The 109,854-nt window shown below is 31.0% G+C and overlaps 6 protein-coding genes across 13 annotated transcripts; 3 read left to right on the top strand and 3 right to left on the bottom strand.

The window, feature by feature from the left end:
* Window positions 1–10,793: 10,793 nt before the first annotated feature.
* Window positions 10,794–14,132, bottom strand: LOC134725377 (very long chain fatty acid elongase 6-like). Its single transcript, XM_063589148.1, has one exon. It carries the CDS (start codon window positions 13,996–13,998, stop codon window positions 13,201–13,203), a length of 798 nt encoding a protein of 265 aa, XP_063445218.1. The 5' UTR covers window positions 13,999–14,132; the 3' UTR covers window positions 10,794–13,200.
* Window positions 14,095–24,555, top strand: LOC134725376 (thioredoxin domain-containing protein 15-like). 4 transcript variants are annotated; one of them, XM_063589146.1, is made up of 4 exons: window positions 14,095–14,192; window positions 19,006–19,705; window positions 20,585–20,715; window positions 22,999–24,555. In XM_063589146.1, the coding sequence occupies exons 2-4, from the start codon at window positions 19,017–19,019 to the stop codon at window positions 23,208–23,210; spliced, it is 1,032 nt and encodes a 343-aa protein (XP_063445216.1). In that variant the 5' UTR covers window positions 14,095–14,192; window positions 19,006–19,016; the 3' UTR covers window positions 23,211–24,555. The 4 variants fall into 4 exon arrangements, with proteins under 4 accessions (XP_063445216.1, XP_063445214.1, XP_063445215.1 ...); XM_063589144.1 differs by having other exon boundaries at window positions 14,097–14,247; XM_063589145.1 differs by having other exon boundaries at window positions 14,179–14,309.
* Window positions 24,556–33,967: 9,412 nt separating this feature from the next.
* LOC134725375 (very long chain fatty acid elongase 1-like) lies at window positions 33,968–53,030 on the bottom strand. 4 transcript variants are annotated; one of them, XM_063589139.1, is made up of 5 exons: window positions 52,862–53,029; window positions 47,579–47,661; window positions 42,126–42,181; window positions 37,487–37,632; window positions 33,968–35,148 (listed from the first exon to the last, which is right to left on the bottom strand). In XM_063589139.1, the coding sequence occupies exons 4-5, from the start codon at window positions 37,628–37,630 to the stop codon at window positions 34,576–34,578; spliced, it is 717 nt and encodes a 238-aa protein (XP_063445209.1). In that variant the 5' UTR covers window positions 37,631–37,632; window positions 42,126–42,181; window positions 47,579–47,661; window positions 52,862–53,029; the 3' UTR covers window positions 33,968–34,575. The 4 variants fall into 4 exon arrangements, with proteins under 4 accessions (XP_063445209.1, XP_063445210.1, XP_063445211.1 ...); XM_063589140.1 differs by having other exon boundaries at window positions 52,873–53,029; XM_063589141.1 differs by lacking the exon at window positions 52,862–53,029 and adding an exon at window positions 47,913–47,936.
* Window positions 53,031–53,114: 84 nt separating this feature from the next.
* On the top strand, window positions 53,115–77,678 carry LOC134725373 (general vesicular transport factor p115-like). Its single transcript, XM_063589138.1, has 23 exons — window positions 53,115–53,246; window positions 54,753–54,839; window positions 55,199–55,263; window positions 56,414–56,487; window positions 56,957–57,060; window positions 57,361–57,519; window positions 57,933–58,053; window positions 58,933–59,123; window positions 59,635–59,710; window positions 59,931–59,995; window positions 61,289–61,377; window positions 62,061–62,215; window positions 64,819–65,024; window positions 68,092–68,202; window positions 68,733–68,854; window positions 69,545–69,726; window positions 70,427–70,545; window positions 70,905–71,043; window positions 72,041–72,156; window positions 72,412–72,630; window positions 73,744–73,893; window positions 74,955–75,116; window positions 75,424–77,678. Exons 1-23 carry the CDS (start codon window positions 53,181–53,183, stop codon window positions 75,487–75,489), a joined length of 2,844 nt encoding a protein of 947 aa, XP_063445208.1. The 5' UTR covers window positions 53,115–53,180; the 3' UTR covers window positions 75,490–77,678.
* A 4,739-nt stretch (window positions 77,679–82,417) lies between these two features.
* On the bottom strand, window positions 82,418–96,466 carry LOC134725371 (double-strand break repair protein MRE11-like). The gene is made up of 8 exons (XM_063589135.1): window positions 96,400–96,466; window positions 93,501–94,554; window positions 92,463–92,559; window positions 91,505–91,599; window positions 88,703–88,794; window positions 86,981–87,100; window positions 85,249–85,667; window positions 82,418–82,737 (listed from the first exon to the last, which is right to left on the bottom strand). The coding sequence occupies exons 2-8, from the start codon at window positions 94,525–94,527 to the stop codon at window positions 82,560–82,562; spliced, it is 2,028 nt and encodes a 675-aa protein (XP_063445205.1). The 5' UTR covers window positions 94,528–94,554; window positions 96,400–96,466; the 3' UTR covers window positions 82,418–82,559.
* Window positions 96,467–96,531: 65 nt separating this feature from the next.
* Window positions 96,532–105,713, top strand: LOC134725372 (cilia-and flagella-associated protein 96-like). Of its 2 annotated transcripts, none has more exons than XM_063589136.1 (7): window positions 96,532–96,913; window positions 98,318–98,540; window positions 99,583–99,720; window positions 100,970–101,045; window positions 102,683–102,865; window positions 103,477–103,652; window positions 104,140–105,713. In XM_063589136.1, exons 1-7 carry the CDS (start codon window positions 96,820–96,822, stop codon window positions 104,183–104,185), a joined length of 936 nt encoding a protein of 311 aa, XP_063445206.1. In that variant the 5' UTR covers window positions 96,532–96,819; the 3' UTR covers window positions 104,186–105,713. The 2 variants fall into 2 exon arrangements, with proteins under 2 accessions (XP_063445206.1, XP_063445207.1); XM_063589137.1 differs by lacking the exon at window positions 100,970–101,045 and adding an exon at window positions 100,135–100,210.
* Window positions 105,714–109,854: the final 4,141 nt, after the last annotated feature.

Genomic DNA, 109,854 nt, shown 5'->3' with positions numbered 1-109,854 from the left:
GCCTAAATCTGCAAATTTGGAGACAGATTTGCAATTCAATTGTTAGAAGTTTTTTCTATTTAAAGAAAACTTGTTAATTAACTGTATTATACAAAATATTTTAACAAATATCATTTTCTTTGGTTTTAAAATCATTTTTTTTAAATGAGCCCTTTAAGGGGAGATAACTCTTTTAGTATAAAATTTATACATGGCTAATAGGGAAAATTTTTATATTTACTTGTAGCAAGAAAACAAGTTCAGTGACACCATGTTTTCTTTTTATTTTCTTAATACATATTATGAAACCTTTCTTCTCACAATTTATTTCAAAATTTTTTATGCACACTAATGTGTTTTTTCATGAACAAACTAACCAAATTTTGGCAATTTTCAACGACTCATAGCTTGAAAAATAGCACGTTGACCCATACTTTTTATTAAATTTTTGAAAAGAGCATAGTAAAATCTTCATTTTGGCAAATTATAAAAAAATTCTGTCTCAAAAAATATATACTGGTGATCTACCTTAATTTTAAATTTTCCAATTTGATGAAAATGATGCATATTTTCCCAATAAAAAAAGGTAGAGGTAGCAGTGGCAGATCCAGAACTTTTCCTAAGGGGGGGCCGCTCCAGTCATGAGTCAATGATTCCCTATATAATCAACCAAATTTTTCCAACGCAAAGGGGGGGGGGGGGCAGGCCCCCCCCCCTGGATCCGCCTATGGGTATCACTGGCATGACATGTTGAATCGACCTTAAAACTTCAGATAAAACTAGTTTCCATTTTTAGCTCACCTGGCCTGAGGTTTTCTCATCACTTGGCGTCGGTCGTCGTTATCTTTTACAAAAATCTTCTCCTCTGAAACTACGGGGCCAAATAAAATCAAACTTGGCCACAATCATCATTGGGGTATCTAGTTTAAAAATTGTGTCCGGTGACCTGGCCAATCAACCAAGATGGCCGCCATGGCTAAAAATAGAACATAGGGGGTTAAATGCAGTTTTTGGCTTATAACTCAAAAACCAAAGCATTTAGAGCCAATCTGATAGGGGTTGATATTGTTTATCAGGTCAAAATCTATCTGCTCTAAAATTTTCAGATGAAGTGGACAACTGGTTGATAGGTTGCTGCCCCTGAATTGGTAATTTTAGGGAATTTTGCTGTTTTTTATTATTATCTTGAATATTATTATAGATACTGTAAACAGCAATAATTTACAGCAAAGTAAGACCTAAAAATAAGTCAACATGACAAAAATTGTCGATTGACCCCCTAAGGAGTTATTGTCCTTTATAGTCAATTTTTAACAATTTTCATAAAATTAGTAAATTTTTACTAACATTTCCCACTGAAACCAATCATTATAGTTAGGGATAATTGTACACAGCAAGAATGTTCAGTAAAGTAAGATCTACAAAGACATCACCATCACCAAAAACACAATTTTGTCATGAATCCATCTGTGTCCTTTGTTGAATATTCACATAGACTAAGGTAAGCGACACAGGCTCTTTAGAGCCTCTAGTTTTGAGTAACTGTTGTCTCTGAAATATTTTGATTTACCCCTTTATTCAGCAGGTATGGATGGTTCTAGTGAAAACTATAGATTAGACAGTTTTCCAGTTTGAATGGTTTCACACAAGTCATTGTGGGGGCCCTTTTATAGCTTGCTGTTCTGTGTAAACCAAGGCTCCATGTTGAAGACTGTGCCTTGACCTATAATGGTTTACTTTCATAAATTTTGAATTGGATGGAGAGTTGTCTCATTGGAACTCATACCACATCTTCCTATATCAGATTAAAAGTGTGAAATGTACAAAAGAGCAACACAACAAGATGTATCTTCTCTATAAAATGGAAAAAAATCTGGATTTCTGTTTTTTTTAATTATTGTCCCTTATGTATTGAATTTTCTAAATGCATTTTTTGGCTGTTATCGTGAGAAATTGAGTTTTTGTTGTTGTTTTTAACTACAGACTGGTGTTGAGTCATTAACCTGAAGAAATTATTAGCATGAGTGACAAGATCTGTCCACTCTGAATTCTGTTTTAATTATATGATGTTTGTATGTTTTTGTCTACAATTTTTCTTCTCAGTTTTACCCACCTGACCATCTTAGTTTGCTGTAACAACTTGTAAGTTCGGTTCATTTCAATGTTAAGTTCTGGTATTATGTGACCTAGGTGCGACAAAATGGTCATTATCATTAAAAAAATAAAAATAATAAAAATAATAAATAAACAAACTGTAAACTATTTTGGGGTTATTTTCTTGAAAAAGTATTACGGAGTTGGAGAAAATGTTAGCTGAAAAAGATCAGCCATATACGGTCAACAAATAAGTTCAGATAACTTAATTTGAAATCAATTGTCCCTAAATAATGACTTTTCTCCCTTTCTGCGTATTTTATTTTATGTTAAGAATTATACAAGTGTGGATACAGATCAGTGTGGATAGTATGAAGAATGATTGACAGTGTTATCTGACAAAAAAATGCTCTGTTTTCACAATAGTGTTTTATTTTAAACCGTGGTGCACAGTGACAGTTAACCTGTAGCAAAAACTTAAAAAAGCAGTTTCTTTATTTAGTATTTAGTTTTAATGCTCAAGACTGACAGGAGGAGACAATTCATGGGTGTACAATGATCATCTGATAAAATATGTTCCACGACATTGAATTTGGATAGCAGCAAAATCTCAAAGGAAGAGAGTAACACTTTAGGTAATTTTGACATGATTTGATTTTAAAAGAGGGTTGAAAGATACCAGAAAGACATTCAAACGCATAAATGTTTTACATTAGTGATTTCGTGGCCTTTTGTAGCTGACTACGCGGTATGGGCTTTGCTTATTGTCGAAAGCCGTACAGTGACATGTAGCTGTCAATTTCGGCGTCATTTTGTCTCTTGTGGATGTCTTATTGGCAATCATAACACATCGTTACATATTGACAACGTCATGGCTAAAAAGGGAAAAGAGAGCAGACAAACAATAGTACACAAAACATAACATAGATAACTAAAGACTAAGCAACACGAACCCCACTAAATCTGGAAGTTATATCAGGTGCTCCGAATTGGTAAGCAAATCCTTAATGATATGCAAAGTGGTATCTGAGAAACAACTGCATGCATATACTATTTGAATAGTTCTAGTAATGCTCCTTTGTGGTGTTCATTTCTTACTTGGGTTTATCTACACACAAAATGTAAGCCCATCAATTTCATAAATCTGAAAATATTCCTTATGGATTTCTTTGTTCTTAATAAGAGATGATCGAACCATGCTACTGTAGCATTTACACTCTAGAGCAATCGACCAACTAATAGTGTATCGCCTAGTTGGTCGATTGCTCTAGAGTCTAATGAATATAGATATCGTTAGTTTGATGCTCGTCGGGTCGGTCTTGTCAGCTTTATCTATGATTGTAACACACAGTACATAATGTATTATGGCATTCTTTATTTGGCCTTTCAAGTAAACATTTTTTGATTCGATTTGATGTGTTTTTAGTAGACGAAACGCGCGTCTGGCGTAAATATAAAATTTTAATCCTGTATCTATGATGAGTTTATCTAGTATACTATAACCGTAACAAATGGGTTATAGTTGTCAGTCTCATAGATGATATACATTTTATTCAGCTACATTGTATATTGTTTTGTGTCATAAAGACTGATATTTTTACTTACGATGCAGTCACATCAAATAGTATTTTAATTATATTCGACTATAAATTATAGGTGACAAATTTACGACAGACGTTCTCCATCGGGTATCTTACCGTTTCGTGTTGTGAACTACTGTATGCATGGTCTAAATGATAAAGAATTGATATACTAACAGTCGGATACTAATTAAGTCTCATTCAGTTAAAATGATTCTGTGTATTAGCTTTTTAGACATTCAATTTGATAAATGACTCTAATGCCTAGGGAAGATACGGCTTATACTTTGTTTGAATATCATCACTGAGACAGGAATTCATTGATTATTTATTATAATTTCGATTATCAACAAGACATGAGATGATCGATGCACTTGTATCGTGATCCCAGGACATGTATCATTGTTATATAACATACTAAAATCGATCCCAATTAATATTGCTTTCGTTTTTCTGCATCCATCTCAACTACATATATAGGTGCATTCATACTTATTCGCTAATGTGACAGTATGGCAAGCCGTTTTACTATTTATTCGAATTTCAAGATATCTCCTATAATATATAAGATATCTCCTTTAATATATATTATATCTTATATAATTTCATTTTTATAAGATATCTCATATATTATATAAGATATCTCCTAAAGTTTATAAGATATCTCATAAAGTTTATAAGATATCTTATATACTTTATAAGATATCTTATAAACAACTTTTATATAAGATATGTTATAATTTATAAGATATCTTATATAGTTTATAAGATATCTCAAATTTTGTGAGATATCTTATATAAAGACAATTATATAAGATATCTTATAAACTTTAGGAGATATCTCTTATAATATATAAGATATCTTATAATATATAAGATATCTTTTATAATTTCATTTTTATGAGATATCTTATATATTATATAAGATATCTTATATACTTTATAAGGTATCTTCTAAAGTTTATAAGATATTTTATAAATCATATGAGATATCTTATAAACAATTTTAATATAAGATATCTAATATAATTTATAAGATATCTTATATAGTTTATAAGATATCTTATATAGTTTATGAGATATCTTATAAAGACAATTATATAAGATATCTGATAAATTATATGAGATATCTTATAAACTATATGAGATATCTTATAAACTATATAAGATATCTTATAAACTATATAAGATATCTTATAAAGTTTATGAGATATCTTGAAGTAAGAAGAAATAGCAAAACGGCTTGCCATATGACAGTGTTATATATTTTTTATCATAATATCAGAGACACATAATACATTTTCTCCAACTCTATGGAAATTTATCCCTTTCCGAACCCATTATATAAAAAAATTTAATCAACGTGTGGTTGCTGGTGATCTCAAAAGATCATTGGATGATTTTGAGGGTCATGACCTTTTTAGCTAACTGAATGAATCAAAATACGATAACAGGTGTTAATGAAATTGACAACTTCGTGCAATGTGAAAGGCACTCGAAGGGGATTTTCGGTTAACAAAAAAAGAAAAAGTCTTTTTAATCATTAGAGAAACAGATTCTTACATAGTTACTCGTGGATTATCGGATTTATCCAATCTCGATAGTTAAATTATAAATTTTAAAGTCCTCGCCGAGGCGGCTCGGACTTTAAAATTGATAATTTAACTATCTCGATTGGATAAATCCGATAATTCACTGGTATCAATGTAAGAATCTATATATATATGTATACTTCTTAACAAGTGACAACTCTACGATAAATCTATGCCTTGGATTTAAAGACTTCATACTTTGTAGATGATTATGTTATGGAGTTTATGTCTGTCACATAATGTCTATTGGCCTCAACCTTTTAGTACTCTTAATTTCTCTCTAATTTGAGTAATAGGATGTCATATTTGGTATAAACGTACCTGGAAATTACGTATTACATCAGACAGTTTTTACTTGACCTAGACCTCATTTCATGAATCGGTGAACAAAGTCAAGTTTTCGTGATCAAGTCCATATAAAACTTAGTTCATATAAGCAATATGTCTACTATATTTGTTGTATGGAATATTTTTTAAAGTAAACATGTCCATCTTGCAGGTGTCAGGTGACCTTGACTTTCTTTTCTTGCGGGTTCAGTGGTTTCAGAAACGTTTTTGTATTTGGTCTGTCTTTCTAACACTTCATGGCTAATGCAATAGGTCAACTATATTTGGTGCATGAAAATATTTTTAGATGTACAGGTCAGTCTGGCATGTTTTATTTGACCTTGACCTCATTGTACGGTTCATTACTCAAAGCTTTCCACGACCTATTTTCCTGAATCATTGTTCAAACACGTTTTCCTTGTTGATTTTGTTTCTTAGATACTTAATGCAAAAGGTCATCTTTATTTAAAGCATAGAATCATATTCAAAACAGTGTGGTCCTGGCCATTGATTGACCTAAATTATCCCATTGACTGGGATAGATTAAGTGAACGTTTGTCGGTAACGACCATTGCTCACTTCTTAATTATTATAGAATTTAAACTGTGGGGTCACCATAGGTTCTTAACGCCTTTAATAATAAAATAATTCGAAAAATTATTCAGGAATAACCTTTATGTTTTGATTTATATTATTGATATAAATCAACACATTGCATTATTCCGGATTAGTTTTTCGAATTACTTTATTAAGGTGTTGAGAACCTTATGTGACCCCACAGATTCAGTGTCTTTAGCAAGTACATAGTGAGCAGTGATTGTTACCGACAAACGTTCACCTAATCTGTCCCAGTCAATGGGATAATTTAGGTCGCCAATCAATGGCCAGGACCACACTGTTTTGAATATGATTCTATAATGATTGTAAGATGTACACCAGAAAGGTGTGCATCAGTTATAAACACATTTATACTAAAACCAGTTGTTGGCATGAAATGGGTTATGTTCTTCTCATATATTTTATGATGGTATGATACTATCACACCTAACAGGCAGAATTGTGCTCGTTTTTTTATATGATTAAGACATAATCTTTCAATCAGTTTAATTTAGGTCTTGGGCTGGAATGTGGTCCTGTGCATATTGCTGGGCGTTTCTTTTTTCTACATTGGCAAGAAGTATGGGGGGATAATTTAGATCTCACAAAGCATGTTTAATAACCCTGCCATATGTTTGGGCCTGTCCAAAGTCAGAGTCTCTAGCCTTTGTTAGTCTCGTTTTTTTTAACTATAAGGTATATTTTGAGCAGGGATTCATAGTTCTGTGATATACAGAGTTCTGGAAGATTGTTTTGACCACTAAAGCATAATTTTGGTATTTTGTAATAAAATTAAGTGAGGACCAGCAGATTTTCTCCAAAGACCACCAGTGATTTTTTTTTTTTGAGAATTCTGGGTACCGATACATTTTCTGGACTTTCATTAAAAGGAGTAAAGAGGATTACAATACTGATAACCAATGTAATAAACATTACTAAAACAACTCAATACTAATACTGTACCTTTAATATTAATTGGCAAAGTAAGTGACAATAAATAAAGATTGTATGGAACACATTTTATGGCCAATTAACATCATATGACTGTTTAAAGATTGTAAACTAGCACTTCATTGTGGTAATATAACATTTGCACAGATAAAATGAACAACAGTTAAAGACATTGTTGAATAAAAAGTATAAAAAGATATTCCCCTATAAAAATAATGAAAATAATAAGTGATTAAAAGCATTAAATTCAACAGAAATATCTAAAGCACATTTAAAGCAATATATAGAATTTTTGGTATAAGAACTTTGTGAATGTCCTAAATGAATATGATAGAAACATTTCAAAAATGAACATAGCACTTACTACCTATACAAAGCAGCAAACAATGTGTGTAGCTAACAAGAGATTGTACAAAATATAATATGTTCTTGTATGAAAATTGAAAGCTTTGTCTCCTATCAAGGGGAGAGAGTAAGACATTTTTCCATGATATCTTTCTATGAGATTACTCTCTGAATATCCACTTTCTCATATATATATGTTAACATAGGTATTATAGTGCATGAAAAATTTACAACAATGTTTACAATACATTTATACTTCAGTATGAGAGCTTTTACACTAACTATCGCATTCAACAAAATAATTTACCCTGGCATAACTATATACTGGAAAGTTTTGAATACAAAATATATATAAAACTTAATTTGTCCAATTTAATTATGAAAATAAATTATGGAGCATATACATATGTACAGTCATAAAATTGTTTATCTATCTTGGTACAGCTAGAGCTGGCTGTCAAGGTGATCCCATATTTAATCCTTGTGATCATGCTTTACTGTTACAATATTGTGAATATCAAACAAGCAATTAAAAGTAATAAAATTTGAAAATAATATTTTAACTAGTACAAACTAAAATAATATAATGAATTAAGTGTTGAATATTTTAAACTGATAACAAATTCTACATTCCTGAGGTTCAGAGTACTATCAATACTTATACACCAAACGACCTTGAACAAAATTCAATCATTGATGAGTATATTATCATAAAATAAACAGATATGTGATAAAATTAAAGTTCACACTACAAAGTACACCTTGACAGTCGGGTTACTGGGCCATTTATTAAAAGTTTAATATGTCCTTATTTTTAACAGATCTTACTACTGCAGTAATCTAGTCAATGTAAAATGATAGTAACATTTTTATGGTGAATGATTTGTTCATGTTAATACAGATCAACTTACAAAGGTTTAATTTAAAAAGCCAAATATCTAAAGGTGGATTTTTAAATCCATGTGTTTTTGCCAAAAACATGATTTTTTTTTATATTGGCTATTGGTCCTAGTAACACATGTCATTTTAAGATTTAAAAGTTATATTATTCTTTAATTGGTACCGTACAATGTACCTCAAATAATAAGTTACAAGGCTACAGGCATGCATGCAGTTACAGAAAATGTGTTTTTTAAATGTTATGCAAATCTCCAGAATATGATAATTACTTGTATAGTATTAAATATTGTTCATCCCTTTGTCATTAACATTCAGTTCATGATACCCAGGGAGTAAAGTAAGCATGCTGTCTTCTTTTTTATGTCCTTTGTTTTAAATAGAAGGTTTCAACTTTCACTCAATGTTAATAAAAAGTGTGGTTAAGAATTGTGATATGAAATACACCTTACACCAAATAACCCAAGCAGAGTCAATCAGTGTATTTGATATCGCTGGACAAACTACTCTTAATGTGCCCTAATAACATAGACATTGTATCATCAGACATGAGAACAGAAAAACATGCAAATTTGAAAGTTGTCTTTGAGGCAGATGCATGTCAATGTGATCATTTAAAGAAAAATGCACACAAATTGGAAAATTTTTGTTTGTCAGAATGAATATTTAAAGGTTGAGGTATTATTACCATTTACAATGCAAGTCTGTACAAAATGAATTTACAAGAGTCATAACAGTTCAATTTAATACATTCTATCAATACTGATGAATTCAGAGGCAGATTTAGCCCTCCCACCCCCCCTTTTCAGAAAAAAATTTGGTTGCTTATATAGGGTATCACTGAAGCATGCCGATATCGGGCCCCCTCTTAGGCAGTCTTTGGTCCCCAACTTATGAAAATTTCTGGATCCGCCACTGGAATTCATTTGGATTCAAGTAAAAGGCCATTTACAATCATCAGCTTTAAAGCAAATGGAGCATGTTAAAAGACATGCATTTATCACATTTGTAGTCATGTAAAAAACATTGTATACCGGTAGTCAAATGTGATTTGGGTAAGAATTGAATACATGAATATCTAAAAATTAACAAAAACATGCAAACAGAAACAACACCCCAAAAACACTAGGCAATTATGGCAGTTTTTGGAAATGTACTAGCTGAAGTAAAAATAAAATGAGAATATAATTCATTAATTATGTTAATATCGATTAGATTAATAAATATGTACTAGATATTTGAAATAAAGGGAACTGATATGTGCGATGCTACTTAAAACTAAATAAAGTCCCCTCTCTTTTAAAAATAAGTCTTTAATTGACCTGATCACCTTTTTGTGTGAAGAATAACTTCTATTTCAGGAGCTTCACCATGATACAAAATTAAAGAATGAAGGAAAATATAATACTGTGAAATGCTACAAATTATTTAATATCACTATATGAAATGCCATTTTAAGTTCTAAATCAGCCTTATTCAAATGTTTTATGACACATATACAAATGTATGTAAAGAAAATAAATTCATTATTAAAATCTTATTACATCCAACACAACTTATATTAATGACTTGTTTTCAATATGAATAACAATTAGAAAAGATACATGTACATGTTTGTTTATCAACTCTTTTTATTCACAACAATTAACTAATAACTATAATACAGTATTTCCCTAAAATTTCCTACAAAAAGTTTAAGAACAACCTATTACATGAAAGATGTTCTAATTCTTGTTCTTCAATTAGAACCCAGCAATTTTGAATCAAAATATCGGCCTTTTTATTTTAGTTGCCGATTCTTTACAAATTTAAATCCTTTTCCTCTAGAATGCCTGTAAAGGGCATAAGATCCTTGATAGATGTTCATCTTGTATTTTGACATACAGTGCACATGTCCGAAAATATGCGAAGAAAAATATACCATACAACTTATTTTTTGAGTTTTTTTTAAGATTTCATGGAAAAAATCAAACTTGCAAGTACAATACACCCAAAGTTCAACCTTTTTTCAAAAACCAAAAGAATACAAGATTACTTGATTTTTTTCTTTAAATTTGACAGCAGTCAGTACACATTTAATTGCAAAAGAAAATGTTGAGTTCCATATGCTATTAAATTTGAAATCCCAACTTTTCACTTTTTGGGCTCTTATAACCCATAACAGCCATGACAGTGTAATCTTTAAAAAGAAACATTATGGATATTTTCCTTTGCAAATGCTTTCGAGGTCAAATAAAAAATTTGATGACTTGAGTGAAGTTTTTCACACTGGAGAAGGTACGATAAGGCCTGTTTTTTGCCAACCCCCCCCCCCCTATTTTCTCATTTTTCAAATTCTGCTCTGAATGACAAAGGATTTTTTTTTATTTCAATGTCATTAACACGGTTTTAACTGTCTTAATTGACGTAATTTTCTCCAGGTCATCTTATCATACCTTGTCCTTTTAATACTTCTAGTAAAAGCAACTTAGCGAAAACAATGTGTTATATTTTGATACAATACTATCAACACTTGCTTCTGTATCTTATGCCCTCAACTCACAAGTTTTCTAAATCAGATACAACACATGTAATTTGTTTTGGTTACTACATAAAACATACAGAATATAAATGACTAATGAGTAATGTAAGGATTTCACATGTACAGGAATTTAATAATTATAGATTGTAACCTTAAAAACCAGCTTAAACATGTGTTATGACAAATGGCTTGTAAGTAAACTAATCTGAGATGCTAATGAATAAAAAAGTTGTTCCCGATCAGAAATGATTACATGATCAAAATATACATGATATATATATATATGCATTTACTCGATGTTATTAAACATGCATCAAATTATACAAATGGTTCAAGTTTCACATGACCGTCATGACCATGTACATATAAATATAATAATGTTAAAAATGTATGCAAATAATAGTTCCATATCGAAATCTAAAATGTCACTATACAATTTAAGTGCAATTGATACATTTCCAATTTGAATGTGGATCTGAAAGTTCCATTCTTGGAATGTCATGACACACTCCAAATAAAGGACCAAACTACATTTGTAGCATGACTAGTATATAAATAAACTTATCCACAAAATGTACAGTTAAATCCCAGAAATTTGGGAGCAGTCTGGGCTAGGAGAACCCTGTTTTGTGTTAACCTATTGACAATGTTTCATATTGTTTTGCCCATAATAGTTACCAGAAGAAAAAAAAATATTTGTCTGACTACATTTTGTACATGCACTTGGTATATATATGGAAAAATTGAATTACTATACATTGTCTCTTTCTTTCTGCACACCCCATCTCTGTAATGTATTTGCAGCACACCACATATATGGGGTTTTAGCTTTTCTTTTCTTGTGTTTAAAAAAGTACATTTACATTGAAAGCAGTTTTTAGATGTCTACCTTGACTAAACAGAAACATGTACATCTCAGTAAAGAAAATGAAGGTACATTTGTACTATCATAAATCATGACAAATAATAAAGTTAAAGCTAATCTATTACATGTCAATAAAAGGGAAGGAAATCAACGCAAACGATTTTGTAGACACAAAATACATGTACCAAGTGCATATAGAGTAATTATGAAATGTAGACTTACATATGTACATGTAAATGATTAAAAAAAACAGGAAATAACTAATAAACAAATCAATTAATTAGAAATTAACAAAAATAAGTGTGTAGCGTTAAATGTACACAATAATTAAAGCTTTATCAAATAAATCAACAACACTTCCAATCAAAACAAATAAATAATTTGCAAACAATATGTAGTCTTGTTTATTCAGGTTGGCCTGGGCAAGGGAGTACTCATAAACAAAATAGGATTATCCTTCACAGTGCCCCTTAATCCAATACATGTATTTCTCACAAATAAAGTCAAATTTTATTGATTCACCTACTAGTACTGTTTTCAGCAGAAAGAAATGCATGTGCTTTGAGCATTTTTTTGGTACATGTCAAATTAAATAATATCTAATCATACTGGGGCCCCAGGGTTAACCGAGTAACAGGCTTTTAACTGGTGCTTTGGACAGGATTTTTTTCTTTTTTTTCATTCTCATTTTAATACGATCCGGACAGATAAGTTAATTGCATGTTAATAAAATGTTGAAATGAACAAAGTACATGTAAGAAAGGAAAATATTTTTTGGTTGGCTTACTTTGGAAATAATTCCCCATTGAATCAATTATGTAACATTGTATGAATATCACAATAATAAAACTAGATATGGATTGCATTATAATGAATGATTAATTAATACTGATAGAGATCCAATATATTCCATGTACAAAAATCTTAATGTATGTGCATGTAATAAGTTCCCTGAAAAAATGCGATCTTAAACACATCTAAAATTCTGTAATTTGTTATGTTAACATTTGTTACAATTGAAGAAAAACAAGTTTGGAATTGAAAATTTAGTATTTAGTAAGTTCAATTAAATATGCAATGTAGCACTTTTTTGCATCAATTTGCTTTTACATTGATGTACAATGTACATACATTTGTAAGCTTAAAAATAAATTGTCCCTTTCCCCAAAATAATCACGATAGAAAAAAAGCACTAATCAATCTTGCAAGTTCAACATTTGTATAGATGAATATAACACATTTATCATGTTTATAAATACAAACAAGTGTTATTGTTATATCATTTAAATAATGCCAATAAAGAAGGATTTCATGATCTCTTCAATACAATATGCATGTCATTCAATGTGAGAATTTGTAGACGTTGTTAAATCTTAAACATAAAAGAGTAATATTGTGTTTTTTTCAAGTTCACATTATAGACACTTCAGCACAATTCTAATGTCAATATCATTACTGCTCCTTCACATGCTGTTTTGGCTTTTGTACAACATATGTTGTATAGAAGAAATGAGCAAAGAGAACAAAGTAACTGCAGTACATTAATACACTATAGCGTATATTAGTGTAACTGTGTGCACAATAGGATCCTTGGTCCAATACCCTGTACGCTAAAATGTTAATAAGTAAGCCCATGATCATTTGCAGAAGTTGAAGGAATGTTATTCCCATATTGACCCATTTTGGGATATTGACTCTCATGGCTCTTAATGCATAGTAAGAATACATGATGGAATGGACTGTATAATTCATGGTCATGAACCATCTTCCAGAAGCCATTTTCTGCGGATAGGTGTACCAAACATATATTAGGACAGTGATGTGATGAAACCAGTGGAGGAAGATCAATGGCTGTTTTCTTAGCACTATAAACAAAGTGTCACCTAGTTCCAACACCTTAGATACGGTGAATAGAAAACACCAAAAGCTAGTAACTCCTTCGAAATAAGACGGCACACAAATGGAATATTCAAGACTATGATTTTTAATGGCAGATATAATTTCAGGAACTGTCCTAATGGCTCCAAAAATACTGAAAATCGCTAGTCCTCCACTCCATGTCGCCAGGTAGGGTCTAAGGTCAAATCGCCGGCGGTTTGACATGACATGCTTTCCTCCAAAAATAATTATCAGATAGACTGCTGAATATATAAAGCTGTCCGACCAATGTTCTCTCATATATCGATTAAATTCATTTTCATTAAATTGTTCCTCAAAATCAAATACATACGAATAATTATGTGCACCCATCTTTAATCTTTCAATTTCCCTACAACCCAGTCTCCGGCATGTATGTGTGGTGGGTGTTGGTTTGTGTACACGAGGTTATTGCCGTGACAGAATAGGAAAAATTTGATTGGACAATAAGAACGACTGATCATACATTGTCCAATCAAATGTAATTTAACAGAAAACCTTGTCCTACACATTGAATCTATGTATTGGTATTGATTATCATGGACAACTTATATTTTGCCAGGAAAAAATACAGATATTACAGTACAGTTTAAATTTTCTAAAACATATTGCAGATATGACATCAAAAGAAGGTTTTATTTGGGGTGAAACTTTGTCCTGAAATGAGGTCATTGACTATCGACCTATATTTTGACCTTATTGAAAAAAGGGGGTGTTTTTTTTAACCATTTTTACCTCAATTATGAAAGTCTGCCCCCAATGCAACATGGCTACAAACGTTATGGGCCCTATTTATTGCCTTCTTTTATTTTAGGGGTCCCAATGACCAATAGAGATCAAAAATCTTTTGTGGATAGTTGTCCTATACACCTTATCGATATTTGTCCAACATTACTGGATATCACACAGGTTCCCGTAAAATTTTGACGTCATAAAACAAAATATCTGACGCTATAATTTAAAAGTGATTGTTGTATGCGTCAAAAGGTCAAGCGGCCGGGTCAGCCGGCCGAGTAGGCTAATAGTGATAAGGTGTATTAGCAATCATACCACATCTTCTTTTTTACATGTAACCCGTAGCCTTTATCCTCTTCTTATTGGTTTTCGTTTTTATCAAGAATGCATTGTGACCTCACAATTCCATTGAAAAAACATGCATAGTACAAATTCATATGACGTACCAAAACCTATGAGTGAGCGATACCCTAAAAATAACCTAAATCTTACCCATACACCTTATTCATTGTTATATGTCGGCCATAACTGATCATCACACAGTTTCCTGTTAAATTTAATGTCATAATAGAAGGTATCTGACCCCACAATGGAAAAGTGATTGTTGTATGATATCAAAAGTTCAGGAGAAGCAGACTCTCGTGTCAATTACTGAATTAGCGGCAAGGATTTCAAAATAGCAATAGAGGTCGGTCATTTAAAGATGTATCCACCGTATAATATATATCAAAAGCAGCATGTGATTCCGAGCTTTAATATTATGTACTTTCAATAATGCAAATGGGCATGTGATTAATTTTTAATCTAAAAATTAACAAAACAATTAGGAAATATTGAATTCTGTGGAACATGTAAACCAACTTTTAAAGGTATTCTAACTGACATAAGGGGCTGCTCAAGTCATGCCTCAGTGATTCCGTATATAATCATATAATCAACCAAATTTTTCCAACGAAAAGGGGGAAGCACCCCCTTTCCCCTTGGATCCACCTATAGAATGTGTGATTGTTTCGAAGAAATTCCAATAATATTTTTTTTAAATAAAGCAAAACGGATAAAATTAAAAACAACATGTTTAGTAATTTCTTGGGTCCGAAGCGCTTTTCTGGATTTACCTTCATCAGAAACACTCAAGTCAAAATTTAAAATCCGAAGATGTATAAGTACCGAAATCGTTCAAGAGTTATATGTCAATAATACCTAAAATAAATAGCCAAAATCTATCTAAAGCCAACTTTGCCAGAGGGGGATGAAACCTTAGTTTCTTTATAACTTCAAAATTTATAAACGGTTATAATGGTCTTAAGCTCTGGATCACATAATATTTTTTTATATATCTGCAGATGCAAATACGTCAATGTATAGGATACGGTTGATATGCTTTTAAATGACCGACCTCTATTATTAATCAGGTGCTCTAACCATAACACTACTGCCCTTACCATAAAACCTAAACCTAACCTAAATCAAAATTGTTTTTATGAGAAAAGAGAAGCTTTAATTGCTTTTTTGTACAGCACTGTGACTGAAAATAAACTGGTTTCGGGAACATAACTATGTCATACCAGCAGGTTGCTAATACCTGATTTGTCAAATTAAATATCTTACAAGCTGAAAGGCTATTCAGGTTTTAACTAACTTCTTGCAATTGTGAAAAAAATCCAAATATGACTGAATAAAAGAACATTCCATTCATCACCAAATGGTACAAAAATGGGGCCAATTGCATTCTCAATTTCACCAACCATTATACTGTAAAACACTTCAATTCAAATAAACCACACTTAATTTGTTCATATTGCATGACAAAATATATCTATTTTATAATAAAACTTGTTTAATTTATTGAGCAGTTTCGATAGTTTTTTCAGTCAAAAATTTGGAGATGTCTTGTAAAGTCTGAGATTTTATCAATTTTGTATTGAAAAACCAATCAGATTCATTTTATCATTAGATATACTGTTCACAGGTACATGTATAACCTATGTATAAAGTTTGAATTTATTCACCATCCAGTTTATTTCCTACAACACAATGCCTATATAAATCTTATTACGTCACCTCAGTTAACTTATAAATATACTGATGTCGTTTAGGGTGCTAGACAACTCAGACTGTCTACAAAAAAGATAATTCAGACCATCTATAAGGGAGCTGAGCAACCATTTAACTTCAAGGTTTCATAAGGGAGCAACCATTTAACTTTAAGGTTTAAAAAGGGAGCAACCATTTAACTTCAAGGTTTAAAAAGGGAGCAACCATTTAACTTCAAGGTTTAAAAAGGGAGCAACCCAATCGGAACTACTCGGCCTTTCTGGTTGCACGAAGAAATAACTGCATAGCGAGAATGGCCGAGTAGTTACGATTGGGGAGCAACCATTTAACTTTAAGGTTTTATAAGGGAGCAACAATTTAACTTCAAGGTTTAAAAAGGGAGCAACCATTTAACTTTAAGGTTTTATAAGGGAGCAACAATTTAACTTCAAGGTTTAAAAAGGGAGCAACCATTTAACTTTAAGGTTTCATAAGGGAGCAACAATTAAACTTCAAGGTTTAAAAAGGGAGCAACCATTTAACTTTAAGGTTTCATAAGGGAGCAACAATTAAACTTCAAGGTTTAAAAAGGGAGCAACCATTTAACTTTAAGGTTTCATAAGGGAGCAACAATTAAACTTCAAGGTTTAAAAAGGGAGCAACAATTTAACTTCAAGGTTTAAAAAGGGAGCAACCATTTAACTTCAAGGTTTAAAAAGGGAGCAACCATTTAACTTTAAGGTTTCATAAGGGAGCAACAATTAAACTTCAAGGTTTAAAAAGGGAGCAACCATTTAACTTCAAGGTTTAAAAAGGGAGCAACCATTTAACTTCAAGGTTTAAAAAGGGAGCAACCATTTAACTTTAAGGTTTAAAAAGGGAGCAACCATTTAACTTCAAGGTTTAAAAAGGGAGCAACCATTTAACTTCAAGGTTTAAAAAGGGAGCAACCATTTAACTTCAAGGTTTAAAAAGGGAGCAACCATTTAACTTTAAGGTTTAAAAAGGGAGCAACCATTTAACTTCAAGGTTTAAAAAGGGAGCAACCATTTAACTTAAGTCTGAGTCAGAATATCTTTCATCCAAATGAAGAATTTATTTTTTTAGTTTTTTCAACACTATCAATAAAAAAAATTCACAACAAGTTATCGTTAAAATCTGGATTCAGAATATTTTTATTGTTATCTGCAAATCCACAATATTATTAATTTTTTTATCAAATTGGGAATCAGAAATAAACATCAGTAAAAAGCCTATAGAAATTCCACAAATGATGATCAACAGAAAAGGAAAAAGAATAATTTTAAATAGTATATTTTTTACAAAGTGAAGGATGCAGGCTCTTGAAAGCCTCTTGTTTCGTGAACATGATCATTGATATTTAAGCAATAAGAAAAGCTCATAATTGTTTTTTATTATTTCTTTTAACCATGTATCATATAAATCATACTGAAATTAGAACAAATGCTTCTTTGATATTAATCAGAATTTCATCTGTGTCACTGTGTACTTTGACACATTCATAAAATATATAAAAAGTGAAAACCAAGAAGTGGTTGCAAACTATTCTTTTATAAGTAGCATTATGTTTTACTGGACTAGTTTGATTATTTTGTTAATAAAGGACATATATTTCTGGATCATACTCCTCATCATGCTCATACTGTAGATTCATACGATTTTTTAATAATTTTTATTTAATAATTATACACTTTCAAGTATGGGACGGTGAGTATGTTCAAACCCTGAGCATGTCAAACTCAACACTTTGAAATTAGTGTTTGCTGCTTGTCCTCTAAGCATAAGGTATTAAGGTGTAAGAGCAAAGACTGGTTGGCTCAGAGTCAGAATAATGTGCTCCGAAATACAAAAGCTGTCTGAACTGTGGTGCTAAAAACCAAATGCTAAAATTCCCAAAATATAATGAGGGGGGATAGGACTTTTATTGGCACTCCGGGATTGGGTGTTTTTAAGCTCGGGATCCGGGAATTCTTTTTTTTTAATTTGTGGACCTCAGGATTTTGTGTTTTTAAGCCAGGGATTTCGGGATCTGGTATTTTTAAGTCCAGGATTTCGGGATCAGGGCCCCTCCTACCCTCCCTCTATAATTTAAATTTGTGAAGTTTATAAAGAGCAACACAGAAAACACAAAAACATTCTGTTGCAAAATAATAACCCTTTCCTCCATAATGACGCCTTTTGACGCCACCCCCTTTACTCCATAATGACGCCTTTTGACGCCTGTGTAGTACCTCAGTTGAAACACTTCGACTACAAAGTGTCTACAGTTGACTTAATAAAGTTTGTATCCAATATGAAAAGGAATATCATAGGAATATCTGACTTAAATTTATTTGATGAAATAGTTGTTTTTCATAATGCTTTTAATACTTCAAATCATAAGTTCAGCATTTTATCAAAAAAATCCTATGCGAATCAAGTATGCAAAAAAAAAATTTCAATGGAGGAAAGGGTTAAAGTATTCATTTTTAAAAACATGATTAATGGAATATTAAAAAAAAATAATATATTAATGATTTTAAAATTGTGTATTGCTTTTTTTCTTTATAGGTATTATTTATATGTTGATGTTGATACAGACAGTTTATTCAGAAAATTTGCAAAATGACCAAACAGATGTTAAACCAGAAATTCTACAAAATAACGAGGAAAGTGGAAGCATATTAACAGTTGATGTTGGACAGGGGGTTGATAAGAATCACATCGATACAGAAGGAGGTAATCCTGATCTTTCTCAAAATGAGGATATTACACAGAAAAATGAAGATACCAGCGAAGAATTAAAGGAAAAGGAATCTGGAAGTTCTTTTTCATTTGGGAATATATTGAAAAGTTTTGTAGATCCAATATTTGAGGAATCTGAAAAAAAACATAACTTGGATCCAGAGAAAGAAAATGTGACAGCCGTTAAAAATGAAAGCGTAGTACAAAATGAAACAAGTATTGGCATTTTAGAAATCCCATTGATAGACAGAGACTTGAATCGAACTGAGAAAAAGACAAAATTTCAATGCATCAGTAGAAATATGACACTTGAAAATATCACATCAGAAGTTCAAATTATAAATAACACAAGACTTTTGCAGATTTTAAATTTTGAACAGAATGACACATTGTCAGACTGTGTTTTGGTTATGTTTTATGCACCATGGTGTAGATTCTGTTCCAAAGTAGCACCTAGTTATAATGCTCTAGCTAGAGCCTTTCCAGAGTTAGATGTTGTGGCAGTTGATGCAGCTCATTTTAGCAAGTAAGTAGATTACCTTCTAGTGGTGATTTATGATTTGTGATATAAAATGTCAGTATATGGGTACATGTAATTGGAATTGGTGTAATACCCAAAACATGTTCAGTGAGTTCATGAATTAATTATAAATTACCCTTATGAAAATTGAAACCTTTTTTTTTATTCCTAAATTTATATATGTACTTGTTAGAAAATTTAAAAGATTATGATTTTCTTGTATTTCTTTAAATTTTGTATGTGAAAAGCACTGAGAAAGTATCAGCATTATCATAACATAAAAATAAGGAAATGTGGAAATGTTGCCAATGAGACAACTATCCACCAAAGACCTGACAATAGTATGTAGATAACTATAGGTCACCATACATCTTTCAGCAATGAGCTCAGCACATACTGTAGTGTATAGTTACTAATTAGTCAGCTTTCAAAGTTCAATGTTTGCATACAGATATTAATATGGCCAAGTGAAAATATTTTTTGACAACAACTGAATTAGTTTATCAACACAGCATTAGAACTATCTAAAAATTTGTTGCAAAGAGATTAACTCACCCAACAAAAGAAACAAAGTAACATTCTAAGAGTACTTGAAATTGCTGAAAGCTTTCTTAAAGTCACTTTCAACAAATAAATTGTTTTTCAAATCAAAACATCAATCAGAACTCATCAAACAGATTTAGTGTAAATTCATGAAATATGTCACTCAACAATTTGAGAAAAACATAACTCAGATTCACAAAGTTAGTTGTAAGATTTTTGGTAAAACGCAGGCTTAGATACTTATTGAAACTAGCCTTAACATCCAAAGTATTAAAATTATAATTACCATGCTGTGGCAGCAATATTTCTGTTTTAGTATGTTTTTTTACATTTATTTTCTAGCTTGAATGCCAGATTTGGAACAGTTTCTGTACCAAATATACTTCTGTTTCATCAATCCAGAGCTGTTGTTAGATTCAACCAAACAGAGAAAAAATTTGATAATCTGGTTTCCTTTGTTAAAAATCATACAGGTAATGTTGTTAAATGTATTCTCTGATTCTTTGACAATTCAACCATTTCTTGACACATTGTAAAATGTATAAAAAAATAAATTATCAACTTGTGTTGATCTCAGAAGATGAATGACTGAGTTTAAGGGTCATAACCCTTATCCGCTTACTGGATGAATTGAAATGTGCTAGCAGATGCTAAAACATTGATTAACAACTTTTTGAAATGTGGAAGGTACTCTTAAGAGGATTTTCATTTTATCAAGTTTGATTAGTCATATGATAATCTTTAGAGAAATATATTCTTAAAATAAAATTGAGAAAGGAAATGGGGAATGTGTCAAAGCCACAACAACAAGACTTATAGAGCAGACAACAGCCGAAGGCCACAAATGGGTCTTCAATGTAGCGAGAAACTCCCGCAACAGAAGGTGTCCTTCAGCTGGCCCCTTAAAAAATATGTATACTAGTACAGTGATAATGGACGTCATACTAAACTCAGATTATACACAAGAAACTAAAATTAAAAATCATACAAGACTAACAAAGGCCAGAGGCTCCTGACTTAGGAGAGGCGCAAAATTGCATATTTACATATCTAGTACCGAGGACCAAAAGTTCCAAAAAGTTGTGACCAATACAGCTAGGGTAATCCGCCTGGGACAAGAACATCCTTATTATTTAGAATAATTCATACTTTGGCAAACAGTAAATTTTATGAAATGACTACATGTATATAATAGAAATACATGTTTAAAATAAAGTGGTGACTAGCTACAGAATAAAAAGGGATACATTACAAAATTACACAGCTGTGTAAGCCAAAGCCAGTGCAACGCTCAAAGTACAAAGTGACGTCACCTTTGAATTTCTAAAACAAGTTCCCATATTAAACACAGATAACAAAACCATATGATTTCAAATTCAATTCTCAATACACAATATGATAATACATTAACATCTATTGAAAAGATTCCTAACCTAGGTTTTGTAGAGATATGACACAGTTAAACCAGTTTTGTAAATACTCATCTCTTCAATTATTATCTTTTTCAGTTTAAGACTAAGAGAGAAAGTGGAAATGTTTATCAAACTGTAAATTAATGAAGAATACAAAACATACAAAGTGCACCTCCTATAACAGTACATTATCTTAGAATCAGGGAAAAAACTTTGTATTAATTAGTGTTGTCAACGATTAACCGGTTAACCGGTTAACCGGTCGAACGACCGAATACCGAATACCAAAAACGCTAACCGGTTAACCGGACTTTTTTTAAAGTTTTGAAAGATTTGATATTAATGTGTATTAAAATCAATAAACAGTTATGTTTTATTTGAAATATGTCGTCGTGGTAATTAATTTGACAGATCAATTGTTCAGTATATTGAATGCTTTTGTTAATTCTTAAAACTTAAAATTAATTAGAGCTCGAGCAGGATCTTAAAGAAACATAATTAGTATACATGTTTTTTTAACAGTAACTCTAAATCAGCGATGTGATTGAAATTTACTAATTACTTCATTATTTCGTTTTTGATCTAATATTGTGTAAACATACATCTAAATGTATAACCTCCGTAGTGCTAGGCTTAGTCTTTTTTTTAAACGAAATGCTTTCTCAAAAATTGTGAAATGCAACCAATGTGAATGTACTCAATGTATACGTGATAGTACGAGTAACATTACTTAAAGAGACAAGCAAACAAAGTAAAGAAACGGGTCGTACGGTGACCTATAGTTGTTCATTTCTGTGTCATTTTGGTCTATTGTTGGGAATTGTCTCATTGGTAATCGTACCACATCTTCTTTTATTTAATAATTAATCATTTCTAATTTTTTTACTTTTCAATCTGAAGTTGGTACAATCGTTATATATATAGTTGATACGGTGTATTCGAAAATTAAAAGTAAAATTGCGCCAGAAATCATATCATACACGTAAATTTTTGACTTGGATGAAAGGTTGTCAAATAAACACCTATACATATCTATGTGTAGGGAACTATTGATAAGGCTTTCAAACACCAACGTAAACTACCGGTTAACCGGTTAATCGGTCGAATGATTATCCGAGTAACCGGTTAGGAAAAAGTGTACGATTTGACAACACTAGTATTAATAGATTCAAATGCTTATATTTTGGTGGAAAAAAAGGTTAAAAAAGAAAGGAAATCGACATTCAGATTTGAATTTTGAAATACATTTTGAGTTTTAGTTCCTTAATGAAGTGATAATTTCAGCTTCAAAATAATGTAAAGTTTAACATTCATATCTTAAATATTTCACTATTTATGTTTTAGGGATGGAACCAGAAATGTCTGTCAACGTTACAGATGATGACTATACCAGACCACTACCAAGTGTACCTGCCGACGAAACAGATTATTTATTGTGGATTTCATGGTTATTTGTTGTAATTTTTGTATCTGTTGTATTTGTAAGATCTTCATACGGACAGCTTTACATTAACAAAGTTAAAATATTATGGCAGGAGCATCAGCACATAGAGTGAAATGTTGTACTGAAGTCAGTGATTTGAGCCAAGTGAAGTGTTCAACCAGTCAGCAATTACCTCTCATCTAGTCTGGGGTAGACTGCAGATCAATTTGCTCTGCTACCAGTCTATTACAACTGCATTTGTTGAGAGAGACCTGGTTAAATTTTGATTGATTCATCAATCTAAAATATGTTGTAAAATGTACAAAGCCATCAAGAAAAACAAACAAACATGTGCTATAAATTTGTTTTTATCAGTGTTAGTGAACAAAAGTTGTATAAAAGTCTATTAGAAAGATCAGATAGAAAAAAAATCTTAATGCATTTTATTTTTATTTATTTGTAAGTATGTTGTTGTATCATTAAATGGAAAATCATGTTTAATAGAGTGGGGTGCTCATTTTGCCATATCTTTCTATGTTTTCTTCAGTTTATGTTCAGGTCTATATGTTTTTAAAGTATACTGATATTTCTATATAAAAATAACTTAAAATGCAAAATATTCTTATGCTTGAAAATAATTATCTGAAAAGTTTGATTAAAGGGTGTTTGAAATTGCCTGATGTTTTGTCAATGGGGGACACATATTCACCGTTTTTATACATCTATTTAAACCCAAATAACTGCAGCTTTAAACAATATTTTTCAAATCAATTTCATTATAGATGAAGAGCAGACATTTTTCAAAGGTGTACAGAGCTGAAATTTAGGGCAAAAAGTCAAATAATTACCAAGATATACTTCTTTGAAATCATGTTTTTAATTCAGGAAATTGGCTGTTTTTTGGTCCTTTGCAATAATTGCCGCAATTTCGTCATATTTTAAAAAATAATAATTTTTGTTATAAAAATCTAATTAACCAGCATATTTCTCTCATTTCAGCTATCCTTTGAAGTTTTACACCTCAAAATCATAAAACGGCAAAAATGTGTCCCCAGCGAATATGGGCGCCCCACTCTTCTCCATTTTTATTTATTTTTTTTATGTGAAAAAAATCAACTGCTTTCAAAAGTTTTCAAAGCAATAAAAATTAAATGTTATTGAAACATTTGACAAACTTAAAGGTTACAGTTAAATTTGCTTATTCTTGCTAACTCTCCATTGTCATTGAAAACGTATATTTCTCCTAAGGGAGACAATTTAAATGAATCTCTAATTACAGGGTGATTTACAGGAATTGGTGTATAGACTATTGACCACCACATTGACTGTTGTCATAATTAACCATTATTGGATAACCTTATAAGTGTTAGGCTTTCTGGCATAACATTAATTTTAACCATATGATAAAGAATTATCATGTTATACATGTATGAAACAATGGAAAATTCATGAGAATTAAAGAAAGTTTGTTTTTTATATTTGTTTGTTATTATTTTCCATATCTTGTTTGTTTTTCCTGTGCAAAATTTCAATCCATCCCTAGTTGGAATATAACATCTTACATTGAGGTAAATTCTTGTGTTTGGGAAATTAAAATAAAAGTATCAGTTTGCAATACATGACTTGTTTCATTGACTGTCACATCAAATGAAGTTGATATTATAAGATCAAATCTATGATGGCCAGATTCATTTATTTTCGGGGTACCAATTTAAGTGGATTGCAGAAACCTTGCATTTTTCGTGGATATGTGATTTCGTGGTTCTGCCAAAGTCTTAAAACAACTTTATAGAACTTTGTATTTCATAGATTATTTAAATTTGTGGTTCATCTGTAGACAAGAAACCCATGAAAATTGTTATCCAACGATTAATAATGAATCAACAGTACTGTAAATTATTGCGTTTACAACTCAGTCTCATTATTTGCAATAATAAAAACCTCACAATAATTTCTGAATTTACAGTATATGGTGAGGTTTAGTGTTTTAAATTTTTACCATTAACTGCCTTCAGCGCTTACAGTGCTTTAATTATGTCAAGTCAATTGCTCACTTCAATTGAGTAATAGGATAATTATATTTGGTAAATATTAAGATCCTTGCAAGGGTACATGTTCCCATGATCTTTACCTCATACACCGTATTACTAGCTATTCACCGTTACATTTTGACTTAGAAAATATCTGACATCACAATGGAAAAGTGATTGTCGTATGATGTCAAAAAGTCAACTGACACATATTTTTGGTCAAGGGGAACCGATTTCCAAATAGCAATAAGTTGTATTTCATTGATCAGTGATCAATGTTGAAATTATGTTATTGGGTTTCTTTTTTCAGATACTTAAAGTAGTAGGTCAACTATCTTTGGTGCATGGAATGAATGTAAGGTGTATACCATATAGCGGGTTATTTTTTTTAAATAAGGTATATGAAAAATTTTGGCGGTTATTATTTTGGCAGATTCAACATTTTTAACATTACCTTTGCATGTACACTTTTAAATTGGCGGAATTTTTTTGGAGATTTTGTTCTATCCGCGAAAATAAGCAAAAATTTACACCCCGCGAAAATAACCCGCTATACGGTATGTATGAAGGACAGATGTCATTAGACCTTGACCTCATTTTATATTTCAGAGGGAAAATGACCTAGAGGCTTCTTACCTTGTTTACAGATCATGATACTTTATGTTATGAAGTTTCTGTCTGTCCTTTGTCCATTTTCCTTGACCTAATAATCATAGTTCAGTGACTGCTTGACAAAAACGTTTTTCCCATGTGAATACTGACTTCTAGGATTACTATGTATGGTGTAAGGCTTCCTTGCAAAGTCTTCATGTCTGTACAATAGGATTAAACCTGATCTCAACCTTATTTCATGGATCAGTGATCAGGTTAAAGTTGTGTTATTAGATCCATTTCTCAAATTCTGTAAGCAGAAGATCAACTTGTTTTTGTGTATATGAATATTCATCAAGGTATACATATTTGTCTGGCAGGTCTCATTTGTCCTTGACCTCATTTTCACAGTTTAATGGTTGTTGTTTTGTTTCAGTTGTTAGGTTTAAGATGCTATAAACAATAGGTAAACTATATTGGATGCATGGAAGATACACATCTGCAATAGTTCATCTCACATTGACCTAATTTTCATGGTTCATTGGTCAATATAAAGTATTTGCTTGGTCTGTTTCTTGTATTCTTTAATAAATAGGTCAACTTTATTCAGAATGATTGTATGGTAAAATTGAGATAGGAAATGGTGAATGTGTCAAAGGGTCAACCCTCCCCCTACACCTCTAGCCAATGTAGAAAAGAAAATGCATAATGCATAACAATACACACATTAATATTCAGTTCAAGAGAAGTCTGAGTCCAATGTCAAAAGATGTAACAAAAGAAAATAAACAAAATGACAATAATACATAAATAACAACAGACTACTGCTGAAATGTGTCGCCTTCTATTCTAATCATTGATATTATGTTGATTGTCCTAAATATAAATCTTTATTACAACTGTCACATAAACTTAACATCAACCAAGAAAACTAAACATTTACTAATGAACTATGAAAATGACTTCAAGGTCAAATGAACCATGCCAGGCAATGTCAGCTAACAATTCTTCAATACAACAAATATTGTTGACCTATTGCTTATAGTTTTAGAAAAACAGACCAAAACACAAAACTTTACACTGAGCAATGAACCGTGAAAATGAGATCAAGGTAAAATATAACCTGCACAACTGACAGAACATAAAATATTTCCATACACCAAATATAGTTGGACCTATTGCATAAAGTACTAGAAAAAATACCAACTCAAAAACTTAACATTGACCATTGAACCATGAAAATGAGGTCAAGGTCAGATGACACCTGCCAGCTAGAAATGTACACCTTACAATCATTCCATACACCAAATATAGTAGACCTATTGCATACAGTTTAAGAAAAACAGATTAAAACACAAAAACTTTACTATAACCACTGAACCATGAAAATGAGGTCAAGATCAGATGACACCTGCCAGTTGGACATGTACAACTTACAGTCCTTCCATACACTGAATATACTAGACCTATTGTTTATAGTATCTGAGAAATTGACTTAACTACCAAAACTTAACCTTGTTCACTGATCCATGAAATAAGGTCAAGGTCAAGAGGAATCTGTCTGACAGGCATGAGGACTTTGCAAGGTAGGCACATACCAAAGATAGTTATCTTATAACTTATAATAAGAGAGAATTTAACATTTTAATATAGAGGCTCTAAAGAGCCTGTGTTGCTCACCTGTATTTACTGATGCTTTGGTAATCATGTAAAATAAGGTTAAAAATCATAATTTATAGTATAAGATATTATTAGATACTATAATAATATCTAAGAATATAAAAAAACTGCAAAATTTACATAAAATTACTAACTCAGGGGCAGCAACCCAACAACTGGTTGTCAGATTTGTCTGAAAATTTCAGGGCAGATATATCTAAATCTGATGAACATTTTTGCCACAAGTCAGATTTGCTGTAAATGCTTCAGTTTCAGAGATAGAAATCAAAAACAGCATTTTACCTTGTTTTGCCAATTAGTAAAAAAACATTTAACTAATTCTGATGAACATTTTTGCCACCAGTCAGATTTGCTGTAAATGCTTCAGTTTCAGAGATAGAAACCAAAAGCAGCATTTTACCCTGTTTTGCCATCTTGGTTCACGGGTAGGGCCATATTTTTTTTTAAACTAGATACTCTTATGATGGTTATGGACAAGTTTGGGTACATTTTGTCTTAGTAAGTAACTTAGTTCAGAGAAGACTTTGTGAAAGATTGCAAATATTCAAGAAAAATTGATAAAATTGATTATTCTTTTTTCAATTTTATAAAGGGCAATAACTCCTGAAGGGGTCAACTGACCATTTTGGTCATTTGACTTATTTGTAGATCTTACTTTGCTGAACACTATTGGTGTTTACAGTTTATCTCTATCTGTAATAATATTCATGATAATAACCAAAAACAGCATAATTTCCTTAAAATTACCAATTAAGGGATAGCAACCCAACAACTGGTTGTCTGATTCATCTGAAAATTATAGGAAAGATAGATCTTGACTTGATAAACAATTTTAACCCATGTCAGATTTGCTCTAAATGCTACAGTGACCTATAGTTGTTAATTTCTGTTTCATTTTGGTCTTTTGTGGATACTTGTTTCATTGGCAATCATACCACATCTTCTTTTTTTATATTTGGTTTCAGAGATATAAGCCAAAATCTACATATTACCCCTATGTTCTATTTTTAGCCATGGCGGCCATCTTGGTTGGTTGGCCAGGTCATAGAACACATTTTTTAAACTAGATACCCTAATGATGATTGGGGCCAAGTTTACTCTGAATTGGCCAAGTAGTTTCAGAGGAGAAGATTTTTGTAAAGATAACAAAGATTTACAAAAAAATTGTTAAAAATTGACTATAAAGGGCAATAACTCCTTAAAGGGTCAATTGACCATTTTGGTCATGTGACTTATTTGTTGATCTTTCTTTACTGAACATTATTGCTGTTTATAGTTTACCTCTATCTATAATAATATTCAAGATAATAACCAACCAGATGCTTCGCAGGGCGTAGCTTTATATGACCGCAGAGGTTGAACCCTGAACGGTTGGGGCAAGTATGGACACAACATTCAAGCTGGATTCAGCTCTAAATTTGGATTGTGATTAAATAGTTGACACAGCATAGGTTTCTGACACAGAATGAATGTGTTCTAATGAACTTAAAATTTTTGTTTTCTCTTAGAGCAATTCACTATGCTGTTGAATATTAATCCTCTCAAAAAAATGTTTGAAGAAATTTTCTTTTTATTTCTGAAATTTCAAATGAGAAAAATTGAACCCAATTTTTTTAATCACATCCCCCTTTCCCTTATTCCAAAACTAATCTCAATTAAAATTTCTAATGGAGTTTGCAACAATAACTACTCATTTAAATATATCATAAAATATTAAGATGTTAAAAAACTGCTTGTTATCACTGAATGGTAAAGATTATTCTAATTTATCAGTTGGTAGTAAAAAGTGAATATAATACATTGTATATTATATTTCACAATATTGTGCAGTTAAAAAGACTTGCTATTGCACAATACTTAATATAATAATTTTAGATCCTGATTTGGACCAACTTGAAAACTGGGCCCATAATCAAAAATCTAAGTACATGTTTGGATTCAGCATATCAAAGAACCCCAAATATTTCAATTTTTGTTAAAATCAAACTAAGTTTAATTTTGGACCCTTTGGACTTTAATGTAGACCAATATGAAAACAGGACCAAAAATGAAGAATCTACATACCCAGTTAGATTTGGCATATCAAAGAACCCTATGTATTCAATTTTTGATGAAATCAAACAAAGTTTAATTTTGGACCCGATTTGGACCAACTTGAAAACTGGGCCGATAATCAAGAATCTAAGTACATTTTTAGATTCAGCATATCAAAGAACCCAACCGATTCATTTTTTGTCAAAATCAAACTAAGTTTAATTTTTGACCCTTTGGACCTTTTAAATGTAGACCAATTTGAAAACGGGACCAAAAAGTTAAGAATCTACATACACAGTTAGATTCGGCATATCAAAGAACCCCAATTATTCAATTTTGATGAAATCAAACAAAGTTTAATTTTGGACCCTTTGGGCCCCTTATTCCTAAACTGTTGGGACCAAAACTCCCAAAATCAATACCAACCTTCCTTTTATGGTCATAAACCTTGTGTTTAAATTTCATAGATTTCTTTTTACTTATACTAAAGTTATGGTGCGAAAACCAAGAAAAATGCTTATTTGGGTCCCTTTTGGCCCCTAATTCTTAAACTGTTGGGACCTAAACTCCCAAAATCAATACCAACCTTCCAATTGTGGTCATTAACATTGTGTTTGAATTTCATTGATTTCTATTTACTTAAACTAACGTTATTGTGCGAAAACCAAGAATAATGCTTATTTGGGTCCTTTTTGGCACCTTATTCCTAAACTGTTGAAACCAAAACTTCCAAAATCAATGCCAACCTTCCTTTTGTGGTCATAAACCTTGTGTTAAAATTTCATAGATTTCTATTCACTATTTCTAAAGTTAGAGTGCGAAAAGTAAAAGTATTCGGATGCCGACGATGACGACAACGCAGACGACGACGTGATAGCAATATACGACGAAAATTTTTTCAAATTTTGCGGCCGTATAAAAACAGCAAAATTTCCTTAAAATTACCAATTTAGGGGCAGTAACCCAACAACCAGTTCTTCGATTGATCTGAAATTTTTGAGCTCTAAATGCTTTGTTTTAAGAGATATAAGCCAAAATCTACATTTTACCCCTATGTTCTATTTTAAGCCATGGCGGCCATCTGGGTTGGTTGGCCGGGTCACCAGACACATTTTTAAAACTTTTTCATTTGGCCCAGTAGTTTCAGAGAAGATTTTTGTAAAAGTTAACAATGACAGATGCAAAGTGATGAGAAAAGCTCACTTGGCCCTTTTGCCAGGGGAGCTAAAAATCTTAACTTTTTTTCAAGTAGTCACTGAACCATGAAAATGAGGTCAAGGACATTGGATATGTGACTGATGGAAACTTAGTAACATGAGGCATCTATATACAAAGTATGAAGCACCCAGGTCGTCCACCTTCTAAAATATAAAGCTTTTAAGAAGTTAGCTAAAGCTGCCCCTGGATCACTATCCCTATGTTGAGCTTTCTACGACAAAGTCACAGGCTTCAAGGAAAACTTCTAACAATTCAGTGGTATATGTTCAATCTTTAAAAAGTTAAGCCGTATATAAAGGTATAAGTTAAAGAGTTGTCAAATTATAAATATGAAAATAATTGATATAAGCTATTTCTGGATGTTATATTCAAATACTTGTAACCAGTAACACCTTTACTGATAGAAATAGTATAACCCAAGGTTATATTACAGCAGCCAACACAGATGGCTACCTTAGGCTCAGATACAAATTATAACAAATTTCAGTCTACCAATTGACAGACATAATAAATAAAAGTGATTGTAAAATATGTATTTATTTAAAATATATAGCACATAAGACCAACAACAAACACTGGTGAATGCTACATTGATATGTATGTACATACCAGCAAAGTCTTAATCCATGTAAAACATTTATATTTGAACTCACAAAAATGTAAAGTACTTCTGAATAAAAAAAGAAATCTAGAAACAGAATAAATTGCACAACAAATACATAAAAAGCGATAATTGGAATATCGGTTGTTATGCCGAGATGTATGAACCCAACCAGGGCTTCGCAACACCTGTTCCTTATCTTTTCCTGCCATCTTATGATGGAAGGGTCATCAACCTGTTAGAAGGCTGTAATCATGATTCTTTTAATAAGGATAAATAACGTACAATGAACGTTTGAAAGGTTGAAAAAAATGACTATAAATAGAGATTATTTTTTTTTATACTGAATTTGTCAAAATTTCTATTATCAGTATGCAAGGCATTGGTTTAGTCAATGATGTATCTTTTGCTGTAGTTTGACAGCTAAAAAACTTTTACTAGTCTTTTAAATCTTTTTTCCCCACTATATTCGATTTCAAATAATGACAGCAATGTTGCTTTTTCTGGAACAATTAATATAATTTTATAAATAAGCTGTAAAAAAATAATGGATTTAATGGGACCATGGATACAATACAATGAATATAAGTATTTGTTTGTAATAATTTAAAAAAAAAACTGAAATTATTACAATTGCATTGACAGGAAAAATGGGTAAATCAAATTAAAATATTATAACTTTCACCTTAAGAGTACATGTATTAAAAGTGATAAGTAAACACAAAAAAACCTTTAGAGTATAAATATAATATTTGCTTATCATACATTTTCTGTTAATTTATTTACTTAAAAATCAGATATAAAAACTTTGAAAAAAATATTTTCATGTGTTTTTACAGCAAAATTATGGAGATATTACTTTACCTCCAATAATTAATGTATAACTGGCCAGTGAGCTCAAACCAAAAAAACATTAACACATTCCTTGTTGTGTGATAAATAAATTCAATAACAATTAAACCTTTCACAAATATTGCTGCTCTAAATGTTTACAATATTGCAATAAGCATTTTCAATATTCACATGGCTTTTTTAAATGAAACATCTTATATACAGACTCTTCCAAAAATTATATCTTAAATCATGGCAGTGATTAGAATTATTTACAATTTAAATCATAATAAGAAAATTCTAAATAAAAAAAATGTAGAAATCCTTACGCATAATGAACATAAATATGATAATATCTAGTATATTGTAAATAACTGCATAAAACTATACTGAATTAAACTATAAAATTGAAAATACATAAGCTTAACATACTCATCTTATAAAGGTTCAACAACTTTACTTATTTCATTGGTACATTCAATATGTCGTCAATTTTTACTTTATAAAAAAAGATTTTGATTTGTTCTTAAATTGTCTTTTTTGTTTTATAAATATTTTAAAAACATTATGTGATACGAATAAGGATCAATAAGTGAAAATGAAAATTTAACCGATATGTAGCCAAATTATCACTTGTGTTCAGAAATTGCTGATAACATGACAGAGTTGTCTCCCATCTAATTACAAACTCGTGTAAACTGTGTTATCCAACACACTGGGAGGCCAGGAAAAAATGCTGAATTAAGCAGGGTATCGGAATATTCAGTTTTTTTTCTGCAAGGATAGTCATATTTTAGGACTGTGAAAATGTGATGGTTAAAGCAGGATGTTGGAAAACTCAAGTGTCAGTTAGGCTGGTTACACTGTATATGGAATATGTTCTTAAAAAAAATTCATTAAAATGTATGATAATGTAATTTTTCAATAAATATCTAATTTCATATCTAAAAAAAAAAAACACATTTCCTAAACATAAATTTTATATGGATAATTTGTTTTATCAATTATATGCACACAACAAAAACATAATATCCAAAATATGATTTTCTGTCAAGATTTCAAAATACTTTTAAAAAGACATAAATATACATGTAGGTGGGACCAATTTTGACCAAGGACACAACAAGGAATTTTATAAAGGCATTACATTCATAAAAGACTAAGAACCATTGAGCAAAAATAAAACACTATAACCAAAAAAATGTTATAAATCATCCGAAACAAAAAGTCATTTGAGCCTGATGAACTAAAGATGGAATTCTAAGGAGAAAAATTTGAAATGCAATAATTTTTCCAATTAAATTTTTGGAAATAATATTTACTTAAGGTTTTCTATAACCTGACTATAATGAAATAGAAGTTTTTCAACAATATTAGAAATTTAAAATAACAATCATGAGGCACTCTTATATCACATCTAATACCATATTAAATACAACAGCTATGATTGCATGTGCCATCGAAGACAATGTTCAATATATGCATTGAAAAACAAAGGAAAAACTTGATATAACTCATATTTGTAAGAATCGAATGTATCTTTTTATATTTTATAGTGTTGTAAAAGCGTTGAACATGTGCAACATTTAAAATCTTTAAAAGTGCTTAGGGAAACGCTATTACGCTCCAGTAAAATTTAAAAAAAAATGCATTAATTTCTTAAATGAATCAGTGTTTGATTTAAAAGCAAGATATCAATGTTGTTTATTCAAATGAGTACAAATCCTAGTAAGTTGAAATTTCATTCTTTAATTAAATATTTTTTTAACAAAGAAAATGAAAAATATTTCATACTAAATTAGCTGATTGTACGACAGAAATTTCTTATAAAACAAAGAAATAAGCAAGGCACACAAAAACTTTCTTTCTTAAAGAAATGTTTCTCCTTGTATTTTTAAAGCTATGAAGCTATAGTTATTTCACATTTTATCTAAATTGTAAATAAAATATCATATTTATAATCCCATCAATTCAATAAAAATATGGGTTATCATGAGTTATAAGCTACATGAGTATATACTGTTTTTCATCATTGGACGAACCTTGAAAATGATTCCAAAGACAACACAAATAGGCAAGAAAGAAATTAAGAACAACTAATATCTATTTGAAAGATATAATGTATCCAAGTCTTTTACCTTATGAAATCACATTTTTTTATCTCAAATTCGGACTACAAACATTCCAGTATATGTGTATAAAGATGGATCAATTTCATTTCAACCTGAGTTATAACATAAAAGAATAAAAATCTATATAAACAGATATACATATATATAAAGGATCCCTTCACATTATCAACATGAACAATGTAAACCACAAAGATAAAAAAAATTAACACAATAAGTGTAATCCTTTTACTGGATTTCTTTATATGGTTTGTGAAATGTGACAACTTTTTTCTATAATTCAAATAAAATATTTCTTGCTATTATTTTCAAAATTAACATACAAGCGATCGCATCCTATAGACTTATTTGATTTTAACAATACTAAATGATAAACATATGAACTTATTCACATTTACGTAATTTTTCTGGTTTTGATTTTACATAGGCAGCATAGTAAAAATTTGAAAATAATGTTGTCATAGTTATTCCATACAACAAACCATAAACACAATAATTATGGTACACATATCCAAAAGTTGCATGTACAAACAAAGTTAAAAATTGCAAAATTTGTAACTGCGTAATATTCCTTTTCCACGGAATAGATTTGTCTGGGAATAAAGCAGTTAGACCATAATACAGATACAATATAACATGTATAAATGAATTGACTGCAAAGTATACGGACATAGCTGGCCATGGATATAGTCGGTAGCAAGAATCTGCAAGCAGTAACATGGAACTATGGTGGTAAACATGTAGGAAGCTAATCTGACGTCTTCTGTGACGTAGTATCATGAAAACTGTGTCGAGTAATTCAATGACTTTCGTAATCCAGTACATCTTGTAATATGGCAGTAAATATGGTTGTGGCCCAAGTTGGAACGTTGATTCACTCAACATTATACTGTACAAGAATCCCAGTAAACAGTATATGGATATAAAACAGCAGGCAAAGTTATGGATTATCATCAACTGTAAAAGAAAACAAAATTCTATAGGCTCTAGCACAGTGTTGAATGACCAGAAAAGGACAAGGTACGATTAGGCCCTTTTTGGCCCCCCCCCCCCCTATTTTGTCATTTTCTAAATTTTGCTTTGGAAAGCTACTTATCACGTTAAAATATTCCCTTAGGTTTGAAGTTTGTTTGGATGAACTACAAAACCATTTATTTCAGAAAATGAGTGAGTTAAAGGGGGTAAAAGGGCATCAAAAACCCTAAAAGAAGGAAAATTAACGATTTTTGGCCATTGTTTCTCAAGATTTAATAGCGTGCAACTACTTGACCCCAAAAAAATTATGGCCATTTAGACAGTAAAAACAATTCTCATGACACTGGATTAAAAAAAATCCTGGTTCACGTTGGCGCAGGCACTAAAAAATAACAATTTATTGTAATATAACCTGCAAAATGAAGAATAATTACAATATTTGAAAAATAACAGAAAGTTGACCCCCTTCACCTCACCTAGTTGCGAAAATTGGTGGTTTAAAAGTTTATCCAAACAAACTCCAAATATCAGGGAATGTTTTAACATAATAAGTAGTTTTCCAAAACAGAATTTGAAAAATGAGAAAATAGGGGGGCCAAAAACAGGCCTTATCATACCTTGTCCTTTCACAGGAATGTAGGTTATACTTTGATGCTTTTCATGTTATGCTAATGTTAGTGTAAGATCATAATCCTTATATATAGCTTTGATTAAACCCAATATGGTGAAAATTATGTCTGCATTGCAATATAAGGCAATCTATGATGTAAACGCAAGAAAAATATAAGGACAGACCATACAGAAAATCAAACCATTTTATACTGAAGGATCTGTCAGGAACTGACCAGAATATAACATACAGTATATACATCTTTTATCATTATTATTCATGCAAAAAATTTGCTGTTTGCTGTTTTTGCTAAAAGCTCAGAGTTTAGTTGAGCTTATTTATCAGAACCACAGCAGTAGTTTTTTTTCTCTGTCTGGTATATATTTGATGGAGGCAATTAATTCTGATAAATAAAACAACTCATTGGTATAAAAGATTTTCACAATATTCAACAACTTACACCAATACAAACTGTCATATGACAAAATTACTAGAAAATATATTTTCTTATATGATTGTAGATGAAACATTAATATTTCATAGTACATTTCTGTGTACTAATGTCTCATATGTGTAAACTAGGACACTATTGTGAAACAGGAAGACTATCAATGGAAAGTACAACACGCTTTTAAGTATTAACAAGATTTTAATATTTTTGTTATATAATAACACCTTAATGATGAGTGTTAAGGTGCATTTACATGCACGATACAATTTTCTATCTGATTTTCAGGTGCATTTACATGCACCATACCATTTTCTTTCTGATTTTCCATCCAATTCAATGACATCTCACTTGTAAATCAAACAGAAATCTGTTTCCCCATCATTTAAATTTCCATCAGATTTTTCAACAATTTTTGCAGGTGTTGTAGCAATGAACATAAAAGATAATTTGTCTTTATATGAAATACATGAACTTTCTACTTATGTTCACTTCAAAATGCTCTTAGCAAGGATAGTCTAGTTTAATTCATAAATGATTTTAATTAAGTTTACAAAATTAAATTTTCTATTTGTTTAAATCACAGGGGAATCTGAGTAAAAAAACCTAAAATAATTCCCTTTTGAAAAATGATAAAAACTTATATCAGCAAGTATAATTCAAATTATAGGATAATGGATTACAAAAAAAGAAATTTAATACATGTAGTGTATTAACTTGACCAATTTGCTGAACAAAAATGGATGATACAAACACACAGTCTTTTGCTCCGCATATTTTTGTCAATTTTTCACAACTTCATGATACAGTCTAATACTGAGCATTGATACAAAAACATTATAAGACCACACAAAGATTATGTATAGATATGAATATGGTATGAGGAAAAAAATAAAATTAGAATTCAAATCATTCAGGTATCCTCATTTCCAATTTGAAGGCAAGGAGAATAGCACTAAATGTTAGGTTGAAGTATATTTATTTGAATTTTAAACATCACACTGGTACATTTTATAAGTTAAACCTGTATCACCTGTTGCAAGAAGGTAGGTCTCAAAAAACTTATAACTTGTACAAAAACCCTGTACAAATTGTACATTTGTACAAACTAACATCTTGTACACAACATATATGGAGAATAATATTTCATTGGTTGTCTTTGTTTGGTTGTTGAGATAAAATGTGATATAGAGCCTGACATATTGTATAGACATGCATGCTTTTAGACTGTATGAAAATCTTTATATATTGTAATAACTTACAGGTCGGATTTGCATAGGGGAGGTAACTCTTTGCCATACTGGAGATAACATAATCATTACGAGGTATATACAGAATAGTGGGAAAGACGGTAGTGAGACTGTGACGTCTAGGAATTTCTGGACACCTGCAACTGTTAATGCCATTTCTGGAATAGAAAAGAATAATATTGTGCTATAAAAAATTTCCACCAGACATCCAAAATGATTGGAAATGTATTGCTTAACTGGTATTAATACATAACAATTGCTGTATCTTTTTTCAGTGGAAAGTCAATAGAATAAACAGTTTTTTGCTTGTAATTCAAGAAAACATTTCATATTTCATGAGGATGTTTTTTATTCAGTGTTAAGTCAATGCTAATGATAATTGACTGGTTTTGGAAGTAATTTATGTAATCAACAAATAGAATTTTTTAACAACCTTGACTGGCTATACAGCCCTTGCACAGTCGGCCCTGGGGATTTTATGCTATCATTTGATTGTTTACTCATAGAAACAATAAAAATATTCAATTAGAGTTGTTATAAATAGAAGAAAAAAATGCAAAAAAATATCATGTTTATTTTAAATAGGTAACAGGTAGCAATTAATGAGGCTTGACAAACTTTAAATATTGCATAGTCTTGTTAAAATTTATATTCATTGATTCAAAAATAGAGGAATATTAAATCATCAGCTTATTTGTTCCCACGTCTTTCAGAAATTTTAGTGTGAGAATTAGGATCAGAATGAAATGTAATTACAACAAAATCTTTTGTCAAATGGTCAATTGAATTCAACTCTTATGATCAATGATGAGATATGAACTGTTATATATTTATAATTACGTTAGATGTATGTTTCATTATAATACATTATTCTGATTGGCTAACTGCACAGCACGTGTTATTCCTTAAGCAATTACATTACATAATAAAACTATCATTTATGATGACGCGAGGTCCCACAATAAAGTGCACAGGTGAATTAATTAAAAACTTGATAAAAATCGTGTTTTGATTATCCTAGCTAAAAAATGTAATAATAAGTATTGAATGCTTCTTTTTGTAACTTTATAGGGTTGTAAAAGCGTTGACTATGCGCACATTTCTAGAATGAAGAGCTTCCATGCTTCATACAAAATGTACTTCGGTCAATGCTTTTACACCCCAATAAATTAACAAAAAGAAGCATTCAATTCTTAAGTATAATTTGACAATAAATTAAGTTCAGCTTTTAGACTGAAGAACCTTAACAAATACAAAGTGTTAAAGTATGCTATTTGATAACTTGTAATTCATGAAAATTCAATTCACTACTGCCAAGCTGCACATGGTTTATGTTTGTTTTTAAAAAGATTTATTTAAGAAAATGATATGTTTTATTTTAAATAAAAAGAATTACTATCTTTTTTATTAACAAATAAAATCATATAAATTTGGTTTAATATGTTATATCATACATCTAATGCTGCCATCAGAAGTCCCACAAAAAACATTTGGGCAGCTGTATTGTATGGGGAGCAGTAAAGTTTTATTCATCTCATGTTCATGAGTACTGATAAGGCAGCATAAGAAGTTAGAAAGTCAAAGGCTAAAGAAGTAAGATGTTTTAAAATGAGAACATTTGGTTTTCCCGTTTGAATGGTTTTACACTAGTAATTTTGGGGCCCATTATAGCTTGTTGTTCGGTGTGAGCCAAGGCTCCGTGTTGAAGGCCGTACTTTAACCTATAATGGTTTACTTTTTAAATTGTTATTTGGATAGAGAGTTGTCTCATTGGCACTCACACCACATCTTCCTATATCTATAAGATGAAATGTCTTGTCAATGCTATGATTTCTAAAAAAATTGTCTTGGGATTGTGAGGTCAAGACAAAATTTACAACTACAGTATTGAAATATTTGCCTTAAATGCATCCGTAAAGACAACATGTAACGGTGGAACATATATTATAAAACAATAAGATAAGATAAGATAAGATAAGATATTTTATTTTCCAATTATGGGCCCCAAAGGGCATAAACATTACAACATCAATAATTTTTTCATAATACAATGCAAACAATGAGATAAAAAAAAAAAAAAGTTAAACGAGAACTATTTAAGTTCTTAAAGAATACGTAGATAAAGAATCTATAGTATGTAGTTTTTTTTTTTAATACTAATGCATTTTATTGCAAGTGTGGTTGATATAGATAACAAACAAGCAGCCCAAAAAGAAAAAAAGAAAAATAGATATCCACATATGTATAGTACACAAAAAGTTGGATCAATTAAATATATAATAATTAGCCAAAAAGAAAGTAGAAATTAAACATGTCCATGACTCATCCTGTGTCAGCAGCAAATAGGAAAGCATTATGGTTTCCTAAAGGCAGCTGACACCAGGGGGCGATACCTTGTGGGCCATAGGCATGTAAAATGTGTGTAAATGTCTCTTTCCTACCTGTATCAAAAGCAAACAAGGAAGCATCATAGGTAACTTGAATGCAGTTGATACCAGGGGACGATGCCTCAAGGATATAAGAGAACATTTGAATAAATAATATATCTTAACAATTTTTTTTTTTTTTTTTAATCGGCTAGTATGTCTGTGATATTCAGATGAATATAATTTTCTATGTCCAATCAAATGTATATACACACATAGATTTCCTTTAACTAATCTTCACTAAGGAAGATGTTTGTATATAAAATTACATATTATTTTAAGTAACTCAACATTTTCTACACTAAATAACCAGATAATTTTGCTTTGACTGTTCATATGATTAAAATAAGAATTATATTGTGCAATACTAGCTAACATACAATTTCTATCATCCTCAAATTTGTTACAATCAAATAGAAAATGAGCCTCATCTTCGACAGTATTGGAAGAACATTTATTACATATTCTGTTAATTCGGGGAATACCCTGATATCTACCTAATTCTATTTGTAATCTATGAGAAGATACACGTAATTTAGTAAAACTTCTTCTAAGTTCAAAATTCTTGATCAATGTTAGATATTTTTCAAAACCAAAATTTGTTTTATATAAAAGGTAGGTTTTCAGTTTACTGTCTGAAAATTTATCTATTTGTTTTTTCCAACAGCTAATAAACAATATTGATAGCTTGGTTTGTATATAGTTCTTAAATTTGTATAAGGATTCACAAAATGGAGCATTTATGGCATTTGTATAGTCAATACCAAGTATTTTAAAAACAACATTTATTGAACCATACCATGATGTTATATTCATGTGATGTAGTGTCTTTGATTGTGTATATGCCTCTTTTAATAGAGGAAAATTATTACCTAAATTCTCTAATCTATACCAGTACAATAACATTCCTTTTATAATATTAAAATATATTGTAAAATCTTCCAAGTTCAGATAACACTGCAGCATTTGTTGTTTTCTTGTGTACCCCAAGTATAAATTTACAAAATTTTATATGAAGTTTCTCACAGGGTAAACCTGAATATAATTTTTCAAAAGATATATCTTCCTTCTTACATTTAGAGGAAAAAGAATTAAACATCCCCCATATTTCACTACCATATAATAAAATAGGTTTTACAGTGTGTTCAAAAACATGAATACTTGTTTTTACATCAGGATTAAGTGATAAAAGATCTTTCCTTAATTTGAAATGAGCTTTCAGGGATTTTTTGTATAGTTCATTTTGAGCATAACTGAATGAACCAGATGAGCTTAAATATAAACCTAGGTATTTGTATTTTGAAACACATTCCAGATTTATATTCTGAAATGTGAATATCTGTTTTACATGTCTGCCTGCCTTGTTGAAAATCAGCACCTTTGTCTTATTAGTATTCACATTGAGACACCAATCTTTGCAAAATTTATCAAGCATCCCCAGCTTTTCTTGTAGTCCTTCAGCTGATGTAGATAATAAAACAATATCATCAGCATACATTAAACAATGTAGATCTTTGTCATTGACATTAACTGGGTCTCTAGTATCTGACAAATATCTGGGCAAATCATTTATGAATATCTTGAATAAATTCGGACTGAGGTTGTCACCTTGTTTGACTCCAATATCTAATGGGAAAAAATCACTTACTTGATTTTGAATTTTGACACATGATTTGCTAATTTCATACATACTTTTAATAATGTTATAAAAATAAGACCCAGCCCCAATATCTAGTAGTTTAATCTTGATCCCTGTATGTATAACAGTATCAAAAGCCTTCTGAAAATCAACAAAACAGGCAAACAGTCTACCTTCTTTTGAATTACAGTATTTGTTAATAATACAGTTTAAAATAAACATATGATCTGCAGTTCTGGCTTTCCTTGTGAATCCAATTTGACTATCATGTATAATATTATGTTCCTGAAGAAATTTGTCCAGTCTTAGACTTAATATTCTATTAAAAAGCTTTCCAATTGCACTTGTTATTGTTATTCCTCTATAATTGTTAGGGTCACTTGTATCGTTGCTTTTAAAAATTGGTGTAATATAACCTTCAGCCCAAGATGTTGGGTATATACCTGAAGACAGACAAGTATTAAACAATATATTGACTATTTGCAAGAAAGCGTAAAATAAAGTAACCAAGGATATAATGTTACAACCGGGAATACTAAAGTATAATGTATAGTTATCCATGATTAATTTCTCTACAATTTCTTACCTGAAAATGTTTGTCAAAACAGTTGTTGGATTAGTTAAAAAATATGCTGCCTATTCCTGCAAAAAATGAAAAAAGATTGTAAAATCCACCTGCTGTGTCAAGATCAATACGCGTAGTAATTGGATATGTTTTATGCCTTATAATCACATGTTCACAACTCACACCCTATTATTTGGTTAAATAGTTGTACCATATAATTTCTAGTTAACACTAAGATTTATTTCCCAGTACATTATCAATCAATGCTATTATACACCAATTTAACATGTACTGATACATGTAACATCAGAATAGTACAACAAGGTCTTTAAAATTCTACAGACTAGGAGTTATTACCAATTGTTATGTTTCGGTGATTTTTCAACTACATGTATATCTAAAATTTGTTCAGTAAAATCTACTATTCAACATTAAGTTAATGAATGCTTTTGACTACATGTATTATGTAACGTTACGGTACCCAAATTGCACCTATTTAGCAAAAATAGCAGTGGATATCTTACAAGTTTCCTAGAGACTAAACAATTTGTATTTTTATGATTTGATACTATGCACATCTTTCAAGATATGTAAAAATATTTAGTAATACACAAAACGTTCACAGTATTTATGAATAGATGAAGTGTTTACTGAAAAAGCAAAATGTCCTGAAATGTCGCCATGCGACGTCATCAAAACATCATCTTTTTAAAATGATCAAATACAATATGTTTCAAGTATCCATTTTTTTTTAAATGAAGAGGTATCATGGACTAATATCCAATTATTCAAAATATTTGAAAAAATTAAACAAAAGCTCTCATTTTGTACATGTCTTAGTAGACTTTTGACGATGCGAATTTAAGCATGGACACGATTTGGGTACTCTTTATTTCAGAATCATTGATGGTTTGGAAGTCAGTTTAGACCAATTTTTCTATGATTCTATATGGATTAAAAATCAAATTGGTGTACCTATATAATAAAGAAGGATACAGTACAAAATAAACACAGAATGGACATTTTTGTCTTTAACATAAACCAGATGCTCCGCAGGGCGTAGCTTTATACGACCGCAGAGGTTAAACCCTGAACGGTTGGGGCAAGTATGGACACAACATTCAAGCTGGATTCAGCTCTAAATTTGGATTGTGATTAAATAGTTGACACAGCATAGGTTTCTGACACAGAATGAATGTGTTCTAATGAAATTAAAATTTTTGTTTTCTCTTAGAGCAATTCACTATGCTGTTGAATATTATTCCTCTCAAAAAAAATGTTTGAAGAAATTTTCTTTTTATTTATGAAATTTCAAATGAGAAAATTGAACCGAATTTTTTTAATCACATCCCCCTTTCCCTTATTCCAAAACTAATCTCAATTAAAATTTCTAATGGAGTTTGCAACAATTACTACTCATTTAAATACATCATAAAATATTAAGATGTAAAAAAACTGCTTGTTATCACTGAATGGTAAAGATTATTTTAATTTATCAGTTGGTAGTAAAAAGTGAATATACATTGTATATTGTATATATAACAAAGATTTAAGTTGATTCTGGACAAAGAAAGATAACTCCAAATAAAAAAAATTCTTACAATTAGATATTTCTTGCTTACTATTCTGGACAAAGAAAGATAACTCTAATTACAAACAAAATTGCTATTTCACAATATTTTGCAATAAGATATTTCTTGCCATTGCGCAATACTGTGCAATTGAAAAGACTTGCTATTGCACAAAACTTAATATAATAATTTTAGATCCTGATTTGGACCAACTTGAAAACTGGGCCCAGAATCAAAAATCTAAGTACATGTTTGGATTCAGCATATCAAAGAACCCTAAGATTTCAATTTTTGTTAAAATCAAACTTAGTTTAATTTTGGACCTTTTGGACTTTAATGTAGACCAATTTGAAAACAAGACCAACCAGATGCTCCGCAGGGCGTAGCTTTATACGACCGCAGAGATTGAACCCTGAACGGTTGGGGCAAGTATGGACACAACATTCAAGCTGGATTCCGCTCTAAATTTGGATTGTGATTAAATAGTTGACACAGTATAGGTTTCTGACACAGAATGAATGCATTCAAATGAACTTAAAATTTTTGTTTTCTCTTAGAGCAATTCACTATGCTGTTGAATATTAATCCTCTCAAAAAAATGTTTGAAGAAATTTTCTTTTTATTTATGAAATTTCAAATGAGAAAAATTGAACCCAATTTTTTATTCACATCCCCCTTTCCCTTATTCCAAAACTAATTTCAATTAAAATATTCTAATGGAGTTTGCAACAATTACTACTCATTTAAATACATCATAAAATATTAAGATGTAAAAAAACTGCTTGTTATCACTGAATGGTAAAGATTATTTAAATTTATCAGTTGGTAGTAAAAAGTGAATATACATTGTATATTGTATATAACAAAGATTTAAGTTGATTCTGGACAAAGAAAGATAACTCCAATTAAAAAAAATTATTGCAGATATTTCTTGCTTACTATACTGGACAAAGAAAGATAACTCTTAATTAAAAAAAAATTTGCTATTTCACAATATTGTGAAATTAGATATTTCTTGCCATTGCACAATACTGTGCAATTGAAAAGACTTGCTATTGCACAATACTTAATATAATAATTTTAGATCCTGATTTGGACCAACTTGAAAACTGGGCCCATAATCAAAAATCTAAGTACATGTTTAGATTCAGCATATCAAAGAGGCCCAAGAATTTAATTTTTGTTAAAATCAAACTTAGTTTAATTTTGGACCCTTTGCACTTTAATTAAGACCAATTTTAAAACTGGGCCAAAAATTAAGAATCTACATACACAGTTAGATTTGGCATATCAAAGAACCCCAATTATTCAATTTTTGATGAAATCAAACAATGTTTAATTTTGGACCTTGATTTGGGCCAACTTGAAAACTGGGCCAATAATCAAAAATCTAAGTACATTTTTAGATTCAGCATATCAAAGAACCCCAAGGTTTCAATTTTTGTTAAAATCAAACTAAGTTTAATTTTGGACCCTTTGGACCTTAATGTAGACCAATTTAAAAACGGGACCAAAAATTAAGAATCTACATACACAGTTAGATTCGGCATATTAAAGAACCCCAATTATTCAATTTTGATGAAATCAAACAAAGTTTAATTTTGGACCCTTTGGGCCCCTTTTTCCTTAACTGTTGGGACCAAAACTCCCAAAATCAATACCAACCTTCCTTTTATAGTCATAAACCTTATGTTTAAATTTCATAGATTTCTATTTACTTATACTAACGCTATGGTGCGAAAACCAAGAAAAATGCTTATTTGGGTCCCTTTTTGGCCCCTAATTCCTAAACTGTTGGGACGGAAACTCCCAAAATCAATACCAACCTTCCTTTTGTGGTCATAAACATTGTGTTTAAATTTCATTGATTTCTATTCACTTTAACTAAAGTTATTGTGCGAAAACCAAGAATAATGCTTATTTGGGCCCTTTTTTGGCCCCTAATTCCTAAACTGTTGAAACCAAAACTCCCAAAATCAATCCCAACCTTTCTTTTGTGGTCATAAAGCTTGTGTCAAAATTTCATAGATTTCTATTAACTTAAACTAAAGTTATAGTGCGAAAACCAAGAAAATGCTTATTTGGGCCCTTTTTGGCCCCTAATTCCTAAAATGTTGGGACCAAAACTCCCAAAATCAATACCAGCCTTCCTTTTATGGTCATAAACCTTGTGTTAAAATTTCATAGATTTCTATTCACTTTTACTAAAGTTAGAGTGCGAAAACTAAAAGTATTCGGACGACGACGACGACGACGACGACGACGACGACGACGACGACGACGACGACGCCAACGTGATAGCAATATACGACGAAAATTTTTTAAAAATTTGCGGTCGTATAAAAATGAGGAATCTACATACACAGTTAGATTTGGCATATCAAAGAACCCCATTTATTCAATTTTTGATGAAATCAAACAAAGTTTAATTTTGGACCCCGATTTGGACCAACTTGAAAACTGGGCCGATAATCAAGAATCTAAGTACATTTTTAGATTCAGCATATCAAAGAACCCAACCGATTAATTTTTTGTCAAAATCAAACGAAGTTTAATTTTGGACCCTTTGGACCTTAATGTAGACCAATTTGAAAACGGGACCAAAAGTTAAAAATCTACATACACAGTTAGATTCGGCATATCAAAGAACTCCAATTATTCAATTTTGATGAAATCAAACAAAGTTTAATTTTGGACCCTTTGGGCCCCTTATTCCTAAACTGTTGGGACCAAAACTCCCAAAATCATTACCAACCTTCATTTTATGGTCATAAACCTTGTGTTTAAATTTCATAGATTTCTATTTACTTATACTAAAGTTATGGTGCGAAAACCAAGAAAAATGCTTATTTGGGTCCCTTTTTGGCCCCTAATTCCTAAACTGTTGGGACCTAAACTCCCAAAATCAATACCAACCTTCCTTTTGTGGTCATAAACATTGTGTTTAAATTTCATTATTTTCTATTTACTTAAACTAAAGTTATTGTGCGAAAACCAAGAATAATGCTTATTTGGGCCCTTTTTTGGCCCCTAATTCCTACACTATTGAAACCAAAACTCCCAAAATCAATCCCAACCTTTCTTTTGTGGTCATAAACCTTGTGTCAAAATTTCATAGATTTCTATTAACTTAAGCTAAAGTTATAGTGCGAAAACCAAGAAAATGCTTATTTGGGTCCTTTTTGGCCCCTAATTCCTAAAATGTTGGGACCAAAACTCCCAAAATCAATACCAACCTTCCTTTTGTGGTCATAAACCTTGTGATAAAATTTTATAGATTTCTATTCACTTTTACTAAAGTTAGAGTGCGAAAACTAAAAGTATTCGGACGACGACGACGACGACGCCAACGTGATAGCAATATACGACGAAATTTTTTTCGAAATTTGCGGTCGTATAAAAAACGTAGGTGAAAAAACTGTCAAAATAGGTGCAATTTAGGTACCGTAATGTTAGCCTTTCAATTAAGAAAAAAATAAATCAGAAAACCTTCTTTTATATCCTTGTAAACAGTTATTATCAAGTCACTAATTTAGATTTAAAATCCTAGTTCAAGTCTGAAATGTAATTTATAATTATACTCTATTTCTCAAAAAATATTTTTACTGATAAATGGTATGGCTGACTCTCATTTGTACTCTCCATCATAGCAATTGTGTCAGAATCATTCATTTTGCTTAAAAAATACACACAAAAGTTAAGTTTTTAAGTTCAAAATCTTTCAGCAAAACATTAAAAAATATATCAATAAATCTGTATTCTTTGAATTACCAATAATTTTTATTTATAGGAAAACAAATTTATTAGAAGTTAAGAACTTCAATCGTTGACATTATTTTTTTTTGTTAACTTTTTATGTGATACTGAAATTCATTTATATTTCTATCGTACACATCAACTTACCTGAGCCTGTGAGAGCTATACTATAACATGTATACCGTGTATACTGGTAACATTTTACAACTGGATATTTTTGCCAAGTGAAGCTGAAAAATGTTAAAACGGTTAATCACTGAATTTTTTTTTGCTGAACATGGTATTTAACTAAAATCAATACATCTTCATATTATTTTAATGTTTAAATCAAAAATGGAGAACAAAACATGTTATATTGAGAACTATAAAAATATCTTTAACTATTCATAGATGATCACGATATCTGATTTTCCACAAGTGTGTCATGTACTTAAATTACCTTTTAAAAAATGTCATGTACTTAAAGGAGGTCTTAAATTACCTTGTAAAAAATAAATACATCTGTCTTTACTTCCTAATACCACTGTACTGGATAACGAGTACTATATTGCAGAGAAGAAAGATAGAGATGAAATCTTTCTTCTTTTTGCAAGCATAATATTTAACCCACAAAATACAAACATTTATACAAAATTCTTTGAAGAAGGTTATTTAACCTAAGGCATACGGTTCATTAAACACCTGAAGAAGGTAACACTAATTACCATAATGTTTAAATCTTGATCAAATGTTACTGAAACTTTAATTCAGTACACCAATAATACGGTGATCAAATGTCTTACAATAGATAAAGGTAGATGTAAACCACTTAATATATGGATGTGTCACCAGGCTTATTTGGACTTAATTTTAATTTTATCATTTATTTAGAAATTGGACTTTTGGAAAATATATTATTTTACAAATTTAAATATTTACATGTATAGACAAATAATGTGTTAATCTTAATTATAGTGGCAAATGATTTTCAAATGTTTGTGACAGATTTATTTATTTATTGAGTTACGGAAATTAATATGAAAGACATTAATTCATACTAAAGATGTGAAAATTATTGTAAAGGAAAATGAAAGAATAAGATATATGTCATTTTAATTTGAGTATTGTCATGTTAATTAAATATTGTCTATTTTCAATATTTAGTATTTATAGATTATTGTTGATCATCTCAACGAGATTGATTTTCTCGCTTGAGCTGGTACAGCAAAAGTGAGAAAAGCAATCGAGTTGAGATGACCAATGATAATCTGTTTATCGCTATTTTACCTATGACGACGTTGTCAATTTCATGTCAATTTCGTTAGCAACGCCACGTGGCCTCCTTAGTTTCTAGCGATAATTTTTCCATCTCAAGCGAGAAGCATGATATGAAAATTATCACAAAAAAATATCAAAAGAAAAATGCACAAAATAGCGATAAAAATACTTATTGTAAACTTTGTGAAATCAGTATAGTAAGAATGTATACTACGAGAACATCAGTAAGATACAGTAGGAGTCACATTATATTAACATTGTCCTTTGTATAGTTTATATTAGTACTTGGGCTTGGAATTAAATTATATAACTTGAATGGGTTGGATTGTCATGAACTGCAACAACTAGTTCCTGATATTGGTGACTGTCATAGTGTAATTGTTTTTCTAATGATTTTACAAAGAAAATCATGACCCCGTAACAGGCCCCGGTTACAGATGGTACATGTACCTGGGCTTAAACAAAATCTCAATGGAAAGTACTTTAAACCTTTAAACAAGCACTAACAATTTGTTTTATTTTTGCATAGATCTTTTGTAATTTTGTAATTTATAACCATGATAACACGAAACATGCAAAATATACACAATACAGAATCAGGGACGAGACAACTTATAAAAATTATGTAAAACTTGCTACTTGTAATAATGGCCATTTATTTTAATCATTTATTTAGTTTTAATTCTTTGTGCTTTATATTTTTTTCTAAATTTTCCACCCTTCATTCTTGTCAACCCAAATGGCATATGGTGATGCCTATCTAAATTTTAAAGATTATTTGAAATTTGATAATTGGGAACAGAATATCTATTATACATTTGTATTGCCACTCATAATAAAATTTATAAGATTATGGCCATAAATAGAGACGGAAATTTATTTTCTCGATGTTGAGATTTTAAGTCTTTATATTTTGTGGGTTTGGGTTTTTATTTGTAATTGGAATTAGGGATTTATCCTTACAGGAAAATTATTACAAATTCATGAAATCATTGATATATTTTACTGGATCCCGGAAATAAAGCTTTGTTTTTTCTGGAATTTGGGAGGACACCCATCCTACCACCCCTCATGAATCTTTTATTTGATCTACCAATCTATTTTCAGTACTGTCCAACTAATCTACTACCAAAATTTTCTTATATTTTGATTTGCTTCAATTCATCATTATCAAGCTGCAGACCAAATATGAAATCATTCCATTCCATAGAGGCCAATAAAACATTGACAAAAACTTTCTTTCCAAGAAATCTCAGACGGGCAAACATACCATCTTTTTGCCTATAATTGCTTCTGATTCCACTTCATTTGAACACTGATTGACAGATGCCTATTTATCTTAATAAAAATGTATTGTGAAAGTACTTTTATTCATCGAGATTGATTTTATTTTTGCTGTTTTCTTGGATCCACAAATTTAAGCTCAAACCACAAAATTGATACCAATGAATTAAAGTACTTCCACAGTATGCATGGTCATGATGGTATATGTCAAAAACTTTTTTCCCTTTTATCATGTTTATAAAAAGGCCAAATCAACTTTTTAAATATGTGACTGATCAAATTGTGGCTGCAAATTCTTTATCTGGGTCAAATTGGCTCTATATGACTATTATCTACATGTTGCCTGTACGACAGGAAACCATGAAACATAATATCAATGATTGGAAAGTTGTCTCTGACCTGATATAATGATGGACATATAAGGCCCTCTTGGTGGACAAAGTTTTTTGGGGCACCATGAATAAGATAATGTCACATGTAGAACTGTCCTTAGGACCTGAGTGGCTTAATTCAAAGCATAACAGAGTGTTCTTGCAATAAAGCAGATAGATTGCTTGCTGTTCCTAACCCCATAGTATTATTTAGTCTAAAAATAGGCAAAAATATGATACTGTGGATTCATTAATTGGATATCAATTTTCATGGATTTTGTGGGTACATGGAAAGCAGGAATTTTCATATTCAACGAATTACAAATTCTTTAAAGGAATGAAAATAGACTTCGTCAAAACCACAATATTAAATATCCACGAATATTTAACTTGTTTTCTATCCACGAAAATTGGTGCCCACGAAAATAAATGAATCTACAGTATTTGTGCCTTTGAAAACAAAAGTGGACACACAAAAATGTCTCGCCTATCGTGTATTTCTAATGAAAGTAAATGCTATCAAACATACATTATACATTCTAAGCTGTAAATACTGAGATAATGTTGCTGCTGCTGATGCCAGTCCTGCTGAAGACAACTATTATAGTGTATCCATACTACCAATTGTATAGGTTATTATTTGCTATATGGATATATGCTGGATACTGTGGTTAAGGGGGTTCGCAGGTCTAAATCATTTATATAGGATTTCTCTAAATTTTTCTATAAATGAACTTTATCTTATAGTTAACAGAAAAATAAAATAAAAAAGTGGGGTCACCGTTCATTTGCGCTCACGATCTGCCTTGGAAAGAAGCATACTTTTTTGTAAAAGTGGGTTTTTCTGTTGAAGTAATAGGAGAAATAAAGTTAATATCGAAATAAGAAAAGAAATTTATTACAGAAATTGCTCAAATTTTACAATAATTTAGTATAAGTACAAGTCATATGGAAATTATATTAAAAAATATAGGTCACCGATGAGTTGAAAAAGATATTTCAATTTTAAAGCCAAAAAATGGCATTTTTCCACCAAAGGGAGATAATTTGGAACTTTTTCAATGATGTATACATTTTAAAAGTCATCTGGGGCCAATACAAATTGATTGCTTTGAATGATTTTTGTACCATATGATAAAGTAACAACTACAAAAGGTAACAAATAAAATTTGTAATGAAAAACCAATGTTTAATTTTTTTCTGAAATTTTTACACCCTCGAGCCTCCTTAAGAGTGAAATAACTTAGTGATATACCATTATATTGATAATGGTAAATAAAGATGATCAACCATGATAGTATAATTGTTAGATTTTAATAGAAGAAGAATATTTAAACACAAGCTTTGAAAGTTTAGTGCTGAAAAGTAACATAGTTTCAAATGTGAACAAAGTATGTAACATCTAGGTCTAACACCTTTTAAGATATAAAGTAATAGCAGCTACAACCACCATCCCTATGTCCAGCTTTCTGCGACAAAAGTTGACAAAAACGGCAAAATTTGGGAAATCAAAATGGACATCACTTTTCAACCGCTTGACTATTTCCAAAAAATTTGACACCAATGAATTTCCATTTACTTTATAATTTGACTGACCTCCCAATCATTGGTATCAGGTCCGTTCGCGCCCAATAAACTTTCGCACCCTACACGTTCGCACCTCGCACGTTCGCACCCAAGGTCCGTTCGCACTCTACACGTTCGCGCCCAATTCTAATTCAAATTCCAGTTGAATAATTGGAAAATCATGATTGTTGTTTTGTATTGCTTTCGTGTAAATACTGAATGTATTTATAGCTTGGTATGAGTAAAAGATTGAAAATTTTAAATGAAAAACACAAAAGATAATTGTTTTAACAGCTTGGTCCCTTTGATCTGAAACAATGAAACAATAAAATATAGCAATACACTATTATAACCAAAACATGATCAATCATGAAAATATGTATTCAACACACACAAAACAAAATAGTCAGAATCTCACTCCATTTTGAAACAAGTCAATGAAACAATGTTATAGCAATAAACTAACCAAAACATAATTAAGAGTTATTCAACACAAAATAAAACATTGACAGAATCCCACTTTATATTTAGAAAGGTATATTACTTTTTAAACAATACACTGTCCAAAACATAATTAAGATTTATTCAACACAATAAAAAATGCTGTCTCACTTTATTTTGAGACAACGAAAACAATTATACTTATAGGAATACAACTTGCCAAAATTTGATTACAAAGTTATTAAACCAACAACCAATTAAAATTGGGCGCGAACATGTAGGGTGCGAACGGACTTTGGGTGCGAACATGTAGGGTGCGAAAGTGAAAGGGGGCGAACAAGAGTGGGTGCGAACATGAATGGGTGCGAACGGACCCGTCATTATTAATAAAATTGGAAATTCAGTAGTGCTATGGCTATGCAGCCTCTAATTTCTAAAGCTATAATGAACTATATACTGTCTCTGCAAGACTGTTTATATATATATATATATTCATTTAATAATGGAATACCTCAATAATACCAATAATAGCCGGCTTTCAAAAACAGGATGTAAATCTTGCATGCATCATTATTCTGTATAGTGTTGTTTACAAAATATGTCAACAGTAAAATCAGCACTCTATAGTAGAAAGTGAAAGTAGATAATTCAATTCGTGTTAATTGTTTTTCGGATATTTCAAAGACAATTTAGAGTATCTTTCAATATATACACACGTTCGGTGGTTTATTATATCCTTTAAAAACAAAAAAATACTATTATATTTATTTACTGCGAGATTGCCACGTTTAAATACGCATGCGCACACTCCGGAAGCCACGAATCACAAAATGGACTATTTTCGAAAATATTTAGGTCCTTCCCAGGGTGGTGTACAACCTACAGGAGCAGATACTGTTAGTAAAAAATGAATAACATATATCTTCAGAAAATTTAGAAAAAGTCAAATAACGCTATCACCCTGTACTTCAACCGTTTGCAACCGGCTGTTACCGGCTCATCGACTCGCTCAACCCCCTAACAAAAAAGTAACCATAATTAGTAAAATAGTAAAAAAAATATGTGGTCATTATATCATATTTAACCCTCTTGCTGCCGGAGGGACACATATGTCCAAACCGGCAGTGCCGGAGGGACACATATGTCCATGGCTAAATTTATGCAAGCTTCTTATCAATATCTCTTTCAATTAAAAAAAATAAGATTAAGCAGTGTTATGTTTTTCTCCGATTGGTCCAAAATGTAACGGTCATTATGTCGTGACGTCATATATCGAATGACATCGTTGTTTGGCATGTTACGTCACAGACATTGATCTGTCGTATTTTCTGGCATATCAAATGCAACTTTGAAAAACGGTTGGCAGCAAGAGGGTTAAGCATCAATTATATATGTGAGTGTGTGGCTCAGTGATTAGGACCGTAAGATTTTGCACTGAAGGATTTCAGTGCAGATCTGACACAGGGAGCTCAAATTGTTTCAAAACTTGGAAAAGGAGGGGGGAGGATTGTACACCTAACCTTTACATCGATATTTCATTTGTTTGCTATCACTGGACTGTAGTCATACACCTTACTATGCTTTGGAAATCTGTAATGCTCGAACTATCGGTGATTGCTGTAAATACAGCGCAAACACAATTCGGGAACGTCACTTATTTTTTATATTGCAACGTAAAGACTTTGTGACCTATCAAGTTTATACTTCGGCATCTCCATGGCCTGTTTAACGATGGTGCCCCACCATTTTTCAAATGTCTTGCGCCATTGTTAAGTTGTCTTCCGCCATTGTTCTAGACTGTTATCGTTTTTATAGCTCGACTCCATTTTTTTTTTCAATTATAATCAAATGCATGTAATTGCATAACCCTTAGGCTTTAGTTATACAATAATCTAATAAATTTCTAATGCCTGAGGGATATCCAGATTAAGATTGCTAATAACTTCTACCTGAGCTTGTACAGGTAGATCAACAAACAAGACGAGGACAGGAGAATACTATCTGAAGATAGAAGATTCATTTGCTGAATTATTCAACTAAGTTTCCGCAAATGCTTATGATAATTTGGTTGTCAGACATATTCATATGTTCAACCTTATAGGTACTTTTAAAAGAGGGTAAGACACAGAAACACTGATGGTACTTAATTAATGCATGGAAAACCATGTGTGTTGCAAAGACCATGATAATTCTGGTCAGGAAATCGGATCTGAAAAGTGCTTTCTAATACATTGTAATATCAAAATAATAACATGAATACAAAATTTACTAAAACTTCCTTAGGTTGTGAAGGCTGTATATATACATAGATTTAAATTACACAGCTATTAGTACCTACATTAAAACACAAAACTATATTTCTAAATACTCTGTCTAATGAATCAAAAATATATTGTATTTAGGTTGAAAGATTGGTAGACAGAGTTCAATCTTCAACATTACTGGATGATAGACGAGATGCAGTCCGAGCACTTAAAGCAATGTCTAAGGTACAATGTGATAAAAGCTAAGTGGCAAAGTATTTCTTTATTTTTAATATCAAAATCTAAACAAACAATTCTAGCCATAAATTCCTTCCAACTAAGTCTGGTGTCTTCATTTTTTTTTACCATCCAAAAGAATATATCCATTAGGTCATAATTATTATTTGTTGGATTTAAGAGATACTGATCTGACTGGATCTTTGTGATTTTGAAATTAAAATAATGGTTTTAAAGATTTAAAAAATTCCTATAGGAAGAAAATGTGGCGAAAATAAAATGACTTTAAACAAATGTACAAGAATTTTATTTTCTCAGAAAAAGTGCAATATTTATTGACTTGAAACAAAATTTTCATTTTTTTGTAGAAATTTCGACTGGAGGTTGGGACACAAGCAATGGAAATACTCATAAAAACATTGGAAACTGACAGGTTGGTATGACTATATAGAATATGATATAAAATTCATGAGACGTGCATTAGCATTTACAAATGTACAGTTAACTCTCGTTGTCTCGAACTCGCTTGACTCGAAATTTCGGATGAGTCGAAGTTTTCACGTGGTCCCGAACTTTGTTCCATATAAATGTATGTAATTCGACTCCTGATGAGTCGAAATTGGATGTGTCGAAATTTCGGTTGAGTCGAACTAAATTCACGATCCCAAGGTTAACAAAAGCATTCAAAATTTATTATTTATCTCGAACTAATACACATTATGTCAAAACATGACCTCCGGCATTTAAATGGATTGAAGAGTTAATCTGACAATACACGTGTAATTAAATTTCCAGTCACTGACCACTGTATTGATTTATGACATGCTATTTCCACGAGCGTTTACCTAAGATTATCTTTAATAGAATTTTTATAAATAATTAGTGATACATTGTTAATGTTCATGAAAAAGTATTTAAAATGTTTACAAAACAATTAATTGGGATTTACACTAATGAGCTTGGGTGTGTATAAAGTAAGGATTATGACTTCCGTTGATGATCACCTAAAAACTACTCAATCGGTGTCATTAATCTTGTTGTATTTTCTTTTATTAAAAGAAAGAATACAAAATGAACTTTAAACGACCTGAATAACGAAACTATCGATTGGAAATTACTCTCTCGGATAAAAGCCATAGGAAACAATTGTAACTGAAACAATTGAATAAGTAAAACAATGTTATTATAATAACGAAAGACCATGACACAAATACATCGATTTGATACCAGAATATCGATGTATTTCCCGGATTTATTTTAGCTTTACCATGCTAAACAAGAGTTGTGTCCCTTGTTCAGTCAAACTTCCGGTTTTCGTTTGAGTCGAACTATGTGTATCTCGAAATATTTCTCCGGTCCGGCTGACTTCGAGATAACGAGAGTCGACTGTATATTAAAACTTTAAAAAAAAAGACATTTAAGAAATCTTTACACCTGTAGTATAAAAGTATGTTCTACAAAAATTAAGTAAGCTGGCTTGCAATTTTTCAAGGAGTAGTATATTTACCATCAATGACCCTTATTTGGAATAATGACTATTCTTTATTCTGTTCTACAATTTGATATTTTGTTTGTAATTTCAGGAGTGATGCAGAGATAACAGGTTATGCCTTGGATGCCTTATGTAACATCATGTCCAATGAACCGTCAGAAGAAGGTAATCTACATCTAAATATTTTTTGAAACCAATTGTGTTTTCTTTATTGAATATGAAAGGAACTGATGCAGCAGGTTGAGTTATTCATTGAGATAAAAACTCCCATTCAGATGGTGAATAGTTAATTTGCATCCAGATCAGGGCTTCCAAAGAATATTTGAACCAGTTGACCTCTAGGTCAGATATAAAAATGCAGTCTTAGATTTGTCGTTTGTTTTATATCCATTTGTATATTATATTTTTTTTTAAATTGTCAAATATTTAAAAAAAAATGTTGATGTCTGTGATCTGTTTGTTATGTAATTTTGCAGTTTATAAATTTGAAATATAAGAATATTGATTTATCCTACCACTATACCCCTTTTATTTAATTTTGATATATATACTAATGCACTAGTGATTTCCTGTTGGTGGGATCAATGCAATTTGAACACTGCTCATTAAATTGTTTGTATTTTTTATTGTCCAGATGATGAGACTCCTATTCAAGTACAAACTGATCTTGGTCTCCAGTTTACAGAAATATTTACAAAGACTCCCAGTAATATATCTCTATTGTTATCTATGCTAGAGGTAAGACATTTGTAAATTTATATATGTTACGTATGCATTCAAATTTAGTTTACAAAACAATATTTTACCTCATCATTAAACACAAAATATAGGTTGCTTTTGTATTGAAACATTACAAATATCTATTTGTTAAGAACTACAGAAATATATAAAATTTACTTGAAAAAAAATTTGATGTATAAAATATAACATAGTAAATCAATAGCATGTGTTAAACACTTAAAAATTAAAAAATGTTCCGTAATTATATAATTTGAACTAAAGTATTCTTTGCTGTAGAAACTCATTGTATATTTTCAGGAATATGATTTCCATGTGAGATGGCCAACTGTAAAACTTCTTACAACATTACTAACAAATAGATGTAAAGAGCTACAAGAATGTATCCTAGTTAGTCCTATGGGTGTATCTAAACTGATGGACCTGCTTTCAGATAGTAGAGAGATTATTAGAAATGATGTAAGTTAAAGGGATAAAGTAAAATATTGTAATTTTATGCAATTATAACTTAAAAAGTATATTTCATGAAAGTTAACTTAAATGAATGTTCTTATATGTATAAAATTTAGACAAGCAAATGTCATGACTACTTTTGTATTTGTTTTGTCCCAATTGAATTGTCAGAGGATTTGACAAAATTAGAAATTAACTAAATGCTGTCTTGTGCATTTAAAATAATAAAACAGTTAACTAGGTGCATATTGAGTTGGCAGCATTGACATTTGACCTAATACACTAAATCACTGATCTATTTTCAGTGTCTGTAAGGCAAATATGTTTAATACTTAAACTATCAAATAATAAACACTCTCAAAGATGGGAACCTTCACTTTATAATGCTAAATACATTCGACTTTCTCTTTCTTCTTCAGGCCTTATTACTACTAATCCAGTTAACCAGGAACAATGGAAATATACAGAAGATTGTAGCCTTTGAGAATGCTTTCGAAAGATTGTTTAGTATTGTTGATGAAGAAGGAAACAGTGATGGAGGTAAAGCAATTTCTTATTCATGGGATGGTACTTATCTTTGAAAAAAATGATGCTAAAGCACTTTCCAGCTTTACAGTTTTGAATATGTGTTTTTATGCCCCCACCCTAGCAGAGTTTTAAGTTTTACCCTTGTGACGTTGTCTGTCTGTACATATGTATGTCTCAAAATTGGTTTCCACTCTCTAACTTGAGTTTTCCTTAACCAATTGTTATGAAACTTATACACAATCCTTATTACAAAAAAACACAGAGCGGTGTCACTTTAACCATTCTAGATTTATGCCCCTTTTTAAATGGAAATATTACAAATTTTTTAGTTTCCATTCTCTTACTGAAGTTTGCCTTAACCAAATGTTATCAATATTTATACATATGCTTATTACCTTAAAACAACAGTTTAAGTTATATTTTGTTAATATCAATTTAACCATTTATGAGTTATGTCACTTTATAAATCGAAAAAATCACATTATTTTTAGTTTCCGTTTTGTAACCAAAGTTTGCCCCAACCAAACATTATGAAATTTATATGTAATACTTATTACCACAAAACTCTGATCAAGCGCCAATTTAGGTAGGGACACTTTTAACGTACTTGAGTTATGTCCCTTTATAATTTTGTATGCAAGCAGGGGCATCATCTGTGTCCATTGGAACACATTCTCCATTTATTATTCAATATAACAAAATTCATCAGATAACACTCACAATATGTGATGGATATTTTTTTTTTTTTTTTAAATTGTAGCTGTTAAGACTTCTGAAAAATTTCTTTTTACTAAACCATCTGAACTAAAGAATACTACAAATATAAACAACTTTGTGACATGAAAAGTTTATAATATTTCTCAGAATGATTTTTAAAATTGTTTATTTTAGGTATAATTGTAGAGGATTGTTTGTTATTGTTGACCAACTTACTAAAGGGTAACATATCTAATCAGAATTTCTTCAGGGAGAGTAGTTTTATACAGAGATTAACACCATTCTTTGATATGGATTCTGAGGCTCAGAGATCTCAAGCAGGATGGTCAGCACAAAAAGTCACCAATATACATCTTATGCTAGGGGTAAGTTTACAATGATTCATATATCTAGTAGTGAAATTTTTTTTAGCTAAAGTTTATCTGAAGAATTTTCAAAAAAGGGATTTTATAAATGTGCCATTTTGTCAACACAACATAAACAAAAATTAATTAGACATCTAGAGGTCTTAAACAAAAAAACAGGTCTCTGTAAAGTATGTTTAAGCTCTAAATGAGACTTTAATGAAAAAAAAGTTGTGAATAGTGAATAAACTGAACAGAAGATATCAAAGATGTGCTATAAGCACAATCTTAAACTTAAGTTAATCTTAAAAAATGTTGTAGGTAACAAACTTGATTTCGTATATTTTTTACCTAAACCTCTAAATTCAATCTTTTTAAGTTTTCCTTTTATCCTTTGTCACTCATTCTCAATTTTTAAAATTTATGAAAAGATTATGTTTTTATAATAAGATCATACTATTCAGATATTAAAGTATACTGGTGAATATTGTTGAAAACGTAAACTATTGATAAGATTTTACTTCATTTACAGCTAGTCAGAAACCTGGTCTCACCCAATAATCCTCAACAGCAAACAGCAGCCTGTCAGAGAACTATGTTTCAGTGTGGTAAATATTTTGAATATTACACAAATAATATTTTTCTATAAATCAAAACTTTGTATAAGTTTTTTCAAGTATAGAAATTAAATATGTTATAGATTTTGCAGACTCGAAAACCTGATTGCAAAATTTTCTTACAAATAAAAAATTGTGATATCTAATGAAAAATATACTTGCAAAACTAGTAAATTGCAGATATGGTTATCATGTTGTTTTTGCTTTTCAGGTTTATTGATGAAATTATGCACAATTCTTATGGCAAGTGGAGTTCCAGCAGATGTACTTACTGAGGTAAAACTGCTACCAATATCAAGAGCACCATCTGACAAAAAAGATTATGCATAAACTTTCTTTTAATATTTTATAAGACTTTTGTGAGCGTCATTTAGCTTTTTTAACCTAATAGGCACAAGAAGATTTATACAATTGAAAACATGAACTAATGCATTAAAAGTTACATCTTGCCTAAGAAGTGAACACAATTTATTGGTGTGATAATAGACGAAAAGTTTATTCAACAAAAAAGATATAGTTATCATTCATACATACCAAATTGTCAGTCTTAAGTATATGTGTGTACATTATCATTTATACCTACCAAATTGTCAGTCTTAAGTATATGTGTGTACATGTTGACAACACACAAATATTCTGAAAACAAGTAAAATCTTAGATGCTATATCTTTATAATCATAACTGATGACATATTGATTTATCTTAACCCTTACCATGCGGAATTGTTTTTAGAAAATGTCTAATTTTCGTTTATTTGCAAAAATATGCAAATTATATGCAAATGAGCTTAGCCCTGTTGCTGTAGCATATTGATTTCTTTAAATCTAATATAGGTGATCACGGGGTGGGGTGGTCGGGTGAGGAGGCGGAATTTTTTTGACGGGAATTTGCCCCAAAGTGGGTCAACAGGTGCAAAAAACGTCAATTTTGCCGATTTTTCACCCCTTCTCTTGACCCAGAAGACCCAGGGTTGCTGGTTAAGGTATCCAGCTGTAGCCTGTGTGTAGAGTGGACCCTAGTGAACAAATAGACCCCAACAGTTGTTAGGTCGGAGTGAATCTGATCTTGATTCATCGGTCTACAGAAGGTCATTTGGACCCAAAATACCGAATTTCACGATTTTTGCCGATTTTTGACTTCGAATGGACCCAAAACCGGAAGTAGTTGTTTCCTATGCATATTTCAATAATAACAATGATCAGTAGTTATATGGCTGTGGGTTTGCACTATCTTTGCCAGTTTTATGCCTCTGAACTTCTTGTGTAAGATACAGATGTGAAGCCTACCCCTCCAGAAAACCGAGTTTTAGCCAATTTCAATTTTCCAAGTCCGTATTTGTGCTCAAAATGCTACTTATACATGAGAAACGTGAATATGGATAGCCTCAGATTGACGGAACATGCATAACTTTTAAAATAAGTATCATAAAGTGGACTTCTAAAAGTATGGAACGCCATTAGAGCCAAATAACGGTTATTAGGGTCCGCCCGTCAAAAGACGGGTACCGCATGGTAAGTGTTAAGATTATTTATCTTTACAGAACACAAAATTTTATCATTTTTATTTTAGACAATAAATACTGTGTCAGAAGTTATAAGAGGAAATTTACAGAACCAGGAATATTTTGCTTCAGTTTTAGCACCTTCAACACCACCAAGGTAGGAAATATCATAAAAAATATAAAATTGAGAATGGAAATGGGGAATGTATCAAAGAGACAACAACCCGACCATAGAAAAAAAAACCAAAAAAAAAACAAACAACAGCAGAAGGTCACCAACAGGTCTTCAATGTAACGAGAAATTACCCATCCGGAGGCGTCCTTCAGCTGATCCCTAAACAAATATATACTAGTTCAGTGATAATGAACGCCATACTAACTTCCAAATTGTACACAAGAAACTAAAATTAAGATAATACAAAGACCAGAGGCTCCTGACTTGGGACAGGCGCAAAAATGCGGCGGGGTTAAACATGTTTACCTAGATGTGATCGTTTTCTGTAGAAACATTAACAGAACTGATTCCACTACATAAAATATGTGCATTTCAACAATAAATGTCTCTTCAGTGATGCTTGAAGTCCAAATAATTAAAGATCCAAACCTTATTGAAAAACTGGAGAGCTGATAAACCAAATATTAAAATAAGGTATAGCCAAAGCTGGGCAAGTAATCAGGACTTTGCTTGAGGAAGATATATTCCTTAATTTGAAATTGTCATTTGTCAGAATTTTGAAAAAATCTCAATGAAAAAGAAATATGCTTTGTACAACATTTTAACGACTGATAGATAATTAAAGATGAAGTTTGATTCCATGATCATTTTATTTTTAATTTCAGACCAGCTATAGTAGTTTTACTGATGTCCATGGTTAACGAGAAACAACCATTTACTTTGAGATGTTCTGTTTTATATTGTTTCCAATCTTTCTTATATAAGAATGAAGTAGGCCAATCACAGATTATACAGACACTACTTCCTACATCATCTGATGGTTTGTAGTTTTATTATTTACATCATTTATATTATAATATGTGTACACATATAAATGTACATTGTATGTGTCTCAAAATGGTATTAAGTTTTATGAAGATTTGATTGATTGTTAAAACCTTATACTGATTATTTCACAATTCTTTTTTCATTATACTTTTAGTATACTTTGGTATCGTTGAAATTTTTCATCTTTTTTTAACTGTACCAAAAAAAAAACTGACTTAAAAGGGAATATTTGTTTCAAAATGTGTTAACCTTAAAATGATTACCAATAAGGGCTATTCCATTTAAACATAGCTCAACCCCAAGGAAGGCACCTGAAAATTCAAGGTACCCCCCATAGAAGTGATATTTTTCAAGTTCGGCAATGGTAGAGAAGTGTTTTTTTCTGTTCCACCACCACCAATAGAAGTGGTTTTTTTTAAATGCAGACACCTCCTACAGAAGCAATATTTTTCTTTATAATTTACTACCACCAACAGAGGCAAATTTAAAATTCTTAATTTATTTTTGTAAAGGCAAAATTGGAGGGTATCAAAATTAATTTAATTTTGAGATGAGAAAGGTTTCATTACAACAATCACTGTCAGAAACCTTTTGCTGGGTATATCGTGTTGTTTTGTTATATATACTGTATGTACCTATGTTTCTGGGATGTGGAATGGCATAATACACTGTCCGAATCGTGTTAAAGTCAAGGGTACAAGTTCACTATATTAATATTATTTTCAGAGGAAAGGAAAAAGTTTCAAGATCCAATTTATGGGAAGAAGCAAACCATAAATTATTTTCAATTCTAACGACAGAATATTGCTGATATCTTAAACTACATTTTGTAAAATAGTTTTGTCATTTTTTTTGTAAGGCAATACAAAGTATTCTGTTCAAATACTCCATGTTTACCTGTATATTTTTGTTATCACTTGTTCAATAAATTTATGCAACTGTTTGCACATCATGATTGGATTTAATTGAGTTGTTTGTTAAAATCACATACCCCTAGTTGCAATCAGAGATGGATCAATGATTTGATGTTGGGGGCAATGAAAGGCTAGGCCTAAAAATAGGGAAAATGGGCTAAAAAAGAAAAAAAATAGTGGAGGGGTGGGAGCACACATTTGTTAAGAGAAATCCTGGTCCACCCCTGGCAAGCACACTGAGGTTTGATAATAAATATTCATAACTTGAACTTTTAATCAGTATTAAGGCAGTCTTTCAATATTAAAGAGATCTTAAAGTTATGCATCTTAAAATTTCTGCTTGCACAGTTCACAATCATATAAAACTGAAGCAGCTGTGAATGTGTAAATTGAACTTTGACCTTGAAAATCAGAGAGATTGCTATGTATATTTGTGTTAAATAAAAAATCTTGGAATGTTGCAGGAAATTTAGGCCTACAAAAAATAATGTTGTGTTTCCAATCACCCCCTTGAAATTTTAAAGGGACGGTAGGTAGGTATTTTTTTTTATTTTTTTTTTATATATTATTAACAACCGTGTATTACATAACATTTCGTGTTTCTACTGTATATAATTTTTGACTTTTAGCTTGACAAAAATAGTTGACGATAGACGAAGTGAAAAGTATAGAGCTCCTGCATCCTTGATGCAGCAACTGAAATATAATACAGCAAGCTATAAAAGCTCAATCAAACCCTAAAAAAGGGCAGCACTACCCCTTAGAAATAAGCTCAAGTTATATAAAACTCAATTTCCAGTTACCAGACACAAGTTTGGAATTTAATAGAAAGAGATTGATCATATTAACCCACTTTAAAAATCTCCCTGAGATAACTTTTAGTTTACCCCTTTTAAAATCCCCCTGAAATAACTTTTAGTTTACGAAAATACCCCCGAAAAAAAAAATTAAGTCCAAACCTAAAAAAAATTTGGGCAGCACTTCCCCTAGGAAATTAGCTTTTTAAACCCAATTCCCCTATTTCAGGACCAAAAGTTTGGGATTGTCTGAGAAAGAAATTGAGAAGATGTGGGGCAGATTCATTTATAGGAACATGAACCAAACATCATCCCAAACCTACAGATAGACAAATATATTATGTACACTACCTGGCAGGACCAAAATTAAAAAAAAATAATGTTTGTTTGAGGTAGCCTGACTGAGCCGATTGAGAGCCTCCCGACTGTAAAATTTTTATTGAAAAAAAATCGTAATTATTTTACGATATCCGGATTGTTTTCGTTTCTTTTCCGTATCCGGTTGCCTTTTTCTCTTCTACTTTGATCCTGGTCGCAAATGCGCTTTGAACTAAACCTGGATTCCTGCGTGGTTCAAAGCGGTAAACTGATTCGGATGTCATGTTTTGGTTTGGCCGAAATTGTCAAACAAACGCAAAAAAAAAACCACAAATGATTCTCTCACCACTCATAAAACAGCCCCCCAGAGAAGCATTTTCATTCAAGCTAACAATATACATGTAGAGATGCATTTTTTATCAATACACACACCTGGATAGAAGCAATTTATTTCCGACAACAGCCAGGGATAGAATTTTTTTTCTTTGCCGTCCGTGGGTATGAGCTATGTTTAAATGGAATAGCCCTAACAATTAATTCAGCAATTATAATATAATTTATTTCAGTAAACACAATAACTGCTGGTCAACTATTGTGTGGAGGATTGTTCAGTGCTGATTCCCTGTCTAATTGGTTTGCAGCTGTAGCTTTACTCCATGCCATAGAAGATAATCCATCTCAAAAGGAACAGTTATTACGAGTCCAGTTAGCAACTAGTATAGGGAACCCACCAATATCATTATTACAGCAATGTTGTAATATATTAGCACAGGTAATTTGACATACAAATAAAATGTTTTCTTTTTCTTATTTTTGTCAATACCAATTATTTTTTCTTCTTGTACTATATTGCTGGCTGTGGTCTTGAGTGTGTGTTAAGACTACATTGTTGTAGATCTTTGTTCCAGTAGATGTCACCGGCAGAAGATAAACACACTAAAGACCTATATTAAACATGTAGTCAACAGGTGTGGTAAGGCTTAGAAGTGCCTTTATCATGTATTATACTGCAAACATTTATGAATTAAACTTTTATTATCCATTATACTGTTTTCATGTACTTCTGAACAGAATGACTTAATATTTTCTGAGCTGTTTGACAGTGATGATTTGTGATGTGAGCATTTATCTGATTTTTCCTGGCACTTCTTCTTTTCTGATATTAAGAATTTTTCAATCTGCTGAATTAAGTTTTTTTTTTTCGTCACCCATTTCTCTAGAAAGTACTGCTCTGCAGAAAGACTATATATTAAATCTGCAGCTGAACAGGAATAAGTTGTAATGAGTGATTTTCTGACTTTTGTTGGACATCTTCATTGTGTGTTTAGATACTGTTATTCATAACTGGAGTTTGCTAATCACAGCTATTTCTTGTTGTTTCTTTGTCCTGAACATGCATGAAATATTTGCCACTGGACATTAAGCAACCAACATCAATCAATCTTGTTGGTTCTTATTTTATCAGAAACATTTGGTTAATTTTTTTCTTATACTATATTGTCAGTTGTGGTCTTTGATGTGTTAAGACTACATTGTTGTAGATCTTTGTTCCAGTAGATGTCACCAGCAGAAGATAAACACACTAAAGACCTATATTAAACATGTAGTCAACAGGTGTGGTAAGGCTTAGAAGTGCCTTTATCATGTATTATACTGCAAACATTTATAAATTATGAACTTTTATGATCCCTTATCATACTGTTTTCATGTACTTCTGAACAGAATGACTTAATATTTTCTGAGCTGTTTGACAGTGATGATTTGTGATGTGAGCATTTATCTGATTTTTCCTGGCACTTCTTCTTTTCTGATATTAAGAATTTTTCAATCTGCTGAATTAAGTTTTTTTTTTTCGTCACCCATTTCTCTAGAAAGTACTGCTCTGCAGAAAGACTATATATTAAATCTGCAGCTGAACAGGAATAAGTTGTAATGAGTGATTTTCTGACTTTTGTTGGACATCTTCATTGTGTGTTTAGATACTGTTATTCATAACTGGAGTTTGCTAATCACAGCTATTTCTTGTTGTTTCTTTGTCCTGAACATGCATGAAATATTTGCCACTGGACATTAAGCAACCAACATCAATCAATCTTGTTGGTTCTTATTTTATCAGAAACATTTGGTTAATTTTTTCTTATACTATATTGTCAGTTGTGGTCTTTGATGTGTTAAGACTACATTGTTGTAGATCTTTGTTCCAGTAGATGTCACCAGCAGAAGATAAACACACTAAAGACCTATATTAAACATGTAGTCAACAGGTGTGGTAAGGCTTAGAAGTGCCTTTATCATGTATTATACTGCAAACATTTATAAATTATGAACTTTTATGATCCCTTATCATACTGTTTTCATGTACTTCTGAACAGAATGACTTAATATTTTCTGAGCTGTTTGACAGTGATGATTTGTGATGTGAGCATTTATCTGATTTTTCCTGGCACTTCTTCTTTTCTGATATTAAAAATCTTTTAATCTGCTGAATTAAGTTATTTGTTTTTGTCACCCATTTCTCTAGAAAGTAATGCTCTGCAGAAAGACTTTATATTAAATCTGCAGCTGAACAGGAATAAGTTGGAATGAGTGATTTTCTGACTTTTGTTGGACATCTTCATTGTGTGTTTAGATACTTTTATTCACAACTGGAGTTTGCTAATCACAGCTATTTCTTGTTGTTTCTTTATCCTGAACATGCATGAAATATTTGCCACTGAACATTTGGTTCTTATTTTATCAGAATTATTTGGTTTATTTTTTCTTATACTATATTGTCAGATGTGGTCTTTGATGTGTTAAGACTACATTGTTGTAGATCTTTGTTCCAGTAGATGTCACCAGCAGAAGATAAACACACTAAAGACCTATATTAAACATGTAGTCAACAGGTGTGGTAAGGCTTAGAAGTGCCTTTATCATGTATTATACTGCAAACATTTATAAATTAATTCAACTTGCTTTTCTATACATCATCGCAAAAATACTTTCAGGAGGATATATTTTTTGTTTAAACTGTCAGTCCATCCTTGCTTTCGCAACAAAAAGTTCCCATATGATATTTGAGTTACTTTGCTGGATTGGTCATCTGCTTGGCGGTATTGAATTTTATCACATCGCATCTGTCTATTAGACAATTATGCAATGTTTGCTTTTATTTCAAATCAATACTGTAAATTCAGAAATTATTTTGTGCATTTGTAATTTTAAAATGAACAAAACTGTGAGTTCAATTATTGCGATTTCAGGAAATTCTGCATATATTAGAATGTGAGTTACTATTATTGCGATACTCACGATGCCGCATTATTTGTGTTAATAAAAACCTTGAAATGATTTATGAATTCACAGTATGCTGAATTATCTTCCACTTTCAAATGATTAATTTGACATGCAAGATTACACCTTTAATCAGTTGTCATTCTTTGTGGGTGTTCAACCTTTGCACGGGTGTTATACCAAATAGAATGATATAAAATTACGTGAATGCACATTTTATGCACAATTGTGCATTAAGTTTATTTTTCTAACAATAAAACTTTCACAATAGATGATTTGATGGTCACAAGCACAGTTTTAATGGTGCCATAGAGCTGTACCATTAAAACAGATATTAGAACTGTCAAATCCAAATAATCTCTGCAAACAATTACTTCATAGCTTGACAGCAATGATTTTTAATGTGAAAATGCTTTTTTTTTTTAATATATTTATTTTGCTATATGGTGGGTAAGACCTTTACGCAAAGGAAATTTGTGCATGAAGCAGATGTTTTGACCCCAAATATATCACAACCATTGTATTTTCATTATTATGTTATATGGAACTTGTTTCTTTTCCAGGGAGGTAAGATGCAGACTCGTGTAGGTTTACTGATGTTATTAAGTGCCTGGTTAGCAGATAGTACAGTCACAGTAGCACATTTTCTTGCCAGTACAGCTAATGTACCATTTGTATCCTTTTGAATAAGTGTATCACTCATAGAAAAAGTCTATTAATTGTTCTTAGTCGAGTGGTGAATAAATTCCATCATTTTACCAAGGATCTATAAACTTCTTACTGAAAAAAAAAGTAACAATGATAACCACTAAGAAGTTGAGATAGGTGTCATATTAATGTGTAGTAAAAGTGATTTAATATGTTCACAGCCTTGGTAAACCAAATGATAAAAAATACAAGGTACATTTGTACATAGAAAAATACGCAATAAAACTCAAAAATTCAAAAATCTAATGTTTATAGAATTATTGTTGAAAAAAATAATACTACAGTATAAATACCTCTGACAAACATGGGCATTGTAATAAATATTATTTGACAGAAAATCATGGTTAGTTTTTCCATGCAGATTTTACATTAAAATAACTAGAAATCAGCTTGAAAATTAGACCAGAGTGAAAGGCTGTTATTAAAATGGCATTAAGACATCTTATTTTGGTAAATTTTCTTAAATATCATATTAAACCTTAACTGATGATATTAGCTTATAACCCAAGTATCAGCCTCTGACAGTGATGAACATGAATTGTTAGTCCAGGGTTTATGTGCGTTCCTGCTAGGTATATGTTGTCTTTATAATGATGATCAAAATGAAACCTTTAGTAGGTGAGTAAATTGAAAAACATTTTGGGAACTTCAGTTGAAAGGCTTTAAACAGTTCTACTTTGGGAACTTAAAATAATTATTATGGTCATATATGATGAAATTGCTTGCTACTTTAGGAATTAGCTAAGATAGCTACAGTTTTGCCATTATATTTATATGTTCTCCTGAACAAAAAATCATTGTGTGACCAAATAATGAAAAAATATTGTTTCAGTTGTTTCAAATTTTATAATGCACGTCATGCAAACTGAATACAAATCAAGCTGATAAATTTTTCTTGGAAATTTTGTTTTAAAATTCTAATATTACACCTTTAATCAGTTGTCATTCTTTGTGGATGTTCAACCTTTGCACGGGTGTTATACCAAATAGAAAGATAATGTATACATGTGCATTAACATGCATTAAGTTTATCATTCTAACAAGAAAAAAAATCAACATAAAGAATATAAGAAAACTAATAAAAAAGCATTCATGTTGCCATAATTTATAACCTGAAGACAAAGTTTTAAAGAATAATATTTCTTCATTCGTTGTAATTTTATAGAAGTAAGTTAGTTGATACATTGTGATAGATAATCTAAAAATATTAAAAAACAATCTCATTGTTAAAATGAAATTATAGAAAAAGACATTTGTAAATATGTCTTTCCATGCCTATAACCATTCTACATGTCTTTATATTTTCAGAGCATCGTTACGACAGATTATAGAAAGAAGAATAGGATTAGAAACATTCACAGACAAATTAACACAAATACCAAAATTTGAAAGCTACACAAAAGCAGCTAAGAAACCACACCTTAATAGTAAACAAGCCAGCGATATTATATTTGATTATGAATTTACCAGTATATTTAAATCCTTGGAATGTAAGTCCATTTGTTCTTCTAAAATTGGGCATTTATTACGTTTGCAGATGAACAAACAATTCAATTTTTTTTGTTCCACTAATTTTCATTGTTTAAAGAATGAAATAACACTTGGTAAATTTATGTGTCCTCTGAGTGCTTTTCAGGATTTACATTAAGTATTAATGTCTAATAAAAAATAAATAAAAACCACAGATGTATGAATACTGGAATTCAAATCTGGTGGGATCATAGTTTTTCTGGATTATCTTCTATAGGGAATGCTTAAACCAAAGATTCAAAGCCAAGAATGTGTTTATACTTGAATACCTGAGCTATACAAGCAAAAACTTTGCAGCATGTTTAAATCGCTTATCATTGTAAACAAAATTGTTGTCCCTATTTTGTCCACTTCAAACATTATAATACCTTTCTATTGTCCACATCAATCATTATAAGACCATACAATAACTACCTTAGGAAAACAATCTTCTGTAGTGATGAAAAAATGCACATCAAAATCAAGGAAAGTTTGTATCTTTACATATTAACATCACAAAATGCATATAACTTTTTTTTTATAAAAATCCTTACATGCTTTAAAGCACATGTTTGTCTCTACTCAAATTAATTTTGAGGTTTGAAATGTTCACATTTATCTAAAGTTTCCGATTAACCTTATTGATGATGTTGTCATTTTAAATGGTATATTTCTTTACAGCTGATGTCTTGAAAGCAGTGTCATCAGCAGCTTTCATGGAAGAGAGTAAAAAGAAAATGGCAAGCATGCAGGAACATGAAAAAGTGGTTAATCAATATAAAGGTTTAATTCAGGAACAGGTAATGTACTTTAAAACCTTTAACAAGGCCAACTATTTCGTTACAAGGAAATTGATCAATGTATGTACAACAACCAAGTCATGTACAAAAAAAACCAAATAATTAATCAGATGCTATTTTCTGTGTAAGCTATGTTCACTTAATTTGCAAAACATTTTATGAATCAACCTCATGAGGACAAAGAAACAAAAAAAGTTATTCTTGTTATAATCATATCTTCAGCAAGTTGTTCAAACTCTGATTTTTATGTCGATGTAAAAAGCAAAAGAAAATAACTTATGGCTATTTAAATTAATATTGTGGCAAAAATTGAGGTCATTCCTGTTTTCAATACATGTACTAAAATCCTTCTTTTTCAGGATCAAGAATTAAATGAGACAAAACAGCTTTATCAAATCATTCAACAAAAATACACCAATCAAGAAAAAGAAATTGGAGAAATGAAAGATTTAATACAACAACTTAAAGATAAAAATGCACTTTTAAAGGCACAAAAAGGTATGGACTTACATTGAAAGATTTTATCAGCAACCTTTTCCTGGTTTATGCCTCACCTCAGATATAAGCACCACCTATAATAAAAGGGGACACTCTTTTTCTGGTAATATACATTTTTTTTTTGCAATTTAAAAAAATGTCAACATCATAATGAAAAGGTTTATTAGGTTTCAAGAAGTTCTGACTACAGCTTTATGACTAAATATTGTAATCGGAAACTTTAACCAGATATATTTCTATGATCAGCTAACTGTGAAATTTTGGTCAAAACTGTAATTTGGTATATATTTTAAAAATAATACATCAAAATGAACATGTATTAAAATTCAAGTGGATGTGACCACAGTTTAAAAGAAGACATGATATGATTGTGGATATAACTATCCACCAGGTACCAAATCATGTAGATTGAAGTAACAATATTTTGTCACAGTATTGCCTTCAACAATGAGCGAAACCCATTACATGAAATAGGCTTATGAGGGAACACTTATATGCCAAAATATACACCTCTTTATTGTAAACTACCTTTGACAAAAAAACAAAAATTGCAGTCTGATTTGGGACTAAAAAATAAAAGTTAAAGAAAACAAATCAGCACCATTGCCAAAAGAAAAGGCACAAACTAACAAACAATAACTACCCCCTCCCCCTCCCCCCTAAAAATACATAGAAAAACTAAAATTGGGTGACTTCAACTAAACTCAGTTTATCTGGAATAGATAGTACTTTTGGGCATTTTATCAACCAAATTTGAGGACATTAACTGTCTTGTAAAGTTAAATTGCTCATGTTACATTGGCTTAGTATGGATTTTTAATAAATTCATCATTTTTGGCAGTTTATCTTCACCTTTTATGCACTATTATAAGTTGAATTATAATAAGCATACATCTAAATGATCTGATATACTTTTTCTACATATTTAAAATATACTCACCCACTATACAAATTTTCCCATGTACTTCTGAAAATGTAGTATTAATCTTCATTGTAGCACCAAGTCCTGCTGTTGAAGATGGTAAAAAAGATGAAGAATTACGTTCTTTACAACAAGAAATGGAAAATCTTAGACTTAATTTAACAGAAAAAGACTCAGCTTTAGGGAGATTAGTGAGTATAGTGTAACATTTAATTTCACCAAATGATTTACATTGATATGAATACAATGAAATGTAGTCTAGCAATTAGTTTTCCACACTAAGGTGGACATTCACTGATTTCCAGTTTTACTTTTACAAGAAAAAAGTAAAAGTTACATCAACAAGAATAGGCAGAACTTGATTTTTTTATTTAGGAAATCTTCTGTTTATTTCAAAATAAAAAACAAAAAGATGCAGTCTTATACTTTGAAAATTTCTCTTACAGAAAGACGATTTGACAAGAGCTGAAGCCCAGATCATTACTCAGAACGACACAGAAGAAAACAAAGAAAACAATCCTAGTGAAATAGCAGTTTTAAGTGCTACTGTTAATAGACTAAATATAGATTTAAAAGAATGTAGACAAATTATAACAAATAAAGACTCAGAAATTAGTAGATTACAAGTGCAATATAATGAAGCTAATAGAGAAGTGGAAACTTTGGTAAGTTTATATGCCTGTTGGTTTTACTTTTATATAGTTCTTCTCTCACTGGAATGAAACATAAAATAAGCTCAAGAAATTGATTTGCCAATTTTTATGCTTCATTTATGGGCATTATGTTTTCTAGTCTGTCATTCGTCTGTTCGATGGGCATTATGTTTTCTGGTCTGTCTGTCCATTCATCTTTTCATTTCGTTCAATCCGCTTCAGGTTGAAGTTTTTGGTTGAGGTAGTTTTTGATGGAAGTTGAAGTCCAATCAACTTGAAACTTTGAAAACATGTTCCCATTTCAGATGATCTTTCAAATTTTAATGCCAAATTAGAGATTTCCCCCCATTTTCACGGTCTACTGAACATAGAAAATGATATTGCAGATGGGGCATCCATGTACTTGGAACACATTCTTGTTTTTTAGATATTTTAAAAATCTATTTGAAGCTAGGAACATACCTTTTTGACCGGAAATGAAATATGGTGAATTTTCTTCTTTTTCTCCATTTTTTCTGTCAAATAAAGACCATCTTTTCAATGCATACATTAAGTTTATTTTAGCTTGCAAACTTATTCTTTCATCCAGTCCTTAATATTTCTACAAATTCATTGTTTGTAATTTGATTTCAAGTGTCTTGTCATTTTATAAAAGTTTTAATAGATGGTTTTTTTTTAATTTTCACATTGAAATAACTCTTTAATGATAAGTTTCATTACTAAAAAGCACCTTTAAAAAATAGCCAAATCCATCTAAGTCATTTTTGCCTGAAGGTATGAAAATCAACAGGTGTATATAAAGTAATTCTGCAGTGAAGATTTTTTGTCAATCAGTTGAAAGATCATCAGTGCTGTTCCAGAAAATACTATGTCCCCCCCAGGGACGGCACTTTTTTTTAACCCCCACCACCCACAGAAATAAAATTTAATTAGAACAGTACTCCCTTTGCATTTTGGTATTTCAAATACAACCACCCACATAATATTTAAAACAATTGCCTTCCCTGGGGGGGACATAGTATTTTCTGGAACAGCCCTCAGCATTTTTGTAGAAAGAAATAACTATTATTGGACACTAACTTTTCTTTCAGCATTCTTTTTTCAAATTCTTTTTCTATACTTCAGAAACAAACAGCTGTAGTAAATAGTCATTCAGAAGTGGACACTAGTAGTTTAGAAAAGGAAATTAGTAAGTTAAAGGAGGAAAAATCACAACTGATGGAAAGAATAAAGAAATCTAACGAAGAAAATCTCAAAGCAATCGATAAATATAATGTGAGTAGATATTACTTTGTAATTTATATATAGAATTGTTTTTACTCTTTAAATTTTTGTAACTTCAACTTGACCTTTAATGGATTACCTTTATAACTTTTTATTTGGATGGAGAGTTGTCTCATTGGCACTCATACCACATCTTCCTTTTTCTTTTCAAAGATAATGTTGATTCGATGTGTCTTTTTAAATAATTTTTAACCTGATTTTTGTGACAAAAATGTCGGTTATTAATTTGGGGATGTACGGCGGGCGGGCGGCAAACAAATGTTGTCCCTGCATTAACTCATGAACCGTTAAACTAAAGCTTTTAAGATTTTAATATGTTGTTACTTACAACTAAATGAAAGTCAAGTTCAATAATAGTGATTTTGACTTTTACCGTTCAGGAGTTATGGTTCTTGAAAGATTTAAAAGTGGAGTTTCAAGTCGTGTCCGTGCATTTACGCATGAACTATTCTACCAAAGCTTCCCAAATTTTAATATGTTGTTACTGATGACAAAATGGAGGTCAAGTTCAAAAATGACGATTTTGACTTTTACCGTTCAGGAGTTATGGTTCTTGAAAGATTGAAAAATGGTGTTTCCAGTCATGTCCATGCATTTTCTCATGAACCATTCAACCAAAGCTTTTTAAATTTTTATATGTTGTTACTGATGACAAAATAAAAGTCAAGTTCAATAATGACGATTTTGACTTTTACCGTTCAGGAGTTCTTGAAAGATCGTAAAATGGCGTTTCCATTCACGTTATTGCATTTACTCATGAACCATTCAATCTAAGCTTTTCAAATTTTAATATGTTGATACTGATGACAAAATGGAGGTCGAATTTGATATTGACGATTTTCACTTTCACCATTCATCAGTAATGGCTCTTGTGATATTGCCAGGACACAAATAAATGTTAATAAATCTGGTTTGCTGTCGTTGTGACAGCCTCTTGGTAGTGTTGATAAGATGTGGCTTTTTAAATATTTTTAATGAGAATTTTAGGATTCATATGATGACTCTTTTAATGTACTTAATATTATTTTCATTTTTTCTGTGTTTTGTTTTAGAAACTAGAAGAAGAGAAGAAATCAATAGAAAATGATAGACTAGGTGTAGAAGATGAGTTGGACACATTGAAGAAAGAACAAGAAGATTTACTAGTTCTCTTAGCAGATCAAGATACCAAAATAGATAAATATAAAACAAAATTGAAGGAATTAGGTGAACAGGTAAGACCAAATCAGTTTCATGTAGAAATTAAAAATTTTAACCAAATAAAATGTGTGTCCCCCATGTTCTTGACAGTAATTTTATTCATATGATATCAAGCAGATTTTCTACTGGTATCATTTCATTGTTTATGAAACCAGTGATTATTGTTCTATAACAGATGCCTTCAAATTATGTTGAATGCAGTACTTTATCAGGATATGTTTTTATCATTTGTGGTGGTGCAAATTCTATTTTGAATGTTAATTGAGATATATTTCAACTGCATTTTAAGTAAATACATTTGAGTTTCTTCCTTTATTTTAGATTGAAGATGATGACGATGATGATGATCTAGGAGATGATTTAGATGATGAAGATGAAGAATCATGATAGACAAAACTCGTTAAAAAAGATTAGAAATCTAATTACTGTGTTATCAGTAAGAGTATGGGGCCAAGCGAGTGTGCAGCTAGAATTGTAAAAGATATCTATGATGGATACTTGTTAACATGGCAAATAAAAAATATTCAATGAAATGTAATTGATTGATTGTTACCAAAGTTTAATATCTGAAGGGCAAAGTGCTATTTTGAAACACTATTTAGTGTCCTGAAAATTGTAGAAGTGCATATCATATTCTGGGTTTATTTTGTTAAAATTGGGGGATTTTTTTTTAATGTAATTGCTAATTACATAAGGTATTTAATCTGCTTTCTAATTTGATGATTTTTCTATTCAGAATCAGAATTTTAAATCTTTAAAATTATATGACAGTATACAGTATAATTTTAAGACAGATATTATTTATCTTAATACTTTTAATAATGACTAATTATATTGAAATTTGAGATATTCAAAGATGCATTACATATTGGTCTATTAAAAATTAAAATCATTATTTGTAAGTTTCATTTTTTGGTGAAACATAATTTTTTAACTTATTAGCATTAGCATCATAACAGAATATTATGAGTATTTACTAACTTAATCTTAAATTTAATTTGATGAAATAAGCTTGACAATTATCATCCATATTCCAACCATTTTAACTGATAAAGAAAAGTCATAGATATAGATAGGAATATAATAACGCGTGTCTGTCCTTGCCTTCTTTAGAAATACGAGCTGAAACTATTTTTTTCATCTTGCCTGCATATATGAACTTATGATGAGTAGAAGTTTATTCCAACTGTTTTACTTTAATGATGTAAGCAAGAGTAATTCCTCATTTATGGACACAGTAGTTTAATGTATGTCTGTGAGTAGTTAACAGGGTTTCCATTAAATGATAAAGAGTGTATGATAAACATATCCAAAAAAACATGCTTTTTGTGGGGTAGAGCAAGAAATTCATTTATAGAGCTTCCATGTCATACCACGCTTTGCTTTTGTAAAGCAAATATAATAGTAAGAGTGAGTGCAATAACATTTTGCTTTTAGATGTACGGTGTAATTGGAAAGGGCATATATAGAGATCATCTTTTCATGGTAAAATTTTTCTTTGAACATAAAAATGTGATTTTGGATATAGTTTTGAACAGATATTCATTATACAGGATGTGTCTTTTTTGCCTTGTAAAACCAATACATCAAGGAAGATTTAAGATTTTTTTTTTTTATTTAAGGAGAAAATGGGTAGGGGTACATATGATAATATACATGATGTTATTTAAGAAGTGTGTATCTCTCTGCTGTGTTAAACCAAAACATCAAACATGATGCCTCTTTTTATGTCTTTTAAATGACATCAATTCTTCAAACCAGCCAATCTATTACCAATGAAAAATTCCACAACTCGAAGGGCTGAAATGGAGAAGGTTCTATTAAGTAGTCAGTTTATTTATTAATTGTTGTTTGCTGAATGTCTAGTGGTAAATTATGTAGAATCATAGCACTGCTTTATATATACAGAATGATGGAGCCTATTGTTAGCTTAAAGTGGAATGAGTCTACTGCTGGACAGACCATTCTAGAGATAAACTAATATAAAAATTCTTTTTAAACTGATTTATAAATGATAATTTTTTTCTTCAAAAAATGTAACTGAGTGAAGGATTTTATTTATTGGTAGTGTAAATAAAATATTGAATGTTTTGTGTTCCTGCTTTAATGTGTTTGAACCAACGATAAGTTTATTTATTTCTAACCTTGTAAAGTACTATGTTATTTAGATTTATAATCTATATTTTTCTACAAAATCTGTGATATTTTTTTCGTTTCTGCTCGAATGCAAAAAGATTCAAAATGTAACACTGCAATTCTTAGGTAGATACTAGTGTATTTATATGTTACAATGTTCAGTGTTTTTTTTCCCAGCTGTAAAAATTAAATGTTATTTTGAAAGTGCATTTTAATGTATGTCAAAATTAGTTGATCACATTTTGTGTTCTTTAATTTTTTTGTTTAGTCTAGTCGTCACTCTTCAGACATATAAAAAATGTTAGTTAATTAAACCTTCATCTGCATAAATACAACCATTGTACAATAGTATGTAGTGATATTTAATTTCATGAATGGCCCTTGTTTGTGTGTGTGTGTGTGCATGATACTCTGTCATATTATTTAGAGATTCAAATGTTTTTTATGTTACATTGGTTGTATAAAATTATACACTTAATAAAATGTTAATGAATTTTAGCTAGTATTTGTTATTTAAAGAAAGACCTTTGATGGTACTACTTCACTATACATTCAGAGAATTAATCTGAGGCATGTATAAGCAATAAGGTAGAAATGGAACTATTGGATGCCAATATTTTTTAATAGCTATGTAATTTGCTTTACATCCGCATTTTGATCTTACTTGTAAAGAGGGGCCTCAGTTGCTGAGTAGTCTAAGTAGTTACTACTGTAATCACTGGCTAGTCAACAGAGGTTATGAATTTCGAACCCCGCTCATTTGGGTGCACTCGACTCAAATCTTAATTGACTAGGATTGTCAGTTTTCCTATCGAAGGCTGATGGTTTTCTTCAGCACTACAGCTTCCTCCACCAATAAAAACTGGCCACCATGAAATAGCCTAAATGTGATGCACCAAAAATAAAAAATAAAATCTTACTTGTAAAGAACCATGTGATTGTTGATTGAATTAGATTCTGTTTTTAGTCGGATTTTTTTGACAAAAATGTTGGTTATTGATTTGGGGATGTACGGCGGGTGGTTGGCAATCAAATGTTGTCCATGCATTAACTCATGAACCGTTCAATCAAAGCTTTTAAAATTTTAATATGTTGTTACTGATGACAAAATGGAGGTCAAGTTTAAAAATGGCGATTTTGACTTTTACCTTTCAGGAGTTATGGTTCTTGAAAGATTGAAAAATGGTGTTTCCAGTTGTGTCCGTGCATTTTCTCATGAACCATTCAACCAAAGCTTTTCAAATTTAAATATGTTGTTACTGATGACAAAATAGAGGTCAAGTTCAATAATGACGATTTTGACTTTTACTGTTCAGGAGTTATGGTTCTTGAAAGATCGTAAAATGGCGTTTCCAGTTGTGTCCATGCATTTTCTCATGAACCATTTAACCACAGCTTTTCAAATTTTAATATGTTGTTACTGATGACAAAATAGAAGTCAAGTTCAATAATGACGATTTTGACTTTTACCGTTCAGGAGTTATGGTTCTTGAAAGATCGTAAAATGGTGTTTCCATTCACATTGTTGCATTTACTCACGAACCATTCAATCTAAGCTTTTCAAATTTTAGTATGTTGATACTGATGACAAAATGGAGGTCAAATTTGATATTGATGATTTTCACTTTCACCAATCATCAGTAATGGTTCTTGTGATATTGCCAGGACACAAATAAATGTTAATAAATCCGGTTTGCTGTCGTTGTGACAGCCTCTTGTCTTCAACTGAATTCATCCAATATTATAGTAGTGAACTATAATAAAACGAGGAAATGACTTCTGGGTTGTGATTGAGTTTTTTACCTACATATGAGCTCCATTGGCTAGAATTCAACTTTATACAAGTCCGCTTATGCATGTAAATCTACAAACCTGATTGATTTTAGAACATTCAAATATGAAATAAAAGATGAATTTCGGTCAGATAGGTCAGCTTTGTCATATTTGTATAATAATTCAATTTCAAACGGCTACATACTTTTCATTAAAACTTTAAACCCAAAAAAGGTAATCTGATGTAATGATATTCATTTGCATAACATCATTTTCTATCAGATGTAGCTCATACATTAGCCTAAACTAGTAATTGTAAACCCTGTAAAGGTTTGCTGAACTTGTGATGCAGTAGATTTTTATGACCCATCTAGGGGCCTTATGTTTTCTGGATTGTTCGTCCATTCATTTGTCTGTCTGACCCGATTCAGGTTAAAGTATTCAGTTTAGGTAGTTTTTGATGAAGTTGAAGTCCCAATAAGTTGAAACTTAGTACACATGTTTGGATTTATTTTCTAGTTACATGCAAGTGGTTTGTGGATATATTTGACTAAGTTTCAAGTAATTATACAAGGTATATAACCTGTTGTACTATATCAAACCTACACTTTAAGCATGACATAGGTTCTTATTTATGGAACACAATCATATCCTCCCTGCATGTAGTTTTAAGGTCCTCAGTGGTTGAGTGGTCTAAGAGGTTCAACAACTGTACCACCAGCCTGTCAACACTGGATGGGAGTTCAAACCTTGCACGTGGAAGGTGTGTTCAACACCAATCTTAATTTACTAGGGTTGTCAGTTTTCCTGCAGACAGAGGCTTGGTTCTCGTCGTCACTCAGGCTTTCTTCATTATGAAGTAGGATATAGTGCTTAAAATGGTAATGTGTTTTCTTGTTGGAGATGTTTTGCACTTGTCATTTCAGGGCCTTTTATAGCCGACTATGTAGTATAGGCGTATGCTGTATGGTGACCTATAGGTGTAAATTTCCATTTGAAAGTTGTCGCAATACTACATTTTCTTATTCTGTATGTCCACACACCAAATATACTTGACCAACATTTAAAAACTGACCAAAACACAAAAACATAGACCAATGAACCATGAAAATGGGGTCACGGTAATATATCTGCCAAACAGACATGTTTACCTTACAATTATTCCATACACCAAACATAGCTGATTTATTGCATTTGAAAAACAGACCAAAATGCATAAATTAACATTGACCAATGATTCATAACTAGAGGCTCTCAAGAGCCTGTGTCGCTCACCTGTTACTGTATTTACTGATGTCTGTCATCTTGGTTGGTAGGTGGGGTCATTAGACACTTTTTTTTAAATAGATACCCTAGTAATGATTGTTGCCAAGTTTGTTTAAATTTGGCCCATAGTTTCAGAAAAGAAGATTTTTGTACAAGTTACAAAAATGACAAAAGTTGTTCAATATTGACTATAAAGGGCAACAACTCCTAAAGGGGTCCTCTAACAATTTTGATCATTTAGACTTATTTGTAGATTTTACTTTGCTGAACAGTATTGCTGTTTACAGTTTATCTCTATCTATAATAGTATTCAAGATAATACCCAAAAACTGCAAAATTTCCTTAAAATTAACAATTTTAGGGCAGCAACACAATAACGAGTTGTCGGATTCATCTGAAAATTTGTGAGGTGATAGATCTTATTCTGATCCACATTTAAATCTTAAAAGATTTGCCCTTAATGTCTTAGTTTCAAAGATATAAATCAAAAACTGCATTTTATCACTATATTCTAATTTTAGCCATGTCGGCCATTTTGTTTGGTAGGCGGGGTCATAGGACACATTTTTTAAACTATATACCACAATGATAATTGTGGCCAAGTTTGGTTAAATTTGGCCATGTAGTTTCAGAGAAGAAGATTTTTGTACAAGTTACAAAAAATGATGTAAAGTTGTTAAAAATTGACTATAAAGGGCAATAACTCCTTAAGGGGTTGACTGACAATTTTGGTCATGTTGACTTATTTGTAGGTCTTACTTTGCTGAACATTATTGCTGTTTACAGTTTATCTCTATCTATAATAGTATTCAAGATAATAGCCAAAAACTGCAAATTTCCTTAAAATAACCAATTCAGGGGCAGCAACCCAACAACAGGTTGTCCAATTCGTCTGAAAATTTCAGGGCAGATAAATCTTGACCTGATCCACAATTTACCCCCCCCCCCCCCCCCCCCCTCACTTCATATTTGCTCTAAATGTTTTGGTTTCAAAGATATAAGCCAAAATATACATTTTACCCCTGTGTTCTATTTTTAGCCATGGCGGCCATCTTGGTTGGATGGCCAGGTCACTGGACACATTTTTAAAACTAGATACCCCAAGGATGATTGTGGCAAAGTTTGGTTAAATTTGGCCCAGTAGGTTCAGAGGAGAAGAATTTTGTAAAAGTTTATGGACGACGGACGCAGGACGACAGACGACGGACGCCAAGTGATGAGAAAAGCTCACTTGACCTTTCAGGTCAGGTGAGCTAAAAATGAGGTCAAGGTCAGATTATAACTGACAATCAGGCAATTTTACTTTACTAATATTCAATACACCAAATATAGTTGACCTATATCTTATATTTTTTAAAAAACAGACCAAAACTCAAAAACATACCATTGACCTATGAACCATGAAAATGAAGTCAAGTTATCTGAAACCTGTCAGAATATCATGTAGCCTTACAATCATTCCCTAATACTTAGTATTTTAGGAAGGGATCTAATCAAGTATCTTTTAACCTTGATTACTGACTAACTATATAAGCAAGATAAAACTGTGTGAAAAAAATATTTGTTTTTTATTCAGTTGCTGAACCTTGAAAAGGAGGTGATGGACATAGAACATGTGACAGAAAAAAGATTTGTATGATAATGTGTACATATACAAAGTATAAGGCATCCAAGTGTTTAATTTTCTGAAGTATAAAACTTTATACCAAAATTATATCCAGTCACCAGATAATCATCTCAATGTCTTGCAGATTTTTGTCACAGGAAAGAAAAGAATTTAAATTTGTAAACTTGGAAAGTTTCTTACATTCCTAAACAGTAGGAGCTTCAGGCTTTTAAATTTTATGATCAGATATCGTGAAACATGATTTTAGGAGTGTCGTTTCTGACTGTTTTTGTGAGCATAAACATCCTGAATCAACAGCTATGACTAACTAAATAAGCTTCCTGTAATAGCAATAACATTTAACCCTCCTTTATGAACAATGAGTTGTCCTTTATGTTCTTTTTAAATTTAGAAGTCATCCTGTTTTTAGCTGCACTTTGATGTGGTTTAAGCCCTATGGACCAAGTGAAATAAAAATTGGCATAATCCAACAGAATATTCTTACTTCATTGAACTATTACTAAATCAAATAAGACATTTATAAAATTTTAATTACAGCTTGCATGATTGACATATTTCATAATAAAACAAATAACCAGTAACAATTTACTCTGTAACAAACTTTCAGATAATACAACTGTATGTGGCAACAACAATGTCTAATTGTGTCCTAATATCACCGCTTCTTCTTTTTAGCTGGCATAATATCTTCATCTGAGTCAGTATCAAAAGTTATTCCCCTTGATTTTGGAGCTGACTTTTTGGTTGGTGCTGGTTTTCTGGATGAGGATGAGGCATTGAATGGGTCATCATCTGACAATTCCATCACATCATCATTCTCTGAATCTGCATAACTAAATTACAAGAAAATATATTAGAGGTTTATCCATGAAAAATCAAACTTATTCAATTTTAAAGATTTTTTTACCTGCATGACTTAGGAATTACTGTAAATTCAGAAATTATTGCGTGCATTTATTACTGCGATTTTGTCATTTTACACTTGAATGCAATTTTAATTTTTACGATTTTGAGAAAAGTCATGCTTAATTCAGTTAAAATATTACAAAATGTGAGTTTTAATTATTGCGTTTACAACTCAGTCGCATTATTCGCAATAATAAAAACCTTGCAATAATTTCTGAATTTACAGTAGTATAGGTGTGTTTTTTCTCCTATTTCATATCAACGTTAGAATTTGTCCGGAACAACAAATAGCCTTAGGCTGTGGAAAACACATATATATTTTGAAATAGATAAGAACAAGATGTGTCCTTAGCAAGGCTTCCAAAACGATCATATATTCCGGACATGACCGAAACTTTCATAAAAAGTCCGGCTGCTCTCAGTCTCAAACGGTCAAATAGAATTGGTTTGCCACTTTTTGTTATTCAAGGCATTTTTCATAAAACGGTCATTTCAATTTTGACCAACTATCGATCATTAAAAATGTCCGTTTGGGTTTTGGACATGTCCGCTTGGGCATACTATTTCACAAAGATATTTCGGTCATAATTAGGTTTATTACAATAGATGCAGCATATTAAAGATACTTTGAAGTGTCTCAGTTAGTCTAATTCTCCGGGTACATAAATGTACGGCTTGGTCTTTAGCTTGTGTACATCAATAAAAAGTAGAAAAAAAACACGTTTTTTTAATTTAAGTAACAACAAGCTGTCAAATAATTATCCCTCAATAAGTTATATTGAAGCCATAAATCATTCACTGATTACAGGTTTGTTACCTTTGATGAGGTGTCCTTAGCTTGTCTTTATCAATAGAACTAATGATGCATAACAAGGTACACAAAGGTGATCAGGTAACGAGGTCAAATATCTAAGCGTGTACGGGACAACATCCTATTTAATTACACTTTATAGATATTATTCTAAATGAGCATTCAGTTTAACAAAGTTTCCTGATATTTGAAAGTTATTCTTCAAATAAGTATATTTATAAATGAATAAGTATGATATCAGATAAATATTATTTAACACTGTACATCGTATTAAATACTGGGGTACTCTGAAGGGGAAAATTAATTGGGTATACCAAGCTGACTTGTCCAATGAATAAGAGGGGCGTTCTCTATTCTTGTTTTCATATTAAAAAAATGTTTTTACAATTGAAATCATAAAGAATAATATCCAATCATGACAATCTCCAACTCTTATGAAGACTTTGTCTGAAATTAAACTTTATAAATCTGCCATCATGGGCAAACGTAAACGTGACAATTTCGATCAAAATTCAAAATCTGCTAAAAATGCTAGAAGCATTAGTAAAAAATGGTTACAAAATGGTTAAGATTTGACAGTATGCTAAATGTCATGTTTTGTGATATTTGTCAAAAACATAAACTGAAAAATAACTTTGTAAAGCCTGGTTCGACAAAATACTCAACTAAGTATGTTTTTATTTATTCCTTATTTTCTAAGTAAGGTTTGAAAATTGTACAAAGAAAAATGTTATCACTGTTCGGTAGATTTTACACGGTTTAAAACAATATCCTTCATTGGGCCTCCTCAATGTTATCTATAAATACCACATCAGTTGTAAAAGTCACGTGGTCAGGTAATCAATACACAAAAAGAAAAGTATCACGTGTATCAAGTTGTAAAACAATTATTAAAGCCAGTTGTCATCAACAGATTCAAATAAAATGGCCTTAATTAACAAAGTGTAAAGTACTCAAAGAGAGAAGATAGATAATTTAAACAAAAACAAAAACATGGGAAAAGTCAGGTACTGAAGCTGACTGATGCAATGATGGTTCCTGTATTACAATACACAGAAAAATGACACAATACTGAGGACAATATTTCATTTATTTTTAGAATGAAGAAAACAAAACAGGTTTTAATAATTTTATTACATATAACACTTCTAATTACTTAGACACATATATCTTATGCATCCTCTCAGTTACATTTGAGTATCCAGCTAATCATTGACCGTCAAAAATATTTCTTTGTAAAATGTCCGGCTGTCGTCAGGAAATTTTGGAAGCCTTGGTCCTTAGTACTTGATGCCCCACTCGCACTATCATTTTTTATGTTCAGTGGACCCTGAAATTGGGATCGAAAACCTAATTTGGCATTTAAATCAGAAAGATCCTATCATAGGGAACATGTATATCAAGCAGGACAGACGAATGGAAGAACAGACTGACAAAAGACGAATGGATGCAGACCAGAAAACATAATGCCTCTCTATTATCGTAGGTGGGGCATAAAAAGAAAAGAAGAATATGTCCATGGATGACACAGATGACACAGCTTGTAAATATTTACTTATTCAGACTATAGATGTTTTGTTTTCTTTGAACCTCAAATGACATTTGTTTTTTTATGTTATAAACATACCTCATAGTCTTATTCCTGGATGATCTAGAGGTCTGAGATGCAAAAGCATTTTTGATACTACTTTGACTCTCAGCTACAACAGGTGTTTTCTTGGATCCTCTTCCCCTTCCCCCTCTTGTTCCTCTGGTACTAGTTTCTCCACCTCCTCTGCTTCCCCTTGATCCTCTTGAACCACGTCCACGTCCCCGTCCTCTACCTCGTCCTCTTGTACTTGTATCCATTTCATCTTCTTCATTTGAATTCTCTGGATTGCTGTCTTCATCAAATCCCGTATCATCAGCTGGACGTTTTGCTCTTGCCCGTTGAATAGCTTCCTGGACTTCCTGAACATCTTCTTTCTTCTTCTTTCTCTCATCCCTGTACCTAATCACTTCATCATCAATAGCATCTGTTTCTGCATTTCTTGTTTTGAGATAACCCTGAAATTATAATTCAATGTAGTTAAATGTTCACAAAGGTTGACGCCAGAATGTAGGATTGCCATGCAGACATGTGACAGAGTTGTCAAGCCATGACTGGAGATTTGTAAATTTTCAGCTGGAGTTTGAGCCTCATAACTGGTGATTTTTTATCGACCTACGCAATGCTTTTTTTGTGTGTTTAAACTGCATATCTTCCTTTTTTGTTAGAAGAACAAAAATTCCATACCTTTAAACACCTGCATATCCATTTTTACTTGATAAATATTTATTCATTATGTATAGTTCAAGATAAAGTGATCAGCCATCATACATAGTTGGCAAAAAGTACCTCTGATTAAGCTACATTGTCAACTTTGGTACCACTACTGAACATGTTTAACAGAAGGTGTTAAATTGATAGATTTATAGGCTTGCGGGTGGGTAGCTGTCTCCATAACTAAGTTTGGTCAAGTCATTTGGGCCACCATAGTCAGCTTTGAATGAAGTGTTGTAAGGATGGTCTTGACCCTTAGTACTGGATCTGCACCATTTGAAATTAGATCTCCAGGCAGAGTTGAATTTGGCTAGATTTTTGGTCTTTTTTTTTTTTTTGCTGCCGGGGTGATAAAATATGCTTTGCATTTTGTCAAATTCTAAAATATTAGAACAGTCCAAGACAACTATACTTATAAAGGAATTCCATTGGCTTGGATAGAAAACAAGCCATAAATATCATATTTCAGTTGATTTCATTTGTCTTTGAGGTTCAGTAAATGTTCCATGTTTTCAACAGCATCAAATTAAATCGTTGTTTATACAACTTGTACAATTTAATCCTGTCAGTATTTCACTTTTAACCAATCAGGCTTGTGTCTTAAACTAGCTAGTTGATCGCCAGGTAGTTACCTATTATCTTTAGTTTACTGTTGTATAACAGTTTAATCCTAAACAACTCAGGCTAATTTTACCTTTTGAAACAAAATCAATGACAGGAAACTTCTGTTTTTCTCGAACTTTTCCCATATCAATTTCTAGTTTCCTGAACTTTTTCTCTGTCTGTATCGATTTTGTAGAAAACTTAACAAGGTTGACATTTTTAAAAAGTGGAAGATTTCAAATTTTAATGGGAGGGACTGAAGAGGGTCTGAAAAGCGGGAGATTATGACACCAGCTGGAAGAATCACATGTATGGCCATGTCTTGCTTCCATAATATTTTATCCTCGTAAAAACAAAGAGCGGTGTATGATAAATAATTTGCCAACTAATTTTTCCAAAAGTTCATTATTTCCAATCCCAGAATTAATTAGATGTGATAACTAAATTAACAGACCTGTGTTTTCTCCAGCTGATATTTGACAAGTTCTGAAATAGCCTCTTTTTCTTCTTTTTCTACATACTCTGCCACTGCATCACCCATGCCTTTTTCTGTGAGTAACTTTAATTGCATGTGCTAAAAAGAAATCAGTACATTTTTGTTAAAAATCTGTAGTGGGACACACTGACGAACAAACAGACGGACGAAAGGACTCACAAACCAGAAAACATAATGCCCCTCTACTGTCGTAAGTGGGGCATACAATTTGCTTTTTGAAAAACTTAAGTATTGTTCCTATCATAATTTGCATTTTTTAGTTTTTGTTTAAATATATATAGTTATAAAATACTTTAAAGAAGGATTTTATATAGACATCACTTTTTTTAGTTTTTTTGTCATTTTGTTTTTTTACATAGGAATAATGTTGAAAATTTTGTTAGAAAACAACTTTTATTAGAGTTTGAATTAGTGTTTACATTCAACAGATTGAAAATATAATAAATACAAACTCGCATGCAGTTTTTTAAATGTCAAACATATTATTTCCATCTATTTATAGTGCCTAACAAGATTGTGTGAGGTAGACGAAATTGACTTTAAAACGATCGTATTGACTTTTGATGTGCAGAAATAGGCAGATCGGATATATTTTGACTCTATTAACTTACTTCTTACGTTTGGGATTAATTGTAATGAACATATTCCAATGAGACTGAAAAATGCTTTTTTTGATTATGATAAATAATAATTATACCTGCCGTATTCGTGCGTAAAATATATTTCGACATTTCTCTTACGAAAATGACTTGTTCAATGGAACAAAACGTATTATTTGTAAACTTTCTCTTTAATCTTCACAATAGGCTTTTAAAAAATAACCTTTCAACTATATATTCCGAAAAATTTGTGAAAATAGAATAATTGGCAATTCTTACCTTTCATACCTTAACTTTCATTGATAAAACATAATATTGACTCGTCCAGTGTCCAGTCTGAAGGTCATTTTAGTTACCGTACACATTCATGCACGTTTTAATTAATCAATAGTCATGTATGAAAAGCATTAACAATTTTGAAGGTAAACTAATAACAATTTAATCCAATCAAATTGCCTACGATTTAATAACAATGACCGGTCCACATCATAAAAATGTATAGGGGTAAACTGGGTAGGGAGAAAATGTCAGATATTTTAAGTTCATTATTTTGCAATAACGAATAAAAATTTGTGGACCAATAGATTTGTTATAATTTCATAAACATGTCATTATGTATTGGTATAGTTTTTGGATCTTGCATTAGCATATTTAAGGCTGTAGAAAGTTTGGCCTTCAAAAGTCAACATAATCATTGACTTTATACAGAAAATTCGCCTTTTTAAAACATTGAATGTTTCTCAACTAATACTCGACAACAAAGCAAAATCATTTCTTAAAACACTGCAAAAAAATAATTCTGATTGATGCAGTGGTATTGTCATAAATTGCACTGGAGTGAACAGTGGTACAGCAAACGTCGAATTCCCTCACACAATGTTATCACACACTATAACAGATAATTTTTTTACTCAGGCAAATTAATATTTCTCTTGGAAGAAATTTAAAGTTCCCAAAGAATAAGCTTTACAGAAAACATCAATAGAACTGCCAAAAGTTTAAATGGACAGGTAACTATCGGGTAAATCTGTTACATGTATAAGTAATATTGGGTTCACAATAATAACTTTTTTCAACATACTGTGTCTGCTTGTGAAAATATATCTTTCACAACATCTTCTACTCTTGATTTCTCTAGGTTTTCCTTTCTTATAGCATACTGTAGTGCCTCATCTATAAAGTATAACATAAAATGTATCATTTAACTACAGGCCTGCTAAAGTCTGTATTGCCCACAACATAATATTGAATTATACTACTGTTTTTAAAAGAGCATTGTGAAAGGGCAAACAAATGTAGAAATTGGATAGGGAAATTGTAATAACAAGATTGGACATTCAGATATGACTCACTGGCTTGACTGAACAGAAATATTCAAACTTTGATAACCAGACCTGCCAACTTTTGAAAATCTCCATGGGGGATTTAGCGCGCAACAAGATTTTTAAGGGTTACAATTTTAGCGACTTTTCTGTGAGCATTGTTTTTTACTCCTAAAATAGTCTAAGTTCTCTTCTTTTTTCTTTTGGTATACTAATGATGAGCTTGTAGGCCTTGGTTACTTTTATTTGCATGATTCTTGTACTGTTAAATTATAAAATTGACAAAATAACTGAGGAATAGAGAAATGGCATTAAAAAAAATTCTTAAGGGTTCCGCGGAACCCAGTGTCTCGCCTACTTTGGCTGTTAATTGCCATGATTGCAGGCTCAAAGAAAAAGAAGAAAAAAATCAATGAAAATATTCCTCTTGATACTATCTTTTGATTATAAGAAACTTCCATCCAAGTTTGGTAAAGTCCAGGATAGTTTATGAATCTAATAAATTTAAATGTTTTGAAAACTTTAACTGCAGATTGTATGTAATGTTAACTGGGAAAAACTAAGTCTATTTATAAGTAAAATACAGATACACAGGTACAAAGTTTTAACAAAATTTCCTTCTAGGTACTAGCTTTTGATCATAAACAAGCTTCTGTCTAAGTTTGGTACAAATCCAAAATAGAATAAGAAAGTTCATAATATTTTAAAAACTTTAACCACAGTGTGAATGTGTAGTTTCCTGTTAGAAAATCTAAGTCCATTTAAAAGTAAAATACAGAAAAAATGGATTTTTTTTTTTTCAAGATTTACTTCTGGATACTATCTTATGATCATAAACAAGCTTCTGTCCAAGTTTGGTACAAACCCAGGATAGTTAAAGAAAGTTATTTAAATTTGAAAAACTTTAACCATAAAGTGAATGTAATCTTTCCCGGCAGAAAAACTAAGTCCATTTATAAGTAAAATACGGAAAAAATGGAATTTTATTTTTACAAAAGTTAATTCTAGATACTATCATGACTATCTAATGATCATAAACAAGCTTCTGTCCAAGTTTGGTAGAAATCCAGTATAGTTTAAGAAAGTTATTAAAATTTGAAAAACTTTAACCCTAGAGTGAATGTAATTTTTTCCGGCAGAAAAACTAAGTCCATTTATAAGTAAAATACGGAAAAAATGGAATTTTATTTTTACAAAATTTAATTCTAGATACTATCTAATGATCATAAACAAGCTTCTTGCCAAGTTTGGTAGAAATCCAGTATAGTTTAAGAAAGTTATTAAAATTTCAAAAACTTTAACCCTAGAGAAAATGTAATTTTTTCCGGCAGAAAAACTAAGTCCATTTATAAGTAAAATACGGAAAAAATGGAATTTTATTTTTACAAAATTTAATTCTAGATACTATCTAATGATCATAAACAAGCTTCTGTCCAAGTTTGGTAGAAATCCAGTATAGTTTGAGAAAGTTATTAAAATTTCAAAAACTTTAACCACAGAGTGAATATTTGTGGACGCCGCCGACGACGCCGACGGAATGTAGGATCGCTATGTCTCGCTTTTTCGACAAAAGTCGAAGGCTCGACAATAAAGGATTCAAAGTAGAGACCCCCCCCCCATTTCCCCCCTCCAAAGACCTTCTCATCTATGAACCTTGACTCAAAACACCTAAAACTACATGTCCTAAAGTAAGAAGGATGAAGACAGATTTTGATTTAGTCTTACTCATGGTCTTTATATCAGTATCAATGAGAAAACGGATTAAATTTGAGTTATCTTTCTTTGTATTCAGAGGTGCTCTTACTTGCGGAGGCTTATACAGTAACACAGTAGAAGTGTATACAAAATGGCGTCGATTTTAGATCAACAGATTCAAAAATTAAACAAATTTTAAGAAAAACGATGTTTTCTTGAGAGTTCTTTACAGTTCTCATCTTTCAATTAATTATGATTTTGCTGTGGAACTACGGCAAATGTTGCAAATTGTGCTGGTACATGATAAATTGATTAAAATTGAAAGGCTGTTTGACCAAATTTATACAAATTAATTTTGAGGATTGTTACGACCCATTAGGTAATCTGATTACATACAACCACTAATTATGACACCTGTTGTGACTGTTGATTAGCGTAGGGTCATTAACTTGTCATAATATGTCCCCAGGTAAAATGATTGATTTTTTAAAATTGATCAGAAAAACATCAAAATCAGTAAACAATAATTTTTTCTGGTATATTTGTTGAAAATCGGGATTTTGACTAATTTTACAATCCCGATATCGGGATTCGGGTTGAGGGGTAAAAATTGGGATGATGCCGCAAAAATCGGGATAGTTGGCAGGTCTGGATAACTGTTTACTTATACATGAAATGAATCTAAGTTCGCATTGGCAATCATACCAACTCTTAATTTTATAGGACTGAGGGTTTGTGGAATTTAACTACCGGTAAGTATGTCCAAATGACTTTCAGGATAGAGAATATAAGTTATAAAATTCATTTATGGAGGTAATATATAAAGGCTCAAATCACTGTGACAAAACAGGCCAATGCTACTTTACCATTTTTATCTTCTTTCTTCATTATAATTTTTTTCCTAGTAAAATGCAGTATATCTTTAGGGTTTGCCACTTTGTCAACAAATTTTTGACCAAACCTGAAAATATTACAAAAATACAAGTATTAATATTGTACAAATTAGTTTACAATGATCACAGTTTCAATGAAATCCTTTTCCTAAATAATCTTGAAACTCAATTCCATCTGTGTTAACCAGATTAATTCATATGATTAGTACAACATGTAAACCATACTAAACAGTAAACATGAGAACAATCCTCTAAACAATTTTATGACAAAGTTTTATGGAAAACAAGGAATATTTCTATGGTCTAATGTTGATAATGTATTTAAGCTTGGCCTTCACAAAACGTAGATTTCAATGTCACAAGTTGAGTTTACATATCAACTGCTAGCTGATATTGTTAAATAGATACTAAAATATCTGATGCCACATATCAAAACAATTTCATCAGTTGATTTTTTACTTTATTGTAAGGTTGATATCTCTTTTGACACATTCACTATTTCCCCATTCTCTATTTTAGTAATTTTTTGGCTAAAAAATGCCATGAACATGATAAAGGAAAGTCTGTGAAACAGTTACATGTGTAACATCGTCTTACAGATTTAAACAATGTGATGTCAAAGATAAACTCCTGAGGTCAAACATAAACACTACATGTAGTTGTATTTTTACTTTTGTTTGCTTCTACATGTGTTTAACATCGACAAATAGGAGATTTAAAGGCAAAAGTGTGACCTTTTTTTTCAATTAAAATTTTGTTTTGCACAATTCACATAGCATTATCATGTGAAAGGATACACCAAAGTTCAAAAATAGACAAAGGAGGACAATAATATGATACAGTTAGTATAACAGCCTACATGTATCTGAAATGGATTATAGAATTGACCAAAATAGATTTACCAAACTAACAGTCTGACAAGAAATTTTACCTATTACTATTAAACATCTCAAACCCTCCACTGTAATCAATTCTGAGTCGTATAAGTGGTTTCTCTGGTTGTTTTCTGTTCCCCGTGTGTTCCATTTCTAAATAAGTAAATATATGAAAAATATGTATCAACATAATCAAGCATGAAATAATAGGTTCATTTTATTATGAATGCATATATATGTATGTATGAACTATTAATAAAGTAATAGTAAAAATCAATTCATTAATTACATTTTGTTCAGAAAACAAAACTGTTTGGTAGTTGCCGTTTAAGTTACTGTGAAGATGAAAAATTTAACTATACATATCCATTTTCTTCTTCAATTTGAGGGGAAAAGCTCACTTATTGGCAATTATATTCATTGATATAACATCTTCCTTTTGAAATAATCATAAGTTCCTGTTGATATTGCAAACTTTCAAAAATTTATAAACCAGTTAAAAATTACTCCCAAATCACAATGAACTGTTATGTAGACTTGGGAGTACTCTCAGATCTGTTCATTGTGTCTTTTTGTGTCGGGATGTATAAGTACCCGGCCACGTCCACTTGTATTTTTTGTCTACCTGATGAGTTAAGCCTTTTTCAACTGATTTTTTTCTAGTTAATCCTTATGTTGTACTGTTATACCATTGTCCCAGGTTAGGATCCTGCTAACATGTTTAACACAGCCACATTATTTATGTATGTGCCTGTCCCAAGTCAGGAGCCTGTAATTCAGTGGTTGTCTTTTGTTTATGTGTTACATAATTGTTTTTCGTTCATTTTTTTACATAAATAAGGCCGTTAGTTTTCTCGTTTGAATTGTTTTACATTGTCTTATCTGGCCTTTTAAAGCCGACTATGCGATATGGGATTTGCTCATTGTTGAAGGCTGTACGGTGACCTATAGTTGTTAATGTTTGTGTCATTTTGGTCTTTTGTGGATAGCTGTCTCATTGGCAATCATACCACATCTTCTTTTGTATATTGATAAGGATTATTTTAAAGGTTATAATCACTGCACGTTATTTTGTTCTTTTATAACAAACCTACCTGCTTTTTCAATCAATGATTCCACTTTCTCTGTACAGTAAGCCTCTACTTGTTTGTTTACATTGTGATCTTCAGGATTTAGACTTGTGTCTGATAACATAATATCCTCCATATAAAACTGTCTTACTGTTTCCAAAGGAATCTTTGTCATTTTAAAATCCTTCCCCTTCACTTGAAGCAATCCTATATGTTTCTTTGCAGTTTCACCTTCACTAAGTGATGTTGCTATGCTACTACCTGGCTGGCTGACATAAAAGTTCTGAATCCCATTCCATTCTGGGTCTATTCTACATTCATGTTCATGACCCCATATGACAAGGTCAAGAAAGTCATCTAGAAATTGTTCAGGGATGTAATTTGTTGCCCCATGTTTTGCCCTGTTTTGGTGAATTACAAACATATTGAACCAATCGTCTTTATCTTCTTTAGGTCTCAGCATAGACACATTTTTATGTAAAAACATTCTGTGAAGTCGCTCGTCTCGTATTGAACCCAGACCATACAATGCCATCTTAGTGTTGCCTTTCTGTAGCAGCAAAGGACTTATATCTATTTTTTCCAATGAAGTTGTTTTTCCAAAATAATTAACAAATCCAGCTGTATGCAATAAATCTAATGCACACAGATTACCCTGACCAGTAGGATCATCATGATTACCATGAATGGAAAGTACTGGTGTTGCGACATTTAGATTTTGATCTTCATGATTCAGAATTGGAAACTGACAGTGACTAAAATCCACTGACTGGTCACTTAAGAATTCATATTGAATAGGTTTATCTCCCATACAGTATTTCCTAAGCAGCGCTAAGCATCCATGTAATATTTTCCTTGAAGGTTTGTTTTCATGAAACAAATCACCACCCAAAAGTATGAAATCCACATCATGTTTCTTTCCATTGTCTAGAATTTCTTCAAATGCAACCAATGAATCATTTCCCCTTATAGCATCTTTTTCACCATACCCTAAATGGATGTCTGTTGCAATTAAAATTTTGAAAGTTTCATCAGCATCGTCACCAGGCATTATTCAGTACTACTATTCAATATATATCTAAAATTAAAAAAAAACCATGATTTGTTACAGGCATGAGAGTAGGGGTTGCATGTAAAAAAAAATTAGTGTGGATTATTGATAGTATTTGTCTAGGTAGTTTTGTTTTAAAGATAGTTGATTGACTCCAGCAGAATCATATATAAATGAATCTGGCGTAAGAGACTGACTTTTATTCTTGTCTAGTATGTATTAATCTCAATAAATAACTCTTATGACAGCAATAACAAATAAACTAGAATAAATAGAAAGAGTAAGATCCTGGTCTTTCAAACCCCATATGTAACTCAATATAGATATTTATTAGGCTTTATTATAACAATCATACACATACTAATTTAATCTTAAATTCAGTAAACATCACATGATGGGGGGACACTACTTTACATAAATATTTGATTTCTTTTAAATCTTGGATCCCTTTCCATATTGAGCTGTTATTAACAATATAGTCTATATCCAATTCTAACTGGGTTAAACTGTTATTATGTACTTATTAAAATGCTTTCAAAACAGACTTCCTTGTAAATTGTGTAGCTGAGGATGAAACAGACACCATATTCATGTAAATCAGAAAAAATGAAGTTTAAGTGATCTTTAAAAAAGTTTTAAACATGACCTTTTGCCTTTAACAAATTTAAAAGATGATATTGAAATAGTACATGTTTGATTGATATGATAAAGCCTTGCAAATATCTATATTAAGTTGCATGTGGGGTTTGGAAGCCCAGCATCTTACTCTTTTTATTTATTTCGGTATCAGGAAAATTTACTTCTTTATAAGCAAGTGGAGTTATTGACAGCTTAGTTTTACAAAAATAAAGTCTACAGCAGATATTTTTAGGCTGAATATTGCACACTTCGAATGGTGCGCTGTCAACTTAACTGTTAACGTCAGAACATCTAATTTACATAAATAAAATGAAGTTTTTGCTGCGATCATAATTTCTATGATGTCCAACTGATTACTATGAATTGAATATAAAAAAGAAGATGTGGTATGATTGCCAATGAGACAAATATCCACAAAAGACCAAAATGACACAAACATTAACAACTATAGGTCACCATACAGCCTTCAAAAATGAGCAAAGCCCATACAGCATAGTCAGCTATAAAAGGCCCTAATACATGTAATAAGACAATGTAAAACAATTCAAACAAGAAAACTAACGGCCCTATTTATGTAAAAAATGAATGAAAAACAAATATGAATGCCTTTTTTGTTAAGGGATCAAAATTGGGACAAGACAAAATAATTGTGCGTCTGGACTACACTGTAATTTAAATGTGTGGTTGAACTACATTGTAAATACACCTTCGCTATTTGTCTGCCATTACTGGACATCATAATAGTTCTTGTCAAATTTTGATGTCGTAATAGAAAATATCTGACGCCACAATGGATGAATTGTTGTTGTAGGACGTCACAAGTTCAAATGGAACAGATTCTCAGGTCAAGCAGTACAGATTTCGAAAGAGCTAGAAGGTGTATTTAGCTAATTAAACTAACTGTTAAATAACAAATTATTTGCAATTCAATGTATGCTAAAATAACAGAATGAACCAAATAGAGATAACAATCATATAAACTATGTTCTGACAAATGATACTATTTGAATAATTATACTACAAACATGCATAGGGGCTTGTTACAATTGCCGGGTTTACTATCCATACGAACCCCTAAAAAAACACTTGTGTAAAACAAGCCCCTGTGAAACATGATTCTATAAAAATTACTGGATCAGCATGTTTATATAATCTGTTATCAGATAACCCATATGAAATAACAGTACATTATAATTGATGAGTGGGTACTACCAACTTTACTTTAGAGCTTACATAGAATTACGGATACCTCTCTACAGATTAATCGTCTATTAAAGATAGTAAAAAGGCAAAACGAAAGTACACAAAATTGCTACGATAAATAATGGCGGAAATGATCTCCCTTTAATCAACCGGATATCCGCCGGAGCACCTAGCGGAAATCTCCATAGCAATTGTTCACACAATGGAAGATAATTCTCCTGTTTAGGGAAAAATTGAAATTATCGTGCATTAAAAAACAACATTGATGCACACAAATTATCAGAATCGATTCTGAATAAGATTGCACGATTATAAAATAGTTAAAGCTAACTTTTGGCGGCTATCATAGTCAATTATTTTGAAACTACAGGATAATAACAGAGGAAAGTTTCGTGAAGTGCAGTTAAGGAGACTTTTTTTTTAGTTTAGACATATACACACAGATTCAAGATGGGAGATAAGAAGAATGATATGGACCGAATTGGTCTGTTCCAGGAAATGGGATATGTCACAATTGGAGACAAATATAAATCAGCCAATCAAAGTATGATATTATTGTTACAAGTACTGTTATTATCTGCAGGTGTCTCTCTTGACACTTCTTCTTCATTACGACATTAGAGTCTCTTGTAACTTTATTTGTCTCACTTAAAAGCACATTATCTTCTCACTGGTACTCTACTTACATTTTTTGTTGGTGGCAACTGTATTTAAAAAAAGAAATTCCCAAAATCAGGGTATAGATTAGTCCAAATAATTATGACGTCTGGGACGGCTATTTTATTTTTTTTCTGGGACGCCTTCCTACGTAGGAAGGCCTCCCAGAAAAAAAATTAAAATCGCCTTGCCAGCTAGACGTCATAATTATTTGGACTAGGTATAGATGAGTCTCATTGGGGTGTTCCGATCCCGGATCCCACTTACTGTTTTATCAGATTCCCGTATCCTGTTTACACTATGTGCGTAAGCAATTCTCATTTTTTTGTCATTTCCTGGGTCACGAAAGACCTCATTTCCAGTTTTCACGCCACAATAATTTTACTTTCACGTGTAAGGCTTACAAAAAGTCTGCAATCCCGCGTCACGCTTAGACCCCAATGAGACCCACTTGGGAGTACCTTTATTTTAACAAATAATGTTATTTTTTTTCTGAATATAAGGGTAATGATAATTATTTGAGACCTCTGATGAATGGTGATATGCATAATTTGACGAATCATAGTTAAATTTTGACCACTTGACAATAACTGTAGCTGAAAATCGATATTTGACGTCTGAAGGTAAAAGGCATTTATACCCTCATAGAATTTTGGAATCTGCGACACTTGCCAATACCTGAACTTTTTATACATCAATCACTTAAATTCCTTTGTAGTGTCAGATGTTTATAGGTTGACATCAAAATTTTACAGGAAACATTGTGATGTCCAGACTTCAGTAAATTCTTTCTAGTCATGCTCATTTTAACATTAGTCTTCTGATCTTTTCCTTGTCTTTGTGAGAGTAAAGTTTAAGTGGCAGATGCACTCAAAGACTAATCTTAATTGACTGGGATACATTTTAGTTAGTTTTTCTGCCTCAGGTAATTCTCTCTTGGGTCAGCACTTTTGGTTTTCCTATAACAAATGACAGCCACTAAATACATGAAGCTCATTATGTACTGAAAGTGGGATTAAATCCATAGTTAAACATCTTTTTTCGTCTGATAGTTTGGAACAATTGGAAATCAACTCTTTGTGGCCTATAAATGAACATTTTAATTACATGTACCATAAGAAAAACAATTTTAGTTAACATTATGTCAAAAAATGATTTATTTGTATATTAAATTCTGAAAAGTGAACTTAGATATAAGATAAAAAAATCAGTAGTTCTATTGTACATGTATTTGTATTAAAAATAATCTTTCTTTTTTACATATTTTACCTTTTTCATCTTTTGTTTGTAGTGGCATTCAATGACGCTTCACAAAAAGGCAAACAGATGTTGCCTGGAGGGAGTAAGGATAGATCAGCATTACAAGCCGGATATTTTACAGATAAATTTGGTAGAGTTTTTGAATCAGAAGGATATTCCGATCCAATCAAACTACGACGGCAGCACAGGCTTAGAGAAGCTCAGAAAAATATAGTTAAAAGTGCATTTTTACCAAGTAGTGGTGAAAAAAAAATGTATGTACTGTAATTTCAAAACTTATTTATACAAGGATGATAAGGTGGTACCTAACACTACAGGGATATAACTCTGTAAAATCAGCTTTACTTTTTAATTACATTGTGATTGAAAAGGAATATAAACAAAGCTTCTCAGTAATCAAAATTGGTGTTCGTCAAACTGCTATACAACTAGTTTAATTTTTCTGATATAATTGTTGGTTCCAAATTTTTGAAATTTTTACATTTTTGTTAAAGGGTCAAAGTTAATACTCTATCAAAATTTTCTGAAAATTAAATGAGTCAAATTAATTTTAATGAAAGTTTTGGGTACCACCTTAAAAGTAAAAAATGTTTTTGTTGGCTTGGAAAAATCAAGTCATATTTGAAAAGGATACTCGTGTTTGTTTATAGGCTAAGGAATTGCTTTGAATAGTTTTTATAAACAATGAATGTGACTCCAAGTATTTAATAAATGGACAGTACTATATGATGTCTTTTAATCTGTGACATACATGTACATTAGATTCCTAGTAATTTCCTACATCAATACAACATGTGTCTGATATATGATTCACTGAGACAGGTACAAATTCATATAATTTGCTGAAACAATTTAAATTCATTTCATAATACATGTACATGTATGTGATTGTCCTGAATATGTTTGAATAAATATGCTACCCTGGTCATGAGGTAGCTATTTGATTGATCAACTTAATATCTTTCATAAAACATTATATAACAGTCTAGAATTTTAGCGAAATTATTATAACTGTGATTATCCAAAAGGTAAAAGGTTGTAAATCTACTGGTGAAAATTTGTCAGCTGCATAAACATAATAAAGCAATTGTAATGTAATAAAATTATTTCATTTACATGATCATAGTTCATGTAATTCAAATCATTATGGTTCTGTTTCAAAGAGATTGTCACTGAATAGCACAAAAGATATATAGAGGTGATTTAGACAATTAAAACAAATTATTTGCATATTTCATATTGCATTTTATATGCTTTTAATCCAAGATATAATTAAATGTCTGGTTATAATTTCAGGTCTGGATTGGGAAGTCATTATGGTACATTAAGTGGTCCAATTGGTGCACTGAGTCCGCAGGCTAGACCAGGAAAACCACATAAAACTTCAGGAAAGAACTTTATGACAAATCCAGGAAAGAGGGGAACAGGATTTGGGTAAGAAATTATAAGATGACTTTATTGTTAATAAAAAATAGAAATTTCTGTACCGATATTTTTTCAGTTTTCATTTATTTACATTTGTTAACTTTCTTGTCAAGTGAACCAGGTATCAGAACATAATATTTCTTTTGACATTAATCATTGTTTTGAATAATAATGCATGTAATATTTCCCACTGGACATATTCTTATGAATATTTATGACTTACAACATGATGAAAAGAATAAAAGGAAATATGGGGTAAATATTAATGTGACAACAACCCATCAACACAAAAAACAACAAAGAAATGAAGAAGTCAAAAAACTCAAAAGACAATAAGAATGCATGCATGGACTATAGAAAATTTTAACTTGTAATTATTCTGAAATCAATGACATTCAATTGGCATGTTTGATAAAATTTTAGGTATCTTGGTGTAACACTTGGGCAATATCCAAAATATCAAAATGAGACTTATGAAATTCATAAGGAGATAACAAAGGTTTGTTACAGTCACATTGTAACACTTACTTGCTAACAATACTACATGTTGTGTGTTGTTATCTTACCCATGCTTTCCTCGTGTGACATATTTGTCTTTTGTTGTGAGAAAATATGTACCAAACAAATGTTGTTTTAACTTTTTAAGATAAATTTCATTCATATACTGTAAGTTTAGAAATTATTGCTATGTTTTTATAATTGTGAAAAATGCAACAGGATTATAATCACAATAATTTAAACTCTCATTTTGATTTTTTTTATATGAATTGAATAGGATTTTTCTCAATATATCGCTAAAATTAAAATTTCATTTTAGTCTAAAATGCATGCAATAATTTCTGAATTTACAGTCTTCCCAAGTTGAATTTCAAATTTTATCATTTGTTTGGTGCAAAATGACTTTATTTGTTTGTCACATCCTGTGTGTCTAATTGATTAAAACATATTATGATGCCTGTAATTAATAGAAATATCATGTTTCAACCTTTTTCTTGTTCTCCTTTTCCTTTTCTCTTTTAGAAAACAAAATATGTATTTTTTTTTAAACTTCACGAATTGATATACAACATTAAAATGTTAAAAAAATAGAAAACATGTATCGGAAGCTGATAAATTCAACAGTAGATAAAATGTCTATGAATAATGTACTTTGATCTTAAGTGGCTGAAAACATGATATTTTTATTATCACTTTTGATTTAACAATGATTCTTTTAACTGCTTTTGCTTTTGCTGTTGATACTGTGTGTTATTTCTAGCTATGTCGGTATAACGCTTGGAGATTATCCTAAGTACCAAGGGGATTCCTATAGCAGAGCAAGGGAAATAACTAAGGTAATATTTGTTCATGTTATTCTCTGAAGGATGTGCTGAACATTTGTAGTTTCTTAACTTTTTAAACTTGATAAAAAAAATATATCAAGACTGTACTGTGACCATGCAGGTTTGATCATGCATTAATCCTACCCTGAGCTTATAAGTGTTAAATGTATTATGATTGTTTTTGAGATTGTGAATGATTGAATATAATAACTTATTAAAGTAGGAAAAATCTATTATATTAATGTAATTAATTACAAACCTATTGTTTCATTAATCACATTATACACATTAATTTTAGTACTGGTAGTTTGATTAATACAGTACCCTTAATGAACTAAGAAAAATAACTCTCTTGTTCTAAACAAAAGGTTCAATATTAATGTTTTTGTAAACAAGAGTTTCAATCACAATTTACTTCTGGTGTATTGCATTAGTTTTGTGAGAGAGAAAAAAAACACCACAATTTTGTTTGTTTTTGTTGTGAATTTGTTTTATGAAATATATATTGTTGTTAGTTTGCCCAATTGAATTGTTTCTGATTTTATGCCAAGGCCTTATATAGCGGTTAACAATTCAGTATGGGTTTTCTCATTGTTGAAGGCCGTATAGAAGTCTATAAATTTGCTTGCATCCACTTCATTTCAACTTGGGGTATCTGTCTTATTAACAATAATACCACATATCTTTATTTTATAAATTTGTAATTGATCGGAAAATTTATACAAAATGTGCCCTAAACTGTTTTGCTTTTAAACCATTTCAACCTCATCCTCATACATGCATGCTAAATGTGAGTGCTTTTTGGATCTTTTAAATACCTTATTCCTATTTCTTATTCTTTAAATTACAGGTCTAGTATGCTTAGCACAATAATGTGCATTCTTGTTTTTGATTGTAATTTATTTGTAGAATTTTTGAAAAAGATTTTCATAATTGTTCTTTGAATTGTTTTGGGGTGTACATAAATAACCCATATTTTAAAATGGATCATATATATATATTAAATACATTTAAACAGATTTAAGTAAAGTGGATTTCAGTAAAACTGTTATTGGCTATTTCTTGAATACTTCTGATGTCCGCCTTTTATTTTTTGATAAAATACAAATTATTTATGAGGTTTCCAACCTTTCTTGTCTATAAATGGGTATAAGCATATAATCAGGATTTAAATGAAATCTTCACAAATTTTTGGTTAAAAAGAAAGTTGTGCACTTCCCATTTAAAGATATTGATGAAAATATAAAATGGATTAAAGATGATAAAAGACATGGAAGCTATGTTCTTATTTTTACATATAAGAAAGTTTTAAATGATAGATTAACCCTTTCCTAAATGGATTTTTTTTTTGCATAATTGATTCGCATAGGATTTTTTTGCTATAAAGAATTAATGCATTGCGAAAAACAAATATTTCATCAAATAAATTAAAGTCAGATATTCTTATCAATTTCCTTTTCATATTGGATACAAATTTTATTAAGTTTGATACTACACAGGTGTCAAAAGGCGTCATTATGAAGTAAAGAGGGTGGCGTCATTATGAAGGAAAGGGTTAACTTAAAGGATATAAGAGTTTTGTAAAAAGCATAGTTTTCTAAAGTGTTTTCGATTGATTAACATTTTGTTTGTGCTATACTTTTTTACAGAAAGAACTTGCTGCCCATAAAGCTGCCTTGAAAGGAGATTCATTTAAACTGAATATGCATCCAAAATCTTACTTTGATTCCAATCCATATCACACAGACAAACCAATGTCCAGAAAAGGATCAGCATCTATTACAAAGAAATTGGATGGTCCAAAATTCAAACCAAGTAATCCTGGAAAGAGAGTAAGCATATTAGTTATTTCAAAAATTTCACATTAAATCTGTACACTGATAATAACAACATCTTAGAAGAGTAATTGATTTTCATCAATATCATATAAAACATATTTTTGTATAAAAGAAAAAATTATTGTCTGCCTCAAACTGCATCTATGGTAAGAAAAAATCTATTTTGTTAAATGCTAAGTATTATTTTTTTTTTCTGTCAAAACGGTTTGGTAGTATATTGTACATCAATTTTGTACTCCACAGATGCAGCATTACCCAGATATCATTAATAGTTTTCTTTTATGGTAAACACAAAGATATTTAATGATATGATTTAATTTTGACATGAATGACCAGAAGACATGTTGAAATAAAAATGTGTTTATAATAGTAAATCTTGTGGAAATGTGGTATATTTGTGTACTGGTATATTTATATTAAATCAAACACTCAATATTTATTCATCTTTAATAAAATTATAAAGTTGACTAACTGTAAATAGGTGGAGACCACTGCATATTTGATAGTCAAGAAGGATGTGAAGGTCTTTTTCTTCATGCACTTAAATGACATCCTCTTTTACATAAGTTTATTTTTTTTCTAAATATATAAATGTTGTTTTGTAGCCTGCTGGATGTAAAGCTGGAACCTTTGATCCTTACCCATCACACTCAGCTGATCCTTATAAGATGAAAATACATCGTCCAGTCAATGTAGTCAACAAGAGTGGAAAAATATTTGTCCCATCACAAGGTCCAAAAACTACACCTTCTGTCTCTATAGTGGATCAAAATGTTATGAGGTAAGTAAACACAAACTATATATAACTTTTCTCGCAAAGAAAACAAATTTTATTCAATTCTTATTTTCAACCAGTTATTTCCATCTACAAGAATGTTGCACAGTGGTGCATTATTTCCTTATTTTGTAAACGAATTATGAGTACCTAAGATAAGTTCATTGCTCAATGCAAATAATTCTTTCAATGAATAATTTGTTACCACAAATAGTCTGAAATGCCAGAATTACACAATTTATTTTGGAAGATAATGAAGAAATTGTGTTGAATCTGTGTTCCCAGTTTTGTTTCTGCAGGGTAGCTGTCTCATGGACACAACCATATTATCACATACCAAATAATCTGTCAACTAAAGCTTACTCTCCAAACTTCTTAAATGATAAAACTCTTTATTTTTATCTTCAAATTGAAAAATTGTAGGATCAATATGGATGTTAACATTACCTCTTTTTAAAATGTTCATCTCCTTAATCTCTCTTCTTTTTTCCAGAACAATCAACATACAGAATTACAGATCAGTGTCTTCAATAGTATAAGTTGTCTAGCCACCACATTAATTATTTAATTCCACCTTGATGTGCATTGTATGTATTAAGTCTGAAACCAGACACAAACTACATAAATTCATGAAGATTGAAGAACAGAAATAAACTGTCTTACCATGCTCTGGATAGTATGTTATGTTGGGATGAAGGAAATATGTCATTATGTCTGTCAATTTGTATCTTTTCATTTTCGTAAATACTAATATGTAAAATACAGAGAAGGTTACTGTTTCACCGATACTTCCATTTGTTATTGCATCACAAAATTTTGTGATTTGTTTGCACAAAAATTAGTATTTGAAAAGAGAAAAATGAGAGAAATTTGAGTTATCTTATGAAAAAAGTGTTACTTAAAAGACAAATAATCTTAAGATGTATTCCATGAATATCAATGAATTCACAATACTTTCATACACCTATACTTAACTGTTATTTGTTTGGTTTGTTTTTTAATATATAATTTTTCATTGTTTTGTTGAAGAAAACATAAATTTGTTTTGTTTTGTTTATGAAATGGAAAAGTTAGTTATTTTTTAATCTATTTAATGACTCAAACCAAAGTCTGGTCTTTTTCAAATAATTTTGATTTATCTCCCCTTACTAAGATTGATTTTTCTTAATTGAAGGGCAAGGATTTGCTTGTCTTTATTGATAAGTATTCCAGTGTATGAGTTAAAATAAATATTTTGACTTTTTTACAAACCATTTATAAAAGTTAATAAATATGTATTTTTGTTAGTGTGTAAACATATGTATATAAACAGTTTGTGAATGCTATTTAAATGTGTCAAAGCTATTTTTGTTTTAATGTGATACACATATCGTCTGTTCTTTACCTCTCTTAAACCCTTTGTATAATTCTATTTTAAAACTATCTGTTAAATATTTTTATTTTTAAAATTATGCAAGATATCTATATTTAAATATGATGTGAAATACCATTGAGTCCTCCACGGAATACCACATAGATTGTTCACCCTTTAGATTATAAAATTAGGTGCTACAATTAGATGTAAAGTAAATGTCCAAACAGGCAGAAATGGAAAGTTTGTACGGTTGATATCTTAAATTTTTATACTTTCATATTATTCCTGCTTAAGGAAGTGCAATATTAGATAATTATTATGCTTAAGAATTACAGTATTGCAATTTCTATAATAAATTGTGGTGCAAAAAAAGATTTGTTAAAATCATGGTTTTAGACAGCAAAATCAAAAACTAAAAGTTTCAATTTATTTTTTTGCAAAATGTCTTATATTAATGGAAAATAGCTATTCATAGATTAAATTTTAAATTGTATAATCATGGAACCAGTGTTTGCTTGTGTTTGACAACGAAACATTTGGAAATTAGGTAATTTTAGACTTTTCCATGTACTTAAATGGATTACTAGTTTGGTCATTTACTTTATAATATTAGTGATAACTGCTGAAACACATCATAGAAGAGCACATCAGATTATGACCTATTTTATTTCAATGGAGGATTATGAGTCTATTAAATGGTATTCTATTTTTAATGTTTGTTTTATTTCTTTAATTGCCTTATCATGCAAGTCGTTGCTTTCACACACATAACATAAAATAGGAGACTGAGGTATACTTTAGAGAAACTGCAACCAAACAACCCCAAAAAGACATGTAGTCTCAGATCGACTTTCAATCATAAATATTGGACCAGTAAGGCAAACATGGTGAATGATGATACATTTGTAGTTGCTTATTTTACTATACAATACACAGCTGCACATACTCAATGCCTAAATGGAAGGAATTCATAACTACTATAAAATTCATGGACAAACATTTTGCTAGACATTATTACCATGTGACTTCTTATCATAAAGAGATGTTACATATGGTTCAGGCTACTTCAGTTAGAGAAAGTAAATAATTCAGCAATTTTTCAACTTAAAAAATTTGTAAGGGTTCCACGGAACCCAGTGTCTCGCCTACTTTTGCTGAAATTCACAGGCTCAACAAAATGAGGAAAAACATCAATAAAAATATACCTCTTGATACTATCTTTTGATTTTAAGTAGCTTCTGTCCAAGTTTAGTAAAAATCCAGGATAATTTATGAATCTAATAAATGTTTAAAAACTTTAACTGCAGACTGTATGTAATGTTAACTGGAAGAAAACTTAGTCCATTTATAAGTAAAATACAGATACACAGGTACAAAATATTATCAAAATTTCCTTCTAAATACTAGCTTATGATCTTAAACAAACTTCTGTCTAAGTTTGGTACAAATTAAAGGTAGCAATAGAAAGTATTTTTTTTTTTAAATTTAACCACAGAGTGAACATGTTATTTCCTGGCAGAAAATCTAAGTCCATTTAAAAGTGAAATACGGAAAAAATGGATTTATTTTTTACAAAATTTCCTTATGCATATTATCTTTTGATCATAAACTAGCTTCTATCTAAGTTTGGTACAAACCCAGGATAGTTTAAGAAAGTTATTAAAATTTAAAAAACTTGAACCACAGAGTGAATGTAATGTTTCCCCGCAGAAAAACTAAGCCCATTTATAAGTAAAATACGGAAAAAATGGAATTTTATTTTTACAAAATTTCCTTATGCATATTATCTTTTGATCATAAACTAGCTTCTGTCTAAGTTTGGTACAAACCCAGGATAGTTTAAGAAAAAATGGAATTATATTTTTACAAAATTAACATTTGGATACTATCTTATGATCATAAACAAGCTTCTGTCCACATTTGGAAGTAATCCAGTATAGTTTAAGAAATTTATTAAAATTTCAAAAACTTTAACCACAGAGTGAATATTTGTGGACGCCGCCGCCGCCGACGGAATGTAGGATCGCTTAGTCTCGCTTTTTCGACAAAAGTCGAAGGCTCGACAAAAAGGGCATAACTCTAGAAAGCAAAAAGTAATGCCATCCAAATTCAAACTTGATCTATGTTTTGTGGTAAAAAGTAACAGTTGAGGCAAACTCAAGTCAGAGTTTGGAGGAGCCAATAAAGCAATCTGACCTACATTATTAGTCTTGCAATGACTCATTATACTGAGTATAGTTGAACTTTCATAAATACTTTGTGGATTTAGACAATTATTGCACTAAGCTCCATTAACTCCAATGAATAATGATTGAGACTATTTGGTTTGATATTGGCTTCGTGATTTAATCAAAAGGCGAACACTTTTGTATCAACGTTTAAATAAATTACCAATAAATTCATTGAAATTGTAGAAAATTACTTGATAAGGACAAAAGCAAATCAGCTATAAAGTAACAACACTTGATAAGCACCTCAAAATTTATGCAATGTTTGGTTTCATTCCATTTAGTGGTTCTCTAAAAGAAAATTGTATGTATTTCCCATAGGTTCCTTTGATAAACTAAATCCCTGCTGGTTGCCATCTTTGATGATTGTTCACCTACAAAGTTACAACACTTGTTCAGCACCTCATAAGGAAAATTCATGCCATTTTTTATTTCATTCCATTTATTGGTTCTCTAAAAGAAAACAGTTGGATGTATTTCCCATAGAGTCCAATGATAAACACATCCTTCTCTGACAGCCAGCCATCTTGGATGATGGATCGGTTTCAAAGTAACAGCACCTCATAAGGAACATTTATACAATGTTTGGTTTAATTTCTTTGGTGATTCTCTAAAAGAAAACATTTGTATGGGTAGGCATTTCCCATATGGTCCTAATCTAACTAGATTATTTGTAATGTAAATTATTTCCCTTTATTGCCAGCAGATCAGTAATTTGTATACAAAATGTTATTCGAATCACAATTGCACAATAACTTCATCTTAGAAGACAAAGCTATAAAATATACACCTACAAAACAATGTTTTGAACTATTCATTAATAATATTTATTTATGATAGAAGTTTCCATGTTAAAATTAGACCATTTTATTCAGTGACTCATACTATAGTAAGATATTATTTGTGTTAGAAATGATTGACAAAGGTATCAACTGACTGAATCTGCATGGCAAGTATAACTTTTTTATATTACAGCACTCACTTCAAACTAACAACATTTCACTTGAGCAATCTGCTAAAATATTTTACCAGTTGATCAGATAGTTGGAGTAGAAATCTGACTGCAATTTGGTAAACTGTTTTGGTCTTTGCAAATGTGATACCCCAAAGGTCACTGGATAAGCACTGTAAAATCAAACTCAGTTTAATTTTGGACCCTTTGGACTTTAATGTAGACCAATTTGAAAACAGGACCAAAAATGAAGAATCTACATACACAGTTAGATTTGGCATATCAAAGAGCCCCATTTATTCAATTTTTGATGAAATCAATCAAAGTTTAATTTTGGACCCCGATTTGGACCAACTTGAAAACTGGGCCAATAATCAAGAATCTAAGTACATTTTTAGATTCAGCATATCAAAGAACCCAACCGATTCATTTTTTGTCAATATCAAACTAAGTTTAATTTTGGACCCTTTGGACCTTAATGTAGACCAATTTGAAAACGGGACCAAAAATTAAGAATCTACATACACAGTTAGATTCGGCATATCAAAGAACCCCAATTATTCAATTTTGATGAAATCAAACAAAGTTTAATTTTGGACCCTTTGGGCCCTTTATTCCTAAACTGTTGGGACCAAAACTCCCAAAATCATTACTAACCTTCCTTTTATGGTCATAAACCTTGTGTTTAAATTTTATAGATTTCTATTTACTTATACTAACGTTATGGTGCGAAAACCAAGAAAAATGCTTATTTGGGTCCCTTTTTGGCCCCTTATTCCTAAACTGTTGGGACCTAAACTCCCAAAATCAATACCAACCTTCCTTTTGTGGTCATAAACATTGTGTTTAAATTTCATTGATTTCTATAACCTTAAACTAAAGTTATTGTGCGAAAACCAAGCATAATGCTTATTTGGGCCCTTTTTTGGCCCCTAATTCCTAAACTGTTGTAACCAAAACTCATAAAATCAATCCCAACCTTTCTTTTGTGGTCATAAACCTTGTGTCAAAATTTCATAGATTTCTTTTAACTTAAACTAAAGTTATAGTGGGAAAACCAAGAAAATGCTTATTTGGGCCCTTTTTGGCCCCTAATTCCTAAAATATTGGGACCAAAACTCCCAAAATCAATACCAACCTTCCTTTTGTGGTCATAAACCTTGTGTTAAAATTTCATAGATTTCTATTCACTTTTACTAAAGTTAGAGTGCGAAAACTAAAAGTATTCGGACGACGACAACACAGACAGCGACGCCAACGTGATAGCAATATACGACAAATTTTTTTTCAAATTTTGCGGTCGTATAAAAACTAATACATGTTAACTAAGCATAATTTTCAAAGTCAATAGACCATGACTGAGGGGACAGGGCCATATCTCCCTGGAAATAAAATGTGCCAATGCTAATACAATTGTAAACTAAATATCATTGACCTACCACATGTGGTTCACCATTAATTAGACCTAATCACTTACTAATATATTGTTGCAGCTGCCGATACTGGAAACAGCATATCTATGTCTCGCTTTTAGACTCATTCAAGCAAGAAAAAACTGAAGAAAAACCAATATTTCTTTAAAACATTTTATTACATTAATAAATTTACAGATAACTATAAAATTCACTCTGACATTTCAATTCATTCATATGGAAGTATCAACTTAAAGAGCAT

The sequence above is a fragment of the Mytilus trossulus genome, chromosome 7 (assembly GCF_036588685.1).
Source record: "Mytilus trossulus isolate FHL-02 chromosome 7, PNRI_Mtr1.1.1.hap1, whole genome shotgun sequence".
Taxonomy (NCBI): Eukaryota; Metazoa; Mollusca; class Bivalvia; order Mytilida; family Mytilidae; genus Mytilus; species Mytilus trossulus.
This window is presented reverse-complemented; position numbering and strand designations above follow the sequence as displayed.

Excerpts from the sequence above, each read along its gene's own strand:
- LOC134725377 (XM_063589148.1), bottom strand. The coding sequence starts at position 13,998 with ATGGGTGCACATAATTATTCGTATGTATTTGATTTTGAGGAACAATTT.
- LOC134725376 (XM_063589144.1), top strand. The coding sequence starts at position 14,205 with ATGGACAACTTATATTTTGCCAGGAAAAAATACAGATATTACA. Across the intron at positions 14,248-19,005 it reads GAAAAAATACAGATATTACA|GTATTATTTATATGTTGATG; the intron begins GTACAGTTTAAA and ends TTTTCTTTATAG. Across the intron at positions 20,716-22,998 it reads CTTTGTTAAAAATCATACAG|GGATGGAACCAGAAATGTCT; the intron begins GTAATGTTGTTA and ends TTTATGTTTTAG.
- LOC134725375 (XM_063589142.1), bottom strand. The coding sequence starts at position 37,630 with ATGGCATTAACAGTTGCAGGTGTCCAGAAATTCCTAGACGTCACAGTC. Across the intron at positions 35,149-37,486 it reads CCCCTATGCAAATCCGACCT|TTGATGATAATCCATAACTT; the intron begins GTAAGTTATTAC and ends TTTCTTTTACAG.
- LOC134725373 (XM_063589138.1), top strand. The coding sequence starts at position 53,181 with ATGGACTATTTTCGAAAATATTTAGGTCCTTCCCAGGGTGGTGTACAA. Across the intron at positions 55,264-56,413 it reads AAAACATTGGAAACTGACAG|GAGTGATGCAGAGATAACAG; the intron begins GTTGGTATGACT and ends TTGTAATTTCAG. Across the intron at positions 59,996-61,288 it reads CAGCAGATGTACTTACTGAG|ACAATAAATACTGTGTCAGA; the intron begins GTAAAACTGCTA and ends TTTTTATTTTAG.
- LOC134725371 (XM_063589135.1), bottom strand. The coding sequence starts at position 94,527 with ATGCCTGGTGACGATGCTGATGAAACTTTCAAAATTTTAATTGCAACA. Across the intron at positions 88,795-91,504 it reads GAAGAAAGAAGATAAAAATG|ATGAGGCACTACAGTATGCT; the intron begins GTAAAGTAGCAT and ends TATACTTTATAG. Across the intron at positions 82,738-85,248 it reads TCCAGGAATAAGACTATGAG|TTATGCAGATTCAGAGAATG; the intron begins GTATGTTTATAA and ends CTTGTAATTTAG.
- LOC134725372 (XM_063589136.1), top strand. The coding sequence starts at position 96,820 with ATGGGAGATAAGAAGAATGATATGGACCGAATTGGTCTGTTCCAGGAA. Across the intron at positions 98,541-99,582 it reads AGTAGTGGTGAAAAAAAAAT|GTCTGGATTGGGAAGTCATT; the intron begins GTATGTACTGTA and ends TTATAATTTCAG. Across the intron at positions 102,866-103,476 it reads CAAGTAATCCTGGAAAGAGA|CCTGCTGGATGTAAAGCTGG; the intron begins GTAAGCATATTA and ends GTTGTTTTGTAG.